General features: G+C 47.5%; 19 protein-coding genes, 1 non-coding gene and 1 pseudogene across 33 annotated transcripts; 13 read left to right on the top strand and 8 right to left on the bottom strand.

Moving 5' to 3' along the window:
• The first annotated feature begins 6,327 nt into the window (after positions 1-6,327).
• LOC117854787 (probable prolyl 4-hydroxylase 7) lies at positions 6,328-10,847 on the top strand. 4 transcript variants are annotated; one of them, XM_034737039.2, is made up of 7 exons: positions 7,774-7,995; positions 8,671-8,787; positions 9,024-9,081; positions 9,173-9,277; positions 9,798-9,855; positions 9,946-10,106; positions 10,253-10,847. In XM_034737039.2, the coding sequence occupies exons 1-7, from the start codon at positions 7,910-7,912 to the stop codon at positions 10,610-10,612; spliced, it is 945 nt and encodes a 314-aa protein (XP_034592930.1). In that variant the 5' UTR covers positions 7,774-7,909; the 3' UTR covers positions 10,613-10,847. The 4 variants fall into 4 exon arrangements, with proteins under 4 accessions (XP_072150331.1, XP_034592930.1, XP_072150332.1 ...); XM_072294231.1 differs by having other exon boundaries at positions 7,779-7,995; positions 9,041-9,081; XM_072294232.1 differs by lacking the exon at positions 9,024-9,081 and having other exon boundaries at positions 7,780-7,995.
• Positions 10,848-13,143: 2,296 nt separating this feature from the next.
• On the top strand, positions 13,144-17,720 carry LOC117857822 (NADH-cytochrome b5 reductase-like protein). Its single transcript, XM_034740694.2, has 13 exons — positions 13,144-13,388; positions 13,515-13,557; positions 14,304-14,379; positions 14,649-14,708; positions 15,143-15,193; positions 15,432-15,486; positions 15,706-15,776; positions 15,868-15,919; positions 16,101-16,178; positions 16,479-16,568; positions 16,652-16,765; positions 16,941-17,009; positions 17,320-17,720. The coding sequence occupies exons 1-13, from the start codon at positions 13,269-13,271 to the stop codon at positions 17,374-17,376; spliced, it is 936 nt and encodes a 311-aa protein (XP_034596585.1). The 5' UTR covers positions 13,144-13,268; the 3' UTR covers positions 17,377-17,720.
• A 1,274-nt stretch (positions 17,721-18,994) lies between these two features.
• On the top strand, positions 18,995-19,354 carry LOC117857824 (MAPK kinase substrate protein At1g80180). Its single transcript, XM_034740696.2, has one exon. It carries the CDS (start codon positions 18,995-18,997, stop codon positions 19,352-19,354), a length of 360 nt encoding a protein of 119 aa, XP_034596587.2.
• Positions 19,355-23,607: 4,253 nt separating this feature from the next.
• On the top strand, positions 23,608-24,948 carry LOC117857823 (transcription factor HY5). Its single transcript, XM_034740695.2, has 3 exons — positions 23,608-23,859; positions 24,022-24,389; positions 24,514-24,948. Exons 1-3 carry the CDS (start codon positions 23,742-23,744, stop codon positions 24,616-24,618), a joined length of 591 nt encoding a protein of 196 aa, XP_034596586.1. The 5' UTR covers positions 23,608-23,741; the 3' UTR covers positions 24,619-24,948.
• A 630-nt stretch (positions 24,949-25,578) lies between these two features.
• LOC117857820 (ABC transporter C family member 3) lies at positions 25,579-31,708 on the bottom strand. Its single transcript, XM_034740693.2, has 10 exons — positions 29,152-31,708; positions 28,975-29,061; positions 28,263-28,892; positions 28,005-28,169; positions 27,625-27,919; positions 27,307-27,521; positions 26,803-27,108; positions 26,638-26,701; positions 26,260-26,499; positions 25,579-26,154 (listed from the first exon to the last, which is right to left on the bottom strand). The coding sequence occupies exons 1-10, from the start codon at positions 31,552-31,554 to the stop codon at positions 26,051-26,053; spliced, it is 4,509 nt and encodes a 1,502-aa protein (XP_034596584.1). The 5' UTR covers positions 31,555-31,708; the 3' UTR covers positions 25,579-26,050.
• Positions 31,709-45,768: 14,060 nt separating this feature from the next.
• Positions 45,769-52,665, top strand: LOC117857051 (probable cellulose synthase A catalytic subunit 1 [UDP-forming]). The gene is made up of 14 exons (XM_034739521.2): positions 45,769-45,948; positions 46,500-46,695; positions 46,852-47,042; positions 47,637-47,721; positions 47,810-47,999; positions 48,469-48,735; positions 48,840-49,185; positions 49,272-49,409; positions 49,507-49,632; positions 49,717-49,929; positions 50,004-50,262; positions 50,385-50,581; positions 50,729-51,079; positions 51,671-52,665. Exons 1-14 carry the CDS (start codon positions 45,868-45,870, stop codon positions 52,256-52,258), a joined length of 3,228 nt encoding a protein of 1,075 aa, XP_034595412.1. The 5' UTR covers positions 45,769-45,867; the 3' UTR covers positions 52,259-52,665.
• Positions 52,666-59,598: 6,933 nt separating this feature from the next.
• LOC117857160 (protein FAR1-RELATED SEQUENCE 5) lies at positions 59,599-65,900 on the top strand. Of its 3 annotated transcripts, none has more exons than XM_034739669.2 (9): positions 59,599-60,099; positions 60,206-60,385; positions 61,154-61,430; positions 61,543-62,108; positions 62,937-63,213; positions 63,318-64,062; positions 64,169-64,620; positions 64,777-65,064; positions 65,141-65,900. In XM_034739669.2, exons 1-9 carry the CDS (start codon positions 59,882-59,884, stop codon positions 65,420-65,422), a joined length of 3,285 nt encoding a protein of 1,094 aa, XP_034595560.1. In that variant the 5' UTR covers positions 59,599-59,881; the 3' UTR covers positions 65,423-65,900. The 3 variants fall into 3 exon arrangements, with proteins under 3 accessions (XP_034595560.1, XP_034595559.1, XP_034595561.1); XM_034739668.2 differs by having other exon boundaries at positions 61,543-62,123; XM_034739670.2 differs by having other exon boundaries at positions 59,603-60,099; positions 61,543-62,063.
• A 1,562-nt stretch (positions 65,901-67,462) lies between these two features.
• Positions 67,463-69,761, bottom strand: LOC117855359 (glyoxylase I 4). The gene is made up of 3 exons (XM_034737693.2): positions 69,239-69,761; positions 69,019-69,127; positions 67,463-68,227 (listed from the first exon to the last, which is right to left on the bottom strand). The coding sequence occupies exons 1-3, from the start codon at positions 69,412-69,414 to the stop codon at positions 67,829-67,831; spliced, it is 684 nt and encodes a 227-aa protein (XP_034593584.1). The 5' UTR covers positions 69,415-69,761; the 3' UTR covers positions 67,463-67,828.
• Positions 69,762-75,991: 6,230 nt separating this feature from the next.
• Positions 75,992-78,032, top strand: LOC117857993 (uncharacterized protein At2g34160). The gene is made up of 5 exons (XM_034740940.2): positions 75,992-76,312; positions 76,410-76,458; positions 77,265-77,327; positions 77,452-77,516; positions 77,625-78,032. Exons 1-5 carry the CDS (start codon positions 76,133-76,135, stop codon positions 77,724-77,726), a joined length of 459 nt encoding a protein of 152 aa, XP_034596831.1. The 5' UTR covers positions 75,992-76,132; the 3' UTR covers positions 77,727-78,032.
• Positions 78,033-78,500: 468 nt separating this feature from the next.
• On the top strand, positions 78,501-79,951 carry LOC117857992 (DCC family protein At1g52590, chloroplastic). The gene is made up of 5 exons (XM_034740939.2): positions 78,501-78,796; positions 78,902-78,959; positions 79,084-79,191; positions 79,341-79,433; positions 79,554-79,951. Exons 1-5 carry the CDS (start codon positions 78,553-78,555, stop codon positions 79,642-79,644), a joined length of 594 nt encoding a protein of 197 aa, XP_034596830.1. The 5' UTR covers positions 78,501-78,552; the 3' UTR covers positions 79,645-79,951.
• On the bottom strand, positions 79,830-81,829 carry LOC117856208 (polygalacturonase). The gene is made up of 9 exons (XM_072293911.1): positions 81,689-81,829; positions 81,452-81,583; positions 81,224-81,373; positions 81,108-81,128; positions 80,805-81,063; positions 80,613-80,694; positions 80,410-80,515; positions 80,163-80,276; positions 79,830-80,066 (listed from the first exon to the last, which is right to left on the bottom strand). Exons 1-9 carry the CDS (start codon positions 81,827-81,829, stop codon positions 79,830-79,832), a joined length of 1,242 nt encoding a protein of 413 aa, XP_072150012.1.
• A 1,044-nt stretch (positions 81,830-82,873) lies between these two features.
• LOC117855073 (embryo-specific protein ATS3A) lies at positions 82,874-83,923 on the bottom strand. Its single transcript, XM_034737347.2, has one exon. The coding sequence runs from the start codon at positions 83,760-83,762 to the stop codon at positions 83,142-83,144; it is 621 nt and encodes a 206-aa protein (XP_034593238.1). The 5' UTR covers positions 83,763-83,923; the 3' UTR covers positions 82,874-83,141.
• A 507-nt stretch (positions 83,924-84,430) lies between these two features.
• On the bottom strand, positions 84,431-84,502 carry TRNAP-AGG (transfer RNA proline (anticodon AGG)). Its single transcript has one exon. It is a non-coding gene; the product is annotated as a tRNA-Pro (tRNA).
• Positions 84,503-84,763: 261 nt separating this feature from the next.
• Positions 84,764-86,755, bottom strand: LOC117855623 (peroxidase 25). The gene is made up of 4 exons (XM_034738011.2): positions 86,458-86,755; positions 86,077-86,256; positions 85,809-85,971; positions 84,764-85,719 (listed from the first exon to the last, which is right to left on the bottom strand). The coding sequence occupies exons 1-4, from the start codon at positions 86,674-86,676 to the stop codon at positions 85,298-85,300; spliced, it is 984 nt and encodes a 327-aa protein (XP_034593902.1). The 5' UTR covers positions 86,677-86,755; the 3' UTR covers positions 84,764-85,297.
• Positions 86,756-91,598: 4,843 nt separating this feature from the next.
• On the top strand, positions 91,599-95,727 carry LOC117856068 (phospholipase D alpha 1). The gene is made up of 4 exons (XM_034738489.2): positions 91,599-91,954; positions 92,266-92,408; positions 92,671-94,564; positions 94,986-95,727. The coding sequence occupies exons 2-4, from the start codon at positions 92,301-92,303 to the stop codon at positions 95,417-95,419; spliced, it is 2,436 nt and encodes an 811-aa protein (XP_034594380.1). The 5' UTR covers positions 91,599-91,954; positions 92,266-92,300; the 3' UTR covers positions 95,420-95,727.
• A 3,942-nt stretch (positions 95,728-99,669) lies between these two features.
• LOC117857425 (uncharacterized) lies at positions 99,670-102,956 on the top strand. The gene is made up of 5 exons (XM_034740081.2): positions 99,670-99,930; positions 100,590-100,816; positions 101,485-101,575; positions 102,262-102,328; positions 102,403-102,956. Exons 1-5 carry the CDS (start codon positions 99,803-99,805, stop codon positions 102,454-102,456), a joined length of 567 nt encoding a protein of 188 aa, XP_034595972.1. The 5' UTR covers positions 99,670-99,802; the 3' UTR covers positions 102,457-102,956.
• Positions 102,957-103,714: 758 nt separating this feature from the next.
• Positions 103,715-108,539, top strand: LOC117857422 (DEAD-box ATP-dependent RNA helicase 14). Of its 2 annotated transcripts, none has more exons than XM_034740077.2 (13): positions 103,715-103,874; positions 104,008-104,281; positions 104,424-104,501; positions 104,975-105,100; positions 105,186-105,254; positions 105,628-105,897; positions 106,066-106,416; positions 106,498-106,775; positions 106,954-107,298; positions 107,369-107,425; positions 107,515-107,556; positions 107,642-107,686; positions 108,022-108,539. In XM_034740077.2, the coding sequence occupies exons 2-13, from the start codon at positions 104,042-104,044 to the stop codon at positions 108,122-108,124; spliced, it is 2,004 nt and encodes a 667-aa protein (XP_034595968.1). In that variant the 5' UTR covers positions 103,715-103,874; positions 104,008-104,041; the 3' UTR covers positions 108,125-108,539. The 2 variants fall into 2 exon arrangements, with proteins under 2 accessions (XP_034595968.1, XP_034595967.1); XM_034740076.2 differs by having other exon boundaries at positions 107,512-107,556.
• A 204-nt stretch (positions 108,540-108,743) lies between these two features.
• Positions 108,744-111,447, bottom strand: LOC117857424 (phosphoenolpyruvate/phosphate translocator 3, chloroplastic). Its single transcript, XM_034740080.2, has 9 exons — positions 110,670-111,447; positions 110,437-110,565; positions 110,178-110,330; positions 109,965-110,050; positions 109,746-109,830; positions 109,552-109,671; positions 109,385-109,453; positions 109,152-109,281; positions 108,744-109,037 (listed from the first exon to the last, which is right to left on the bottom strand). The coding sequence occupies exons 1-9, from the start codon at positions 111,072-111,074 to the stop codon at positions 108,964-108,966; spliced, it is 1,251 nt and encodes a 416-aa protein (XP_034595971.1). The 5' UTR covers positions 111,075-111,447; the 3' UTR covers positions 108,744-108,963.
• Positions 111,448-112,223: 776 nt separating this feature from the next.
• On the top strand, positions 112,224-116,400 carry LOC117857423 (dol-P-Man:Man(5)GlcNAc(2)-PP-Dol alpha-1,3-mannosyltransferase). Of its 2 annotated transcripts, XM_034740078.2 has the most exons (13): positions 112,229-112,480; positions 112,568-112,602; positions 112,708-112,845; positions 112,971-113,039; positions 113,395-113,552; positions 113,679-113,745; positions 113,832-113,885; positions 114,717-114,805; positions 114,932-115,048; positions 115,271-115,377; positions 115,468-115,546; positions 115,655-115,711; positions 115,941-116,400. In XM_034740078.2, exons 1-13 carry the CDS (start codon positions 112,327-112,329, stop codon positions 116,089-116,091), a joined length of 1,275 nt encoding a protein of 424 aa, XP_034595969.1. In that variant the 5' UTR covers positions 112,229-112,326; the 3' UTR covers positions 116,092-116,400. The 2 variants fall into 2 exon arrangements, with proteins under 2 accessions (XP_034595970.1, XP_034595969.1); XM_034740079.2 differs by lacking the exon at positions 115,271-115,377 and having other exon boundaries at positions 112,224-112,480.
• Positions 116,401-120,423: 4,023 nt separating this feature from the next.
• On the bottom strand, positions 120,424-124,258 carry LOC117856207 (cell division control protein 6 homolog; annotated as a pseudogene).
• Positions 124,259-126,255: 1,997 nt separating this feature from the next.
• Positions 126,256-130,812, top strand: LOC117857719 (uncharacterized). Of its 7 annotated transcripts, none has more exons than XM_034740544.1 (10): positions 126,475-126,681; positions 126,802-127,017; positions 127,417-127,793; positions 127,949-127,982; positions 128,227-128,451; positions 128,594-128,683; positions 129,417-129,482; positions 129,561-129,652; positions 129,730-129,777; positions 130,456-130,812. In XM_034740544.1, exons 3-10 carry the CDS (start codon positions 127,450-127,452, stop codon positions 130,565-130,567), a joined length of 1,011 nt encoding a protein of 336 aa, XP_034596435.1. In that variant the 5' UTR covers positions 126,475-126,681; positions 126,802-127,017; positions 127,417-127,449; the 3' UTR covers positions 130,568-130,812. The 7 variants fall into 7 exon arrangements, with proteins under 7 accessions (XP_034596438.1, XP_034596433.1, XP_034596432.1 ...); XM_034740546.1 differs by having other exon boundaries at positions 126,799-127,017; XM_034740545.1 differs by having other exon boundaries at positions 126,792-127,017.
• The last annotated feature ends 3,209 nt before the right edge of the window (positions 130,813-134,021 follow it).

Genomic DNA, 134,021 nt, shown 5'->3' with positions numbered 1-134,021 from the left:
GCGAAAATCCTGATGGGGGAAATTCACGAACACGTGTGCGGAGCTCATCAATCGGCGCATAAGATGAAGTGGATGATTAGGAATAATGGGTATTATTAGCCGACAATCCTTGAGGACTGTTTCAAGTACTATAAAGGATGTCAAGATTGTCAGAAATACGGGAACGTGCAGCGTGCACCCGCATCGACCATGAATCCAATCATCAAGCCATGGCCGTTCAGAGGTTGGGGAATACACCTCATCGGACAAATTTATCCTCCATCAAGTAAGGGGCACAAGTTCATTCTAGTAGCCACAGACTATTTCACCAAATGGGTGGAAGCGATTCTATTAAAGGTCGTAACATCGGCTGCTATGGTCGATTTCGTAAGGGATCACATTGTTTATCGCTTCGGCATCCCTCAGACTATCACCACCGATCAAGGAACGATGTTCACATCGGGAGAATTCAAGGAATTCACGGCCGATATGGGGATCAAGCTGCTAAACTCCTCCCCGTATTATGCTCAGGCTAACGGCCAAGCCGAATCTTCCAATAAGGGGATAATTAAGCTGATCAAAAGAAAAATCGAGGAACAACCGAAAAAATAGCACTTATGTTTAACCGAAGCCCTATGGGCGTAGAGGATGGCTTGCCACGGGGCTACCAAGGTATCTCCTTATCAACTGGTGTACGGCCATGAGGCGGTACTACCATGGGAGTTGAGAACGGGCTCAAGACGTACATCGCTTCAGGATCAGCTGACGACCAATGACTACTCCTCGCTCATCAAAAGGGAACTCGACAATTTGGCGGGTCAACGTTTGAGGGCCTTGATCAGTATTGAGGAAAACAAAAAGAAAGTGGCTAGGTGGTATGACAAGAAGGTCAAAGTCAAACAGTTCTCCCAAGGGGATTTGGTATGGAAGTTGGTGCTGCCGATTGGATTAAAGATCCTAAATTCGGTAAATGGTCTCCCACTTGGGAGGGGCCGTATAGAATCGGCCGATGTGCCCTGGGAAATGCATACATTCTGGAGACAATTAGGGGGAAGAATTTACTAGGGCCTTAAACGGGAGGTACTTAAAAAGATATTATCCCAGTATATGGGTCGATGCATAAGGATCGTTATGGGGCATGACGAGACAGAGTGGTTATTTCTTGGATAATCACATAGCCGATGCAGAGAGAGGAATCGCCTAGAGGAAAAAAAAATAATCATTCAAATCGGCCAATTTATCATTCGGTACGGATGATGAGTTACACGGCCGACGCGGTACAAGTCGCCCTTAGAACAAAAAATATTTAACTACGCTTCTTCCCAAGCTCCTTCTCAATCTGATCTAATTCCATCAGAAGACGGGCACCCCATTCTTCCACATCCTTCATTGCAGCCTCCGCCTCAACCTAGCGAGGAAGAGGATGGCTCCAATCTAGCATTAGGCGAGATGTTCCCGCCGCGGCATTTTCAAGGACAACCGGAGGAGGGAGTGGGTGGATTCTATCGACTCGTGGCCGCCTGTAACAGTTGTCATCGATGAAATCTCAGATCCATTGAACGTCGGCAGGAACGTGGTCTCTGAGTTCTTCACGATATGCCTTGATCAAGTCCCTGTCTTCCTGCGACAATGGCTCATTGGAGTGCATGAGTTCGATCGCCTGTTCGAGTTCAGGACTTAGGCGCTTTGGCTGAAAGGATTAACGTATAACCGCCTAAAAGTTAGGTCGGTTTAAAGGGATCAAACTGGAAGGGAAAAGCAAAGACGGATCTCGTACCTAATTGACGAAAGAAGAAGAGAAAGAAGAAGACGAGGAAGACATTTCCACGAGTGTTCCGATGAAAGAGCAATCGGAAGGGAAAAAGGAATCGAGGGGAGCAAGTACCCTTGAAGGCAACACCAGGGGCAGTATTTATAAGAAAAGAAAGGGCGAGGGTTTGGTAAGACGCGTCCCGTCAGAATAAGAAGGTAATAAATAAAAGGGTGCCACAAAGGACGGGTCAAGATTGAGTTCGGGCGCCAAATAGTCAAAAGGTATTAATGTTCTTACAAAACGACCACTTTTACAGGTCATCCCAGAAGGGCATTAATGGCCGTGATCGCTCATCGCCTGATCTGATCGGCCAAGTCTAAGACCCGCTGGTCATCTTCCGCCGATCCTAGGACTTCTGGCATGTGATGATGAAGTCTGAGGGCCTCGTGGGCCAGATGCTGCCTCTCCTGCTTCAAATCGGTGATAACGGAGGGGAGTTCCTGAAGGTTCTGCTCTTCGATGGCTATCACTTTGGTTACCTGCTCCATTTCCTTGGCGAGTTCTGCCCTTCGGCGCTTGAGGCGATCTATGGTGCCGACGATTCCGGGGCGGGAGTTCTCGAGGAAGTGGATCCGATGGTGTACCTCTTGGGCCTGGTGTTTATACGAATCCTCCTCCTCACGAGTCTTGGCCAGCTTGGCACGATCGGCCATGTGGCGTAGGGCCCTAAACACCGGGATCTGCATCGATTCAACATATGCGGCGGGTGCCAAGGCTTCTTGTGCTTCTTCTGGGACTTGGCCGTTGATGTCACCAAAGAGCTGCCGAATCAGCGAGGCGTCCTCCACCAATCGGCCGATGTCTTCTTGGAGAAGGGCCCGTATACTTTCAAGCTTGGCGCGGACATCATCGGGGATAGGAGCTCAAAGTGACTTGACAAGAAGCGACTTCCTCGTCATCAGAGAGTGCAACCACAAATGAGAAAAGGCTGTTATTGGGAGTATCCTGTTCCTGCAAAAGGATAAATAAAAGAAACTCAGCCGATGGTGGCAGCAAATCGGCCAGTTCGGGTAATAAGACTTCTTACTTCCTTGAAGCGGATCTCCTCTATCTGCGCCTGCGGAATCATTACCCTCTACTCGGGGACTGGTGCGATTGGCTCATCGGAAGAGGAGGATTCGACGATGATCGGCATCCTGCTCGGGTCGGCCTCTTGAGGGACTTCTCTGACAGGCGGCTGTTCGGAGAGCATAGTTAGCGTGCCGATGACCTGCGTCAAGATTGGTAAGGTCATCGTTTAAATGTTAAAGAATTGAGTTGAGAGACCCTATACCTCAGCGGGAGGAAGTACTGTGCTTCAGTTTCTGCTTGGGGCATCGCCGATTGCTGTGGATCCACCGGGGCAGTTTGTGCGGCCTGATATAAGGAAAAGTCAGTATTGAAGTAACGACCAGGAGGAATTAGATGGTGAGTTTACCAGAATGGCTTCCACCAACAATGACGCGGTAGCCGCTCCAGCTTCTGTAGCAGCTTGGAGGTCAACTTCTTCAATGACCGGAAGAGTCGCCTCGGCCAAAGATTCCACCGATGCAGCCGCGGGTGGATCGGCCAATTCTGTGCGGGTGTGCACCCGGCGGCTTGTTTTCTTGATAATCTTCTTCTGCGTTTGCTTCAACCAGCCAGCGATGTCATCAACGGAGGGAGCGTGATAGCCGATAAGGGGGAATTCCGTGTACGGATAACGGTTCTCTATCGGCCGGCCACTCTGACTGCATTTTGGGGGAACGTGGCTCTCAGACTGAAAGAAATGATAAGAGTCAGTGGCATATAAAAAAAGAGGGAGTTGAAAATCGGCTAAAGGGGGAGCGATACCTCTGCGTTCGGGTCGATGTTGTCAGGGTCCAGGATGTTGCAATATATCGCCGCAGAAGCGCAGAATAGATGTTGTTTCCATTCTGCCCACCATAGCTTGAACTGCTGGACGGCGAAAGGGGCCACTACCCAATCGGTCAAGTCTATGGTGCTGGAGTCTGGGATCCGGTCATACAGCCGACTGTAGTTGAGACCTTTGGTGAGCTCGTCTCGGAATTTAGCTCGGCCGGTGAAGTATGCATAAATCGGCAGTTGACCCAAGCCGAATTGTCGTGCTGCGACAGAAGGGTTGTAAAACTCATAAGTGGTGGCGTCCTTCCCCGAAAAGAAATTCGCCGGCAGGATCCCTGGCTTGATCAACTCATTTGTGAGGTCCTCATCAAATGTGTTGGTGGTCGAGTCGAAGCAAGAGGGGAGCTCAAAGAGTGGTTCCTCCCTTTGATAAGGGAACCAGCTGGTTGCGTCTTCACTGAAGCCATTGTAGAAGCATCTGAAATACTCGGCTACCTTGGTGGCAGAATATGGGCAACATGAGAAGGCCGATGCTGCTTCGCCGAAGGAAGTGCACCGGCGCCGTACAGTGGGGTTCTCTGCCGATTCGATGTTGGGAAACGTCATGTACTCCACTCGCTACTGAGAGATCTTGCTCATGTACAGATTGAGCCATAAATTGATGAACCACCAGGGTCCACCTGGATTTCCAATTGACTCTCCCTTGGATAACTTGACGCCAATCTGGTGAAGCATATGATCGGCCCACAGGAGCGCGGCGATCAACTCCGATACGAGTTATGCTTGGAAATATTCGTTTTCATTTAAAATTAGAGATAGAGTCCTAGTCGGTTAAGAGATTGGTTGTAACAGGCTATAAATAGCCATCTTTAGAGGTCTGTAATCATCATCAAATCAATACAACAATCTACTATTTCCTCGCACTTTACTTTCGAGTAGGCGACTTCGCCAGTACTTTTCCTCTTTCCACAAGTTCGTACGGGTTGGCGGGGCTGCATCAACTTGATCTCCGGCCGATTCTATAAGTTCTGTTTATCGAGTAATGTCTAAGCTTTAACTTCAGGCGCATCGCTGTCGTTTCGTTTAGATTTATTCATCAGTTATCGATATATACTATAATTCTAGGTTTTACCTACTGTTCTAGTTTTATCACCAGTTATCCAGCTTGGAATTGGAGATTTCGGTTTACTTGTATTTTATTGCTCGTCTGCTATTTCTGCATAGCCGATTAGATCTGTTCCAAGTGTTGCTATTGTAGCGTTGTCTAGTTTACTTTAGTAATTTTCTTTACCGACGTTGCTTAGTAATCGGTTGCATTATAGCCGATTTCCTCCAACTAGTAATGTGGGATTAAAGATTTGCACCACTCCAACCACTTGCTCATGTCCACATGATCTTTTGAGATTTATTTGGAATTTCTAAAATTGCAATGGGCCAAGCCCATTATTTCATCACACCATCCTTACAAGTGAAATGCATGATAAAAACACAATAACAACACATAACCACAACCAAACCACCGACCCACATGATAAAAGTGACCACATGAAGTTAAGCATCTTTGCATTACTGCTGGCCCTAGTATATCCTAAGGACATCAACTATAAGCTGGGTGGTTTTGGCCATAGTGAAAGCAAAATGTAGTCCATGTGTGTGCGCGTTCTTTCTCTCTGATCATTCTATGTGTTTTGTTTGTTTTTGTGTGTGTGTGAAACATAAGTATCCGTGAAACACAAGTTTGTAGCTTTGAGAGAGAGGATAATAAAACTTGTGAATTATGTGATTCAACTCCAGAGGATGTTACAACCTTAGCTTGACAATTGGTCAACTGGGGATACCTTCCATCAAAAAATGGTTAATGATGAAGATGCTATAACGGACTAATTGAGTTTAGGGCGCCTGGGTTCATCTTTAACCGATACGTCAACTAATCGATTTCTTGTTTCACAACCCCCTAACAAAGACAGGCAAGTCACACAGAAACAAAAGAAGTAAAAAGCTGATGTAGCCCATGTGTGCTTGCATGCTTCTTTTGCTCTGGTAATCTTGCGTGTGTTGTGTGCGAAACACAAGTCCATCTGTCCATGCCTTTGAGATAGGAGAATCAACAGTGAGGAGTTGAGTATTCGGCTTCTAACCGAGGACACTGGAACCATTATTGTCACCTGATATAGCAATGCCATCATCTTGATCCTTTGTTGAAGAAATCTACGGTGAAAACTCAAACTCCAAATTGGTAGGTCGATCTTGTCATCCTGTTTCCATTTTCCTAAGCACACGCGCTCCACCAACAGTTTCAATTTATGGGTTTGGGGCCCTGACACGACAGTTTCTTTTGCATTGTTTCATTTTTTTTTTATTTAAGGAAGCAATAACGGAGGACAATCTCTTCTTTCCTTCCTTCTGGCGATGCCACCAAACTCCAGCCCAGATGATGCAGCCCATCCTGCTAGACCGATCGGCCCACATGCAGCCCATTCTGCACGAACCAACCCTAGTCCCCGGCTAGGCCGCAGCCCATCGGCCCACCGAGGCCCACGACGCGGCCACAGGGCGGCACGCCAGGATGCCACCTTCCCCACGCCGCCACGGGCAGGCGAGTAGCACGGAGTTCGACGAGGGGGTCGTTTCCGTTTCCGGCATGCCTCGCACCGCGTCTGATCGAGCCCCCCGACCCAAATGCCGATCCAGCCGGGCGGTCGCGTCCAATCTGCTGGAGCCAGCCGGCGGATTGTCCCCTTCTGACCCGATCCCGACTGCCACGGGCAGCGCCGCGCCGGCCCCCAATTTCCTCACTGCCTGCCTCGGCTCGGCACGCCATAAATCTACGGCCTTTGTCCGCCCGGCGGCTGCCCGGATCACGCTACCAGCGCTAGGGATAGGGTTTGGTGAGGCCATGGAGAGGGATGAGGGCAAGGCCGCCGCCGCCGCCGCTGGTGCTGGGGCTCGGGCTAGCCGCTGGGAGGTGTCGCCGGACGGGGTGATCGTGCTTCCCGCGGGATCGGCGGCGCCGAGGCCGCCGCCACCGCACGCCCGCCAGCAGCGGGAGCGGGAGACGGAGCGTGAGCGGGAGCGGGAGCGGGAGCGGGAGCGGGAGCGGGAGCAGCAGAACAACCCGGGGGCGGGGGTTTTCGGGGAGCAGCCGCACCCGGAGCTACCGGAGAAGGTGTTCTACAAGACGAAGCTTTGCGAGAAGTTCGAGGCGGGCAAGTGCGCGTACGAGGACGGGTGCACCTTCGCGCACGGCGAGGCCGAGCTGCGCCCGCCGATGCCCGTGCCGCCCGCGCTCGTCCTCCACAGGCGGAAGACGCCGCCGCCGCCGCCACCGCCACCAGCCGCTGAGGCCCCCTTCGGCGGGTACTACGGCGGCAAGGTCTGCTTCGAGTTCAGGGACAGGGGGACCTGCCACTACGGGGACCGGTGCACCTACGCCCACGCCACCGCGGCGGAAGTGGCAGGTACGTGTGCTCTAGAACTCGCCCTGTACGTGTGCATGGAGGCCGATCGTGCCCGGATCTCGCGGATCGCTCCCTGATCTACCTCGCTCCTGTGTTTCTGGTGCAGAAATGCGCTACCCCGGGGGCCCAAGGTCGGTGGAGCACGCGCTGAGGAACGCGCCGCCGTTTGCGAGGGCGTCGTTCTCGCCGGGCGGCACGGCCCGTAGCAGCAGCACCACCAGCAGCTATGCACCGGCTGCCGCCGCGAGGGCGTTCCCATCTGCTCTTCCTCCTCCCGCGCCGGTCGGGGAGGACGGTCGCAAGCTCAGCCGACTGGAGATTCTGAGCCGCAAGAAGACGCGCGGCATCTACGGAGACTGGCCGGAGCAGGACTGAGTGCTCACCATGCGTCACCTACCCGCCATGTCCACCGTAACAGTGACAGCAACAAAGTGAATACAGAACTGGGCAATCTGCCATGTCGAATTGAACAATGCTGCCATTGATGTTGTGCTTGTATTTCGTTTGCTGTTGAATCCGTGCATGTAATCCGCTTGATCGAACCTGCATTTCTGCCATCATTTCTATTTTATAAGACTCGAACTATTTTATCAATGCTGTTGCTTTCAGTCCTTGCTGTCCGCCGTCCTCTGTTCCGTTGGGCCAAATGGTTCCATGGTTTCAATGCGGCCCATTGGGCTCTGACATCATTTCTTTCTGCGTGGTTTCTCGGCTTAACGGAGAGGAGAGTTGCAGATCTGTCAACTTGCAGGGGATTGGAATTGGATCCCAAGGAGCAGACGGTTGCAGAGTTGCAGCCTGCAGGGGAAGGGAAGAGAACTGGAGAAGGAGATCCATGGGGCCTGGGATTGGGGCCTTGCTGGTGCTTGTTGCAGCATGTCTAGCATCTGCTGCGCCCTGCACTTCGGCTTCTTCCCGCAAGTAAGTTTCTCTTGAATCTTGTTCTGACGGATTTGGATCTCCAGAGCTGTTGTTTCAGAAAGCAGTTGTGGTGGGCTAAATTGATTTATTTTCTAGAATAGTATCTGCATTGGGTTCCCCTGGCATTTATATAAGATGTAACAGTTGCTGATGTGGCTAATCTTGCGAATTATCCATGCATACCAATTAGCTGTCTCGACCTTGTTGCGGTGGTGGACAGCATCGGTCTTTCAAGTCTAATCATAATATTGCCTCCGAGATGTGTTGATGTTCATCAATTTTTAGCTAACTAGGGGATGGAATGAGGTGTGATCGGGTCATCTTCATCAATTTGGTCTATGAAATAATCAATGGAACATAAAAGGCAGTCCGAAATAAACTACAGAAAGCCCAGTAATGCAATTAACAATGCAAGAGAAGTGAAGAGAAGAGGGGGAAGGAATTGTGAGAGAAAGCTTATATGCTCTAGCTGTGAGAGAAGAGGATAACTTGGAAGTCACAAAAACTGGGGTAGAAAAAACTAATGTAGAATTGAAACAACAGAGGAGAAACAGTTCAAGGATACGATAGATAGGAACCTTAGCTAATAACGAAACATGAAAACATAGTTCTAAATTTTTATTTTTTTCCTTCATAGAAGATTGTTTGGTGTAATCCATCTATTTCTACTTACAGGTTCGATTTGAATACCGTGCAATCATATTTAGTGAACTCCTCAGGTGGCTCCTTTTTTGCAAGCTCGCAGTTTGCTTTTGACCCTTCAAAGTCGAAACGGCTCTCATGGCATCCAAGGTTTATTTCATCACTTCTTTTAGTTCGATGAACGAAAAACTTATTAAGTTTTCATATTCAATACATTGCATCTTATCCTAATTGCAAGGTTCATGAGAGATCTTGATCTTGGGATACTTACAATTTTGTGCCTAGAATTTTGTCTGCGTTGAAAATCATGTTTCAGAATTTTATTTTTCAATTCTTCTTTTAATCTTTTTTACTGGACAAGTACCTAGTTTCTTACCATAATTTAGGGTCTTCTTGTATAAAGGTTTTCTTTCTGACATGGAGTGCGACCACTTGATATCTATGGTAATATATTACATTGCACTTATCACTGATAAATTATATAGTTTCACTATCTTTTGAAGCTTATATTTTCACTCTCTTACCACTGTTGCAGGCACATGGTAAGAAGGAATCATCTTCAGTTGTTGCCACTGGTGCTACAAGTAGTTCCCAAAACAACACTGATGAAAGCATCAAAATGTACATGGCTGATAGCAAAGTGAGCATACATCTTCGTTTCATAATATTCTGATGAGTGGTTCTTTTGGAATAATGCATATAAGTCAACAGTTTAGTATCATTTTGTCTGTGGTCGAATTATCATCTGTGAGCTGTGAGAATTAGGAATTGAGGATAGCTCAGCTGGTGTGAGGTGTGGTGTGCACCCCTACCATCCAGGTTGCAGTTATCTTCGTCTTGAATTCGGGTGCCTATCTTTTTCTTATTTACAATACCACGTAGTTCCTCCTAGGTTGGTCAAGTTTTTCTGGGGGGGCGAACTGTGAGAATTTTCAAATCTGCAGTTAAATGAAGTTGAAACTCTGCTCCGTTCTGTATGGCAAACAATGAAGAAAATGTGCATTTCTTCATCATTATTTAGGATCTCCAATAGATAGGTGTATTGAAATAATTGAAAGTTTGAATTTACTGCCTTTTTTCTGAACTGATACTAGCACTGGACTGTTCAATTTTTAAGTATTCAATTTACTCTAACCTCATATCATCTTCACCTTATGAAGGACACAATTGTTTCAAAGATTGAAGATAGGATATCAATATGGAGCTTTCTTCCAAAAGGTATTCCCGGTTCACATGATTTACTCATTTGTAATTCTGTGTAACCTTGCTTGCTGTGTACTGGGTGTTGAAATTTTTAGTGCCCTTCAGATTTTGGAGAGAGTATGCAGATTCTGAAGTATGAGGTGAACAAAAGTGGCTATAACAACTATGGATCTCAATCAAGCAGTGGCAATGATAGACTTGTGACAGTTTTGATATATCTTTCTGATGTCAAGCGAGGCGGGGAAACTGTCTTCCCCAGATCTGAGGTAATATTGCTTTCTCATAGGACCTACTTGTGACCATCCCTTTCGAGAAAATTTATACGCTTTTAGACTCTACATGATTTGTTCTTTCTTTAAATATTTCAGCGGATGCATAAATGAAAATATCTTATAGCAAACTATGTTTATAGGTGCAGGGCACCCAAGTTGAGCAAGGGGCAGCATCTGAGTGTGTTGGTTATGCGGTACAACCTGTCAAGGGAAATGCTATTCTGCTGTTCAATTTGAAGCCTGATGGAGTAATAGACAAGGATAGCCAATACGAAGTGTGTTCTGTCCTTGAAGGTGAGGAATGGCTGGCCGTAAAACATATCCATTTGAGAAAGACTGATACTCCAAAATCTTTATTTGCGTCCGAGGATGAGTGCACAGATGAAGATGCTAGATGTGTCGGTTGGGCTGCTGGTGGGGAATGTGACAGGAATCCGTTATTTATGATAGGAAGTCCAGACTACTATGGCACTTGTCGGAAGAGCTGCCGTGTGTGCTGAGTTTTTTAACATTTTCCTTAGAAATATGAATGTTGTAGCAGAGAATGGCTCAAGAAAAGTGTAGATGGTGCCAGATTATTTTACTCTTGTCAGGAAATATAGTTTGGAGCTCCCTCTTTTTGTTTGGGACTTAATCTGGATGTCTAGTTGAGTTCTTGGATAGTTTTGGGTTTTGTTGGATTGAGATTCTTCCCAAAACATATATTAAAAATAATGTGTCGCTAAATTTGTTCTATCAGACATTGTTGAACCTAGTTCTTGATTCAGAGTTAAATGTAGCAACGTTCTCAGGTTCATCGATAATTTGGTCATTTTCTAGTATGAGCTAATAGGCAGATGCTTTATACTTTACACCATTTGAAGTTTCTCTAGGTGGCACAAAATTTGATTATGGCTTACGGAAAAGTTGTTTCTAGCTTATGAGGGTTGGCTTCTATTCAGCATGGTGTGTGCAGTTGTCAGTTGTCACTTTGTCAGATTTGTGAGCTGAAAAATCGTAAGCAAGCAACCCATCACGTACAACTCACCTTTCTAAGCGAACTCAAATATGCTTGCCAACCCATCTACATCAAGTAAATAGTAACACATCAAATCCTTCCAAATCTATTTTTTCCTATTTGATCTGGAGTCAAATTCTTAACTTCAACCTGCCATAACTAGGCAGTTCCTAGAGAAAAATTAAAAGGGAAATATTTTATTTACTAGCGAGAGCATACCACAAATCGAGAATCAAATCCTTCCGAATCTATTTTTTCCTATTTGATCTGGAGTCAAACTCTTAACTTCAACCTGCCATAACTAGGCAGTTCCTAGAGAAAAATTAAAAGGAAAATATTTTATAAAAAAGTATTTACTAGCGAGAGCATACCACAAATCGAGAATGAAATTCAACAGTGTTACACGTACCTTTGTGGATCTTTGATTATGTAGCCCATGGATACAGGCTTCACATGCCCGCCCCTGCGCCCACCACCCACCATGGCAGGAAATCTCACCTACACCCTAGATCTGTGAGCATCACATGCTTGCAGGCACGCCTATGTACCCACCAACTTCCCATCATACACAGACTACACCTATAGGGAGGAAGGCGGCATGGTCGGCAGCTAGCTCGACTGTAGGGAGTTGGAGACTGGTGATGTGGATGGTGAGGGAGTTGGGCGGCAGCTGGGCGGGAGGATGGGAAAGGAGTTGGGTTGCGGCGGGGTGGAGCAGATAGGGCAAAGTGAATGGAAAGGATTGAAGGAGTCGGGAGTCGGCGACTGGAGGGTATGGATGGGCCGGTTCGGCAGGGGCGTAAGGGCAGTAGGGGATCACCTTGCCCTCACCCTCACTGCAATCATGAGTAGGAGGACGAGATGAGGAGAGAGCGAGAGAGGGGGGTGGTGTGTGTGGCGGCTGGGTGGGGGATTGGGAGTAGGAGGTTCTGTAAATGGAGGAACCCTAGGGTTGATATATAAATATTGACGTAAGGCCCCACATGTCAGATTGTCTGGAGCAAGTCTAGCTAGTATGCAGGTAGATATGAGTATTTTAGACCCGGTCCAGCTTGGCCTGCGGCCCGACCTGAGCCTGTTGGATTTTGGTTTGCCCGTATCTTTTGTAGGATTAGGCTTCGGTGAAAATCAGGTTTGAAAAAAAATTGGACCGGCCTGAGCCCGCCAGACAATTTGTTTCATTTGTTTTTTATAAAAAAAATGGGAAGCCCATTTCTATTTTTAGTGCGGATCATTTGAGATAGGGAAATTGTTACATATAGTCAAAAGGTTGGTAGTGGAGAAGCTACGAGCAAAGTAGATCCACAACAATAAAAGTAGAAAGAGATGGTATAGATGTTTAAGATAGGAAGATTGGTTATCTATAGTTGGAAAGTTAACATCGGATAAACAAGTGGTGAGCAAGTTAGATCCATATCGATGAAGAGATAATGTGATGTGATGACACGGAGGAACAAGAGAGAGGTGACATCCATAATAATAAGAGTGAGGTTAGAGAGGAAGGTGGCGGTGACGATTGTGATGAGAAGGCTAGATCTAAGTAAGTGGGAAAGAGAGGATAAGCAATGGCTAAACAGTTGTGTTAGGAGTGAAACATAATCGTATTTGGGACAATATTATTAGCAGCAGCAGATCCAGCGGTGGGTCGGAGGAGGGGGAGGGGCTCGAGCCCCCTACCACCCCAAAAATAATAGAGCCCCTTAAGTCCCCCTCCATTTTTTAGAGAACGGAGGAAAAAGAAGAGGAAGGAAGAGGGAGGAAGAAGAAGAGCCTCCCTGAGACCATGACTAGTTCCGCTCCTGATTATTAGGTTTGTATCCACACACGTACTGATCGTTACACAAAATAAATCTATCGTATCTTCGTAAATTAGGCTATCGGTTTTTTTAATTATACTTAATCCAAAATCTTCTCCTAAACAGTGTTTTAAAATGCTTCTCGAACCGAAGTTGCTATCAGTGTGGACCTGACCTTGTGTTGCATCAGCGAGTACTTAGCGCCGGGGCATCACTCTCAGCCTCCCCTCTAATTCCGCCATCTGTAAAACCACCACCAAAGCAACTCACGCCAGTGTGTGTGGAAAAACCCCCGCTGGTCCGCTTCCGCTCCCATCAGATCGGATCACTCGACGAGCCCTCTCGCCTCCCTCGCCAATCGCCATGGCGGCGCTGCTGCTGCGTAGGCTCGCCGGGGCCCACCGCGGCCGGGCCCCACTGGCCGCCGGCGCCGCCGCCTGCGGTGGAGCCGCGCTGTTCTACGCCTCATCTCCCCCCGCCGTCGTACGAACCTGAGAACTACCCTTCGTCTCCATTTCGTTTCCCCTTTTCGTCTCTCCGCCCCTAGTCGCTGAATGAACGTGGATGATTTTTTTTTGTTTGGCTCACGGTGCCGGATGGTTGTTGCAGGCGCACATGGAGGAGAAGGGCGAGGAAGCTGCTGAGAAAGCTGGTGAGCTGTCCCCTTTCTCTCCTAATTTACGCCGATCTAGGTTTCGTGGATGTGTGGTTTGATCAAATTTTTCATGTATCTGCATATGAAATTAGTTCATTTTGGCGTGTGGTTGTGTGAGCTGAAAAAGATGTTTGCGCCTGGATTCCACATTGTTTCTAATATGGTGCATAACATTTTTTTTATGTATCTCCTGGGGTTAGAACTTACAAGCACTAGTTGAGCATGATGATTGTTGTTCTGGATGATGGCTAAATGTGCTGCTAGAGACATACCAGTGTCGAATTGTTAAGGGGTGACTCTGTACATTAGCGCATAGTCTTTGAGCTGACATATTGTTTAGTCACCATGTTGTAGTCTTTTATGTCCCACATGTTGTTGTAAGGAGAGCGGTTGCTTCATATAATCATATTATATATAACCACGAGAAAGTTGGTGCAGAATTTTTCTCGAACATGCAGGATAACTGCGTGTCATCGTATTAATAGGTAGAAACAAAGGATCCGATTACACGCCGAATCCACGGCTGGGGTTAGTCTTTTGTTACATTAGTTGGTGCAGAGTGAAAGAATCCTTCATTCTGGATGCCAGCTTAGGCCTGTAGTTTGACATTTTTATGTGAAGCAGTTCTATGGTTATGAAAATTTGATGATTCAGTATAGCCTGTATGAATTTTGATTTTCTCATGCTTACATGATCATTGTGCTAATTGCTTATTTTCTATGGAATTTCATCTTGCCTTTCAGCACTTAACCCTGATAAGTGGTTAGAGTTCAAGCTCCAAGAGAAGGCAAATGTTAGCCACAACTCACAGTTATTCAGGTAATCATTGCAGAACTTCTTGGATTGCACTATTGTAGAATATTTGCTACTTCCATATCTTGGTGTTTCACACTTCACAGGATAGATGGTCTTGTAGTAATCACGTTAATTTCTTTTAATCTTGTATAGTGTATTGCAATTTTATATTTCTGAGTGTTAATATTGCATTCATCATTTTCCCATGATCATGTTAGTGAATTTTCCTTTATTTATGTTTAATCAAGTTTGTTTTCCTTAACGCTAGGCTTATGCTTAATCTGATCTTTCAGATTTTCATTTGACCCAAATACTAAGCTGGGCCTTGATGTTGCCTCGTGTCTCATCACAAGGTATCTTCTCTGATTGCAAGGGTTTAATTACTTAGCTAGGAGAATCACTTTGGATAAAATTTGAATGAAATCGTGCTTATCTTGTTTTTTTCCTTTCAACTTCTATATATGTGCTGATGATATTTATTATCTTAGTTTGAGTCATTGTTCTCACTAATGATTGTTGTGGTGCAAAGAAAAATGTTACTTGTGTTACTCAAATAAGGTTAATGTTCCCTGCTGTCTGTTCATGTTCGCTGAATTTCTTTACTACAATCTAGAGAGTAGAGAGGGCTGGATTGCCTTGTGGAGACTATTTGTACACACTTTAGAAGCTGTCTGTTGAGACTTCCTCCCCTCTGTTTCCCTGACAGCATCATCTTTTTCTTTACCCTGATAACCATGAGCTAGTTTCTATCCTGTGTGTTGACTTCCTAGAAATGAAATCATTGCAGGGCTCCTATCGGTGAGGAAGTGGAGGGCAGAAGAAAATTTGTTATTCGCCCGTAAGTTCTGTGCTAACTGAATCAAATGCATGGTGGAGTCCAGCATACAACTAGCCTGTCTTAAGTGCCTCAACATGGACATCCTCTTGTAACTTTATTTCTTGTAAAGCATCAACACAAACTAGGAATAAGCACAAACACAAGCTGTTCACCAGTATAGGATATTTGTAGTTAAGTGCACAAAATAGTATTATTCTTCAATCAGACTTAAATGAGCATATTGTCCTGTTTTCTGCAGGTATACGCCTATCTCTGATCCAGATTCTAAAGGATATTTTGACCTATTGATCAAGGTATCCACAAAATCCAGTGTATAAATTCCAGAAACTTTTATTGTCCTGTAGATCACTGTAATACCAATTTAATTGGTCCTTTTTAAAGGGAATAATTTAAGTTGGTCTTGAAAATGGAATCAGAATAGTAGGATAGAGGCCTCTGGCATTTGATTTCTGTTCGTAGGCAATACCTTGCATATTATGCTTCTTTATTTTTGCTAATTTTACTATGTACAGGTTTATCCTGACGGGAAAATGAGCCAGTATTTTGCAAGTTTGAAGCCAGGAGATGTTGTTGAAGTCAAAGGGTAAAGAAACATGACATTTTTTTAAATTTCATTAGCTAACTCTATATGCTACTGCCTCTTATCGCTGAAGCACTTTTTATGCTTTCGTTAGGCCCATTGAAAAGCTCAGATATAGCCCGAACATGAAAAAACAGATTGGCATGGTAAGATAGCCTGAATTTGACCCAGTAGTCTACCTTTTGATTCATCCCCACAATGATAATGGCAGATGAATTATTTATGTTAGTTATTCATGTATTTTTCAGCACCGGATGCACCTTTTTTATTTTTTTCATGTATTTCATACGGTAGCTGCTAAATAGTGTGTATATATTTGCTTTCCAGATTGCTGGTGGTACTGGTATAACACCGATGCTGCAGGTTGTAAGGGCTATCCTAAAAAATCCTGATGACAACACTCAGGTAAGTTTTCATCACAAAAGCCTGAAGCTTTTTCAAAATTTGCTCATGCATTTAAGCAGTGCTTTGGCATCTTTCTGAGAAAGTTTTGTTTTAACTCTCAAAACAAAACATTTCCCCTCAACAATATTCACATAGCAGTATGTCTCAGTCTGTCAGATAGGCATTCTGCCAGAGGCCAGATCTGATTCGTCTTTATTTTCAAAAAATATTCTCAACAGCAATAGTTTTATTGTGGATTACGTTTTTCCCTTATGGATTCTAATTTTGTGTTCGTTTGGCTTCTTCATTTTTCTTATCTAGGTCTCTTTAATTTATGCCAACGTATCGCCAGATGATATCTTGCTCAAAAGGGAATTGGATAGACTTGCCAGTAGCTATCCTAACTTCAAGGTTTGCATTGCAGTGATTAGTTTCCATCAGAACCTGGATTAATTGTTTCCCCTGAGCATGACATTATCCTTGAATACTCTCAGGTGTTCTATACAGTTGATAAGCCATCAAACGACTGGAGGGGTGGTGTTGGTTTTATATCCAAGGACATGGTTTTGAAAGGTTTGCCAGGCCCAGGGGAGGATTCTCTAATTCTTGTGAGTGGTTCATCTGTATGTTTGTGTTTCTTCTGAATATTTATGTTTTAACAAAGTTACATTGTTTCATCTGTATGATCTCCTATGCCATCTTCATTTCTTGATGTTATTCATTTCATTGTTACTGTTGGATTATTAAGAAACGCCATCTGTTTCGTGGTTTTTGTTTGGCCAGGTTTGTGGTCCACCAGGAATGATGAACCACATCTCTGGAGACAAGGCAAAGGATAGATCACAGGGAGAGGTATTGTGTATTTGTTTAGTTTTTATATTATATTGTTATTACTTCTGATACTGATGGTGAGCTGCAAACCTTATAATTCATTGTTTCTTAATTGAAAAAAGATTGTGGAAGTAGGATAACTGTTAAGCATACTGATATCCCCTTTTCCTTCCAAGACCAGATAGATCCAGGGAGTGTTCCCTGAAACTATCAACACCTGGATCGTGAACTAGTTTGGCATTGCCTTTCGTTTACCCTTCTACTGTCCATTTCATTTTGTGAACATGGTATCATTTCGTTAACCCAGTTTCGATTTCTCCTTGTTGTGCAGCTCTCCGGCCTTCTGAAGGATCTAGGATACACCGCAGAGATGGTATACAAGTTCTGAGAGGACAGTAGATTCTGCTGACATACTTTTGCTGCGCCGGCAGTGAATAAAACACACCTGAACCTTTGGTTTCCTTCGCTGCGGCATTTGGTTCATGAACTGGATTACAGTTTTGACAATTTGACCTGCTTCCTCCGAATAATGTTCGTTCGTTCGAGGATTCTAGGTTTTCTGTTAGCTGGACGTTGAGCATTGAGCTGAAGATGGCAGGCTGGCAGCGCTGCGGAGTGCGGATGGCACATCGCTGCTTGCTCAGCCTGTGCGTGCTTGCGATGTTTACGTAAAGAAAAACCCGTACTTTGTTTGGCAGTTCAGATAAAGCTCTCGGATTCTGTTACTCGGCAGTCGGCAGTTGTTTCTCTTGCATTGCGATTCAAGAATTTTTGTTATTTAGCGCAGTTACATGAGAAGGCTTGCGATTTCCTTCCCATTGTGATCAAGATATTCCAGCTTGACTTCGCTTCGCTCTGCCAGTCGGCCGCAGGCCGCCAGGTTTGAGTTCGGCCTGGTCATGTGCACCGCGCACGCCGCGTCTGGATTCTGGAGAGATCGGACGTTGCCGGCGGAGAGGGACCAGACGCCGACGGGTGGTCGCCTGGCAGCCACTCGCGTGGCAGCCTGCCTCTTCGCCTCCCTCCGAGACGGCGCGGCCGCAAAGCGCGAGCATCCCAGCCCTCGCCTGGTTCCCCCACCAGCCGTGTGCGTACGTGCCGTGGCATCTATGAACTCATTGTTGGTGGCCGTCGTGAACGTAGATTCGTAGGAGTAATTCTCGGTTCAGACGGGATAGCAGAGGCTTTGGTCTGTTGCTGTTCGCCTCTGCCGCTGAACTGCTAGCCACACGGCTCTTTTGGGCTTTGGCCACGGGTCACGCCACAATTCCTGAAGAACAAGGGAATGAGTTATGCAAAAAGCACAGGCTGAGGTTTTACTCTGTTTTTGTCATGGACCGATCATAGAGGGGAGGGTGGTTGCTGCGTCAATGTGCAGAGCTGGTAACGTTAACGTGGATTGCTGCAGTGACGTGGACGCCCATGGCCAGTGAATTAAGAATCGTCAATGAGTGAATGTCATTGGCTGATTACTGCCTACTGTTCCCTCCATCCCTCCGTCCCAAATTGTAAGCCGTTTTAGTTTTTCTAGATCTTATATGTAGATGCATAGAAACATCTATGAACCAAGAAAAATCAAAACGATCTACAATTTAAAACGGAGGGAGTACATCAATATTCAGTAGTTGTCGTGGTTGATGCACTGGGCTGATCTTTCGTCCCCGCTTGAATAGATTAGAGCCTAAAGTCTGAAGTAGCGCAACCATAGATTAGTTGATAGTTGATGGTTTTGTCATAGTTTAAGACTAACTCTTTGCGTGATGTCAATTCAGAGTGCAGACAAACCTCCCTAACCTTCCTAATCCTTCGGCATATTTGGCCGTCACCATCGTCGCACCCCCCCCCCCCCCCCCCCCCCCCATCTCTGCAATTCGCCTAAATTTCACCCATTTCTGGATATGTTTCTTATTTAGCCACGGCCATACCATTCTCTCCCTCCTCCATTGCACACCATACAAACAAGCACATTCATTCACAGACCAAACCAACCACAGAGGTGAGTAAGCATGGCAGGGCTGCAGCGATCTTCGCAAACATTCAGGAGGTCCGGCTCATCAGGCTTGGTTTGGGATGAGAGGCTCATGTCTTCACAGGACGACGGCAACCAGGTGGAGCCAGAGGATGGAGCCATGGAGTTCAAGGAGCTCAGGCACTCCCGCAGCGTTGGCTCAGCTGGGCTGCAGCGCAGGCGCGACGATGGCGAGGAGCGCAGGCGGCGCAGCGACGACGGCAACCAGGGGTTCCATACCCGGCGTGTAGCCCCAGCTCTGGACCCGCCTTCGCCCAAGGTTCCTGGCTGCATCTTCTGTGGGATCTTCAGGAAGGCTGGAGCTTCACAGCCATCCAAGCCCAGAAGAAGGTACTAAGGTGTTGTACACCTGTACATCTTTCAAGTATGTCATGTGTGGATGCTAGACATGTGAGAATTGAGATGTATAGTTTTAGTTTGGGCAAGTTTGTGAGTTTCTTCTTCCTAATTTGCTGCCTCTTCCACACCACATGCTAGAGCATGTACATCTCTCTGTAGCATACGCCTGCATATGTGTAAACGCCCATGTACATGATCATGATGCTCTTGCTTGACCTTGTTCTACGCCTTGTATATGAAGATGAACTTGGTGCTCTTGTTTGATCCCAAGATCGTTCTGAATGGTACACATCATTGGCTCCAACCAAGACCAAAGAGCATTGTTGGTTACTCAACACGTGTAAAAGAGAAGCCTGGTATGCTGCAGCATCGTATCTTTTTTTTTTCTGTTAGAACAAATCCATTTCATGATCTTGATCGATTTTTTAGGACATCTTAAATCTTTTCCAGCTCAGTCAAAGAATTTGCACCTTTTGGACTGGTGTTCTAGTTCCCTTTGTTAGTTGAGACGTAATGCTTCTATGCTAAAAAATGTCATATAAGATCATTATTAGAAATCCGAATACTAATAGGTAGATTAGGACATCCACTGATTGAATGTCAAGGATGCAGGTGCTTGATGTGCTGCTTGGTAGTTTGGCTGTTTCAATTATTGTTTAAACAATGATTGGAGGGATTTCTATGCAAAAGCAAACTAAAGGCTATTGCCCCCATGTCATGTTTGATCTCTCATCTTCTTGCCTTCTGCTGTTCAAATGCTCTCAAGTGGCTAAAGTACATGGTATTGCATTATTTGTACATCGAACATGTATGCTGATTACAGTGACGTTTTTCTTTTGTACGTCTCACTATTGTTCATCATTTTCTCTTATTGTTGTAACTAGTTTTTTATGCAGACTTGACATGAACTACTAGAAGAGTATGGGCACAGGACTGAAGTGTATGAATGGAGAATTCCCACTATCAAAGCTATCAATTAGTGGTTTCCAGGTGGACAGGTTGGTCTGATGCACTTTGCCTCTGGTTGTCGGAGAGACGGACCGTATCCTAGTATATGATTTTTTGTGTGGCGTTTGTTTTCTGATGATGATAACCAAATATGTTTGCTTATAGGGCTCTTTTTTGGGAAACCTTGGAATAGCTAATCAGTCAAGTACATTAATCACCTACGGCAGAGGAAAACTAAATGGTTGGTGTTTTCCATAATCCATAGTAAGCACAATCAGATGGTAATTGTAAACATATTATGTGAGTCAAATAGAAATAGTAAGCACAATTAGATGGTAATTGCATGTTGACCAAATATAAATAAGATTATCAAGTCGCGTACAATTAGTACTTCCTCCGTTTCAAATTATAGGTCGTTTTGGCTTTTCTAGATGCATAGATATTACTATGCATCTAGACATAAGATATGTCTAAGTATATAACAAAGTCTATAAATTTAATAAAGCTAAAATGACCTATAATTTGAGGCGGAGGAGTAGTCCATTGTCTTTTGTAAGGTCCCTGTCACTATATCCTCTTTCGGATCATGTAACAACGGAGCTCCGTAACCAGCTTGTTGACCTTCCTGCATATTCTCGAGTTTTCTGGTACTTAATGTGGTCACTATCAGTGAGCCCATTGCTTGAAAGGCCAAGTAGGATATCCACAAATCCATTTTTTTTTCTTGTATATACGTTTTAAGTTTTTATTTTCTTGCGCTTTAAGTTTCTTTGCCGCAGTGTGTCCCATTTTACCTATGTGTTTTCATTTTTCTATCAATTTTTTCATTGTGCACTATTGTTGCAATATTGCCACTTTTCTTTCAGTTAGAAACTGAAGAAAGGCTTGTGGTATATGCTTTTCCATTATCTAAAAAATGTGACTCACCACGGACATTTTGTTTAACCCTTCAACAGTTATCATGTTTGAGTTCCTGCCAAGCAGATTTGCTTTCAGTGCTGGATCTTCTACTGCCCTTGCCCTGTTTCTGAAAAGGGCTGCTAGTTTCCGTTTAGAATTGCATCGAAATTTTGTTTGCCTGATTGTTTACAACACGACATTGACTTGAAGTAGTATGAAGTGAAGAACCTCACAAATTTAGGGTCCAGAAGAAAAAAAATCACCCTTGAAAAATTTTGAATACCCACACCATAAATCCTGGGCCCGCCCCTGCTGACTTCAATGGACTGTCAGCTATACAACTTTGTCTTTACATACAGAGTTAGTACCTGAATGAAGCTGCAGGGTTTTGGAATCTCTATACTCCTGCTTGTTAGCTTGTATGTTAATGAAGCAGTACAAATATGTGCTAAAATGGTTGGCGTCTTTTTGGATGGAATGCTGAAATGGCATTGAGGATTCGGGCATAAATGGATTCATGGCTACAATGGCACTGTACTTGGACCATTATTCATTTGGCAGACAATTAAAAGGGAAAAGTAAGCAGGGTCCGCACTTCAGGAATAAGTTGCTTTCACATGATTAAGACAAGGATCTTCCAACGAACTGGGTGAAGGCTGCCATTAGTAGCAAGCAACTCAGGAGCATAACCTAATTGTTATTTGGATGTAAATGAACATGTGTTAAGTAATGCAGGGGCACTCTTTACTCTGATTCAGACGATCAGTGTGGCTGATGCTGTGGGGTTCCACATGTTTCTTAATTCCTTCCAGGAAGGAACCATCGATGCTGGTAATGGTGCACGTGGTCGCAATGGTGTCAGTAGATTATTCCATTTCTTATTCTTTTTGAGAGGAAAAATACGGAGTATTATTTAGCATAATCCATCACCATGCTCAAGATTGGTGTCTCGAGGAATCATCAATGGTGTAAAATGCCCCCCCCCGGGACCCACACACTCTCACACACACAAAAGCTATACCATAGTTCATTGAATTTTCGTATCACAATTTTCATTGGTTGCTTTATTTTTCTTTCACAAAAAATGATTCTATTTCCATTGCTTACCACAATTTTATATGGCAAAAGATGTCACAATCATGGTAAGATTTAGGGAGTAGATACCGATGGATGGTAAGGGAAGAAAAAAATTTAGTGATCATAAAGTGTGACATCCAAGCGAACACTTTTTTTCAAATATTGTGTAAGTGAACACTCGAGGTCAAATGTGATTGCCTGCGGTAACACAAAATGTGGGTATCAATCAAATAGACCATTAGTTTTGTCTGAAACTTTACTATAGTAGTTGGTAAGCTATTTAACTTAGCATGATTTCCACTCATAATATTTGTGGTCTTTATTCGAAGATTTTTCAAATGCGGTCTTTTCTAGAAGAATTTTCAAGATGGCAAGAAGCCACAAAAATGATGATAAAAGAATAGAGTTGATCGAGTATATCATGCAAAATTTGGATAGCATAATCTCAATCTAACATCTCGTATTATTCAACACCTCGACTTAACCCTAACTATTCAATCTCGACTCCACATCTTGATACAGGATTGCTCTCACTTCCATGCTTGACCACCACTACACACCTAGCCACCCAATGATCATCACCTTCCCTAACTGCTCACAACGGCGTAAGAAAACCGCTCCACTACCAGCGTGATCAATCACGTGGACAAACCTCCTTGGCCCCGACTCCCAACCCAACATCCTTGTGAGCGTAATTTTCCCTATTATTAATCATCACATGTAAATCTTTGCCCCATTTGCGTTTGGAGGGCTTATTTCAGCTTTGACTTTACTTGTTTTGCGCAAAACGAGATACTGTAGGGTGAAGTTGTTTTGTAAGTCGAGATTAAGGGGGCGTTTGGGGAGACTTCTCCCAAATCAGCTTCACCAAAGAAGTTAAAGCTGGTGAAACTAAAAATACTATATTTTATTCTATAGTTGTTATATGTGCAGTTTTTGGCTAACACGATTATAATTAGTTAGGTGCCACCCAACAAGACAGAGCATAAAGAGAAAAAGGCGTGCGTGATTGCTGGAGGTGACAAGTGGGCTTGATCGGAGGGATGGGCACGCAGCTACGCGTTCAAGAAGTCGCCGTCAGATGCGGTGGAGGCGTGTATGGTCCCGCGACGCGCCACGCTTCCCCCGCCACGGCCGTAGGATGGCGGTGCCGTACACGGCGGGGATGGCGTCCCATCCAAAAACCCCCAACCCCACCGACCTCCATTTCTCTCCCCGCCCCCCTCTTCCCCCCTCGTCCCGCACACAGACTCTCTCCTTCTCTCTCTCTCCTCCCCCGTCCTTTCTCTCTCGTCTGATCTGCATCTGCTTTTTCTTCCCCCCTTGTCTCTGTCCCTTCTGGCGTGCGCAAAGATTTGATTTTTCTCGAGGAGGCGGAGTCTGGAGAGGAGCGGCGGTGGAAGGCAGCCAGGCAAGAGATCTTGATCTGTTCTTGGAGGGGAGAGAGGAGGAGGAGGAAGATGGCGGCACAGGAGCAGGAGCAGGAGAAGCAGCAGGCGAAGACGAGCACCACGAGCTCGCTCCCATCCAGCTCCGAGCGCTCCTCCAGCTCCGCCCCCAACAATCTCAGGGAAGGAGGTAGGTGTCGCGCCCATGCATCCACCTTCGTAGATTACCTGCTCTCTCTCTCTCTCTCTCTCTCTCTCTCTCTCTCTCTCTCTCTCTCTCTCTCTCTCTCTCTCTCTCCTTTTTTTTCTGCTGAAAAATTGGGCAGCTTGAGTTGATGCGTGCATGTCGCAGGAGTGGAGAGCGACGAGGAGATACGGCGGGTGCCGGAGATGGGCGGCGCGTCGGCGTCGGCCTCGTCGGGGGCGGGCGCGGACGAGCGCCCCAAGGAGGACGGCAAGCAGGGGCAGCTGGTGGTGGCCGCGGGGGCGCAGGGGCAGCCGCTGGCGGCGGGGAAGAAGCGCGGGCGCACCGCGGGGGACAAGGAGCAGAACCGGTTGAAGCGCCTGCTGCGGAACCGCGTCTCGGCGCAGCAGGCGCGGGAGCGGAAGAAGGCGTACCTGACGGAGCTGGAGGCGAAGGCCAAGGACCTCGAGCTCCGCAATGCCGAGCTCGAGCAGCGGGTCTCCACGCTCCAGAACGAGAACAACACGCTCCGCCAGGTGCCGCCCCGCCCCGCTCCCCATTCCTCTGCTTCCCTTCCCCATGGCGATTCGATTCAAAACATTCCTTTTAAAAAAAAAAGAAATTCGTGTTGTCCTGACTCCTGATGCTGCTGCCTCGCAGATTCTGAAGAACACGACGGCGCACGCGAGCAAGAGGAGCAGCGGCGGCGGTGCCGGCGGCAAGGGCGGGGACGGCGGCAAGAAGCACCACTTCACCAAGAGCTGATGACCCCGGTTCGTGCTAGGAGCTGTGAGAAACTGCTCGCCTGATCTGACCACTGTTATGCTAGGACATTTGCTGGCTTTGCTGCTGTTGCTGAATGCTGATGACGTTTCTTTTCCCTTTTCATCCTCTCTTTTCTCGTCTGCTTCACTGATGTGTACTCCTATTTTTACCTGCCCGTCCCATCTGCCCGTTGTAGAACTACCCGTAGCAGTTTCCGTTTCTTGGTAGGGTGTCAGAACGCCGTGTAATTCTTCTTCTTGTACTGTCGTGTAATCCAGCCCTGCAGTTTGGCAGAATGGCAGTTCAATCCAAGACTTTTACCGTGCCGGAGTTGATGGTGTCACTTTTTTGGAGAGAGGGAAAAACAAAAGGAGATCACCGAAAGAGCGTCACCGTGCACAGAAAAAACGTGATGACAATAACACACGCCAAGTAGCAAAAGCTGAGGATTGGATACGGGAGTATGGAACCAAGTGTGGCCTTTCAGGATTTGGTGCTAGAATCTTCTGAACAAGTGGAATCCAGGATGCTCTTCTTCACAAGCTGGTGCCAACGGTAACGCAATTGGGCGTGAGTTTGGTTTGGCTAGTCCTCCCTTCTCTTTGGTTGTTGATTAAGCTTCGGCTGATCACCTTATGAGTTGTGATGGCCTCAACATAAAGTTGTGATCTCAATACGGCCACGGCAACGTGTGAATGTGAGAAGCGTCTTTGAGCAAGCTTTTCGCGCATGAATGCACATGGCATACGGTGGTTGGATGGTTTTGACGAATAGGCTGAACGCGACACCAGCTCTTCTGAATTCAATTCAGAAAAGATTGGAACTTGTTGAAAGCAACACGGTGGGGATGGTACATTCTCCGTATTCCGGCACGCTTGCTCTCAACACAGGCTTCCAGAAAGAACGCTGTATGGCCTGCATGAGAACAGCATCTTCCCTGTTGAACGCTGGTGTGTTCCCTTCTCTACTGCAAACGCCTCACTATTTTATTCAGCCATCAAAGATATATTACAATAGTCCCCGAAACATTCCCGGCCAGTGTAAGCCCGTGGTCAGAGCACATGAGATACCCTGGACTCGGTTGTTTCTCTAATGATCAGAGAACTATGCTAGACTACTGCTCAGACAAGAACACTACTTGCATGCTCTTCAACCAAAAAAGAACAAGGAAAAAAGAAAAACACCCTTGCTTGCATTGCATCAACTGACCTCACCCTTTCTGAACCCTCAACGTCACAACAATTAGGTTGGCGCTAGCTCCGCATTAGCGGTTTAGCACTAACGCGATCGGCATTAGTTTTTCGGCATCATCGACGAGTCAGCCTACCTCACCGGCGACCAAAAGCAATCTGCCGGCATGGTCGACGAGTCAGCCTCCTGCCACCCTCGACGGCGCGGAGGAAAGCGGCACGGAGCCTTTTCGCTTTGCTGGCTACGTGTGCGTCGACCTCATCGTGTATTCCGCGACGAGCTTTGAGAACAGCGACGACTTGTCCTCCAGCAGCCTGCCCGGCGTGCCGCGCTCCACGGCCACACCTGCGAACACGGCAGCCGCGCGCGGCGGCGTTCAGGTTCACACGCCTCGGAACAGAAAAGCAATGGGGCGTTGAGGAAAAATTTAGAGGTTTGTGGTGTGCTAACCGTTGTCGAGGAGCAGGACCATGTCGCTGTCGAGGACCGACGTGATCCGGTGCGCGATGGTGATGACCGTCGCCTCCGAGAACTGCTGCCGGAGCGTCTTCTGGATCAAGTTGTCCGTTGCGGTGTCCACTGATGCGGTGGCTTCGTCCAGGACGAGGATTTTGCTCCGCTTCAGGATTACCCTACCAAGGCACACAAGCTGACGCTGACCCACACTCCAGTTCTCGCCGTTCTCTACCACTGCAATCCAAGTTCGGGAGTTCAGAGTTTTAGAATATTTGAGCAGGAACATGTGCACCTTCTGCATTTTGGAAAACTACTAGTACTAGGAAAAAAATGTGAATGGTGAAAGGAACAGGTAGTATCAGTCTATCAGACCTGGGGAGTCTAGCTTCAGCTCCTTCTTCCTAACCTCATCCCCTAGCTGACAGCAATCCAAGGCCTGGAATCAAGAATTGGCAGATGTTAAAACTTAGCTAAAAAGTGTTATGTGAAGAGTGTAACAAACTGACAAGGGATGGAGCATGTGAAAGGTGTAATTACCTCCCAAATTTGATTGTCGGTGTACTCCCCAAGAGGGTCAAGGTTACTTCTCACAGTACCCTCAAACATGGTTGGTTCTTGTGGAATGATGCTCAGTCTAGATCTCAGATCGTGCAGACCAATGGTGCAAATGTCGATGCCATCAATTAGTATCTGGCCGATAGTTGGGTCCACGATACGGAAAAGGGCCTGTATGAGGGTTGATTTGCCGCTTCCTGTCCTTCCAACAATACCAGTCTTCAGGCCTCCAGGGAAGGCGACTGTCAGCCCCTTCAGAACAAATGGCAGCTGTGGGGCGTATTTCACCTGAATCAAACTGGGAATTAAAGTTGCATTCCACTTAATATAATTCCTTTGCATATCTATTTTCATTTGGCTTGTGCAAATATTGATGATATCATTACTATTTTCTTTTCCAGACTTGGTTTTTGTCAGTTTATTAACAATGAAAAGAATATGCAGCTTCTTCATAACACCATTATAATGCAGAAAAAGAGGATTTACATGTAAATCATGGAGCTCAATTTCTCCTCGAGATGGCCAGTTATGAGCCAACTTATCTTCTGACATGGAAAGAGGGGGCTCTGCAGGAATGCTCAGATATTGCAGAATTCTCTCTACTGATATAATCTTGTTCTCCAAATTGCACATGCTCCAGACAACCCATGCTTGGAGCATGTTCAAGTTAAGCCCATATGTGACTGCAAGACCAGCAATCCCTGAAAGTAGGTTGTGATTTTAGTAACAAGCTCACTTCAACTAAGACCATTTTTATCAACCATTGAGTGCAACAACAAAAAATGTTCAGAATTAATGTGATACCTGGATCAATGGTACCAGGTGGCAGATTGATCAAAAATATCAAAGAGAAGGCAAATGTAAGAGATGACAGCACATCCAGGCGAAAGCAAAGCCACTCCATCGCTCCAGCATTGTAGAACTTTGGTCGGGAGTAGGCATCCATTAGGTGGCTATTTGCTGATACAAACTGATTTTCCTTGCCAAAACTTCTGATGGTAGTAGATCCTGTAATCGATTCCGCAAAATGTTGTATGATAGGAGCTTTGCAAACACCTACTAGCCTTTGCAGCTCCCTGGCTGTATCAATGTAGTATCGCTGCAAAAAAAAGGCACGCCTAATTAGATACATATAACAGTGCAGCTCCACAAAGAGGAGGATAAATAAAGATGGGCAAAAGTACCTGATACCAGAAACACGCTGCAACTACAGGAATGAAAACAACAAAGACCTGCCATGCAACCTGAGACATCACAGCAATAATTCCAACAAGTTGTATGCTAGCAAATGCAACAGAGCCCATCTGGGAAGCGATGCTCGTGTCCACTTCGCTTTGATCAGTTGAAGCCTGAAAAGTTTTGAATACATGCCCATGAGTTAGCATGGTCCCAAAAAAAGAAAGGTTGAACTTAAGAAATTCGTCCATATGCAGATGACTTACTCTATTCAAGATGCGCCCACTCGGAGTGGAATCAAAGAACGACATAGGAGCTCTAAATATGGACATGTGCATCTTGTTGAATAACAGAGTTGCCGTCTTGTATGAAGCTGTTACAAGAAACAGCGCTCTTAAGAAGACACAGAACGAGCTTCCAACGGCCAGTGCAATATAGACATATATCAGTGTTGACATGCTCACTGGAGGCTCAGCGTCCTTTGAAACGGGAGCAGCCCAAGCCATCCAGTAATTGCTCCCAATTTGAAGTACTTGGAAAAGTATCTGCGCAAGCAACACTAATGGCACAAGAGCTCCCTTATAAGCTAAGGTAAGGTACTTCCAGTATACCCAAAATCCAACTTTGCCTTTCTCCCTTTCTTCTTCCTGCACCAGCTGTCCACTCTGATTGTTCCCTTCATCCTGTTTATCTTTCTTCTCAGCTGATGATAGTGATCTGGTCAGCTTTGCTGTGCCTCTGGAAGGGGAGCTCTCATTGCTTCTACCCGCGACATCAATCAAGTCCAATGCTGTGAGAGCATCCTTGTGAGCGCCAACCAGCTCCATGAACTCTTCCCCTGAACCAAGTATATCATTGTATTTGCCTGCTTGTGCTATTCTCCCATCTTTCATGACCTACAGCACAATCCTAGTAAGGAGACAATTTTTGTTGCAATTGTAATCAATATACATAAAAAGTTACCAATAAAATTCTCACCAGAATGAGATCAGCTGCTGGTAGAAATTCAATCTGATGTGTTACATAAACTACTGTTTTTGAAGCCAAAGCCCCAAGCAAGCATTCCTGCAATATAAGCAGGTAAGAAACTTAGTAGTGTGTTCTGAAACTTCTACCGAACATAAAGATGAAGCTTAAGTACAATGAATCACGTACCTTGAAAAGGTGGGATCCTGTATGCGCATCAACGGCACTGAATGGATCATCAAACAAATAGATGTCTGCTTCCTGATACAAAGCACGGGCTATTTGAATCCTTTGCTTCTGCCCGCCACTAAGGTTGATCCCTCGCTCTCCGATAACAGTCTGGTCACCGAATGGCAAAATTTCCAAGTCTTTCTTCAGTGAGCACGACTCAAGGACCCTTTCATACTTCTCATTGTCCATCTCCTTGCCAAACAGTATGTTGTCCTGAATTTTGCCGCTCTGTATCCATGCTGACTGGCTGACATATGCCGTCGCCCCGCAAATCTTAACCTCTCCTGATAACTTTGGAATCTCACCAAGAATGCAAGACAGCAAGCTCGATTTGCCGGAGCCAACTGTCCCACAAACCGCGACGCGCATGCCTCGCCGAGCTTGAAAGTTCAGGTCCTTCAGTGTTGGCAATTCTTGAGAGGCCTCCCAGGAGAAGCACCCATTGCTGACCTCAATTGCAACATCTGAGCTACCACTTGGTAGCCTCTTCACAGCATCAGTTGGTAACTCCTCCAAACATAGGAATGATGCTATCCTGTCAAGAGATACCTTGGTCTGAATGACCATTGAAATCGTGTCTGGAAGGTTGTATATTGGTTCCTGCAGCACGCGGAATGTGGCGAGTGCAGATAGCACTTTCCCAGACTCCAATGGGATTCCCATGAGCATGCAAGCCCCAAAAGTCACCACAGCAACAAAGGTCGGGGCCCCCCAGAACACGAAGGTGACCAAAGTCGTTGTGTAGAGGTATTTCTTCAGCCAATTTGTCTCTGTCTTCCTCAGCTCAATGATCTTGGACAAGAACTTCATCTCCCACCCTTGCAGCTTCAGAATCCGCATGTTGCGCAGGATCTCGGACGTTGCCTTCATCCTGACATCCTTGCAGTCCATCAGCTTCTGCTGGAACTTCTCCTGCATTTGCCCCGGAGGCACATTGGCGAGCATGACGACCACGGTGGCGCCGAGCGCGGCGAGCGAAGCGAGCCCGAGGGTGGAGTACAGGATGAACAGCGCCATGCCGACTTGCAAGGGCACCAGCCAGAGGTCGTGCATGTACCATGAGAAGATGCCGACGCGGTCGGCGTCGACGCTGATGATGTTGATCATCTCGCCGCTGGTGCGGCTCTGCCTCGACTGGCTTGACAGCGCGAGCCCCTTCTGGTACACGACGGCGACAAGCACGGACCGCGCGCGTATCCCGGCCTGTTGCAGCCGGAAGAACCAGTGGCGCTGCGACACGCACTCGAACACCTTGGCGACGATGAAGGCGAGGACAAGGAGCTGCCCCTTACTCGCGTACCTCTCGTCGCCGTTGAGGTACTGCACCAGGGAGTCGATGAGGTACGGGCCGACGTAGGTGGCGACGTTGTAGACCAGCGCGTAGAACGCGGTCACCGCGACGTGCCACCACACGGTGCGCACTACGGCCTTGGTGAGCTTGAACGCCGTGACGGCCTTCCGGCCGGAGCCGGAGACGCCGCCCGCGACCGCCTCGAGGTTGGCCTCGAACGTCGGGAGCAGGCCGGCGACGCTGTCGCCGGGGTCGAGGCCCGGGACGTCGTCAAGGCCGAGGGTCTTCTTGTGGCCGACGGCGAGCAGGGGCCCCATCCACGAGAAAGTGAGCACGCTGAGGAAGCCCGCCCCGGTGAACTTGGACGCCTCGGCGGCGCTGCGGCTGTTCTCGTCGGCCGTCTCATGCGCGCCGTTCAGCAGAGGCTCCTCGGCAGCAGAGCCGCCTCCCTCCCTCCCGCCTAAGAGCCCGGCGCAGAGCAGAACCACGGCCGCTACCACCGAGACGGCGTCGAGCGCCCACGAGTGCGTGGGCACGGGGCGCCCGTCGAGGCTCGTCGCGACGTGGGCGGCGGCGGCGAGCACGGAGAGCAGCAGGAAGAGCGCCCACCAGAGCCTGAGCGGCGCCGGGAACCGCTCCCCGCGCCGCGGCCCGAGGTCGAACTGGAGGTACGCGGCCAACAGCAGCCACGCCACGGCGCGCGCCGCGGCGTCGCCCAGGCCGGCCGCCGCGTCGCGCGACCACCCGGCGCCCAGGTAGAGGTAGCACGAGTAGGCCGCGAGCAGGACCTGGAACGCCGCCAGAGCCCACGTAGCGCAGGCCGCGACGCCGTAGCACCGGAACCGGCCCCCGCCGCGGGAGGCGCCTCCGCGCGCGCGCCCGTCCTTGGCGGCGCCGCAGAGGCGGGAAAGCAGCCGCCCCGCGACGGCGAGCGCGAGGATGGCATGGGCCGCGGCGCCCACGCCGTGGATGAGGAGCGGCCGCAGGAAGGAGACGACGGCGAGGAGGAGGGGCCCGGGCCCCTCGCCCGACACCGCCGCGTAAGGCGGCGCGGCCGTGGACGTGGGCATCTGTGGTGGGGGGCGGCGAGCGGCTCAGCTGAGTGAAGACAGCGGGGATAGGCGAGGGAGTTATATAGGCGACACGTCGCCGCGCGCACCAGCGACGGCGCGGCGGCGGTCAAAGGCGGCTGCCGCGCCCACGCCGGGCTCTCTCGGCTCCTTGGAGTGCAAGACACCGTCCCCCCAGGCCCCCCACCCCCACCCGCGGGGAAGGATCGAACGGCGCGCGTGCGTGCCCGGGCCGCGACGGCGGAGGGGGATCAGTTTCCTGGGCGCGGACCCGACCAATTTACCGCGGCGAGGAGATAAAAAAAAAAAGAGTGCGGGGGAGAAAGGGATTACGGGATCTCTCGGTTCCTAAAAATCTGTCGTAATGACGCAGGGCGATGCGTTTTGTTTAGACGAAGATTACAGGGGGAGGTGGTTAATCTCGAGGGCTTTCTCGGATTGGAAATTTGGGCCTGGTTTGGTTGCTCTAGCTTATTTTTAGCACCCGTCACATCGAATGTTTAGATACTAATTAGGAGTATTAAACGTAGATTATTTACAAAATCCATTACATAAGTGGAGGCTAAACGGCGAGACGAATCTATTAAGTCTAATTAATTCATCATTAGCAGATGTTTATAGTAGCAGCACATTATCAAATTATGGACTAATTAGATTTAATAGATTCGTCTCGCCGTTTAGCCTCCACTTATGTAATGAATTTTGTAAATAGTCTACGTTTAATACTCCCTTATTAGTATCCAAACAACATGGAACCAAACACCGCCTTGGAATCTGTTGTCGCTGCTCGTCTCGTCCGTCCCCCGTCGGCCGGAGCCGGAGAGATCTTTTGCGCGCTTCTCAAAAAGAAAAAAAAAAGCGAGCGCGTTGGTCGAGAGGGCAGTTGAGATGGGCGAATCACGGGGTCGACTGCACGCTAGCAGCCGCATTGCCGTATCTCTCTGTTCGAGCAAAAACACGAGTTTTAAATTGCGATGGCGAAGAACACGAGTTTTAAATTGCGATGGCGAAGATAAAGATCAAACCCCTTGTTAAACCACACATACACAGAGATCAAGACCAGAACGGGATAATGCACACGTTTGAATGATAAACCAGTTGCTGGGGAAATCAACCGAATTCGCATAGCTCGTTTGGTTACATCTTCTACGGTGGAACCTGCGTACAGCGCAACCCATTTGAATCATCGATTTGGTACCGAGTGCCCGTATTCTTCTCATAAGGATGGTGTGTATATATTCACGGGAGTGAGTGTGACTATGTATATGAGATTATGAGTGTTTAGGTCTGTCAAAATCTTAAAGGTAAGTTATTAGCAAAGTTGTATAAGTGGGTAGGCATGTGCAACCGCTTACAAATCATTTTTTAGGAATTTCCACTAAACCTAATTAAAAAATGAACTAAATGTGTGTTTTACAGACGAATCCACCTACATCCCTAGTGATATTAAAAAATGCTCGCTGAACTTCCATAGGTATATGATAAGTTGATGATGATAGAGTCACCAAAGTAGTTGTGGAGGGGTCCTTACAAAACACCTTCCTTAAGAAGTCGTTTATAGATTATTTTGAATGATTTTTCGCAAAACTTGCCTAAAATTAGACTAAACGTGGGTCCGTGGACAAATCCACCTGCATTCCTACCTATATTCAGATATTCAAAATGGTCAATTAACTTCTATGGATCCATGATGAACTGACGATGGTAGGATCACCAAGGTCACGACGAATCCACCTGCATTCCTAGCAATATTCAAAATGGTGGCATAACTTGTATGGACCCTGATGATGAGAAGGGCATAAGGCCACCAAAGTCAGTGTTCCCTGTCTAGTTTTGAGTAGTGATGAGTCCCAACTCCATTAGGAAACATCCATTCCTCAGGTCATTTATTGGATTATTCTTTGCCAAGCCTATCTAAAATTGGACTATACGTGGGTTCGTGGACAAATCCTCCTGCATCCCTCCATGTACTGAAACTGGTCGCCTATGTTAACTTATATGGATCCATGATGAGCTAATGACGGTTGGGCCACCGAAGTCACCGTTTTCCCCTGGCTATCTAGTTTTGAGTAGTGGAGGGTCCCAACCCCAAAAGGCAATATCCCTCCAGCCCTCCCTCAAATGGGTGATCACTTTACCCTTTTCTGCCGATCGGCTTTTGGGATCCAGTATAGGTGCCATGCATTTTTTTGGGGGGTCCTGGCATCTCCTCCCGGATCGGCTAGCTGCCGAAAGCCGGAGCTGCGAGGACTTGTCAAGTCACGAAAATCCGGCACCACTAGCTGCTCATCTCATCAGCCGCAGCCAGTGACGACGAACCATAGATAGATGCCCACATTTGTAGTGGTGCCACGCTGCCACCGATACTGATCGGCGAGGTCCCGGGCCACTTTGCCATTGAGAATTTGAATCTGGATGTGTTTAACTAACGCTGATAGCCTGATACTAATGCATTACCTGTTGGCCGGTGGTCTATGGCCATCTGAAAATCTATACAAGTACTCCCTCCATTCCAAATTGTAGATCGTTTTAGTTTTTCTAAATTCATAGATATTATTACTATATCTAGATGTATAATAATATCTATGAATCTAAACAAGATCAAAACAACCTATAATTTGGAACGGAGGGAGTAGCTTTTCAGAAAAAAGAAAGTCGCTTCGCTTCCTAGTTCCTGCAGGATTATTGGTGTGTTTGCGTCGAAATGGAATCAGGTTCCTCCTGATATGGCGGTGCAAAATGAAAATGGCTAGCAACATTATTCTACGCAGGCCGTTTAATTAGATAACTGGCAACTGCATCGCAGGAAAGTTCACCTTTTGGCTATCGGTTAATGCCTTTTGCTCTATGTTATTATTATTATTATGCCCTATGCGCATCTTTCATATCCTAGGTAGTTAGGATAAAGTAATACTACACACCATTTCCGTCCATAAATATAAGTGTTTTAAAGTTTGTCTAATTCAAATTATCACAATTTTAACTGAATTTAGTATTAATGTAATTGATTTAATAGTATTAACATTGTAGATGATGATGATGATGATGATGATAAATTTGATTAAATTTACGATGGTTTAGTTAGAACAAACTCAGAAATTCATGATGGAGGAGGGAGTATATCATGTCGTGCTATTCAAAGTAACTATGCACCAAGATTACGTACCTGAGGCGAAAGCCAGCAACAGTAGTATCATCGATCGTCAGTTAAGGCGCACGGTCTTTGCTTTGCACATTAATCTTTGCTTTGCACGGTCTCGCTTGCTACGTCCCATGCCCGTCCACTGTCAATTAGGAGCACGTCAACAATCCTAACCAGCAGCTACTCACTCTAGTTGTACTTGTCTAGAAAAATTAAGAGTGTGTTTGGTTGGTTGTATCATTTGATTCATGTATGGAATGATTCAAAATAATAATGATCCTTTTGTTTGGTTGGGTGAATTGGACCAACTCATCCACGATGAGGCCATCCCACTTAATACATTATTCTACTAATTAGAGTGAACTATATGGTACAATGGTACAAGTAAATTGGTTGAACCATCCTATCCAGAATCATCCATACATGCATCATGTGGTGCATGCAACCAAACACACCCTAATTGTAGTTGTACTGCACGGACGTCCACCAAGACGAATGCAAGCGCATGGGTGTGGTGACGGTTTGCTTACCACACCCATGCGCTTGCTACGTCCCATGCCCGTCCACTATCAGTTAGGAGCACGTCAACAATCCTAACCAGCAGCTACTCACTCTAGTTGTACTTGTCTAGAAAAATTAATTGTAGTTGTACTGCACAAGCGTCCACCAAGACGAATGCAAGCGCATAGGTGTGGTGACGGTTTGCTCGTACACCTACATTCGAATCATCTGCTGTTTTGAGCACCAGCGTTGAATAATGTCATCTACTCGAGCAGCTACAGCGTGTAATTTTAGGTGGTGCTAGCAGGAGAGAGGATGGGATGGAGGGGCTGCTATACGCTGGAGTAGAATTTTCGTGCTCCGCTAGCTTCAGGTGCCAAGTTGAGCATTCGCTGCCAAGCAATAGAAAATTACTCTACCTCATTTTCCGCGTCCATCTTCTCTACACAGCTCCTATGTGGATGAAAGCAAAAATATAATTTATAGTTGGTTGGTTCTCCAGGAGTGCTCGAAAAATTCTTCCACAAAATAAGATATTAAGGACTATGCTAAAAAAAATTTCCTCCAAAAACATATCAGACCACAGCATAACGTTAAAAACTGCTCCCCAATATTTTAAAACAGACCACATCATCATTCTAAATTTTATATGTTTTATATGTACAGCCCATTTTTCCCTACTCGCGCGTTTGTATGCTATTTACAGTGATACGGAATCGAAACTAAAACTTTTCCAACTAAATTGAAGTAGACTACCTTTTGCTACGGGAGCTAAAATGATTGAGCTAGCTGTTGTTCTATCCCAAGCTGTTAGAGTCAAGCTGCACGATCGAAGATCTCAATGCTTCTGCTTATGTGGTCGAGTTGAGAACATCCTCGTGTTGGTCGATGATCGACAGATAGACAAGCAAGAGCGCCTCCCGCAGCAGCAGGCCTCGAGGGAGCCGACGACGAAGGGGTTTCCGGCGAAGGCCTCGAGGAAGAGCGCCTCCCGCAGCAGCGCCGTGGGGCCGCTGGCAGCAGGCCCGCTGGTGAGGAACTTCATGGCCACGGCACCATCGGTGGCGCGGTGGCGCCCCTTGACGACGACGCCAAAGGCCCCCTGGCCGAGGCAGCAGGTCTCCTCATAGTTGTCCGTGGTGCCCATGGCGACGCGCGTCCTCTTGCGGGTTGGCTCATCTCCATCCTCTTCTTCTTCGTTTAGCAAACTCCACCTCCACGAATCAATGGAGGGTGGCCTTGAATCGGAGCGAGCAACACGAATCGATGGAGGGTGGCCTCGAATCGAAGTGGAGGGTGGCCTTCGTCGGCCCGCGCAGTGAGCTTTTTCTCCTCTCATTTTCCTATCATGGCTCCGGTCACCTACATCCGGCGAGGCTCGAGCTCGCTTGGTCTGGTGTGGAGAGAGGGTTAGGCGGCGCTACGGGCGGCCCTTCCTTGCCTTGGCAGGTGGCGCCCTTCCTCGCCTCGGCGGGTAGCCGCGGCTCGACGCGCAGCACTACGGGCCCTTCGTCCGGCGGTGCGGCGACGCGGGGCGTGCGGTGCCGGCGTGGAGGGGCAGCCGGGCTGGGGACACGCCGGCGGCAGACGGAGGTGGCCCGGCAGGAAAAAAACAAGTGCGCGGGTCGGACGAGCGGATTGGGGAGAAGTGCGCGACGCGAATATATGCGGGGTGGCGGGGTGTTTTCTCGCGTTGTGAAAAGATTGGGGAAGGTTTGGTGGGATTGTTGGAGTGCTTTTTTTCAATTTTCCCCTTAAAGAAGGAGGGGTGAAATAGAGGTAATCTTGGAGTTGCTCTAAGGGTGTTTGGCAGCACTCCACCTCACAAAAACCACCTTCACTCCACCGGCTCCACACTTTCCTAGCTCTACTCCACCAACTCCAGGAAATCATGGATATGTGTTTGGCCGATTGCAGTACTCCAGCTCCAAAAATATAGGGACTTGTTATGAATAGTCTATTTTATCCCTTGTGAATGGTCCAGGTATTATTGTCTTATCTTTTCTCCTCACCTCTTCCTCTCTCCTCTCTTTTCCCTTTCGCACCATGGGCAGCCCTGACGCGGCCACGTAGGCCACAGCAAGGGCATCGTCGAAGAGTTGCTCACCGTCATCCTCGAAATCACAATGCTGCTCGTACAAGTATCCGAAAGCACGCTAACATCTTAAGTTCCAATTTCCTCTTGTCAACGCACCGATGTCCAACTCTTTCCTCGATGTATTCATCTCAGTAAGCAAGAAATTCACCAACCCCTTCAATCAAATCTACCGAAGCATGTCCCCCATGCCACTCCTTTCCCCTAAATCCGTCCAGCACAAGTACGTAGCTCTCCCTCAGCTTCAATCGTCGAGCAACTAGCTGCTGCTCTAATTTCACCAACAAGTCGTTGTTGCATCTCACCCAATCGCACATACAATAGCAGCTCGCCGCCCGCCATTGGGCCAAGCTAAGAGCTAATGACTAGCCAACATCAAGTCGAATACGTTGACGTGTGCCCGGAGCAGCTCGAGTCCAATGCCATGTGCCCGGGGCATCGACTGTGACGGACGAACTTCGTAGTACCTAGTACGCCGCGAGCTTCAAGTGACGGTAATAGAAGGCGGCACGGGGCGGCACGTCACGACGGTGCTCCGGAAGACGGACGAGCAAGGGAGCAGGCTGGCTGCGCTCTGCTCAATCTCTTGAAGCTCCTGACGGTGCTGGTTTGCTCCAGCAACGACCTTGGGCGGTGAATCGGGACAACAAGGCTGGTGACGGCGCATGGCTGCGGTGGTTGATTGGACGGTGGCGGTGATTCGGAAGCAACCCATCGGCGTCGCCTGGTAGATGATGCTCGGCTTGGCATCCCAAAGGTGCGGCAGCGGTCGGCTTCGTCTGGTGGAGTGTCCAGGCCGCCGGTAGCAGTGCAACCTAGACCCGCGGGCGGCCATGGCGCACGAGGGGCGCCACTGCCCGGTGCTGCTGCACGCGCCGAGGCTCGAGCTCGCCACCGCTGGGTGGAGCTCGCTGCGCGGAGGCTCAATTCCAGCGCCATCCATCCATTTTCGCCGAAGATTGGGCCGGCGGCGCCCAATCCAGGTGGTGGCGGTGGTCTGACGATGGGAAGAGAAGGGGCGACAGGATGGGGGGGCGGACGGGAGTTTTTATTTTTTTGAATCGAAACAGTACGGGTGTAATGGGTGCCAATGGTGGGTAAATACCCACCAACTACATGAGGATGTCTGAAAAGGGGGTTTTTGGAGCACCCCTTGAGGTACTCCACCAAAAAAGTGGATCTGACCCCTACTCCACCTTTTTTCTAGAGCCGGAGTTGGTGGAGCTAGATGCGTTTAGCTACGATTTTTTTAAGTTTGTGAAGTGGAGCAAATTTTCCTAGAGTGGAGTGCTGCCAAACACTCCCTAAGGACCTGTTTGGCATGACTCCACTCCACAACTCCACCAAAAAATCTAGCCAAACACTCCAGCTCCAAAAACTTCATGGAGCAGCCAACTTCATGGAGCTGTAGTGCAAATGGGGGTGGAGTTTTGGAGCACCTCTTTTGCTGCTCCAAAATCCCCTCTTTTGAACCTCATCGTGGAGTTGGTAGGTAATTATCCACCAATGCCACCGATTACACGGAAAAAACGGTTCGTTCATTTTTTTTTCTCCGAGACTCCCCGCGCCCCCATCTCTCCCAAGTACCATTTCCACGCGCTCGTCTCCGCCGCGCTAGCACCGCCCATCGCTCCCGCCGCCGGCCACCGTGGCCCCTCCCTCCCGCGCGCTCCTCCTCCACCGCGCTAGCGCCGTCCGTTGCTCCGGCCGCCAGCCGCCGTGGCCCCTCCCTCCCGCGTGCTCCTCCTCCGCTGCACTAGTGCCGCCCGTCGCTCCCGCCGCCGGCCGCCGTGCAGGTCTTCGAACTAGTGACGAGGACATCCCGTCGGAGGAGCCCTCACTGCCGACGTGGAAGATGCCGTGGTAGTTCATCTCGTGGCCGTCGGAGCTCAGGACCAGGATGGTGTTCAGCGGCTCACCCTCCACGCCGTCAGGGCAGTTGGCAAACCTGCCGACGCCCGTAGTCATGAAACGCGCACGAAAATGCTACTCAAACTTTTCACAATGCATACACAGACTGCAGCATTCTGCGTTGCTCCATTTTTAGTTAGTTTGATTGTACATGACTACATGCTGAGGGTGACAATGCACGGTCTCTGCTAAAGCTATATTGCTAAAGTTAAGTTTTACAGGTCAAATTTCAGATTACAGGCTCACAAGCAGCCTCGCTTGAGCGCTGGCTCTGGCCTAGGTGCTGGCCTAGGTCCCTCCCTCACGCCGCCGGTAAAAACTATCCAGTGGAAAAAGAAGATGGGATAGAGAGGATGATAAGTAGGGTCTGAATTGAGGGGCAACAATGGCAATCCACACCGAAATCGGTCTTTTTTGGAGCTGAAAGCACCCATCTAGCCAAACACCCTATTTTAGCTTTGGAGTTCTGAAGTGGAGCTGGCTCCACCTAGAGTTCTGAAGTAGAGCAGCTCCACCCGAAGTTGGAGTCATGCCAAACAGGACCTAAGTGTCCTTTTGGATTGGTTCATTTCGAGACGGCCGGTGCTTGAGGGCAGAACCAAAGCAACTGAAATACACATAAGAATTTTGAATACTATATCTACTCCTATTAGCGAGGAGTAAACAAATATGAACGAGCGTGACAATTGACACCTCCGTACACATAAACCCACATAAACATGTGTCCGCACGAGGTGATTAAATTAATTCCAGAGCGTGGGCGACTCTTTTTTACGAAACATAATACTCTACGACGCTAACTAAATCTTTGTTCGTTCCTTAGCAACCCCGCGGATCGCATTGAGATCGATTGACATCGACCCTTCGAGGTGTTTACACGCTACTGAATATGAGATGACGAGCTCTCTGGTTTACACGAAGCCGATTGACAAGCCAACCACCCAATGACGAAATCTTATGGTCGCTCGTCGTTTGGCAGGCTGGCTAGTTGGTGTGCACGATCGAAGGGGATACGGGATACTGATCGAGTGGCAGGGGATCTAGGACCCGACTGCCGAGTGGCTCACGGAGATGAAGCCTATATATACACAGGGGCGGATCTAGGACCCGGGCTCGGTGGGCTGCAATCCGGGTCCAGTCCATATACTCCCTTTCCCTTATATGTATACAGTGTTTCCTAATCAGCCCAGGGAATACGATCTCAGCTATAGAAAATAAAGGCACAGGAGGCCAGGTTCCTGGACATCAAAGATGTTGAACGGCTTTGGCTTCTTCCTTGCATACAGTCCAACGTGTTCAGCCCGGGGTATGGGCCAGTTATGGATCCGTCCCTGTATGTATGTATATACGTACGTACGTACGTATGTATATGTATATATATACACGTATATACGTATTGCACGTACCTCCTCGATAGATGATGGGCTGGCACGCTGTACACATCGATCGTGTCGTCAGATAAGTCTTCAGTTAGGCTCACCAAAATGACATATTATATCTTGGACGATCACAATTCCTTCATATATATATAATGTAGACATGCATCCATACAGACCATAGAAAATAGGAGAGGGGTAAAGGCTAAAAGTGAACAGATCTGCTTCTACTCAAAACATAGGAGTATTTTCGTGCTAGCTACTCAAAACATTTTTTGTCCCTGCCGTGCCGTACCACCCACCATGCTGTGCCAGTACGTTCAGCACGTTCGTGCTGTGCCAGTGTGGCCCAAACAGTTCCAAGTCATGTCGTGGTCTGAAACATGTCAAAAAGACCAAAAGGTCGCGCGGCAAGGGGCCTGAAATGGAACAAAGGCCGTCGGCCGGGTCCCATATGCACTGCTCCAATTCCACGGCCCGATAGAGAATAGTGTTGGCCAGCTATTGGCAGGTCGGTCTTTATACAGTATTTGAGGATGATGTACTTGGCCGCCAAGGCATAGGGCTGCTGATGTTTAACCCTTGTCCCATCGAATATTCGAATCCTAATTAGGAGAATTAAATATAAATTAATTATAAAACTAATTGTAGAAGTCCTGAGCTAATTCGCGAGACGAATCTATTAAGCCTAGTTATTCATCATTAGCAAATGATTACCGTAGCAACACATTATCAAATCATGGACTAATTAGGTTTAATATATTTGTCTCGCGAATTAACCCCATCTGTGCAATTAGTTTTGTAATTAGCCTATATCGAAATATCATAATAGGAGCTAAAGTTTAACTCCTGGAAGCCAAATAGGCTCTAACACAGAAGCTTGCGAACTTCGCTTGGCACTTCTTCGGTGGCGTATTTCGTTTAAGTTATGACGAGTAAATTTTATTTACCATATAATAACTTAGCATTTAAGTTTAAATTAATCAACAACTAGTAAAATATTTAATATAATATAATATAATTTGATAGGTGGGTAATTTAATATAATATAATTTGATAGGTGGGTGCAGATTGTTACACCAAATGCTCAATTTGCCCACTATTGATCAGATTCGTTCGGACGAATGCGTCCGCGTGCATGCTGCATGCATGGATAAAAAAGGCCGGATGAAGGTGCGCGTCGCTACCCGCCGTTTTCTTTCCAATAGTGGGTGTCTGGGTGACGCATGTACATGTTCTCTCCCTTTCAACCTTTTTCGCTACGCTAATAGAGTCTTGATATCGTAAACTTCCTTTTCCTTTGCCCACGGTGAGATTAGCCACCGCCCCGCCTGCCGCGGCGATGTGCCTGTGCAGAGAGAGCCTGCTTCGGCTAACGGCGGCCGTGTGGCTCCTCCATGCGGTGCGGTCGCTGGCCGTGTCGCGTCGGGCCACTCGGCCCCGGCGGCATGCGACACCGACCGTGAGGTTTTATCCCGTCCTCCCACGCTTGCGCTCGAGGAGTCGTCCCCCGGCGGGGCCCGGGCGCGGGACGGCGCGGCCCGGGCAGGCCTTTCAACCCCAGGCAGGAGGTGTCGTCCGACTTGTTGTCTGGGCTACTCGTGCTGTTGCTCCGCTTTGACGATATGGGCCGAATGACGGGTGTTCCACGTCCGTCGATCGTCGTCGGTGGACGCTGACGATGCATGAGCCAAACCGGTCACACCCCGTCAGTCTTTCTTTGACCAGTGACTGACAAGGATCTTGATGTGGTACTACCAATAATGATCGCCGCGCTGCTTGGCCGCCAAGGCACCGGCCGACGCGCCCGCACTCGCCGGTAACGAGCTGGGAGGCACGTTCGCGGCAGGCAGGGCATGTTTGGATGCAACCCCGAATGATTTGCCTCGGATTATATACTGCCTGCAAGTTGCCTGCGAACGTGTCTCATTTTGCCTGACCAGGCAGGTGGTAGAGCGAACTGTTTGGTTGGAACCTGGAGTAAGCATTGAGTAATGACACTAAGGGGATGTTTGGATAACCCGTGCTAAAGTTTAGCACCTGTCACATCGGATGTTTGGATACTAATTAGAAGTATTAAACAAAGAAGTATTAAACATAGACTAATTACAAAACTAATTACACAGATGGAGTATAATTCGCGAGATGAATCTATTAAGCCTAATTAGTCCATGATTTGACAATGTGGTGCTACAGTAACCATTTGCTAATGATGGATTAATTAGGCTTAATAGATTCGTCTCGTGAATTAGCACAGGGGTTCTGCAATTAGTTTTGTAATTAGCTCATGTTTAGTCCTTCTAATTAGCATCCAAACATCCGATGTGACACTGCTAAAGTTTAGCACCTAGTATCCAAACACCCTAATAAAAGCTCAGGCAGCAACTAGCAACGCCCAGGCACTCGTTTTTGGTGGCCTGGTGGAGGGAGCAGCTGCCTGGTGCATAAGAATCGAGAAATAAGCTCAGGCAGTAGGTAGAAAGGCCTGGTGGAGGAAGCAACTGCCTGCTATAGGCAGCTATCCAGGACTCAAACCAAACATATCATAGGCAGAGCACAGGTAACGATCTACCCAGGCAAAATAGGCTGCGGGCTGCAACCAAACATTCCCGCAGGGCGAGGTCGATTTGGGTTGCGAAATGGCGATCGTCGAGTTTCGTGGAACCTGCCTCGCGTGCTGCTTTTTGGCGCTACATGTGTATCTGGCACGTATGCTTCCTTTAAACTATTATTGCTCCCACTGAGCTCCACGCTGACGTACCCGATCGGCGTCCATTCCGTGCGGCCCGGCTAGACAGCAACGTGGGGCGAAGAGAATTGGGGGCCAAGGAACCGCTGCAAGTGGAAAATAAAGGCACGCACTGTGCGTGTTTGAAGTCCAACAGAGAGCTAGCGAGTCTTTCCACTGTTGCTGCACATGCTCGTTTTCTCTCAGCCTAGTAAAGCAGCACGTCTTTATTCTAAAGGAGGTGTTTGGATGCTAAACTTTAGTAGTGTCACATCGGATGATCGGATGCTAATTAGGAGGACTAAACATGAGCTGATTATAAAACTAATTGCAGAATCCCTGGGCTAATTCGCGAGATGAATCTATTAAGCCTAATTAATCCATCATTAGCAAATGGTTACTGTAGCACCACATTTTCAAATCATGAACTAATTAGGCTTAATAGATTTGTCTGGCGAATTAGACTCCATCTGTGCAATTAGTTTTGTAATTATTCTATATTTAATACTTCTAATTAGTATCTAAACATTTGATGCGACGTGTGCTAAACTTTAGCGGGTGGTATCCAAACACCCCTAAGTTTGCCGGACAGCCAATCTGATGTATCAACTTTTGTTTTACGCTCCCTCGATTATTAAATCGGTAAATCTAGTCCTCAAATTCTTTTAATTGGGCTCATCTGTCCTGTGTGCCGTTCCACGCATGTTGGCAAGTTTAGTTAGCAATTGGTGTCGTGAAGTGAGTCTAGAGACACGGATATTACGCCTCCGATTTCTTCCTTCGCATCCGATGTATTGTAAACGCAGAAAGCGAAATGTTTTGTAGTTGCAGCGAGTCGATCGAGCGTGAATGCGTGATAGATGGAGATGTTAAGTGGTCCGAGTATAAGACGTACCTTAGCAAGCATTGTGGCAAGCACCAAACACTAGTAGCAATGCAGAAAGCCAAATGTTTTGTGGCAAGCAGCAATGCAGCATCTACGGCCAATCCGAACGACTCCGTGGGACGCTCTGCGAATCCGAACGGAACCGTGCAACTCCGTGGGACGGTTGGTGCCGGCGGTCGGGGCGGGCGCAGCGGCCGAAATAAAGGGTATGTTTGGATGTAGGCTGCTAAAGTTTAGCACTTGTCACATCGGATCTTTGGATGCTAATTAGAAATATTAAATATAGTTTAATTATAAAATTAATTGCACAGATGGAGTCTAATTCGCGAGACGAATCTATTAAACCTAATTAGTCCATATTTTGACAATATGGTGCTATAGTAACCATTTGCTAACGATGGATTAATTAGGCTTAATAGATTCGTCTCACGAATTAGCACAGGGTTATGCAATTAGTTTTATAATTAGCTTATATTTAGTCCTTATAATTATCATCCGAACATCCGATGTGACACTGCTAAACTTTAGCACTCTATCCGAACACCCCGAACTCTCGCACTCTCGCTCTGCTCCCCCAGACCCCCACTCGCTCAGCTTCTTGTTCGTCGAGGAGACTAATATGGGCTCGTCGATTGGTCTCCTTTTTCTTCCGGGCCAATCTGTAAAGTCTTTGGGCTACACAATCCAGGTGTCCCCGTTGTTTGGACCAGTCGTGCTGCTGTTCCGCTTTCATGATCTGGGCCAAAATGCGCATGCCCGCCGGAGGAGAAAAAAAGGAGCTGAGCGCTGACGGCTGTTCCAGATCAGCGTACACTGCGGAGTGATGATTCTTGCAGCGCCTGATGAGAAAAAGGCTCACAAGTGATGCCTCTGGTTTTGTAACAAGTATACAGACTAAAATGTACTTCGACACCACAATGAGTCAGAACTCAGAAGAACTGTCCTAATACGGATGCTAATCCTTTTATATTGGTAAAGGATCAAGGTGTCGGTCGAGAATAAGGGAATTATAGTAACTTTTTCAATTTCAAGGTCAGCCAATTTTGATCGGTAGGGTATGGTAAATTTGCTTCTATTCAAAGAGGTGAATGCAGGATACGATCTTTGACCTCTTGTCTACTTAAAAAAAATTATACAAATATTTATTTTTCCCGGACTTGTCTTCGTATATCTTTCCACGTTTACACTTAAATTTTTTTAATAAGACCAACGGTAAAAGTTGCTATCAAATGTCAACTGCGACAAACATTCAAAAAGGAGGAAGTACTTTTTGTTAAAAACAAGTAACGGTGCCCGCCCTTGTCTGCGCCTCCACCGGCTACAGGCCGTTGCACACAGCACACGTCGACGCAAAACAGTCTGTGGGACGGTGACGGCGGCCACGCGGCGACGTTGAGTGCCCGCCTGCCCGTAACCCAATCCAACAGCTCACACCCACCCCACCTCCCATCCGACGGCGCAGAACGCCTCACAGCTCGCCGCGCTAGCTCCCGCGACGCGTGTGGGGGACGGCACGACGGCGACCACAGCACGAGTAGCAGCCCGTCGGGTACACTCTCACCACCAGCTAACGCGCACTCGCACCGCCACCGGGATGCGTGCTGCGTAAGGAGCGAGCAGGAGAGGGGGGAGGCGGGCTGCGGCGGCGGCGGCGCGGTGAGGCTTGGCGCGGCGATGGCGGCGAACAGGGGGATGGTGGCTGGCTCCCGCGACGGGGTCGTCACGATCCGGCACGACGGCGACGGCGGCGCCACGGTGCGTTCCTTCCGCTGCGCTTCTCTGCTCTGCTCTGCGCCGGGCGGATTGAGTCGGCTCCGCGTCGGATTGGCTGGCCGTGCGGTCGTTGTGCGGGATGCCTAGGTATTATTGCGTTCCCGTGGGGGATTTCGTTGAGGCGTGCTGGTCGAGTGAGGAGTCGATTGGTTGCAGTCTTCGTCTCGCCGCCAGCGCGCGGTGGCGCCGTGGAGAAATGAGGAAGGGATTGAGCTCAAATGGATTGTCAGATGGTGGTGAAATTTGAGGTTTAGCGCGTTGCGGACTCGCTTTTTTTTTTATTGGGGGTTTATCATCTGAACCTCGTAGGACAGTTCGAATCCTGATATTAAGCTATTTTAAGCTGCTGACGCGTCGAGCCTTTGGTCTTCACTAATGTATCCTACTTCTCCTAACTCTATCCTTCTATCTAGTTCCGGCTACGAATGGGGCGATTTGTAGTGTCTTGTGGGGATATAGGATTTTTCTAATAATACTTTTGATTGGGTTTGTTTGTTGTCACAGTCTCACTTATGTTAACGTTGGTGGTGCAGGCTAAGCAATTGAAAAATGCGAACGAACAAATATGTCAAATCTGTGGTGACACCGTGGGGCTCTCAGCTACGGGCGATGTCTTTGTCGCCTGCAACGAATGCGCCTTTCCGGTTTGTCGGCCATGCTATGAATATGAGCGCAAGGAGGGGAATCAGTGCTGTCCTCAGTGCAAGACTAGATACAAGCGGCACAAAGGTCTGTTCATTGTGGAACTTACTGATCCGCTCCACAAGTTCAAACTGCTGGATGCATTTTGTTACTTGATCTTGCAAACATCTGTTTATATAGAAAAATGAACTGTATCCATTGTTATCCTGGGGTCTTATAATATTTGTTTGTCTTCAAATTTAGGGAGCCCTCGAGTTCCGGGAGATGACGAGGAGGATGAAGTTGATGATTTGGATAACGAATTCAACTATACGCAAGGCAATGGCAAAGGTCCTCAATGGCAGCTGCAGGGACAAGGCGAAGATGTTGATATCTCTTCGTCTTCTCGACATGAACCGCATCATAGGATTCCGTGTCTGACAAGTGGGCAGCAGGTATAACATATATATGGCCACTATACAATGCCAGTCATATCCTTGCAGAGCTTTTGGTCCTGTATCATTATCAATTAATTTCTACTGCAAAAGATTCTTCTTCTGCTTATTAGCCTTGTAGCTTGAAGCTTGAATGGAGCTAGTCCAGTGTTGTTGGTTACAACCTGATTTTAGATGATTAAGTGTTGTAAAAATGCATTCTAGGCTGTGCATGAGGCCCTATAGAAGCAATTGGCAGCCGGTTGTCCTTACCTGGTACTGGATAACAATAGTTAGGCTGGGCAAATACTGGATGCCAGTTTTGAGGCCTACATCCCCTTTTTTTTATAAGGGTCCCTTGACCCAGTCTTATTTGGAGGTTTTTGTAGGAGGCGGGGTTCGAGCCCTGCCTGGCTGACTCCTCCCTTGGAGCCTTGACCACCTGCACTACAGGCATTTCCCTTTGACTAAGTAACCTACATGTCATTTGAAAATGACAAAACTATATGCTCCAACTTATAGTGCATTTTTTTGACATAATTCCAATAAGTTAGTCATTTTGTTGAACTTGGATGCTGCTTTGTTGTGCACTGAAACTTTGACACATATCTTCAGATTTCTGGAGATATCCCTGATGCTTCTCCCGATCGCCATTCTATTCGCAGCCCAACTCCAAGCTATGTTGATCCAAGCATTCCAGGTATGCTAACGTGCTATATATTCTTGTATTGGAAACATGTTCCTATGCATAGTTAACGAAATGCATTTATTCATTGTCATGATAACAGTACCTGTGAGGATTGTGGACCCCTCGAAGGACTTGAATTCTTACGGTGTTGGAAGTGTTGACTGGAAAGAAAGAGTCGAGAGCTGGAGAGTTAAACAGGAGAAAAATATGATACAGGTGACTCATAAGTATGCAGCGGAAGGAAAAGGGGATATTGAAGGAACTGGATCAAATGGTGAAGATCTGCAAATGTATGATCCTTACAACTTCACATACATCTGCTCTACATTGCACCTGGCATCTATACTCTTATTTTACAATTTGAGTTGTGCATCTGAGCAGTGACTACAGCAAGCCAGATGAGTTTTTGGCCACAATATCACAAAATCTTCTCTTTCTGTAATAAATCATCCATTAGTTTTAATTTAGAGGCCAGTATGTTCTTAGTTTTTCTGTGTATTAATAATTACGTATGCCTATTTAGCTTCACTGTCAGAACTGACTAGAATTTCATGGTGTTCTTGCCACTATTTTTTGTTTTGAAAGTGTACTGCAAATCTGTGCTTCCTTTCTGTACTTATGCATGCTTAGCTTAGCTTTCTAGCTGATTTGAATGTAAGATAGTCTTGCCACTATTGTTTTGTAATAATGTGATTGCTCACTGTTGGTCCTGTTTCAGCTAATGTTGCCAAGTTACTCACATTAATTTCTCTTCTGCAGGGCTGATGATGCGCGGCTACCTCTAAGTCGCATAGTGCCTATATCTCCTAATGAGCTTAACCTTTACCGAACAGTGATCGTTCTCCGCCTTATCATCCTTTGCTTCTTCTTCCAGTATCGTATAACTCATCCAGTATGGGATGCTTATGGATTATGGCTTGTATCTGTTATCTGTGAAGTTTGGTTTGCCTTGTCTTGGCTTCTAGATCAGTTCCCAAAGTGGTATCCTATCAACCGTGAAACTTACCTGGATAGACTTGCATTGAGGCAAGTTGCACTTGATGTTTTTCTACAGGATGTTGGTAATGCATCACTTATTATCTTTAGGTGCCCTTATGTTTCACACTGAGATTTCTGATTCAACTTTGCAGATATGATAGAGAGGGTGAGCCATCGCAGTTGGCTCCAATTGATGTCTTTGTCAGTACTGTGGACCCACTTAAGGAACCTCCTCTAATTACTGCCAACACTGTCCTGTCCATTCTTGCCGTGGATTACCCTGTTGACAAAGTATCATGCTATGTTTCTGATGATGGTTCAGCTATGTTAACTTTTGAAGCACTATCAGAAACTGCAGAGTTCGCTAGGAAATGGGTTCCCTTTTGCAAGAAACACAACATTGAACCTAGGGCTCCAGAGTTTTATTTTGCTCAAAAGATAGACTACCTAAAGGACAAGATACAACCTTCTTTTGTCAAAGAAAGGCGGGCTATGAAGGTAAGATAAGGTTGCAAATAGTCAGATTACTTATTCTAAAGAACTTGTGTTGGGAGATTTTGACACCTTGAGTTGTTCTCCGACAGAGGGAGTATGAAGAGTTCAAAGTACGGATCAATGCCCTTGTAGCGAAAGCACAAAAAATACCTGAAGAGGGCTGGACCATGGCTGATGGCACTCCTTGGCCTGGGAATAACCCAAGAGATCATCCAGGAATGATCCAGGTATACTTTTAAATAACTTCTGAAATGGACGTTCTGTGAGGTTTAGTTTGTTAGATCTTATCCTTATGTATTACTCTTCTTCTTCTTTTTATCTTAGGTATTCTTGGGGCACAGTGGTGGCCTTGACACTGATGGAAATGAGTTGCCACGGCTCGTTTATGTTTCTCGTGAAAAGAGGCCAGGCTTTCAGCATCACAAGAAGGCTGGTGCCATGAATGCTTTGGTATATGTTCGCATGATTTTCAGCTCACGAATGTCAATTTGGTTTGTCCATCTCTTTATGATCTAACTCTTTACTAATGAACAGATTCGTGTATCAGCTGTGCTGACAAATGGTGCTTATCTTCTTAATGTGGATTGTGATCACTACTTCAATAGCAGCAAAGCTCTTAGAGAAGCTATGTGCTTCATGATGGATCCAGCACTAGGAAGGAAAACTTGCTACGTCCAGTTTCCGCAAAGATTTGATGGTATAGACTTGCATGATCGATATGCGAACCGAAACATTGTCTTCTTTGATGTAAGTATTGGTAGTTGCTTTATTAACCCAATTTGCAAGTACTTCATGTTTCTTACATGGTTTCCACTCTGCAGATTAATATGAAGGGTTTAGATGGCATTCAAGGACCAGTTTATGTGGGAACAGGATGCTGTTTCAATAGGCAGGCCTTGTACGGCTATGATCCTGTATTGACAGAAGCTGATCTGGAGCCTAACATTATCATTAAAAGTTGCTGTGGTGGCAGAAAGAAGAAGGACAAGAGCTATATTGATTCCAAAAACCGTGCTATGAAGAGAACAGAATCTTCAGCTCCTATCTTCAACATGGAAGATATAGAAGAGGGATTTGAAGGTCTGCTGCTGTTGTTATACGTTTAATCTTGCTTATTGAAATGCAATTCTAGTCGATACTAAAGTTCTTGTCATGCTAAAGTATGTTAGCTTGTACTAATGTGTACTGTGAACTCCCTCCAGGTTATGAGGATGAAAGATCACTGCTTATGTCCCAGAAGAGCTTGGAGAAACGCTTTGGCCAGTCCCCAATTTTTATTGCATCCACCTTTATGACTCAAGGTGGCATACCACCTTCAACAAACCCAGCTTCCCTGCTAAAGGAGGCTATCCACGTCATTAGTTGTGGATATGAGGACAAGACAGAATGGGGGAAAGAGGTCAGTGAGGAAGACAGAGTTCCTTTATTGCCCTTCAGATAGTACTTTGTTTTTTCCAGTTATTTGTTACATACAATAGAGTTCACATGCCAACAAATTTACTACAACCATGATTTAAAAAAAAACTTTGACCTTGTATTCTTCCAGATCGGATGGATATATGGCTCTGTTACCGAGGATATTTTAACTGGGTTCAAGATGCATGCAAGAGGTTGGATATCCATCTACTGCATGCCACTCCGACCTTGCTTCAAGGGTTCTGCTCCAATTAACCTTTCTGATCGTCTCAACCAAGTTTTACGTTGGGCTCTTGGTTCAGTTGAAATTCTTCTCAGCAGACACTGTCCTATCTGGTATGGTTACAATGGAAGGCTAAAGCTTCTGGAGAGGCTGGCATATATCAACACCATTGTTTACCCAATCACATCCATCCCACTCATAGCCTACTGCGTCCTTCCTGCTATCTGTCTACTCACCAACAAATTCATTATTCCTGAGGTAAGTTGGCCAGAATCCTTTAAGTCCCCCTGTTCCAATGCCTTGCAGCTATCTACTTTGTGCTGTTGAAATTATTGGTTCCAGTCAAACATTGTCTTGTAGGCAAAGTATCATGATACTGAAACTAAGTAGCACATCACAAAACTAATCTTCTCGGTTATGTTTGCTTGTGGGTGTTTCTTTTTGACCTTTCAAGATTAGCTTGTTATGTTATTGAGGGATGCATACTGTTTTCCTTTTTTACTTTTAGTTACGGTTTTCCTTCATGGTTGAGGACTTGTTGGGAAGAGTTTGGAGCCCATCATGTGTTCATGGGCTAAAGCTTTTGTTTTCTTGCATCGCATGCATAATTATCTCTCACATTGTTGTATGATGATAGTTGTTGAGACTACCATTTCCAAATGCAATCAATAATCGATACATATCAGCGCACAGTAACATAACGAGGCAATTTGTATTGCAATTTTCTGGTCCAGGCCTCCATGTAGTATTCACCATATCGGTAATTAAACAGGGAAATTTCTTGCATCAAGTTTGTTCTCTGACAAGCCTTTCCTAATAGATTACATACATTTCTCCTGTACTTTGCAGATTAGCAATTATGCTGGGATGTTCTTCATTCTGCTTTTTGCCTCCATCTTTGCCACCGGTATTCTGGAGCTTCGATGGAGTGGTGTCGGTATTGAGGACTGGTGGAGAAATGAGCAGTTTTGGGTCATTGGTGGCACCTCTGCACATCTCTTTGCCGTATTCCAAGGTCTACTAAAAGTGTTGGCAGGGATTGACACAAACTTCACAGTTACGTCAAAGGCGACCGACGAAGAGGGTGATTTTTCTGAGCTATATGTGTTCAAGTGGACAAGCCTTCTAATCCCCCCAACCACCGTGCTCGTGATCAACCTGGTGGGCATAGTAGCAGGAGTATCATACGCTATCAACAGTGGCTACCAATCCTGGGGTCCGCTTTTCGGGAAGCTTTTCTTCTCAATATGGGTGATCCTCCATCTCTACCCTTTCCTGAAGGGTCTCATGGGGAAACAGAACCGCACACCAACCATCGTCATCGTCTGGTCCATCCTGCTCGCCTCCATCTTCTCCCTTCTATGGGTGAAGATCGATCCTTTCATATCGCCTACCCAGAAAGCTCTTTCTCGGGGGCAATGCGGGGTAAACTGCTGATCTGATCTGAACTGCCCGCTGGGGACTGTAAACATGGCACAGCCCCAATCAAAGGTCTGCCCCACTTCGTGTAAATACCTGAGGAGGCTAGGCAAGATTTTGTGGTAGATGGAGATGAAGATGCGTCGTCCAAGTTATCCCTAGCTTCTTCGGTGACTCTACTGCAGTGGGCATCATAAAAACTGTAAACTTATGTCGTGTTACTTGTTTGTTGCTTAGTAGTGGTACCAACATTTGCCTGGCGAGAACTCCGTTACTACGTTCTCCCTGTGGGCTCCTGTGATGCTATTTAGGTACTTTTACTGCTAAACTAATATTGTCCAGTCGAGAACTCTGTAACTGCGTAGAGTGTATCTCTGTACTGTGTACTCTGTAATCTCTGTAGTATATGCATCCTGTTTGCTGAAGTCGTGCAAGATTCCTACATGTTGTTTGTTGCTGGGCTGCTGGCTGCTGTGTCCTGGTTGAAAGTAAGGAATGACAATTGACATGTCTCGGTTGAGATTTGTGAAGAAGTCATGTGTGACGGCACTGGTTTAGAGATGAGCACATCTGTTCACGGGCTCCGATGATCTGATTGCTGCTCCGGTGAAGGAGTCTAGTAGGGTGACGTGAACCCGTTCGGGATGTTACTCGTACGCTCGGCCTTGTTCTGAAACGCTGACCACGCTAATAGCAGATGACCAAAGAAGCATTTCAGTTCAGCTTCAGCAGTGCAGCGTTGACACAGCATTTTTTAAAGTTAAAAAAAAGGCGCAGCATTTTCCCCTCGCCCTTCACATGCAGTAGTACTACAATACAGAGGTCTGAAGTATGGGAACAGTTGCTTGATACTCTCGCGAACAAAGGAAAAATTCTACATAACCCCCTCACCGTAGACCTATAAAACCAGATATTCTATCCCCTCACCTATTGCAAGCAGACTACATAATCTCCCAACCTATAAAACCAGATATTCTATCCCCTCACGTTCGCAAAACCGTTCAAATAACTGTAACGGCCCTGGTCAAATCCGCCGAGTTAATCTCAATCCGAGTACCTGATCCCCCTATCTCGGCTCCCCCGAGCTTAAGTGCTCAACCTCCAGTTCCGACCCCGACCCCTGAGAACTCGACCCACCCCGCCGGTTCCTTCTAAGTCTCAGCAACAGTGTCCCTTCCAATCTTGGTCAGAGGAGAAACCGAGACTGACGGGTGGAGCCGCAATCTTTTCCCCCCGGATCTCTCGAGGCAGACGCACTCGAGTGGCCTGCACCACTTCAGAGCTCCCCCGCCGCGTGGCTCAACTTCCCCGACGCCCGCCGCTCCGCCCAGTCGCCGGCCGCGACCGGATGGATTCCCGCGCCCTCCTCCCCAATCGCAGCGGAAGCCCCTCTGCAACCCTTTCTGCAGCGCCCCGTCTCGCTCGCGCCCTCGCCGGCCGCGCCTTGGTGCTCCGACGCCGCTGTGGCAGAGCTTGCCGCCTACTGCGTCCAAACTGCCTCGCTGCTCGCGCCCATCATCACCTCACCGGATCTCCTGCTGCAAGGCCCGATGCCTTCCGGCTTTTCCAGCGCCTCTCCACAGTCGCGCCGCTCCGGACTCACTACGCGACGATTCCTCCATCGCCAACCCCGACTTCGGCCGTGACGGTTCTTTTCCGCCTTGCCAGAACTGTGCCCGGCAAACCGCTACTTCGCGCTCGTCCGCGCAGCCGCAGCTCGCCTGTCTTATCACCTGTGCAACCTCGCTTGTAGCGCCGTTCTCCCTGTCACACCAATCAGATCTGCTGCTCGACGACGCCCGCCTCCGCCAAACCTCGACCACCGGCAAAACCGCGCCTGCGTCGCCCTGTCTCCAGTGCCCAATGGCCGAAGGCGTCATCTCCGAAGTCCTGTTCCGCCGCCCATCGCCGCTCAATCGCCGCCATGGCAGCGCACTCCATCTTTTTCTTCCCGGTCTTCGTGCTGCTCCAACCCTCTCTCTTCCGCGCAGCTATAAAAGGGAATGCCCGAGTCCTACAGGAGATTCCCTTCGCCGTCGTTGCCTTGCCGCCTTTTCCTCTGTTTCGTGCTTCAGCGCTGCCACCTAAGTTCTTGAGGAACTCCCATCACCGCTCAACACCCGCACCTCCCAATCTACCCAGCCGCCTACTACTCCGCGCAGTGCTAGAGCTTCCTTGTTGCTCACAAGAAGCTCCTCCGCCGCCGGAGCACCGCCGGACATCGCCGTTGCCCAGTCTTAGTGCTTCAGTCCTTCCGCCCAAGTCTGCTCCTTCCCGATCCCAAAACTTCACCTATAAACCGAAGGTAAGCTACCGACCCCTTTTTCCGTCTCGTCCGACCCTGTCTGTTTCGCCCGACCCCTTTTTTCCGTCTCGCCCGACCCTGTCTGTTTCGCCCGACCCCTTTTTCCGTCTCGCCCGACCCCTTCTCCGTCTCGCCTGACCCTGTCTGTTTCGCCGACCCTTTTCCACCTTGCCCGAGGACTCGGCTGTATCCTTTTCCTTGACCCGAGGGTATATGTGTAAAAAAATCGGGGACTTCTCCGCGCTAAGTCTGAGGACCTTGAACACAGTTATCTCCTAAAGTTTAGGGGTCAGATCATAAAGTTTACCCCATCCGACCCTTTGATCTTGCTCTCCACCAACCAAAGTAATCTCTCCCCACCTTTTCTGTAGCCTTGCTACCAGTGTTCGAGCTTTAACTGGAAGTGTTGTTGAATTAATCGTCTAAAACACTAACTCCTGCATTGCATTCGTGTAGAGTTGCATCTCGCTGACGGCGTCTACGAGCTGTACCCGGCGCCCGAAGACGGAGCTGTAGCCGAGCTACCGCTCCCAGAAGCCGAAGCCGCCCCAGCAGAAGACCAATTCCCTTCCTCCTCGCTTGAAGGCAAGCCCCGAAGCATGAACCCCAAATTCCTAAACTTGTACATGCCTTCTTCATCATGTTTGTGCATTTACGTATAGGAGTTGTTTGCAACCATAGATGCATGACGTAGTTCCTTTGATCTGAACACTAGTTTGTTGGACCGAGTAGATGCTATGCTTAAATAGGAATCGGTAAAAGTCGAGTGATTTCCTGTCACTCGCGAGTTATAGGAGTTGGTTGTTTCTCCTTCTATTACAACTATAAGGACGATGGACAGGGCAGGGTTTTGGTTAACTCATTTGGTGGTCGGCTGATCGCCCCATCTGTCTATGGAATCTGTTAAGGCCCGACAGTGGTGGTGTTCGTGATCAAGTGTTTGAAAGTACTAACCTCATACTCAGTATGGGATGGGGAAGCCTAGTACCTGATTGAACCTAGACGTGAGCGGTCGCCCCATTGTCCTTGGAACGGAGTTCCCCTGCGGCCGCACGTGGTGGCAAGTGTGGTCACAGAACGGCAGAGGCCGGGTCTGTGGAACCTTGCACCAAAGGAAATGGGCCCGACATGGGTTAGGGAATTGATGGGGAAGGCCGACACAGGAAGCGACCCTCGGTGGTGCGCGGATGTCGTGAGGTTAGGTTCACCATGCATGGTTAAAGAACTCGAATCGATTCGTCTGCCTCTCACAGTTTGAGACTGCTTGATCGCTATGCTACACTGAGTAAAGATGAAACATGATGATGATATGAACTCGATGCTTGTTCTATACTGTGTTGTTGAAAACTATGGTTGTTTAGCCTAAGTCGCCAATGTAGACTGGTTAATGAACTTAGAATCTGAGCTAAAATATTGAAAGTAAGGACCCACTGTAGTCACTTTTGGCAAACAAACCCCTCAGCCAAAGAGCCTTGCATGTCTAGAAGTGGTGGAGTAGTTTTTCCCACCGGTCGGTTAAGTCTTGTTGACTTGTTTGTGGCTTCTCTTTTCAGGTAAAGTCGCAGCTTCCGAGTTTGCTGTTGGCTCTTGGCCGCCCCAACTCCCTCCGGGTTGGACGGTCGAGTGGGATCCCTCCTCGGACGGCATGGAATAGGATCACTGATGTCCTGGCTGGCCTCACCAGGGACGTTCGACCCCGACGAGTAGCTTCCGCTTGTTTTTATCTTCTGTTGTTTTCTTCAGAACTGGTTAAACTCTGATTTTCAACCAAGTGTGTAGCAATTTGTAAATCTTCTATTGGACCTGTTGTATTCTCTGGAAACCACTCACCTTCGTGTGAGTTTTGCTAACTCGGTCCTGTTAAGTGGTTAAATCGAACGAAATCCGACGGCACTTCGAGTTAACTTGATTAAGGCATGAGTGTCGCGTGTCAGGCAACTTAACCGTGCTTGATCAAGCTAATCCGAGGTGGTTCCGCCACAATAACCCCCCTCAAGTGGTATTGCATAGTTGCATAGCGGTTTTGCCATGTGAGTGTGCTGAGATGGATTGGGCTGCTAATGTGGATTGCCTAACAAATGGGTTCCGCTTGTAAGTCTGCCCGGGTGGTGACGGTGTTGATTGCTAAGTGGGTTGGTTCATGGATGGCGATGGCTTCTACGCGGCTGGCTCGCATAGCAACTGGTGCACGATGGTCAGCGAGCGTTGCACAGGAAGGGGAGGGAGCGACCTGGAGCTTCCATTTGCAGGCTCTTATCAGTGCCCATTGAGCCGCGGCAGAGGTGCGGAGTCATCAAAGTGCGGGGAGGAGGATGGAGGGGCTGCTCGGCGCGGGGCATGGAGCGGGATAGGACGAGGCACAACGCATGCTGCTCCACGAGACTGCTTGGCTCGGGCCATGAGCAGGCGAGGGCAGGTAGATGGAAGCGCATTGCTAGGGGTCACGAAGCAAACAACGGTAGGGCAACAAGTCAATAACTAGCTTATGCCGTTGGTGAAGAAACAAAGGTCAGGTGTTAAACACCTGATAATACATTAGGGCAGTCCCAATGGATGATTTCCAGAAGCAGTTTCCAAGAGAAGAGAGTAATTAATGTTCAATAGAAACTATTTCTCCCAACTCATAGTTTCTACAACAGTGTCCATACAAGGATAAATTAAATGCAACATAAAAAGGGAGTAGATCATCTGTGGCTATCAGCCATGGCGCGAGAGAGGAATTGGGGCGGCGGCGGCGTACGGGATCCGGCGAGAAACTACTGGAGTCTCCCCAATGGCGTTTCGGTGGTTTCGTGGTGTCTCGAAGCTTGCATAGACTTATTCCTTGAGAAGGAAATAGTTTCTCTCTTTTGTGCTCTCACTCCTCATTAATTGCTTTGCTACGTAAGCAAAAAGCCTCAAGGTAATTAATAGACATAGAAACCACCATAAATACTCCATCAGACTGCCCTTAAAGCAGCGGTATTACAGAAAGGTCCTCAAAGAGGACCGGAATACAAACCAGCCCCAAATGGCTGGATGGACACAAACGCACACACGCGTCGTTGAGACTGACCCCAAGAGGGCCACGCGTCCAGGCTGCAGGTCTTCGCCGCCGCCATCGAGGAGCACACCGGCGAGGGCCACCAGAGGCGCCGGCGTCACAAAGGACCCTTGAAGGCGCTTGGGACCGGTGCGGAGAAGCCTCACAGAGGCTTAGGTTGGATGTAGAGGGCGGAGTTGAAGAGCGTCACCGGTGACCCAAAGGTGAAGATGAAAACGGCACCGACGGAGTAGAAGACGACCTCTGCAGAGTTGATGGTGGTGAGCGGCTCAACCAGGGAGGAAAACCTGCAAGGGGCAAGCAAAAGAGGAGCACACCGCTGCAACGGAACGGACGGAGGCGAGGGTGGAGGGGGCGGAGACGGACACCTCCCCCGCAGATCCAGCGAAGCCCAAACAACGAGGACTCTCAGATCCGCAAGACGGAAAACCAAATCCAAGGGTAGACTCGCCGGAACTGCAGCAGGGATGGAGGGGAGCGGGAGCAAATCCAAGCGGAAGAGGACGGAGGAGGAGGGAGAGGGATCTGCTCTGGTGGGAAGGAGAGAGAGATTTATTTTATTCGGCCTCACCTTGATACTGCAGCAGCTAACAGTGGCGGCGACAACAAGAACGCCGGCGAAGACGGCGCCCGCAACAACAGCAGCAAGGACAGTTTTCGGTACGACGGCCGGCACCCATCCGGGCAACACGAAGGAAAACTACTGCGGCCCTGTTTGGGAGGAGGGTGCTAAAATTTAGTCCCCTCTCAAAAAAATTGCTAAACTTTAGCCTTTGGGGGTGTTTGGGAGGGGTGCTAAAGTTTAGCACCTGCTATGCCAAATGACCCTTTTACCCCTGCATAGCGTGCACTGTTACAAGCGTACCTCCCAAAGGCCAAAACACAGTTACACGAGCACTTGAGCAGTACCGCCACACAATGGGCTATGTATTAATGCCGGAGCTGATTAGCCTGATACACGAGATGAGACTGAAATAATATGATAACATCAGATTCCCTTGTTTCACTAAAATTTTCTATGATGCTTCCAGAGAGTGCATCTGCATACGATGTGCACAACCGGGCGAAAACAGTTACTGTAGATGATAGCATCCGATTCGCTTGTACACGGAAATTCTAAAGATCAATCAGCGTAGCCACTGGTTTAAGTACATGATAATAACAGTTACACCGCACTGTGCTCACAGCCTCACACCAACGGCGCTCCTACCACCGGTGTTTAGCCTTCATCAACTTGCCACCAGGCACCAGTCGTCCTCCAGCGTCATCTCCGCCGCGCCGCCGCCGCCCCTGGCCCCGGAGCCTCCACTGCCGGCGCATGCGCACCGCGGCCGTTCCGGATCCGGCCGGAGGAGGTGGGGGCCGGCCGGAGGCGGCAGCGGCGAGGCGGAGGCGGTGGGCGAGCGGAGGTCGCGGGGGCCGGTCGGAGGCGGCGGCGGCGAGGCGGAGGTGGTGGGCGAGGTGGAGGCGGTGGGGGCGGGCGGGGCCGGCGGTGGCGGCGGCGAGGCGGAGGCGGCGGGCGAGGCGGAGGCGGCGGTTCGGGCGAAGAAGCGGGGAGAGAGAGAGATTGAGGGGAGGAGATAGAGGGGAGGGGGGCAGGGAGGGAAAGTGGTCCGGGGGACCACTTTTTAGTCCATTTAGTCCATTTTAGCTACCCAGGTGACTAAGGGATTAGTGGGGCTAAAATTTAGTCCACCAGCTTTAGCTCACCTGTTTGAGAGCACAAGTGACTAAAATAGACTAAAGTGGGGGTGCTAAAGTAGTGCTAAACTTTAGCACCCCTCTCCTAAACACCCCTGCTAATATACACAGGAAAATATCAGGTTCAATTTGTAACATGGCAAGCCACGCGCGAGGCTACCAGAGCAAGTGAGCCCGCTCTGCTCCGACCCATGCTCGTCGTAGCCGCTTCGTCCCGGCCCTCGCCAGCCGCGACGCCGGAGGTGCAGACCATGGTGACACTAGGAGTCCAGCGCCGGGTGCGCGCTGCCTGCGAGGGTCGCATATGCAGACGACCATCGCGTCGCCCGCGGTCTGCGGACGCTCGAGCAGCGGCGGCACAGCATACGTCTCGGCAGGAGATGCTGGCGTGGCCACGGATGCAGTGGAGACGCAGAGATTATGGGAGACGCGACGGACGTTAGGAAGTGGATGAGGCAAGGTTCCTTTCCTGCACCTGCAGCCGGTCCACATCAACATCTTAGTCCACCTCAGCGCGCCTGCGTGGAAAACCCACTATGCGATACCACCTCAGGAGCCGAACTAGAAGCATAGAGCGCCGCCTCCATCTTCGATGTGGAGCGGCGGAGCCGTACGAACGGTGCCTGGTTGCCGGGGGGAGGAGGCGGCCACGCAGGGACGCGCCCATGTGACTCGATGCCCTCCGTCGCTTCGTTCCGGCGTCCGTCCACAAGCGCCGGCAGTGCACGCTACGACTGTGTCAGCAGCGCCCGTTCCCCCATCGAGGACGGCGGCGGCGACCATGACGCCTGGGGCGACGTCGGTGCCGCCGTAAGTACCAAGGCGCCGTTCGGCACCTGCCGGAGTTCAGCGGATCCGCCCGCCGACATCGACGCCGAAATGCCTAACCCTAACAGTGGATTGCCCGTGTTCTTAGGTACCGGCCAATCCACCGCGGCGAATCATCGGCGACCGCGCCGCCGTCGGCGGTGGTGGCAAGCGGCGAATCGGAGCCCATCGTTGGGGGAGAAGCGTGCAACGGATCGAGCAAAGGCAGCGCCGTGGATGGGAAAACGGCAAGTAGTTGCTCTGGCCCAAGGAAGAGGGGGGTGAAGAGGTGATGTGGATACTTCCCTGGCTGTACTGCTTGCACGATTGAGCGGTGTTTGTCTTAGGAGCCTTGCACGATTAATTGGTGATTGATTTGTTCCGATTCATGAGTAAACAGATAGGATGTGTGAATGTTTGGATTTGAACGTAGGAAGAACCATGGGGAATAGGATAGGCAGGTGGTCAATTAAGATGATGCGACTGTTGAAATATATTGTAAAGGTTTGATGTTGAAATTTGAAAGTTAATGAAGGTGGTTAAATCTGCATAGTTAGAGCGAGTAATTGGTTGAGGTTTGAAAAACGTGTGACATTTTGTTATTGGCCAGGGACATCTGCCTAGTTTTGACCGAAGTTTTAGAAACCCACAGAAAAATTTTGGTTTCCATTTTTCTGTGTTAAGTAAGCATGTGAATTTTCCTTGGATAGCTTAAACCGATTGGAAAATGAACATGCTTGCTTGTGTAGAATACATTTGTTTCTTCAAAACATTAGCAGGGCTGATTGTTATGGCTGGGCGTGTTTGGACTTTGGAGGCAACACAGCTGCATTCAAACAATAAAATGGACATCGCAAGTCGTTATTTGCTTACATAGCTAAAAGATTGCAGTTCATCATGATGACTTTGGATGTATCTTCGTTTAATTGTTATTCTCATTGTCATCTCATAAATTCAAGTATATGACTTTGTCCTGAACAGGGATTTTTTTCTAGCTGTTACTGTGATGGATGAATTAGTTTCTATTTTAACTATGGCTTACGGTTTATTAAAGCAGAAGTTGGAAGGATGGTGTTGGAGCGGATTCAAGGGCATTCGTCCCTGGACGCATTAGCCCCTTGGAGGAAGCACTACGGTGTTATGGCGACAGAGGGGCTGGTCCAATTATTGCTCCACGTGCAGGGCTTGAATTTGATTCATGTGAGGAGGCATTTGATTATTACAATCTGTACTCATGGGAGATGGGATTTGGGATTCGTTATTCATCCAGTCAAAGTTACAAGAAGCGTGGTGAAATTTATCGCAACATGGTGTCATTTGTGTGTGTATGTGGGGTAAGTTCCTTAACTTTTGCATCCTTGAAAATAATATAATCATCTGTGGTCACATGTGCTAATTGAAAATTGAGGTGAAATAGTTGATGCGAACTATTTCTCTCATTTGCAGGGAACACCAGATGCAGGATCAAAAAAATCAATCAAACAGGGGTGCCCGGCGTTTGTGCGGTTGCTGCGAACGGATGATGATGGATGGTATATCAAAGAATTTGTTGCAGACCACAATCACAAAATGTCAGAGACATGTGCTGAAATAAGTTGCTGGAAATCACACCGGCAGATTGATCCCCACACAAAAGAACTAGTAAAGAATTTAAGGGCGAACAATGTCAGTTTGACGGAGGTGTCCTGCATCCTTTCCAGTTTTTTTGGCAACAATAACGCATCCGCAGTTACAAAAAGAGCATTGCGTAGCCTGACTGTTCAGAATAACAGTGAGAAAGTAGAAGGTGATGTCCATCAAACCATTGAAAACGATGTCCAGATTAACAGAGAGGCAGAAGACGATGTCCAAAAGACCATTGAAGTATTCAACCGGTTGCATGAAGAGGATGAAGGATTTGCAAATGTAGTTGATTTAGATGAGGGTGGAAAGATCAAGACAATGATGTGGACCAACGGAAAGAGCAGGCATGATTACCTTTGTTTTGGGGATGCTATCACATTTGACACCACGTACAGGACAAATAAGTATAACATACCCGTTGGATTATTTGTTGGGGTTAACAACCACTTCCAATCTGTTATATTTGCTGGTGTGTTAATGCTAGATGAGAGCATCAAGAGTTTTGAGTGGGTTTTCACACTGTTGAGTGGTGTATGGCTTAACCGCTTAGGAGCTTTGCACGATTAATTGGTGATGGTCCGATTCGTAGACAGGATGCGTTAATGTTTGTGGATTTAAATGTAGGAAGATGACAAACCATGGGGAATAGGATAGGCAGGGTAGATGGTCATTTAAGATGATGCAACTGTTGTTGAAATATATTGTGGCGGGTTCATGTTGAAACTTGAGAGTTAATGGAGTTGGTTAAATCTGCATAGTTAGAGCGAGTAAAGTTTGGGGAGGTTTGAAAAACCTGTGACATTTTGTTATTGCCCGGGGACATCTGCCTAGTTTTGACTGGAGTCTTAGAAACCCGCAGAAAGATTTTGGTTATCATTTTTTCTATGTTAAGCATGTGAATTTTCCTTCGATAACTTAAACTGATTGGAAATGAACATGCTTGCTTGTTTAGAATATGTTTATTTCTTCAAAACATTAGCAGGGCTGATTGTTATGGCTGGATGTGTTTAGACTTTGGAGGCAATGCAGTTGCATTCAAACAATAAAACAGGCTTTGTGTGTATCCCTGTTTAGTTGTTATTGTCCCTCTGCTCATTTCATCTCATATATTCAAGTATTATGGACTTTTTCCTGAACACGGACTTTTTTCCCTAGCTGTTACTGTGATGGATGAATTACTTTCCATTTTAACTATGTTTTATGGTTTGTTAAAACAGGCGTTGGAAGAATGGTGTTGGACCAGACTCAAGGAAATTTGTTCCTGGACGCATTAGCCCCTTGGAGGAAGCACTTCGGCGTTATGGCGACAGAGGGGCTGGTCCAATTATTGCTCCACGTGCAGGGCTTGAATTTGATTCATGTGAGGAGGCGTTTGATTATTACAATCTGTACTCATGGGAGATGGGATTTGGGATTCGTTATTCAACCAGTCAGAGTTACAAGAAGCGTGGTGAAATTTATCGCAACAGGGTGTCGTTTGTGTGTGCATGCGGGGTATGTTCCTTAACTTTTGCATCCTTGAAAATAATATAATTATCTGTTCACATGTGCTAATTAAATGTGAAATAGTTGATGTGAACTATTGCTCTCATTTGCAGGGCACACCAGACGCAGGATCAAAAAAATCAATCAAACAGGGGTGCCCCGCGTTTATGCGGTTGCTGCGAACGGATGATGATGGGTGGTATATCAAAGAATTTGTTGCAGATCATAACCACAAAATGTCAAAGACATGTGGGGAACAAAGTTGCTGGAAATCACACCGGCAAATTGATCCCCACACAAAGGAAGTAGTGAAGAATTTAAGGGCGAACAATGTCAGTTTGACGGAGGTGTCCTGCATCCTTTCCAGTTTTTTTGGCAACAATAACGCATCTGCAGTTACAAAAAGAGCGCTGCGTAGCCTGACTGTTCAGATTAACAGAGAGAAAGTAGAAGGCAATGTCCATAAAACCATTGAAGACAACGTCCAGATTAACAGAGAGGTGGAAGACGATGTCCAAAAGACCATTGAAGTATTCAACCGGTTGCATGAAGAGGATGAAGGATTTGCAAATGTAGTTGATTTAGATGAGGGTGGAAAGATCAAGGCAATGATGTGGACCAATGGAAAGAGCAGGCATGATTACCTTTGTTTTGGGGATGCTATCACATTCGACACCACGTACAGGACAAATAAGTATAACATGCCCTTTGGATTATTTGTTGGGGCCAACAAGCACTTCCAATCTGTAATATTTGCTGGTGTGTTAATGCTAGATGAGAGCATCAAGAGTTTTGAGTGGGGTTTCACACAATTTGTGGCTCTAATGGGAGGCAAGGTACCAAAGACGATACTTACAGGTATGCGAGCATGTTTTCACTGAAAATGATCTTATGTTTCAGCAGGTGATTTGTTTTAGATCTTGTTATTGTAAAACTATACTGATGCCTGGGCTATTAATCGCAGACCAGTGCAGTGCGATGGAAGTTGCATTGGCCAATAAGTTCCCTGAGATAACACACAGATGGTGCAAGTGGCATGTGTTTCGGACTATAAAGGCTGAGTTAGGCCAAAAGTATACGAAGGAGTTCAAGGAAGAGTTGAACAAGATGTGCAACCATATGCTAACCTCTGAAGAGTTTGAAGCTGGATGGGGTGCTCTCGTGACAAAGCATGGACTGAAGAATAACGTGTATATGTCAAATATATATAATAACCGGCACATGTGGGCAAAGGCCTACTTCAGCGGGAAGTTTTGTGCCAAGCAAACTAGCACTCAGCGGTGTGAAAGTGCAAACCACGTGCTTAAGGGGTCTTTGTCGCCAGGAGCTACCATGCATATCTTCGTGGAACAATACCACAAGTTATTATCAGAGTTGATTGAGAAGGAAGATGGCAAGGAGCATGAGGACAAGCTGGTAATTTTGCTGGGCATAGTTTGTACTCATATTTTTTCTATGAACAGTTATGCATTGCAAGCTTGCAACTGTCCGTGGTGTTCAGAAATTGCACTAGTGAACTTATCCACCATCGTGCATACATGGCAGTCTAGTTCATTTGTTTTTTTTTTGTAGCCATTGACAGAAACTTCTACTGGGTGGCCAATTGAGTCGCATGCTGCTGAGTTTTACACGAAGACAATGCTTGGCAAGTTCGTGGACCACATGAAGCAGGGTGCTAAATATGATGTGGTGGAGATTGTGCCAAGACGAAAGTACAGACTTGATCATGTAGATCCTTTGAGTTGTGATAAGTGGTACCGTTCGTCTTACATGGTAGATGTAAGGGAAGATGGTGGCTACTACCAATGCGAGTGTGGGATGTGGGATCATATGGGAATCCTGTGTTGTCATTCTATCCGGGTAAGATGGTCACTGTGCTGTTTACTTATGAGTATTCTTGCTACCATAGTGATCTAATGTATGCTAGTACCTGCAGCTAATGATGCAACTAATGGTACGAAAAATACCAGAACAACACTTGCTGAGGAGGTGGTCAAGGAATGGCAATAAAGTTGAATCTGACATTGTGAGGCAAGCAGACCTGGCAAGTTATTTGCATACATCAAGAAGTTTCAGAAATGCTTCACTAACCAACAAGGCAAGAGAGTTAGTGGAGTTGGGGGACCTGAACATTGAATGCTATGATCTGTGTTACAAGGGCATTTGTGAATTAATAGAACAAGTGAAGAGTAAGAGGCCAAATACAGACGTGGCTTAGCCATGAAGCTTTAAGTTGCAACATGCTCAGGCACTGCAGGCAGCTACCAGCATGCCAGTTGTGGGAGGCAACGAATATGAGTGATGGAGGTCAGTTGCATCCAAGAGCAAAGACGCCAGATGTAACGTGACACAGTGTTGGGCCAGCAAATGCAAGAGATGGTCCAGGATATGAGCACCGTAGGCCTCTATCATATTGAACAAAGCGGTTTAAAACATGCGGTGGGACAGGACACAATGCGGATCAGTTCCCAGACAGGGATCCTGCACTGGACAAACCAAAAGAACCGAGCAGATGCACTCGTTGCGGAATGACCGGACATACCAGAGTGGCCTGTGGAAGATCTGCTGGGGCGGCCGAACCTGCTCATGGCGAGCTCTGAAATCCATTTAATGGCATTGAACAGGGCTCCGACTACATCACATTTTGGATGCTATTTTGTGTGGCAATTTAGTGGACCCATCTTTAACGACTGAAACCTGGTCGCGCTCCCGGCCAGGCAAGCCGTCCGCATCATCCAAAAGAACACCGGCCGTCGGATCGCGCGCGGACGGCCCGGATCGTCTAACAGAGGCCCGGCGATCTTGCAATAAACCCCTAGACTTCAACGAAATCGAACCTGCCGTCCGAAGACCTAGGAAATTTTTCATGAAACCCCCCGGACTTCGTCGAAATGCGATCCGCCGTCCACCGGCCTCTCTCAGCAACCTTTCGAAAAAACCTCTACCTTTCATGAAATTAGAACGCCGTCCTGCCAGTTTGTAAAATACAGATAAAAATGTCGAAAAATGTGGATTAACTTTTGTTGGCTTCGTTAGGACATGAGGTATCCAATAAAAATATTAAATCTTGATAATATCCATCTAAAGCAGCTTAATACTAGTATTTTTGTGCTCTTATAAATGTCTCACGTCCACAAATAATGGTTACACTTTGATATGAATTTGTTTCCTTGTCATATTACTTCTGCATTAATAAATAGTTACTATTGGATATAAATCTTGGTGAAATCATGGATAATACTTTGCCAATATCTTAATCATGTTTGATCCTGTTTACTACTATAGTGACTGCACAACTTCATTTACGAATTTTTAATTATTCGTGGCTCCGTCGTAAAAAATTACAAAACTTGACCTTTGATGCAGACAAAATTTTCAAATCCGAAGCGCTTTTGCTTATATCTAAGGCAACACCATTAAATAATACAATAAAAGGATTCACAACCTATTTAAAAAAGAAACAAACAAAACACAACATTTCAATACCAAATACTTTTCAAGTCTCGCTGTCTGATATTGCATAAATATTATATGCTCTATTAAACTAGTTATGACGTGATTTATGCTGGCAGCCTATATATGGAATTCTAATTACATAGATTTGTACATATGTAGGTAGCAATGGGTAAACACCTTTCTGATTTTGTGTTACTAGCACGATTAGTGTGATACGTGCTCCTGCTCCCTGTAGCAGTGAACTGGAATTCTAGCAATCTGCTGGGTTGAATGCAAGTGCAATGCAAAATTCTCCCTTGTATTTATGTGTTGTATTTTTTGGACGGCTGCAAGGCCGAGGTATGGAATATAGATCATCCTTTTACTTCTTGGACGATCTGTTTGCTGCCAAGTTCGTCCTCAGATCGTCCAAGAAGAATACGAGAGCTCAGTAGAGCTGACCTTTTTAATTAATTAATTAATTAATCAATCAATCAATTAATTTGGCATGTCATGCGCGCTAAGCCGCTAAGTGCTGTAAACGTATCACGTGAACGTGATTCACCGCAACGTATGACGCTTTCAGAAACGCCTTCTACTGTTCGATTCGGTCGTCCCCTTGCTTCTCCCGCCCCTGAAACACAGCTCTCACTCGTGTTACCTGACAGCGACCAGAGCACCTGACTACTATACTACTCCTACCTGGGTAGTGAGCACGTGCTGTCGTGTAGCGTAGAGCAAGTAGAGGTGTAGACGTGTAGTGAGACTGCAGTGCATCCATGTGACAACAGATTGAATGCAAGAAGTGGCACAGTTGAGTATGTAGTTGCATATGGATGGATCATGGATATATAACATATATAATAAATAGATTACAACATATGTGCAGTGTTACAAGGTCCATGCAGCAGCTAGCTAGCCGCAGCAGATCGACCGGTGGATCGACCTCCGAAAAAGATAATACTTAGCTGCAGCTCTGCGACAGTTCATCAGAGCACACTCGACATCGAACAAAAAACTAAAAATCAACTTGAAACGGATCGGGATCGGGCAAGACGCCCGGTACATACAACTTCTTCATGGTCGACGGATTGAAGGAAGCAAGGCAACAAAAAAATTCTTCGCTGGATCTCTCTCCAAAATGCATGCCGGCGTGTTCTGGTCATCTCGGCGACGGCGAGTTAACCGATCAGACCTGCATGCACTCGTGCTCCGGGCAGGACCTCATCGCCTCGACCTCGCCAACGCAACAGGCGCCGCCGCTGGCCTTCGCCGGCACGAACTGAGGCGCCGCCGCCGTTGGGGAAGGAAGCGGTGGTTGCTGCTGCTGCGGCGGCGGCGGCTTGAAGTACGATGGCCTCTTGCAGGCCGCGGCCGGTGGCGGCGGCAGGCCGAGGATGGCGTTGCCCTCGACGGGGACGAGGGGCACGACGGGGAGCTTGTCGCAGGTGCAGACCTCGACCATGAAGCCGTCGGGGTCGTGGAAGAAGAGCTGGTCCACGTAGATGCCGCCCTCCTCCACGCGCCGCTGCACGTACCGGACGCCCAGCTCCTTGAGCCGCCGCTGCACCGCCTCCATGCTCTCACACTGCACCCATATGTCCACATCAATTTCCAATCAGAATTTGATTTAATTTGCTCATGCATTTTTAAAAAAAAAAATCAAGTTGATGCATGAGTACGTTCCAGCTCTGCTTTTACTTGCGCTGTATAATCATCAGACACAACGCACATCAATCCCTATCAGAACAGCTGAGCGTGAAGCTAGGTTTATTTGTCAACTTGCGCAAGCTATGGGACAAAGCGCAATCAAGTATACTATGAAAAGAATTAACATATACTCCAATGATGTCCCGGTCCTATATAATCGCCTGTCACTGGAAGCTAATCAAGTGCATGGGATCGATCATTAGGATTCAGCTGGATATTCATGCAAGTTGAGCTTATGGTGGTGACTGCTTGCTTAAAATTTGAGAAGGAAATGATATGCACGTGCTCAGATCCTATCAACCACTTACTTGCCCCAGAGAGCATAAGCAATTCTAGTACAACCCCAGTAGATATCAATTATTCTGCTAGTCCTAATGTTATGTTAATCCCTGATCATGGACCCCTGTCAGGCGCCATTTCTTATGCTAAAAATGTAGATCAGATCCTGCTGGGTGTAGTAGACACCGAGGCGTATCTCTGTTCATTCATTTTCTCTTCTCCAAGTTGTCAGTGCCTATGAAACGTTTGTAGTACCCTGCAGCTAGCTAGATCAGTAGATCGATCCAGAGAAGTTAAATGCATCTATATACTAGCAGTACTGCAGCAGCTTGCTAGTGATCTGGATCTCAGGTATGATGCTTAGTGTGGTGGCATGGTGCACATGCGTACCTGGAAGGAGATGTGGTTGTCCTTTGGGTTGATCTCCGTCTTCTTCGGTGGCATGCTCTCCGGGTCCTCCGCCTGCAGGAGATGGATGCCGATGCCATAGTTGAACAGCCTGCAACATACGTTGACCAACGTTAGCGAGTGCTGAAGCAGAGGTCGCAATGCCAAATCAATGGCTAATTAATTATAGTTTGATGGCCGCGCCGGAGGCGGCGGGACGCACCATGCGCCGTCGAAGTCGAAGGATCCCGGGCGGCGGATGGGGATGAAGCCGAGGACGTCGCGGTAGAAGCGCTGGGAGCTGTCGAGCGACCGGCACACGACCGAGATGTGGTTCAGCGCCGCCAGCGGGAGGCCGCCGCCCTGGACCGCCGGCTCGACGCACTTCGTGTTCACCATCTTCCAATAAGCTAATGCTCGTTCGATCCCTCCGCAAAATCACACGAAAGAACTCGCGCGCGCTTTCTTCCCCCGCGCCGGCGTGTTTATATATATGTATCACCGAACAGTACTCCGCGCTGCGGCCGAGCAATGCACGTCCTGGGGGCGGAAGGCTGTCAGCTGCCTTGCTCGACGGAGACAGAGAGAGAGAGAGAGAGAGAGATCGCCGGCGAGGAGATGGAGGTAGGGAAGGGAAGGGAATGGAGTGGACGACGTGGGAGATCGAGCAGAATGGTGTGCTAGGGAGGAGTGTAGGATGCAGGCAGCTTGCTAGCTCTGGGTGTTTGGCTCTGGGGTTGCCGGGCGCGGCTTATATAGAGCTCGCGTCGGCCGGGGGCCACCGACGGCGACAGCTCAATCGAGGCAGGCGAGCATGGACACTGCCCCCCAGTGTCGATGGGTTAGTACTGCACCCTGCCGCTACCTTGGAGCCACACAGTCCATGTCACACCTGCCACCCCATCACGCCCGGCGCCGGACGACGATGACGACGCGGCGGCCTCGCCCGCCCGTCCCCTTCGCACCTGCTTCCCGCGGCGCACGTTTCTCTCGAGGCACGAGCACGACGAGGTAGAGCCGGAGAGGACGCGTTAAGGTCTCAGCTGATCGATCCAGGAGAATGCCGCAAGTTAACGTCGTTCATACGTACGCCTAGCACCTTTTGGGCGCTGCGATGAGCATGTGTCAGGTTCCAGAACTATGGTTACTTGAGATGGTAGATTAATCAGGTACGACGTTTAATAATCTCAAGGTAGCTCTGCTCCAGTTAAAACCGAAATTAAGGACGCATGGAACACACACAATCACATGCATGCGCACTGGGTTCGCTGGTACTGCAAGTACTCTCTCTCTCTGTCTAGTTTAATCTAATCTCCCGGCCGGCATATGCGCATCTGGAGCCTGATCTAGCGCTAGCTATTCTTCAGATCAAAAGGAGGTAGATCCAACAATGGTGATCATTACGATCGCTGCAATGTTAGCTACCTAGCCAGCCAGCCATTCGTATGTTTTGAGTAGAAAACAAATTAGGCTAAAAGAAGATAAGAAGAAGTCACGGGACAGAAAGAGTTAGCGAAAGTACACAGGGGGATTTAGAGATGTGTGTGGTGCTAACTTCATTTTGGCTTCTTTAAAAAAAAATCCTTCATTGTTTTGAAAAGAGGTTGCGTTTGTTTGGTGAGGGAATCCATATATATCTTTTTCAGTTAAACCGGGAACACTTGACGCACAACCAAACTGATCTGATGGTCCGTGCCTACCAATTAAAGTGGCAAGGTTTAAACGCACTTGACACTCCATGCATCGTCCTCGACCCAGCTTCACTCAACAAACTAAGGGCCCGTTTGTTTCCACCCTCCTAAAGTTTTAGCTCTTTAGGCAGTTTTTAGGCACCTCCTAAAAGTATGTTTAGTTCCACGTTCTAAAAGTGACTAAAGGCAATTAATGAAGTGGTAAAATACCCAAGATGCCCTTCCCCCATGCCCCAGCATGCCCCTTCTGTTGGCGCCAATATTCGGTGTACTCCAGCCCCGCACCGCCCCTCCGCCGGCACTTGGCCCGCCCGTCACCAGCCCCGCACCGCCCCTCTGCCGGCGCTTGGCTCGTCCGTTGCCGGCCTCGCACTGCCCCTCTGCCGGCCCCGCACCGCCCCTCCGCCGGCGCTTGGCTCGCCTGTCGCCGGCGCCGCACTGCCCCTCCGCCGGCACTTGGTCCGCCCGCCGGCGCCGCCCCCTCCCCTCGAATCCCGACCGCCGCGCCCCTCCCCTCCTCTTCTTCCCCGGCACCGCCGCCCCCCTCTCGGTCCTCCCTCGCACGGATCCAACGGCGGCGGGGATCCGGCGGGGGAGCGCCCGGCCGGCTCGTGCGGCGGCGCAAGGGAGCGGGGGCAGCGGGGGTGGGGGTGCCGTGCGGCGGCGGCGGGCGGCGGGAAGGACGCCGCCGGCGGGTGCCGGGCGGGTAGGACACCGGCGGCGGGCGAAATGGCGGCGGCCTAGGCGGGAGGGAGGGTGAGAGAGAGGGGGGGGCAATAAATGAGGATAGTGGGGGTCCAGGATGGGCTTTAGGAGGTTTTAGGAGGGGTGGAGCTCCTAAAGAAATTGAAGCCTCCTAAAAGTTTTTAGTTACTTTTAGTCATAGTGTTTGGCTCTTTAGTCACTTTTTAGGAACTAAAATTTTAGGAGGGTGGAAACAAACAGGACCTAATTAAAATGCAGGGCCTAATTAAAATGCATGTAGGCGCACATGGACTGTGTGAACCTCAACACGACAAAGTGCCAAAACCATGTTGCTGTCGTCCCCGGTCCCGATCGGCTCCAAGGATCGGTGGAGCTCGCGCGGTGCCACGCCGGAGCAGATAAGAGCGTCGCCGTCCCAGATCCCAGGCCTGGCCTGTCACCTCCGCGTCGTCATGCCAATCCCGTCGGCGCACGGTGGAGCCGTGGCCGTCCACAGAATCGGAGATATGCTGCTGCGTGTTTGGTGTGTGTGTGTGTACCAGCTCAATCGAGAGATGCGTGTCATCAGCGGATCTCTCGCGTTTGACGCGATATAACGAAACGTGCAAGACCTTTGACAGATGCGCCACGACGTACCGGTCATGCATGACCACACGAATATGCATACTCCATGCCATGAGATGGTGATATTTGCGCGCGCACTTGCAAGTGAGATACTCCCTCCATTCTAAATTATAGGTTGTTTTGACTTTTGTAGGTTTATAGGTATTATTATGCATCAATTTAGAACGGAGGAGTATTTTGGATGACAGTAATATCTAAGCGATATTTTTTTTTATCTCTATAAGGGTATGACATCGCTTCTTTACAGTAGAACCTATCCATACTGGTTGAGAGTCTCCGACATATTAGGGTCGGTACTCACATTTATGACTAATCCACTTTTAGGGGTAGGGTAGGTGATATGCTTTGTATTTGTAATGTGTTTTGCAATTGAAATAGCTTTCCTACTTCAATTCCCGCCCATAGTCATCTCCACCAAAGTTTATCCTAAAGAATCAATAGAAAATCGATTTTCGACTTTCAGCAGCAGAACCACATCCTTGAAAAAACCACTCCCTATATAAAATCTTAAATAGAAGCAGGAGGAGGTTATCAAACATACCATAATTAATAAGATACCACTGATATATATATATGATATATATATATAGCTACTCCACGTACAGCTACTAATTTCCTACGACCGTACCATGATCCTCCGATCCAACCATGCGGCCAAAAATGAAACTCTTGCATGAAAGACCGGATTTGACACAAGATGAATGGCGTTGGGTCAAATGAAACCCGCGATCAGAAAGTCACCAACGGAGCCATACAATCTATCTAGTAGTGTGCCATGGCACGGTACTCCGCTTCGGCAGTGGAAGGTGCATGATCTATAAACCTAAAAAAATCAAAACGATCTATCCTCCAATCCAACAATACATGATGAAACACGGTTCCATTAATCATAAAAGCACTACCCACTGCACCATGCACATGCTACTCATATACAACCACATGCATGCCGATGCAGAGGTCTCAAACTATCAAATCTCGCCACGAGGCTGCTGGTAGCGGTGAGTGAGATCGATCGAGATATGATGGATCGGAGTACACACACATCTACACTGCTGGAGTGATAGCAATGCATCACACGGACATCGTCGTTTGACTAAGGAAGGTACGGCGTACGTCGTCTTGCGGGCGAGGACAACTGGGCAAGATCGAGGTAGCTAGCAAGGGGCGTGAACGACGACAAACGTCGCGGTCGCATGCACGTTGGACTTCATCACGTGTATCCGCGTCGACGTCGGGAAATGGAATAATGAGCCAACCAACGAGAGGCCAAGGCCTCCTCATTTTTATTTGCAACGTGCGAGGGACTGATGGTGATGGGTAAGGCATAATGTCCTGTAGTGGGATGCTGATGATGACTCCAACTCTCCAACATGACCTATATATGTTAAAACCGTATAGTATATCTGTATTTATATGTGCATCGATCAACTTGAATCTCCGGGGCACCACTGCGTTTCATTTGGTATATTTTTCAAAGTTGGTGCCTGTGCATCTCAAGTATGACCAATAACATATGTTAGTTCTTATGTTTGACTTGCCAAAATTACGGTAATTTCTCTTCTTTTGACAGACGTACTTGACGTGCATGAAATAGCTCGCGGATCGGGTTGGTGGCTGCCTGCCTGCCCTGACCATCATGTGAACGGATTAGTAGTTAACGACTACTAGTAATTTAACCAATTGCATTTCCGGCTGCTGGTGTAGCTGGACGCGCATCAGTAGAGCATGTGAGGTTCGTATTGATAATAATAATTATAGCTCGCGGCCTGCCTGCCTGCCTACCTCGAGTACTACACGCATGTAACCGTGTAGATATAATTATATATATATATATATATATATATATAATTATTTATAAAATACGTTATAGAAACTCCACACCAAAACCACTATGTGTTGTATATCGCACCAAATGTGTAGTGAAACCACCGTGCTTCCACAATTGCACAGCTACAGACCATGCGCCCATACTGCACGGTTGCTGTCTGCATGCCAACTCCTCCCATGATTACTCCCAACATTTATATATATTTATTATCTTTATATAACGCCCGGAACCGTCAAACCTTCATCATCATTCGGAGTCCAAGCAGCTCGATCTTGTTAATTTGTTGCTAGGGCCTGCTGCTAGCAGAGCAGCTGGTGGGGGATAAACTAAGACTGCTGCCCATCTCATCCACTTATTAGTGATGCGCTCATCTGATGATCTGTTAGCCATGATAGAAACTTGTTGCAAGTTGGGAACAAGGGTACTCATTAATTGGCTTATTGCAAGTTGGGAGCAAGGGTCAGATGCATGGGGATGCAAGTCTCAAGAGGTCGGTGAATCAGTGTTTGTTCGTGATCGAATCACGCCAGCCAGCTCGCTGCTCATGCATGTTCGCGAATCAGTGTGGCACCTATTTTATATTTCTACATGCATGCACCTACAAAATAAGAACAAAGTTGTTTTTTTAGAGAAAAAAAAAGAAATAAGAAGAAGGTTGTTGGATGGTGGCTATTATTCTGGTCATCAGACGACAGCTGCCCTGCAGCATGCATATGCCACGCCATGACACCACCCTGGTCACTGTGGTCACCCCCTTCCCTACCGAGCAACCGGCCACCGGGCCACGCGCGCCGCCGGATCGGATGATGACCGCACTAACGGGTTACACCGGTTTTGACTGGTTTTTCAAACCAACCCCGACGGTCGACGGTTGGTCTGGGCCGATCTGGTTTCATGTGGTTTGTCGAGGAGTAGCTTAGTGGGTTAGTTCTACGAATGGTTTAGAACTAGCAAGCTTCTTTTTTTTTCTTTTAGGATTTACCAGCAAGCTTCTTCAGTTTACGCTTGCACGGAACGCTGCTTCTTGTATTCCCTACAACAAACTATGTGACTCTATTCCGGGGCAGCTGCTGACGCGTGAGAAGCTTGGGCAAGCTGCGAAGCTCCAGCGCGGCTAACTCGTACGAGTGGCAAAGCTCCAGAGCAGCGCAGCGCGCGGGCAGCTGTGGCCAGCTCTGCAGGCTATGTAGCTCCGGTGCGGCCGCTGGCACGGAAGAAGCAACACGGGCAAATGCGGTGGCCGCAACAAAGGAGTGCCACGGCTCAGCTCGTAGCAGCGTGCGACCGGCGGCAGCGACGGCACGGGGTAGTGGCCCCAGCTGCAGGAGGACCCGGCGAGCGCATGACCTGGCTAGCAAGGTGAGCAGAGCGCACGCCCTGGGGGTGCGCCCGGTGGTGCTCATCCCCGGGTCGACGGCCTGGTCGAGCTGCGCAGCTCCAGCGGACGATCATGAGGCAGGTCGGCAGGCGAAGGCCGGATCCCACGGAGGCTCCGCGCGTGGCGGCCTGGTGGCAGGGTGCGAGTGGGACGGCTGATGTGATGATGTGTTTGCGAGTTCATGACCATCTTATCCTCTTTACTGCTGCCGTCGGAGGTGCAGGATAAGATGCAGGTACTGAGATAGGTTTACCTGGTTTCACAATTTCTAACCGTGTGAACTCAAGCTGCTTCTGCACATACGGGTTGGAACCAGAAACCAGACGAAACCCATGCAAACATCTGGTCCGGTACGGGTTCAACGGTTTCAAACCAACCCGTGAACAAGCATTGACCGATACCGCGGCGCCGCCGCCAAGTGACACCAACCACTAGCAGAGTCGAGACCACTTGTCGCTTTCCCCTCGTGCACGCACACCGTGGTGGATCATCGGAGAGCCGCGGCCCTCGCCGGCCGTGTGCCGGCGGCCCGCCGGCGAGTGGAATCTTCTCTTCTGCCAGCAATGCCGCGCGCGTGGGCCGCTTCCTCCTGCAGTAGGCTCCCGGCTACGGAATCCACTTGGGCCGAAACGAGGAAACTACGGGCCAAAACGTAATGGTGCTTGGCCCGCCAGAAAAGGACGCGCGGGGGGCGGGCGTTGGGCCGGACCACGCCGCTTGGGCTCTCGTCTTTTACACGTTCCTGCCTCCCCAACCAAACAACCGCCGCAACGCCGAGAAGACACGAGACGAGAGAGAGGGAGGCGGCGCTCCACCACAGGAAGGAAACCAATCCATCCATCGATCCGGTTGCGGCGGCGGCGGCGCGGTGCGGTGTGGTAGCTAGCGAATATGGTGGTGGAGGAGATCACCGAGGGCGTGAAGAACCTCAGCGTCGCCGGGGATGCGGCGGCGTCAGGCGCCGGCAACGGCGGGGAGGGGCAGAAGAGGGGCGGCAGCGGCGGGAGCAGCAACCGCATCCAGGTGTCCAACACCAAGAAGCCCCTCTTCTTCTACGTCAACCTCGCCAAGGTACGGCTGCTCCCTTTGCCCTAGACGCCTCCTTCCGTGGTCTTCCTGCCCTCCGGTTCATGACTCCTGACTGGTATGGTTGGTTGGTTGGTTGCAGAGGTATATGCAGCAGCACGGCGATGTTGAGCTCTCCGCGCTCGGAATGGGTGAGCCTCTATATCAATCCTTCGCCCTTCTGTCTGATTTTCGATTTAGTGATGGAGTAATTTAGGCATCTCCGCTCACGTCGTTATGTAAAGATTTTAGGTTTAGATGTGCTCGGAATGGGTTCCTCGTCCACTTGAATTTAGTCTATTAAGTATGCTGACATATTATGATGTGCAAGATGCAAGAATCCGCCGTCCTTGTGTCTGAATGTTGGATCTGTGTTGGTTATTGCTAAACCCTAATGTCTCTTGTATGTGACATTTGGTGTTTCTTGTCGGCACTTATCTCATGTTAATAGATAGAACACGCTGGAGCACAGCTTCAAATAAGTGCTGCAACTATACACTCAGGTGATATTTGCTCTAGTTATTAAATGGCTCTCATCTTCTGGTGTAATCACAGACAGAGGCACAATATTTTCATATCCGATAGCCATGTCCGCTTGGGTTTTGGCCAAGAACTATGTTGGGGGATTTTGGAATTTGATTCTGAGGATTTTATTTCAATCCAACTATATTCTAAGTAGCCACTAGAGATGCAGAAAACAACCATAATCATCGGTCACAAAACCCTAGTGGTGTTTCTATGAAATACATGCTTGCACTTACATAGAGGACCTAACCACGCGCACTTCAATCATCTCTGCTTGCTCCATAGACTGACTGTTCATGTTGTACTTGGTGTATTTTGATATTTTTTTCTTGATATATAAATAAACCTTAGTCCATTGCCATTTGTTACCTGATTATCTGCACTAGAGTACTGTTTCAGGCAAAGCTAACCAAGTTGATTGTTCTGTTTCCAGCCATAGCGACAGTTGTGACCGTGGCGGAGATTCTGAAGAATAATGGGTTTGCTATTGAAAAGAGTAAGAACTTCTCTCTCATTTTTTTCCCTGTTGATTAGATATTCAACCAACCTGCTTGTGCGTACATTCACATGATTCATTGTTCTGCACTCTGAATTTTCCCTTCGTGTTTTGTTCTCCATAGAGATTAGAACATCTACTGTGGAAATAAACGACGAATCTAGAGGCCGCCCATTCCAAAAGGCCAAGGTAAGTGTGAACTATTTGGTTTTGCCGATTTGTTCATTCCACATCTTTAAATGCATGTGATTTTCCCTGTTATGCGAATTGAACTGACATTGGCATTAATTCCCTCAGATTGAGATAGTGTTGGGGAAGAGCGACAAATTCGATGAGCTGATGGCCGCTGCCGCGGAAGAGAGGGGAGAAGTGAAAGATGGTGAAGAGCAGCAGGCTTAATAAAAAGATCCAGCGACAAGCATCTGTTGTTGTGCTCTGTTAGTGTTGTTTAATACCGCGTGCATGATAGATGGCACGCGTTCTTGTTTGACTGCATTCTCATGGCAGTGCCTGTGAGCTCATCGACTGATGTATGATGATGATCTCCTCAGATTTTGGACAGCCAGTTTATTTGTTTCTCTGGCTTTGTTTGTGTTAGTTGAATGTTCTTGACAAAGCCTGGTGGTGCTTTGTTAACAAGCCTGCTGCCTGTCTGTCTGGTGCAGATGCAAATTTTCATCTTAATTTGAAGCCTTAAGCCTCGCATATTACCTTTCCTTGACCAAATTTATGCAAAGACTGTAAATATGACAAGATCTTTGCTCTCTGGCGATGCAAATAAAACCAGCTTAAAATGCAAGAATGTCAATAAATTAGTTCAATCTTGCACATTCTAAGGCTACTTCCAGTGAAAGTCATCATTAAATGCGATGCCACGGCATTAGAGTTATTAAGAAAGTTACAGTAGATGAAACTGAAAGGTGTTGCATTGTGGAGGGTTATTTCATGCATCTACTTATTAAAGTTCTCAAGATAATACGGCACTTTTGGAAACAACAATTAGCCTAGGAAGGATTTTGTGTACTCTTTTATCTGATTATCCCTTTTATTTACTCCTACTGAACAATTTATGAGCTGCTTGGACGCGCCACGTCGAAGCATGTGCACCAAGCTCTTGGGGTGGAGTCCACCACACGTCTCTCTCCACTCTCCAGTCTCCGTAGTCCGGAGTCTGGCAAATCTTTCGCAACCCCAGCGCTTCGCAGTCGCAGCCGAGCCGAGGACGATGGCAACCGCCGCTCAGTGCTCCTCCTGGTACTACGCGTCGCCCACCCTGCCGCTCCACCGACGGCACGGCCTCCTGCCGCGGCGGCAGCCGCCGCAAGCCGCCGCACGAGGAGGGCGGTGGCCGAGGTTGCAGGTGGCGGCGGCGGCGGCCGCCGGGGCTCGGGCGGAGGACTCCATGAAGGCGGCCACGGACGCCGAGTTCTTCCAGCCCTCCGACACCAGGCCCATCATGCTCTTCGACGGTGCTCGCCGAAGACCCCTGCTCCCTTCCTGTCCATGATTCCACTCACTCTCTTCTACGAAAATCTTCAATCTGCGAGTCTCATGCTCTGCGTCACTGTGTGCAGGCGTGTGCAACCTCTGCAACGGGGGCGTCCGGTTCGTGCGGGAGCACGACCACAACAGGTAAATCCGCCCTGCTTAATTCTCACGCCTGGCGTGCCACTGATCACTCGATCAGCATTTGGGCAATTTGAGTTGCTGATGCGTTCAGCACTTCAGCTGATGGATTTGCAATTTCAACCGACAGGAGCATCAGGTACGTGCCCCTGCAGAGCGAGTCGGGGAGGAAGCTCTTGCAGAGGTCAGGAAGATCCCCCGACGACATCTCCAGCGTTGTTCTCGTCGAGAAGGATAGGTGGCCAACCATAAGCTTTCTTCAAGAATTGTTGATTAGTCGTTTCAAAATTTAAAAAAAACGGAAAAGAAAAGAATTGTTGATTAGTATGCTGCTTGGTTGTTTATGTATGAAGTGGTAATCTTATCTTATTACTATGGTTTTTGCAGGTCCTACATCAAGTCTGAAGCAGTGCTGAGGATAATGGAGTACCTCAACCTGCCCTTCCCTCAGCTCGCAATCTTCCTCAAGTTTGTCCCTCTGTAAGTTTCCCCTCTCCCTGCTCAGCTTAATTTGTGTACACCTCGTTTTTGTTTAACAAAATTAATCGATTTTACAGCACAGATGAAAATCACTCATACTGATTCTGTTGCGATAATTAGGTTACTGAGGGACTTCGCGTACGACAATGTTGCAAACAACAGATACATTGTGTTTGGCCGATCCGAAACGGAAGCATGTGAGATATTGTGAATTGCTGCACCAAGACCTTGATACCTAGTTTATATGATTAGATATCTATAATCTGCATAAATGATGTAGCATGAACCATCGATAGGATCATAACGTAGTTTAGTACTACCTGTGTACAAAGCACTCATCTAAGCAAAAATTTAGCTCAGTGCTCCTTTGTAAGTGATAGCACTGAAGAGTATTAGCTACAAAGTGTTTGAAAACTGTATTCTTGGTAACACTATGCCCTCAGTGGTTCCATGGGCGTTCAAAATAGTGGCATTTGCTGGGGCAGTATGATTCACCCAAGAGAGGTTAATGTTACTGAGATAGATGTCTTTGCAATGAACACTTTGGCTGCACAGTAATCTGATCGCTTCATGCTCGGAGGATGTCCCTTGGATGTCGATAAATTTTGCGTCGCTTATTGCCACACCACCGTGCTACAAACAGAGTTAAGTGCAGTTACATTTCAGTCTTTGTTTTAGCGAACGAATCTACTGAACAATAAGCATAATAATATGTTTAGCATGCCTGACCTTTCTAGGACAATTTCCCTGTGGACAGTAGAACTGGTCAATGACAATAGGATACTGAACTTCAGTCATGTTGAGGCTCTCAAAAAGGAATCCTTTTGCATAGCCCTTCCCACCCTGCATTCATAACTTCATACATTAGATGGTATGCAGCTGGTGTGGCCTATGGTTTACATAGAGCATATATATACAAGGTGTATGCAATGCAATCTCATCACAAATGAAATGCATTTAACTCAATCTTCATTACCTGCCAGGATTTGATCCTCACACCAGTCATAGTCCCAACAAAGCTGCAATTAGATACCGTAATTTGTTCCACCATCGCTGTCTCAGATCTTCCCAGACTCCCCACACTACATAAGATTAGAAATTGAGCACAGTGCAGATTACTAGAGAAGCTGGTCAAAAAATATAAGGCAGATGCCTGTACAAGTGGACATGTGTTCTTACCTGATGCCATGACCAGGCCCACACCTGCTGGTAGTGACAGTAACATTTTTGGTGAATGATAGGACTGATACACAGTCATCTCCTGCATTTGCCCAATGTCAGCATTCATTTGTGTGACTCATTGTCGATTTAGTTACATACTCGTATACTATATTGCAATGTTCTAATTACACACAGGGAAAGTGTTTTTACCTGTTTGGATAGAGCAGTTGGAGATGTAGGTGTTGTTAGAAAATGCAACAGTTATGCCGTCTGTGTTGGGGCTATCAGCTGGGGCAGTTATGGAGACGTTGTCCACACTCACCTGGCTGCACTGGAACAAGGTCATGTGCTTGTCTGCACTGTTCTTCAGATGTATCCTCCTCACCTTTAGATTGTTACACCGTGCGAAACCCAGCAACTGATTTACATCAACACACCATGAGTTGCACACAGTTACATGTCTGCCTGACTAGTTTGGAACTAAATTGAAGGGAATGTTGCGTGTCTACTTACAATAGGGCGGTTGTCGCATCTCTGTCAAAGTGAGAAACATGTCAGGTTGTTTTCAAGAATCAGATGAAGAAATGCAAGTATGCAACTGGTATACGATGGAGCCTGAAGCAGCCTACCTTTCGGTTATAGCAATCCCACCAGATGGCGCCTTGGCCGTCGATCTCACCATTACCATCCATCGTCAAGTCGTCGACGCCGAGGAAGGTCAGGAGGTTGGCAGATTTTCTTGTCCAAATGTGGTTTGGTGCCACAACGTTGCCATCCAGCTGCAGATTACGAGCTCAGCTGGTGTGTTTCAATTCCTGTGCTAATCATTCTGAATGGCCAAACAATGTGTTAATTACCTGTACTGTGACCGGTGACTTGCAGGGACCCTGAAACGAAACCTGGTTCAGCAAGAACGTCCTTCCTGCCGGGACGACCATGATCGCCGTGCGCTGGTCGCCGCAAACCGCTTGCCACGCCGCCAAGAACGCCTTTTCGACAGTGAGGAGGACGGAGGGGAATCAGAAATGCAAGAAGCGACACGATTGCAGCAGAAGCAAGCGATTCAATTCAATCAATGGTGTTCGTGCTGTTACCTGTGCATCATCTCTCTTGCCATCCCCATGCGCATGGAAGTTGAGGACGTTGTAGATCTGATTCTGGCCTAGTGCTGATGATCGAAGGACCAGCAGCACAAGCAGCAGGATGATGATATGCCTTACTGCAGATGTCTCCATTTGTTTTTTTTTTCACACAAAATGGACGAGCTTTATGGGGTGAAAGATACTGTTTTTATAGGGAGAAACACAGGTGACTAGGTGAGGATCACGGTTTGATATCAACCGGTGATTAGATACTAAATCTCCATCTTGACGTGATTTAAATAAGCAGTGATTTATTATATATGGAAATGAGAATGTTCCGCTGGTTTGTCTCCTCCCTCCGATATGGCGTTCCTATATCGGAGCACATTTGGTCACACATCTGCCGTGATCACGCATTTCCAGAAGCAAAATGGCAACCCCTTTAAAGGCAGGGAAGCATGAGAATGGAATAGGATTTTTTTTAGACATGAAATAGGATTTTGTTGAGTCCGTTTGTTTCTGCTTATAAGCGGCTTATCGGTGGAAATAAACGAGAATCCCGCCAAATGCTTTACTTATTTCCACTGATTCTTGGCTATGTGGTAAGTTGTTTCAGAGATTTGAACTACGAGAAGCGAAAAACAAGAGGCGAGAAAATCTTTATAAAAAATAAATTATAATTCAAACATGATTAGAAGAAGCGTATCCAAACACGACTGTTGGATCGCTCGGCTACAACCAGCAAGTGGCCCAGCAGCTCAAGACGTGGGCCGTTTCCTTTTTCCTATTCTCAGCTGCACAGCAGCCCATCAGCACGCACGTGCCCGTGGTAAAAAAGAATTTATGTTGTACGCCGTCCAAAATTTGACTGGCTTAAGTTGTATCTGTCGCGATTAGACATTTCCGATAACAAAATGGCTGCCATTTTGGAACGGATTGGAGACATTCATACGAAAACAAGGGTCACTTGGAGAGAGCTGAGAGCATGGAATACAGGAACAACACTAATACATCAATTAATATATCTAAGTTGTTTTGATTTTTCTAAATTCATAAATATTATTATACATTTAGACATACCCTATATCGACCTACAATTTGGAACGATGGAACAAACGGAATATCGATTTGCTTCGAAACTTAGATTCTGCAAGATATTCAATTTAATCCTTCGTAGGCTTTCGTACCCTTCTATCATAGAGGAAATCTCTTTCTTGGATCGGTTTTATTGCTAGAAAGTACAAAGTCCGATCAGGATTACCATGGCCACAGTTCTAGCATACGTAGCAGAAACCCAACCGTACAACAAAAATAGAAAAAATAGTAGCGACCCAAATGATTTCTCCGAAACGCCGCCCGTTCCCCACCAATCATCACACCAAGACAGAACAGGAGCGCCACGGGAGGTTCTCTGCCCCTGCATCATCATCCACCGCGTGCAGGCAAAACCGCTCACCGGCCGTCGTCACAGTCGCAGCGCCTGCGCCGCGGCAACGACAGGCTCGGAGGAGGCGCCGCCACCGGCGCCGCGGCGGAGGCAGCGGTTGGTGCCGTACCAGACGCCGTTGGAGAGCGGGTCGCCGTAGTAGAAGGTGGAGGGCGTGCTGGAGGTGGGCTCGTACACCCTGACCCACTCGGGCGTCCACCCGACGCCGCCGGTGCGGCGGAGGTAGAGGTAGCAGACGCCGTAGCCGCAGGGCCCGGTCACCCTGAACGTGTCCTTGGCGCACCGCTCGAACCCGCGCGCCGGCGTCACCCGCGCCGCGTACACCTCGTTCCGGTACGTGTCGCCGAACGCCAGGCTCACCGCGTCCGGGGACCTCCGCGGGGACGAGCAGCTCGTCTTGATCTGCACCGTGTACGTGCACGCGCGCCCCGCGACGCCGCCTATGTCGCCGCTGCCGGCGACCTCTCCGCTACCCGCTTCCAGCGGTGTCGTTGTCGTGGTCGTGGCGGTGGGGCGCGGGAGAGGCCGGGTCGTCGTCGGCGACAGCTGCGACGCGGCGGGGAGGGCGAGCTGCAGGCAGGAGAGCACGGCGAGCGCGAGCAGGGCGGGGCTCTGCGACCGCCGGCAGCGGGAGGCCATGGCTGCTGGATCGGATTGGCGAGGCCGGACTGGACAAGTGGTGCCGCGGTGGTTGGTTTGCTCTTGGTCGGGCGTGTTATGTTTAGGCAGCAGCTCTCAAGGTGAGCTGCGTGGACCGTGGAGACGCCATGTCACCTGATCTGAAACTGTTCTTTTTTTTTCTTTTCGTTTGGAAAACATCTCATCGCATCTGCCAATTTTATTTTTTTTTGGGAAGCGGCCGGCATTACTGCCCAGCATGCATTGATAGAGAAGTGTTCATCTACCAAAATTGAAAACTTATTGCTGGCCCACACGTCTGTGTCAGCGCTACGAACTGCATTATTATGCCCGGACATGTCACGTGCGAAGTGGCTCTCGGTGATCCACAAGTCTCAAGCGTCGTTTTCTTCATCATGCATCAGCGCCAGTACGCCAGTACCGTTACAGAACGATGGATTCCACCGTTTCGTGGAAGAAATGGAATGAGAAAAACTAGGCAATGGGCATTGATGGTTATGGATTATACGGGGAAAACACAAAGGAATAAAAAAATATTAGCAGGAAAAAAACGGGGACAGATGGTTATGAATCCACTTTGATGGATTCAAAAAGAAAAGGAAGGATTAGAGGATTAAAAAGGCGTACACAAAAGGAAATAGAAAAGATAGGAAAAATTATCAAAAATTGGGGCATTCCGAGAATTGAACTCGGGACCTCTCGCACCCTAAGCGAGAATCATACCACTAGACCAAATGCCCTTTGCTGTTAAATGCTCTCTTAAGAGTTTTAATAACGATTATAGTACGATGCTCACAAGTCACAAACCGGCGAAGCACACCATTTTTGGCTGTTTGCTGTCATTATGCATTCGATTGTATTCGATAAAGCATTCCATCTTACAGACGCATCTTCCATTGTCAAGCTACAGCGCGAACTTACATGCACTGATTCACATACATTCAGAATGAGTCCGCTCCACAGACTGCTCTAGCGCATGCTCGGCGATTAGGCACAGGATGTTGGACGAATTATGCAGGGTGCCTTCAGATACAGAAAAAGGAAAGAAAGTGACAGGCAAGAACAAACAAACAAACAAACACCACAGGCCGGAGCCAATTTGTTTGTCCCCGGTGAAGCACGACGTGCCAAACAGTTCCGATTCGCACACGGACACTGCAAGCGGGTGTTTGGATATGAGGTGCTAAACTTTAGGAGTGTCACATCGGATGTTCGGATGCTAATTAGAAGGACTAAACATGAGCTAATAATAAAACTAATTGCAGAACCCCTATACTAATTCGCGAGACGAATCTATTGAGCCTAATTAATCCATGATTAGCACATGTTTACTGTAGCAGCACATTGTCAAATCATAGACTAATTAGGCTTAATAGATTCGTCTCGCGAATTAGACTCCATCTGTGCAATTAGTTTTGTAAATAGTCTATGTCTAATACTCCTAATTAGTATCAAACATCCGATGTGACGGGTCCTATAAACTTTAGGAGGTGTTTCCCAAACACCCCCTAATAGCGGAGCGCTTCATCATAAAGTTAGTTGATCCTGGAGCACCTCCTCCTGATCTCGCCCTGCCCGCCGGTCTTCACGGCGACGCTGCTCATCCGCACCATGGCCTTAGGGAACTCGTAGGCGAAGCGGAGCCCGAGCAGGCCCCGGACGTTGCCGGCGTACTTCTGCACGGCGCCCTGCGTGGCGGCGTCGCTCCACAGCCGCTGGTCCGACTCCAGCACGGCGTTGCCGTCCCGGACGTTCTTGAAGAAGGCCACGTCGAACGCGCCGGGGCTGTCCCTGTCCAGCGCCACCCGCCGCCCCGGGTCGCCGTTGGGCGGGCACAGCGCCCGGAGCTGCGCCAGGAACGCCGGGCTGATGGTCGGGTCCGCGTTGCCCGTCGCCGTGAAGTTGAACAGACGGTAGCTGAAGAACTGGCAGTCCGTCTGCCCGATGGTGTGGGCACCTGCTCAACAGCTCAAGTTTACACAAGCTAGCATCGTTCGTTGGACTGAATTGCAATACGTGTTCAGACATGAACAGATGAAGATTTACCGACTAATGTTACGAGGTCATGGTCTGACAGGCCTTGATCCGCGAACTTCTGCCTCTGAACAGATACAGGATCGGCAGGAGATGGCAAGGCCTTAGCACCAGAAGCTAATGAAATTCTGCCGTCTCTTCTCCCCAGTGGCACTGACCAGCTTGGCCCACCGGTCTTACATGGCAGAAGAACAATTCACTCATCATAATCTCAGTAAAACGGTAAAATTTTTTGACCTTAATAAAACAGAAGAATTGTCAAGGTATAACATGTTCTCACCAGATCAACGGCATCACGTGCGGCAAGAGCCAGTATATCAGCACAAGACACTACGCCAGGGCACACAGCTTCCAGCTGGGATTTAGCGTCATCTATCACCTCAAACCCCCTCAGACCAAAATTTTGTGGGGCACTCCGTTCAGAAGATGCTCCGGAAATCAAGACTGATCCATCACAACCCTGCCAAGTAAGCATCACAATTGTCAGACTGAAATTATTCAGTCTAAAATTTTGACTATTTCAGATTCGAGATAACTAGTTATGCAGCTTGTCAAGTATGCACTAGTAGGGGGAAAAAGGTAACAAAAACATGGAATTCAGAGTAATATCCTTAAGAGCTAATAATCTTGTTCCTCAGAAAAAATAGGGAATATAACTAACTTGAACGAAGCAGTCATGAAAGTGTAGCCTGAGCAAGCCTGGGGCGATGGTGGCATCCTTGTCGTAGTACTGTTCGACAGTAGACCTCACAATATCCTCGGCATCAGGACAGTAAGAGTCGTAGAATCCGATCTGGAGCCCTTGACTGTGAACAAAGGAACCTCTCAGCAGCAGAGAAGTGAATAAAAAGAGAAGAGCTGCCATTTCTGACGCTACCATGGTCGGAAACTGAGTGTCTTAACAGTTGAGTTATTTTCGAGATCGAATTCCAACTTTGGCAGTCCTGCAATCCGATATAGCTCGTTATATAGTGTCGCTGAGCTTGTGCAACTCTCTATCCTCCAATCCCTAGAGCCATTATTCCGTGAACGTAGTGGAGTAGCTAGTGGATCATGCACTACTGAAAGATGTGGTTTACAGGTAGTAATGCAGAACGACCTGCATATTTTATGGATCCCTCTTATTGCCGTATCGTGCAAGAACTAGCTGCATTGTCAGCCTGTCAGGACTCAGGAGCGCAAGTTCATATGCTGAACCATGTGTGTTTTTAACTTTTTCAATTTGAATTCTGTTGTGTACTGTGTAGGATAGCAGTAGAATTCCATTTTGGATTTTAAACACGTACGGTATATGATACAAGGTGGTTTGCTCCATGGTAGCCTGGTGTAAGAGGCTGATGCTGCAAAGGGTGTTCTAGTATCACTCATTCAGGACATGGGAACAGTCACAGAAAACTTAGAAAAGACCTCCTAGTACAAACCGTGAAGAACATGCGGAACTATAGCTGGTGGGAAGGTTTCTCACCAGTGGGCTTAGCATGAGTGGGCTTCCACCACCACTGTCGCTTTGATTTTCAGCAGACAAAAAAAAAATCCACAACGATGTTTTAGCACGTGGTTCTTACAATTGCGGATAAACTAAAAATAAAACATCCAAATTATTCACCAAAAGTATGACAAAAGTACAAATAACCTCTAAAGTATTTTTTTATTTAATTTAATCGCACAAGTATGTTAATTGGACCAAATTACCCCTTAAGAAGATTTGTCCTTCTTTTCCTCCAAGCACAAGTTAAATAATGCATAGTAATAGTAGACATCATAATATATATTAGAAGAATATGTTATAAATTTTTTGCCATCAGTAGGCTGGACATCCGATAATAAATTAGTCGGTGGGATTTGTAATTGTAAAAAAAAAACTATGACATTACAATGGTTGGCTTTATGGATGTGGACCTATGGATACACCCCTAACCCGGAGAAAAAAAAAACTCACTCCAACGTAACCCTACTCAAGTCTTGAATCCTTAGGGGGTGTTTGGGAGGGGGTTAAACTTTAGCCCCCTATTTTAGCTAGATTTTAGCCCTTCCTCCTAAACAGGAGGGCTCAACACAGGGGGCTAAACTTTAACCCCCCATAATCCATTAACCCCTCCAAGGGTGCTAAAATGAGCTAAAAGTGGTCCCCATAGACCAATTCCCCCCCGCCCCCTCCCCTCTCTCTCCTTCGCGACGCCTTCGCCAGGCCCCACCGCATCCGCCGCGCTGCCGCCGCATCCGCCCGCCACCCGCGGGACCGCGCCGCCTCCGCCAACGCCTCGACAAGGGTCGCCGACTTGGCCGCCGCTGCCGAGACCGCGGGACGGGTGATGCGGGACACCACGGCCTTTGACCTTGAGTTGTTGTTGTTGCTGCCGCCGACCCGCAAGTCGAGCGGCTCCTGCGCGCTCGGCCCCCGTGGTGGCGGTAGGGAGCGGCGGGTGCGGGAGCGAGACGGGCACCTCCGGCCAGCCTCGCCCGACCCCACCTCCGCCCGACCCCACGGCCTCCGCCGGCCCCGCGACCTCCGCTCCGGCATCCAGCCGCGCTTCGAGGAAGAGCAGATGTTGCGCCTGTCTGGTGGAAGAGGAAGGGAGGGGTAAAGGAGAGGAGGTAAACGATGTTAAAAGAGTCTTTTGGTAACCAAAGTGCTAAAGTTTAGTTCTCCACCCAAATACCTCACAATACTAAAGTTTAGCACTCCATTTGAGAGGGCTAACCTCCTCCCAAACAGGACCTTAGAGTAGGGAGCCCCCCACTTTCACCCTCCAGCCCCTACTACATGGCTTTGGCTGCGCCACCAGTGCCCTTTCCATTTTGATTTGAAATCCCTAAACTTTCTTCCAGGCTAATCTAGAACTTTGGTCTAAAACAATTTATACATGTCTATCAGAATCACTTCTCTGAACATGAAAGAACATACTTTTATTCCATTGCGGAAACTAAACCTCCATTAATGACAACGTACTAATTCTCTTGGAGGTTCATAGCTATTGGACTGCTGGATTAGAATCAGTAAGATGCATGTTGCGGATTGACCTCAAGCTTGATGGACCTCCTGATATGATTCATATTCCTGATTTAGTGAGTTCTTAATACTGGTGTCTTAGCCGAGGCCATGGCCGAACGCCCGGACCTCGAGACAGCAGCAGACGAGGGAGATGGGACGGAACGGCGGCCGCGGCGGAGATATGAGCCTGGAGGCGCAGCCTGGAGGCGCGTCCGTGTCGACACCTCGAGACGAGCCGCGTGCGTCCTCGTCCCGCCTGGAGCCAAGCCGAGCGAGCGGCCCTATCAGCTGCTGGCCACGAGCGTCGTCGCATGCTGTTGGATCCCGAACCTGTACACGCGTCAGATGTTTTACAGCCCTCCTGCACTGAATTTTTTTCCGTCTCCCACGGGTGCCTAGGCGCCTCCCTACTTTTCCGTTGGGCAGTTTTTCTCCCGCGCATGCTCTGCCACGCCGGATTCACCACCGTCCCATGCTCCTCCACCGACGCCGGGGCCACTGTCAAGGTCGGCCGCGGGGCCCTTGCTCCTCCGCCGCCGCAAGGGCCGCCGTCGGGGTCGGCCGCGGGCCCCTGCTCCTCAGCGCCGCTGCCTGGGCCACCGTCGAGGACAGCCACGGCGCCCCCTCCCCTCCGCGCCGCCGCGCGGTTCAACGTCAGCACGGCGCCCATGCTTCTCCCGCCGCCATGCGGGCTGGCCGGGCCGCTCGATCCGCCGGATCCAGCGCGGGGAGGAGGGCAGCGGCGCCGCCTATGGCCGAAGCACGGGCCGACCGTGCCAATCCCGCTCCTCCCCGCACGAATCGGCAGCGCCTGCTCGCCGGAGCCATCCTCGCGCACGAGGAGGCCGGCCTCCCGGTGACGCTCTGCTTCCGAGCTCCCATGGCAGCGTTGGCTCGAGGGAGCGAGCTGGGTTGGCGAAGTGGGGGCAAAGGGGCGAGGGTGTGGTGACGCTGGAGCTGGGGGATCCCGCCGCCGGGTGGAGGTGGGCTTGAGTGCCGCCGTCCGAGACAGAGAAAGAGAAGAGAGCTGCGGAGGGAGAGATGAGTGCGGGCCGGTGGTGGAGGAAGATAAGAAAATATTAAGTCACTGACATGTCATATGGGACATACTCTAGAATCAGAATAAAAACTACGTCGTCAAATGAGATGCAATGCACGAGTGAGGAGATGAAGTGATCGGGATGAGGAGGGGAGCGCCATGTGTATTCAGGAAACAAACAGATTTGTGCAACGCACATGAGAGTGATGGAGCTAGTAGGGGACAAGGGAGAGGGTGCAATGCCCCCCTCCCCCTAATGGTCTGTGCATACTCTTTTTGTGCATGTTTGTGCTTAGTGATATGATTATATAAATGTGCTGTGGGAATCGCACTAAACCTATTTCCTGTTTGATCATCCAGATAGCACAACTCATTCATTAGCGTCCAAGAAAGATGGTCGGGTTGTCCTTGTACATCATGCATTTGTGTACGTGTCAGGCTTTCTGAGTTTTTTTTTTTTGCAAATGTGATTTTAATTAATTTGGAATTGACAGTATAGTCTTTAATCAAAGTACTCGCATATGAACCGTAACGAAAGGATTGACATGAGAAGGTAGTAGCACAACTGTCTTGTTTGATGGTTGGCACGAGGAAAAAGTTATGGGATATGTTATAATGTAGTAAACACAGTAAGATCAACTCTTATATACGGATTTGATGATGTTTAAAGGACGGAGATAGTAGGATGAACAGGGGGCAATGGCCCCCTCATCCGTCATGCACACTCTTACACGTGGAGATTTCATGCCAAGAAGGATTAGCGGCAAGAAGCTCGTAGGCAAAACCGATGGCTGAAATGAGCGGGAAGAGTGTAAATGGACGGACAGTAATCTAAAGGCTTTCGATAGATAAAAAAAAATATCATGATGGAGCAATATGGTCCCTGGCTCTCTATCAAAGTATCAATCCCTGCGGCTCCATCACTAGACCTAGCAATCAAGCATTGAACTCGCACAGTAATAGAATACGGTTCCAACCTAGCTAAGCCATGTGGCACGGGACATGCTCGCGCGATCCATCAATAATATGGACACGCTAATGAAGTACTACTAGCAGTATGGACCGTGGCGATAGGGACAGCAGGTGAGGTGGCCTGGGCAGCCGGGAACGTCGCCCGACCTGACTTGGATGCAAGATAGATGCCGTGGCACTCGAGAGAGCTCAGCCGGGGTCAGTGTCGTGACTCGTGAGGCGCTTCGCCGATCGAGCAGCTTGCAGCGCGCGGCGAGGCCGGCACGTGGTGGACGCCCGAGCCCGAGAGGCGATCGTCTCGACTGTCTCCGTCACGGCGTCGGCACGCCCGCAGCCGAGGAATCCACCGTCCATGGCCACCGTTTCCTCGTTCTCGAAGCCGGGACCGAGGCGGATCAATTCCCTACAGCCACCGAGGAAGTCAAGCGCAGCAGGTGGCGTGCTTGGCCGGCGTCGGGGTCGCCAAAAAAGGGAGGGCGGAGGCTGCGAGCTCCGAGGCTATCTCAACTTGGCCTCGCGGAGCGTACGAGTTCGAAAACAAAAGATTTCCAGAAGAATTACAAGTAAGAAAACTCGGCTTGTTTATGGAAAGAAAAAGTAAAAAAAACCGGGGATTTAGGAGCACGCAAGGTGGACTTGATTAGTCCCACAGGTTGCGCTCGTCGCACGTCGGCCGCGATGGGTGATTGCCGACCTCTGATTGGTCAATGGAGTACCCATCACAGCCAGTTCTCCCGTTCTATTTTACTCGGGATCTGTGGCGCAGCGGAGACGACGCGTGCAGTGCCGCCGGTTGGATCTGGACGCGTCGCCCCTGCCCCTGCGGGTCTAGCAGCCGTGCACAGATTTTCAGCGCCGGAGAATAACGCGAGACTGTCCTGCCCCTCATCCCATCATCCCCATCTGGCCGCCTCCGCGTCCGCCGCGTCTCGCTGCCGCGGTGCCGCGCACCACTCCTCCCTCCCTCGATCCACCGCCATTTTTATAATCTCGCTTGATCGGATCGGATCGGCTTCCCGGCCGGCCCTTTCCTTTCCCCGCCTCGCTTTCCTTTTTTCTTTCCATCCACTACCCCGCGTCTCCCTCCCGATCCTCAACAGCCTCTCGCCATCGCCATCGTCACGACGGCCACGCTGCCCGCCCGGAACGGAACCGGTAAGCCCTCCCTTAACCCTCTCGCTATCCTCTGCTTAGTAAGCAGAGCTCTGCAGCTTCGCTCAGATCCGGCAGCCCCCGTTCCCCCATTTTTCGGCGCGGTTCCTCCGTGTACTGTTCCTGCTCTGGTCTCGGCCGGGCAAGGCGGGAGCAGCCGTTGCCCGGTGCCGTCTTTTATCTCCGTTTCCTGCGCTCGCCGCCGGGGCGGGGCTGGATTGATCTGTGCGCTAGCTGCTGCCGGCTTTTTGTCCCTAGTGGTCTAGTCCTCTCGCTTACGCTCCTGTGTGGGAGTGTGCGTTGTTGCTGCGCAGGCGACTGGTGTTAGGCGGACCGCTTGGAGGGAGCCATGGCTCAGATCTTGCTCCACGGCACGCTCCACGCCACCATCTTCGAGGCCCAGGAGCTCTCCAACCCGCACCGCGCATCCGGCGGCGCCCCCAAGTTCATCCGCAAGGTACTCCTCTCCCCTTCTCCCTTGCGGTCTCGAGCAGCCTCTTCTTCCATGCCCAACTTGGCCTTCAGTAACGCGAGATGAGTGATGTGATTAGCGGTAAACGAATAATTGATAATGATTTGTCTTTATATACCGTCGATCACTCCATGATTAGCTGCCAGATTACTGTATTAATTTTGCCCAAGCTCATATCCACGCATGCCTCTTGTACGTCATCTGATAAATATATCTCTTGCTCTAACACGCCATGCTCAATTGTCAGCTTGTGGAGGGGATCGAGGACACGGTGGGTGTCGGCAAAGGCACCACCAAGATATATGCCACCATTGATCTGGAGAAGACCCGGGTCGGGCGTACCCGGATGATCAGCAACGAGCCCGCCAACCCTCGCTGGTACGAGTCGTTCCACATCTACTGCGCCCACCTCGCTGCCGATGTCATCTTCACCGTCAAGATCGACAACCCCATTGGGGCCACGCTGATTGGGAGGGCTCACCTGCCTGTCCAGGACCTCCTCGATGGTAAGGAGATTGACAAGTGGCTTGAAATCTGTGATGAAGGCGGTGAGCCTATTGGTGACAGCAAGATCCATGTGAAGCTTCAGTACTTTGATGTTTCCAAGGACCGCAATTGGGCAAGAGGTGTGAGGAGCACAAAGTATCCTGGTGTTCCTTACACTTTTTTCTCGCAGAGGCAGGGATGTAAGGTTACTCTGTACCAAGATGCTCATGTCCCAGACAACTTTATTCCCAAGATCCCGCTTGCTGATGGCAACTATGAGCCACACAGATGCTGGGAGGATATCTTTGATGCCATAAGCAATGCCCAGCATTTGATTTACATCACTGGCTGGTCTGTGTACACTGAGATCACCTTGGTTAGGGACACCAACAGGCCGAAACCTGGAGGTGATGTTACTCTTGGGGAGTTGCTCAAGAGGAAGGCCAGTGAAGGTGTCCGGGTCCTCATGCTAGTGTGGGATGATAGGACTTCAGTTGGCTTGCTGAAGAAAGATGGCCTGATGGCTACCCATGATGAGGAGACTGCAAATTACTTCCATGGCTCGGACGTCAACTGTGTTCTGTGCCCTCGCAACCCTGATGATTCTGGCAGCTTTGTTCAGGATCTCCAGATAGCAGCTATGTTCACGCACCATCAGAAGATAGTAGTTGTTGACCATGAGATGCCAAACCAGGGCTCCCAGCAAAGGAGGATTGTCAGCTTCGTTGGTGGTCTTGACCTTTGCGATGGAAGATATGATACCCAGTATCACTCCTTGTTTAGGACACTTGACACAGTCCATCATGATGACTTCCACCAGCCAAACTTTGGGGGTTCATCGGTCAATAAAGGTGGTCCAAGGGAGCCGTGGCATGATATTCATTCACGGCTGGAAGGGCCAATTGCTTGGGATGTTCTTTACAACTTTGAGCAGAGGTGGACGAAGCAGGGTGGTAAGAACCTCCTTGTACGTCTCAGGGATCTTTCTGACATTATTATTCCCCCTTCTCCTGTGATGTTCCCGGAGGACAGAGAAACATGGAATGTCCAGCTCTTCAGATCCATTGATGGTGGTGCTGCTTTTGGCTTCCCTGAGACTCCAGAGGAAGCTGCTAGAGCTGGGCTTGTGAGTGGAAAGGATCAAATCATTGACAAGAGTATCCAGGATGCATACATACATGCCATCCGGAGGGCTAAGAACTTCATCTACATTGAAAACCAGTACTTCCTTGGAAGTTCATATTGCTGGAAGCCTGAAGGCATCAAGCCGGAAGAGATTGGTGCTCTCCACTTGATTCCGAAGGAGCTTTCCTTGAAGATTGTCAGCAAGATTGAAGCTGGGGAACGATTTACTGTTTATGTTGTGGTGCCAATGTGGCCTGAGGGTGTTCCAGAGAGTGCTTCCGTTCAGGCAATTCTTGACTGGCAAAGGAGAACAATGGAGATGATGTACACTGACATCACACAAGCTCTCCGGGCCAAGGAAATAGAAGCAAACCCCAAGGATTACCTCACTTTCTTCTGCCTAGGTAACCGTGAGGTGAAGCAGGAGGGGGAGTACGAACCTGGGGAACAGCCAGAGCCTGATACTGATTACAGCCGGGCTCAGGAGGCTAGGAGGTTCATGATCTATGTTCACACCAAAATGATGATAGGTACCGAGTCGATTCTACTTTATCCCTGCATTACACTAGATGTCAGTATCTAGATTTTTAATACACTATACAACTTTTGTTTATCAAGATTCAAGAGCATGTTTTATGTTGTTATGAATCATACATTTCTGTCGTACATATGTTTGGAGCAGTATGTTTTCCTTTTGTTAAAGTAGAACTATAATGGAGATAAACTAAAGCCAACAAATATCTCAAGAATGAAATGTCCTATGCACCAATTGTTCTATTTTCTTCAAAGATTTCACACTTTTTTCTTGATTGTTCGAAGAAATTCAAGGTATATAGTCAGCTACTCTTCATAGCAAAGTAGTGAACAATTGAATTCCTGCTTATATGTTCTTGCTTGGCTTGAAATGTGTCCAGTTATTGAACCGTAACAATCTCTCTTCTTTGGTTCCAGTTGACGACGAGTACATCATCATCGGTTCTGCCAACATCAACCAGAGGTCCATGGATGGCGCCAGGGACTCTGAGATTGCCATGGGCGCGTACCAGCCGTACCACCTGGCGACCAGGCAGCCTGCACGTGGCCAGATCCACGGCTTCCGGATGGCGCTGTGGTACGAGCACCTGGGCATGTTGGATGACGTGTTCCAACACCCGGAGAGCATGGAGTGCGTGCAGAAGGTGAACAAGATTGCCGAGAAGTACTGGGACCTGTACTCGAGTGACGACCTGGAGCAGGACCTCCCAGGGCACCTCCTCAGCTACCCCATGGGCGTTGACTCTGAGGGCAATGTCACCGAGCTGCCGGGGATGGAGTTCTTCCCCGACACCCGTGCCCGCATCCTCGGCACCAAGTCGGATTACCTCCCACCCATCCTCACCACATAGAGGGCAGACTGCAGGCACCGTCATGGCTTCTCCTGTCTGGCCTCAGCTTGGTGTCTTTGTGTTTGTTTCAGACACTGAAGGTTCAGATAGTAGTGTTGTTGTAGCTACGAATGATAATAAGTGCATTGTGCATGATTGGGACGATAGGAGGAAGAGCTGCTTATTACTAATACTGCGTACAGATTGTGCTGTGTCCCTGTCTGGTGTAGCTTTGTGTGGCTTGCTGCGTTGCAGTGCCGTTTGTAAGATGAGATTCCAGCAGTTCTACACGATTGCTTGTTCAGCTGTTTGGGCTGCTCAACGTTGAATTGGTGATGTGATGCTACCACCATCTGGATAATCTTGCTCATTTATAGTGATCTACGCTCTTGTTGATACAGTGCACATCTATCATTCTGCTCTGCATCGACGACCCATACAGTTGAATATCTTTCGTTAACATCCCTTCACTCCTTGTGTCATCTGAAGCAGAAGAGCTGCTCATCTTCTAGTTTTAATCTCCAGGCTGACAGAGCAAAGATAATGTGTGGTGATTATGTACTGTGAAGCAGAAGAGCTATTGTTTAGTGCTGGACTTGGCCATTTTCTAGTTGCTAACGTGAGGAGTCATCATGTAATCTAAGTATGGTCTACTCCAATATTCTGTACCAGATAATGGTTGCAGAGGTATCGCCAATTCTTGAGGTGCTGTTGAAGTCTTGTTACTTGTTTTGTTACTTGTATTGACAGATTCGTATGCTTGACCGGTTGAGCCGTGAGGTAGTCACGCATGAGCAGAATCTCGTGCTGTTTGCACGTTAAAATTTGGTTGTGGCAGCTTCGGATCAGGCACGTGTTTGGCAAATAAAGTTGACACTTGTTCGGTTCTTCCTAGTGCTGAGCCGGATCAAGCACTAGAAAATACTAGCGCGATCAATACGTGGATAGCTTTTAGTAACTTACAATCCTTTTACATTTCATGACATTATAGGAAGGTCATCATATCAATGATTATGCCACTGTAATTGCAGTATTGAAGTCATTTAGCATAGCCCATATATAGTATGACCCAAATCAGCAAACCAATGCAGGTCTGGTCAGGCTCTACCACTATATAAGTATATATGTGTGTACGAATGAGCAAGCAATTCCTCCTCACGGCTCACATCCAACCCGATTCTCTCCTTATCGTTCACATAGTCCAATTCCAAGCATCCAGCAGTATGAGGGGAAATATCATGATGATCATGTTCTTGTTTGCTATGCTTATTGGACCCTTAGCATTCCCTGTACACTGTGAGTATATCTGATCGTTGTTGTTATTGTTGCTGTCATAAGGATTGTTAATTAAGATAAAAAAAATATTGTAGGTCGTCATCAACTGATGGATGCCAATAGTTCTATCGATATTACTGCCAACTCCTCATCATATGAGAGAAAGATTACCTTGAATTTTTGCATCAGTTCCTGGTGCAGATTCTTCAATAAGGAAGGGACCTCTTGCTACTGTTGTCCGGACGATTCTCGAAAAGAGAACTGCCACCTGACGATAGAAGAGTGCCGGGCCAATTGTGCCTCTTGCAACTCAAAATGCCTACCGTAGCCACGTGATGCAAAGTCAATGCTCTCAAATACTTACCGTAATCACCTCTTTAATTGTAATGCAAAGTCATCTTTTTAGAAGCAACCTTAAACAATTTTCCTATTTTTCTTAATTTCGCTTCGCTGTGCGAGGGGTGCATATGCTCCCACCAATTGATGTACTTCAACATTTTACATGTTGCCGTTTATAAAGCACACTCTCCAAATGCTTATCAAAGGCTAAACTTGTAAAACTTTTTCTTGAACATAAGATGGATCTGACATCTTTGTGACTTAACTTCGCCTTGACATAAGCTCGTCACATCCATTTTTAAAGGTTCAAATGGGCAAACGCAAACCGTTTGCTCTTAGTTTCGAGGCTTAGATTAACAAATGTCCACATCTGATTTCGAAATCAAAACCAACAACCATGTTAACTGTTATATGCCCCTCAAGGCGTGACTAACCAACGTCGATATTTGTCTGATCTGCGCCAAAGCTCTATATTTTCAGATCTTTTGCACTTCCTACTCAAACTTAGTTGTCCATGTTTCATCCATACACCTACTAATCATAAGCTAAGAAACATGTTCCTCCAAGACAAAATTCTCACCACATTGGTTCATTGCATGAGCAAAAAAATATGTATTCTCTGTGTATTGTAAGTATATGCAGGGGCAGATGCAGAGCTGGGAAGGAGGAGGGGCACTCTTCCCCTTCTTCTCCCACCTTTATCTCTTCTTCCTTGCTTTCTTCTTCTTCTTTCTTATTTTTCCTCCTCCTCCGTCTCTTGCACCAATGGAGTCTCATTTGCTATTTATACGTAGGCATGTCAATTTTAACAAGTTGTCATTGCACGAGACATCGAATCCTCGTGAGGGTAAAATTGCGGCCTTCGATGCGTTGCAGTGACGTTTTTAACTTGAGATCATAGCACTTACTGACTTGGTAGGGTTTGGTTGGCTCAAATATAATGTAATCTGATTACTGAAGGTAACGAATCCCATTACATATGTTTGGTTGCGGTGGTTTGTAATCAATTGACACTGTAATTGAATCCCTTACCTAAATAATATCTATACAAGCTTGTTACCTCTCCTCCCCCACCGTAATCAGATATAGCACCCACACAGTAATCTGATTACGTTACCAGAGTGCAACCAAATAAAGAGGGCAATCACCTATTCCACCTCTAAATACAATGTAATCTGATTCCCTTTGCGTTTACATTACCTTAGCACGAACCAAACACTATCTTAATTCCTTGGTCCGCTATTTATGCTGCCCAATATTGAATTGTTGCTTATACGTTTATACATTAATGCGATGCTACCATCCCTTCAATAATCTTGCTCATTTGTCATGAACTCGTGATTTTTATGCATTCTTGTTGGTACAAGTCTACCATTCTGGTCACCGTCGATCAGGTTTTCAGATATGCAGGTAGGGGTGGTAATAGATCATGGCTCTCATGGTCCTTAACAATCCAACTCAGTTCTATCTATTTTTAACTCCTTTATTCAGCTTGATTTTTAAATTTACTAGTTAAATTAGAGATCATTTACCATCCCTGCGTGTCTGACTTAACTACACGAGGACAATGGTTACGAGAAACTCGTGTTGTTGGCACGTGTGCTGCTGTGTGCAAGCAAACCGGCCAACTTTTTTGTTTTTTAATCTTTTTTTGAAAGATTCTCACAAATATATCCCTGGCGAAATTAATTTCAAAAATGGATCCTTAGCTTGGCGCCATCCACGCTGGCGCCAAGCTTACACGTCTCGGCACCAGGATGGCTGGCGTCAAGGTCCATGCGCAGCTGCTGGCGTGGATGGCGACGTGGCGGGGGCTTGGCGCCATGGATCTTGGCGCCGTAGTGCTCGGCGTCGAACAATTTATCCCATCCTCGTGGCGTTTCGAACGAAACAAGTATAATTATTCCGAGGAGTGTGCAACAAACTACGCTCTAGTTTAACTGGTTAGGACGTGGGCTTCTTATCCCAAAGACCTGAGTTCGAACTCCGGAAAAAAAAGCTCGCAGGTGGAAACGGACTTCCCGTCCCGGCCGGAAGCTGCTAGAAAAAAAATATAGAAAAAAAGATTCAACACAAGGATTCAAACTTAGGTCTTTAGGATAAGAAGCCCACGTCCTAACCAGTTGAACTAGAGCGTAGTTTGTTGCACACTCCTCAGAATAATTATACTTATTTCGTTCGAAACGACAGGAGGATGGGATAAATTGCTCGACGCCGAGGACTACGGCGCCAAGATCCATGGCGCCAAGCCCCTGCCACGTCGCCATCCACGCCAGCAGCTGCGCATGGACCTTGGTGCCGGCCATCCTGACGTCGAGACGTGTAAGCTTGGCGCCAGCGTGGATGGCGCCAAGCTAAGAGTTCATTTTTGGAATTGGTTTAGTCAAGGGCGTATTCGTGAGAATCTTTCGAAAAAGAGCTAAAAATAAAAAAAAAGTCGCGCAAACCGGCCCAGTTGATCTCAAGAGGAGGCCCATGTGTCATGCGCGAAATGGTGAGACGACGCTACGAGTCTATGACTGGGCGCCAGAGAGGCCGGCCGCTGTCGACGTCCAAGAGCCAGCTGAACACGTCACGGCGCGCTCTCCTCTTATCCAAAATCACGTGCGATCGTGACGCGACCCGCCCGCCCTCGCCCTCGCGCCCCCAATCCCGATCCGGTCGGTGCCTACCCCCGCTGCACCGAGGCGGGGCGCGTCGGCGCGTCGCGAACCAACCACGGAACCAGACCGACCGAACCAATCAATCCGGCGAGTGGAGTGGGTGCGGTGCCGGTGCGGTGCGGGCGGCATGGCGACCACGCGCGGCGGCGGATCGGCGGCGAGGGTGGGCGACGGGGACGTCGACCTGGGCGAGGGCTGGGACTGGCGCTCCGTCCCGCGGCTCCTCTCCTCCGCCTGCCTCTTCCTCTGCTCCGGGTGGGTCCCCGCTCCGCCCACGTTCCTCTTCGCCCGTCTTTGCTTTTTCATCTGGTTCCTCCCGAGTGCGATCCGCGCCGCCTAGGACCGAGCCGTAGGAGGAGTTCCGCCGCCGCGAGTGGAATCGGCTGCTTCTGGCCGGTGCGCGGCGATGGATTGTGGCAGATTGACGTGGTTGGTAGAGAGTGATGCAGAAGGGGATCGAATTGATAGCGACGTGCTTTACATGGAATCGTTCTGTCGCGAGACGACAGGGCGTTTCAGGGTGCGTCCCGTCCGCGTTATGGTTCGTCTAGGCTGGTGACGGATCCCCCAGGGCCTCTGTATGCGAGTTCTTCATATCCTGGAGACTAGGTGATGGGAGAAAGGGAGGGGATGTTGTCGCTGATTAGCGACTACTTGATTAGCACTTGGCATGCCTTCTCCCTGCAATTTTACCATCAAATGTCTACTTGTTAGCTAGTAGGTGTCTCGGTGGGAATAGATTTTGCAGTATTCTTGTGGTCTCGGTGTTTCACCCACTAGTGGAAGTGGAAGGTTACCTTGCCTGCCTCTGGACTGTGTCATGCTTGTAATGTGTTTTCGTAACTTTAGCACTTTTGGGTTTTTTTTCTTATCGCCAATTGTGTGCATGTTCAAACTCCTTCCAAACAGAGCAGAGGCTGTTTTGGATGCTGTGATAAGGCTGTAAAGCAACTGGGTGAGCTGTCCAGGAACTTAATTACCCATGACCAAATTCCCATACCAGAGCCATTTTGGAGTACAACCACCATCGAAGTTGAACCATCAGATCTCAGGGCAAATTCTTCAATCAGCATATCCAATTGGGGCTTTGATCAGCATGGAACTGGAAGCAGCCATAACCTTCCTGAACTTGGTAATTATGGTAAGTCTTTCTGAGTCATGTTGTCAGTTTTGCTAAACTAGGTTTTTCTCACTGGATCCACATATTGTCCAGCCACACTTACTAAATCTTAACCTTTATTTTGGCATAGCTTCTTTTAGCTGAGAAAAAGATTGTTGGTCATAGCTTGATGAAGTCTTTTTAGAAGTACCATGACTTGGCATAATCTCAATATTCATGTGAAACTATGTCATGGTTTCACGTACCGTTGGTAACTGTTGTCTGTAACAACATCGATGCATTTGGTAAACCATACTACCATGTCTTAGTTTGTGTGGCTCTAAGCAAAAAATTCTTTGGAGGCTTTGAATCAAGTTTTGTACTGTCATCTTTTATAACATCCGGTACATTCTGCTACTAGATTGGCCTGTTAAAAATCTGAGCAGGCAGTGGTCTGGTGGTGGGGAGGCTGCTTGACCTCTCCACCCAACCGACTTTGATACCTAGGACAAGCTAAGGTGCCTGTCTTCTTTAGTGAATGATAAATCTTTTGATCATTTTTTAAAAAAGGATGAAAACATTTGAGCAGGCAAAGTATTGATCAATTGTCGTTCTGATTTTCTTGCTGGATAACAAGTGAAATTGGAGCACCTTTTGATAAGTGCCTCAGTATGGTTACCTGAAATTCAAAATATTAAATATTATTGCAGGACGCATCCTTTGGGAACAGACTCGGCAGGAGTGGACTGAAATTAGAAGTCTACGGCCGAAGGTGAAGCAAGTCCGGGAACCAGTGTTGAGGTATGAGAGAATAAGATGACCTATAAGTACACAGAAGCAACCCATAAAACTTTGCCATAACACCTTTTCTGTCAGAAGTATAATATAAAATTCTTGTTTCAACTTTCAGGAACCATTTAGTTTATTTTTTACTCACAATTTATTTCTTCGGAAGTTTGAGATTGTTCCGCTTTATTCGTTTTTATCTTGGTGTTTTCACTCGTACAGTTGTACTGGCTACTTCTGTTGGTATTGCTCTGCTAGTATAGTTTATTGCTCTCTTTCATGTTGAACACTATATATCGCTCTTTTGTATACAAAACCCTGTGTATTTCTTTGTGTACTCCCTCCATTTCACATTACTTGCACAACATCCTCTGAGACGCCATTGCAATATTCCCACTTTCATAAGCAATGAATGGAGTACCTACGAATCAAATTTGATGGCAGGATGCTGAGAATCAGCGAAGATGTAAATTTGAACCTGAAATAGGATACCCAGTCTTGTTTGTGTACAGTTTGTTTTGCTGAAATATGTACCACGTTCTAATTTTATCTCCCATGATATGCTGAAACCAAGTATCATGTTTTGTTTTGGATGGTGTGTTTCTTGTGTGCCATCTCATGAAGCTTCAAGGAATGCTATCTTGGTGTATTATGAAGGCTTATGCGATTATGCTCACCAAAATACTATATTTATTATGCAGTTGGAATGCAGCATATGAGAGTCTGCTTGGATCAAATAAGCCGTTTTCTCAACCCATTCCTCTTCACGTAAGATCTAATACATTTCAGTTGACCATTTTAATGCATGGCATGTTGCTTAGACCTGGACCATGAAATTGCAGGAGATGGTCGATTTCCTTGTGGACATCTGGGAGCAAGAGGGGCTGTATGACTAGCACGAATTCTTTCGTAGGGATAACATGTAGTTGTTCCTCAAGAAAGGATAAAGAATGACATAGGTTTAGGCTTGAGATGAGATAATGATGGTTTGGCCTGTCATACATGTTTTTGTTCATGGAGGCCTGTTGTACTTGCTGATCACACAGTTGTGGTGGTAATTGGTAAGTTTGTAATGTTAGAGAAGTCCTGATAGCCGCTTTGTCGAATTTGTCAAAGAAAGCGATGAAGAAAGGTGTGACATTGAGTTGTGGACAAAAGTGTGATTTGTATTGATTAAGAAAGCATTAACACCGATGTCTTTCGGTTGTAGATGGTTGGATTATTCTGAGGGGCAAGGAGTCATGTATTGTCAGTGTCCTTTTCGTGGTGATGCAGCTACCTCGACTGATGCGATTCTGAACTGTTGTATTTCGTTTGGTTCTGTAATGTGAAGTGGCTGTAACTTGTGAGGAACGAGCTCACTTGGTGATCATAAAAATGATAAGGTTTTATGCTAGCACAATCTTTTATCGGTGATCATGAAAATGATTGTGTTTTATGTTAGCAGTCTTTAATTCTTTATCTTATCAAGAGGATATATCTGGAAAACCGGGGAAAAATTATGATACGATACTGAATGAAGTGCATGCTGAACGTTATGTTATGATACTCGTTGTGAAGCTGGAGTGAAAGCGGCACATGAGTATCATCACAGATACGGTACATTACATATGGTATAACCAAAATGCAAGTACCATTACCTTGTTTGAAAGACGGGTGTGCAATTTAGATGAGATGCCTCTGTTCAGGCCGGATGGCCCATCACCATGCATGCCACTTGCTGCCAGTGTCAATATTTGACAAGAGTTATGATTCCTTTTAAGTTTGTTTGATTACTCAAACGAAACATTGCAGCATCCATTCCTTCAAATCAAAATCAACTATCGGGACCGAATGCCAAGCTGACCGACGAACAGTACAGTATCTGGCAACGTGCACATCACCAGAAGCCGATGACTTGTCACGTGTGACCCCGAAACGTCACCATGACATGTTCCCCGTAGCCAAGAAAGGAAAGCACGGACTGCACAGTGAACAATCGACTTCCTGGGCCGAATCCAGCAAAAGATCACCTGCGTTGGGCCCCCAGCCGGAGCGGACGGGCGCGGCCTTCGGCGCCCCCGGCGGGTCCCACCACCAGCTGTCGTCCCCCACTTCACAACCTCACACACAACACTGGCGACTTGTCCCCGGCCTCCTCGGCGCCTCCGCTTCCCCCTTTCCTTTTTTTTCCTCCCTTTTTAATCGGCGACGCCTACTCAATCCCGGCCGCACCGGAGAGAGAGAAGGGTTCGGTGACGAAAACCCCAATCGCCTCCACCCCCTCCGCTCCTCCTCCGGCCGCCGCCTCCCGCATTCCGCCGCGCCTCGATCGGTAGGGCTTCGCCCGCTTCCTTCCCTCCTCCTCGCCGCGATCCCGCTCGCTCCTCGCGCGCGCATTGCATCTCGTTGTGCCCTCGTCCCGTCCCGGCTGATCTGAACATATTCGTGGGTGCGCTGTGTGGCAGGGGGTTGGTGAGAGGGTGTTGGGGACGCGCGGGGATGGCGTCGTCGGCGTCCGCGCCGGCGTCCAAGGGCCCGCGATACGCGCCGCCAGATCCGACCCTGCCCAAGCCGTGGAGGGCGCTCATCGACGGCAACACTGGGTACCTCTACTTCTGGAACCCGGACACCAAGGTCACCCAGTACGAGCGCCCCGTCGCGGCCGTGCCCGCCTCCCCGTCGCAGCCGCCTGGCTACTCCAGGCCCGAGGAGAGGGCGAGGAGCTCCGGACCTTCCGAGGTAACAATACCCCAATTCCTCCTCGTTCTTCCTGCTTTCTAGGAATGTGGCTTCGTACGAGGGTTGAGGTCCGCTAGATGCTCTGTTGTTTAGAGGATAAACATTTCTGAGATTGTCATAATAGCCAGTCTTTGTGTTTCAGTCACGCTCGGAAGCTGCGGTGAGCCGCTCGCAGTATGTGCCCCCTTCCGATAACAGGACAAGGAATGATCACGCAGAGGTTCCTGATATCCTCGCTCTCTTTATTTCACTATCAATCGTGTGTTGCATGTCCTACTTTGCGCTGCATTTGCTCTGTTGTGTGCAATTCGTGGTTTTGGGCAAGGATGCCAGTATAAAAATAAAGCGGGAAGCTAGGTGTTTCCCTGTCTGCTGGTTGATTTTGTAGAAGGAAGTAGATAATCAGTTAATGAAGTTCATAATGATGACCTTTCATGATTAACCACTATTTATCAAGAGGTCCCCTGTTTTTCAGGAGCCCACTGAAGCTGCATACAAAATGTGCCTAGTTATCTGTACATGCGAACAAATTTTTGTATTTACACTGGATTGCTGCTTCACAATTGCAAGAAGATACAGCAATACTGTAATAGTAATGGTGCAGCAAAGAGCATAAAATTTAGTCTTAAAAGAGCATGATCATAAGTGATGTACATTCCTTGCCCCATTCATAACATGCTATCTTGTTTCCAGCCACGCTCTGCAGCTGGAGCGAATGTTTCACAGAGTGCTCAGTTCACCAATCAAGTTTCTCAGGCTGCCAATGGAAGCCAAATGTCGACAGAAGCATATCGTGCTAAGCATGAGATTACTATCGTTGTATGTCCTCAACTAATCATATACCCTCAATCACTCTTGTTTGTAATTTACAAGTTACTTAGTGTTTCTCTTCCTTTATTATCAGGGCAACGAGGCACCAGCGCCCTTCATGACATTTCAATCCACTGGCTTCCCTTCGGAGATTCTAAGGGAGGTAGGTGCATAAAACGCACACCAGTATTTATGTGCTTTGTCGCATCCATTTCTAATGGAACTAGGTGGTCATCATGCATTCATTGTACCTATGCTTTGATTAAGCTGAATTTTCTTTGCACCAGGCTCTTCAAGTCAACAATCCAAGTCGGGGTTCGACCTGTTTGTTGTCTTGTTCAGCCTCCTGTGGTTTGGAACACCTCCTTTATTTTGTTTCCAGTCCTCCAGTGCATGATATTTGGCTTGGCTTCTGTATAGCTAAAAATTACACATCATGAGAAGCCTTCTCTCTTTGCTATATACTAGATTTAGACTTGTATCCTTACACAGTTATTCACATATTAGTTATATCTAAGGGGATCTATTTTTTACAGGTCATGCAAGCAGGATTCTCTGCGCCAACTCCTATCCAAGCTCAGTCATGGCCAATTGCTCTAAAGGGTCGTGATATTGTAGCTGTGGCGAAGACAGGTTCTGGAAAAACACTGGGCTATCTCATTCCAGGGTTTATTCTTCTGAAGCGCCTACAGCATAATTCAAGGGAAGGTCCAACAGTATTAGTTTTGTCTCCAACCAGGGAATTGGCAACACAAATTCAAGATGAAGCAATCAAGTTTGGCAAATCTTCAAGAATATCTTCTACGGTATGTTGCTTTATCTTTTCTTAAATCTGATACCCTCACTGTGGTTCTGTCAACCTAGATCTAGAACCTAGATCGTATTTTCAAATGACTTACTATCTGAGCAGATGAAAGTTCCATTTAGTATGTTCTATCATGGGATGTTCTTTAATCCTATTTTTTTATTTGAAGTGCTTATATGGAGGTGCTCCAAAAGGTCCTCAGCTAAGAGAGTTGGATCGTGGTGCTGACGTTGTTGTTGCAACTCCTGGGAGATTGAACGACATTTTGGAAATGAATAGAGTGAGCCTGCGTCAAGTATCATATCTTGTCCTTGATGAAGCTGACCGTATGCTTGATATGGGATTTGAGCCACAAATAAGAAAAATTGTGAAACAAATGCCATCTAGACGGCAAACTCTTATGTACACTGCCACATGGCCAAAAGAGGTGAGAAAAATAGCGTCAGATTTACTGGTTAACCCAATTCAAGTTAACATTGGGAACACTGATCAGCTCGTTGCAAATAAGTCAATTACTCAGGTAAGAAAATGTTTTTTTTCTTTTTTTATCAAACAAGACAGATTGTTTCTGTACTTTGAAGTGGTTTGTTGCACACTGCAGCATGTGGAGGTTATCTCACATTCGGAGAAATCAAGACGACTTGATCAGATCTTGCGTTCACAAGAGCCTGGGTCCAAAGTTATAATATTTTGCTCCACCAAGAGGATGTGTGATCAGCTGGCTCGGAACTTATCACGTCAGTATGGTGCTTCTGCTATTCATGGTGATAAATCACAGGCGGAGAGGGATTCTGTGTTGAGTGACTTCCGAAGTGGCAGGTGTCCTGTTCTTGTAGCCACGGATGTGGCCGCTCGAGGCTTAGACATAAAGGATATCAGGTTGGACCTTTATCATTGTTGCTTTCAAAATTTCAGAGTTTAATTTTCTAATCATTTGGACAATGATGGCATGGTTATGGCAATGATGATTGTAAATAGTGGATGAGCAACATTTTTATAACCCTTAAATTTTTTTAATGCAGCCCACTGACAATCCTTCCAAAATCTCTTGTCACAGAGTCGTGGTTAACTATGATTTCCCAACTGGTGTGGAGGACTATGTCCACAGAATTGGAAGGACAGGTAGGGCAGGTGCAACAGGATCTGCCTTCACATTCTTTGGTGACCAGGACTCAAAGTATGCTTCAGACCTTGTGAAAATTTTGGAGGGGGCAGACCAATCAGTGCCGCCACAATTAAAAGAAATGGCTTCTCGTGGAGGATATGGTGGAAGATCACGTCGGTGGGCATCTTCTGATGACTCCTATGGTGGTCAGGGATATGGGGGTAGAAGATCAACGGACAGCTTCAATAACAGTAGCTTTGGCAATCAGGCTGGTGGTGGTTCAAGCTTTCACTCGAGGTGTGTATCAGTTTCTGTTTGAATGCTGCCTTTTCGCCTAGTACAAACCTGACGAGTCATCAAATAGCAGCTTCCATAACAGCACGAGTGGCGGTCAATTTGGTGATACTCCTAGCTTTCATGGCAGGTATGGTAGCAATTTCTATTCTACATTGCCTTTGGCCATCTATATATACATTATAATGAACCATCACTTTACTGCTATGATAACAGCAGCCGCAACAATCAGACTGGTGACAATCCAAGCTTTCCTCCCAGGTGTGTACATCAATTTTCCTGTCCAGATGCTTGTGTGTAGCTTATGTATCCCTGCTAAATAATTATTTTTCCATCTTCCATACAGCTCCAGCAACAATCAATCTGGGGATGGTCTCAGCTTTCATGAAAGGTACTTTATTAGTCATGGCTGTACCACACTTGACATAGCCAGATGTTTACCACCTTTGGAATTACCTGGATATGTCATTTGAAATTCCAAAGTTTATAGACAATCTCTGAACTTATCATGTTGCTCTGTGAACCTGTTGTGCTAACAGTGTCTTGTTGAAGTACTAAGCTAATGCGACTTGTTTTGAATTAAAACTAATTTAATTGGTGAATATTTTGTCCAGTGCCTTTTTTCCAACAGCTATTAGCACTTTTCCGAAGTTTCTTATCATTTGGAATATGATTGCATCCATGGAGAGCGTATCTTGACCGTCTGGATCCTCCATTTGATTGCAGGTTCTATGGACCACGTGGAGGGGATCAAAGCAGAACAAGCAATGACGGATTCCGTGCTAGGAGCAGGAGTCCTAGCAAGGCTGTGGGAGTTTCCAACTGGTAATTGCATCTTCTAGGTGTGACCCAGTTTTTCCGATGGTGACGAAACCAAGTAGATGAAGATGGGTACCCTGACCAATTATATTGTTTCCTTTGCTACCTTGCTCAAATCAAAGGATGTCATGGAACATCGCTAACTTAGGATATGGGTGTTGGTCTAATCCCAAATGGTTTCCTGGTATGCTGATTTGATGCCTGGGAGAAGGCTGATACCTTACCATGTGCTGGTGGTCGTAGTTTGTAAAGCTTTTTAAGCTCAACTTCTTTGCTAGTATACCTCCTAATGCTAGAACCTGATCATGGGGAAACAAACCGCTCAGGGCTGAATTTTGGACAAAACGGACAGCCGGTATTTCTGTTTAATGTTATGTACAATCTATGTCGATGACTGTTGTAAATGCATGCGGCATGGTTTATTACATGTGCAAAGAATCATCTTTTGCCCATGCGCCTCTGCTCAGGTGAGTTTATCCAGCCTCAGTAGAGGCTGCGTGGACGAGGGATCTCAGCAAGTTGAGATTGTATATCATACTGCTTCTGCAGGATGAACCGCATCCTATGGTGGCGCTGAACCACACTGGCACACTGACGCAAACAGCTGTTGTTTGCTGTGGTTTTGGATCTTGTGGCCAGAACACCGTGTCTCGAGAATATATTCAGTCACGAATGTTGCAGCTCTGCAAATGAGCTGCCTGTGCCATGTGGTACAAGTGTACAACTGGGGTGGGAACTCCGCTTGTTCCATCTCCTCATCAATACATCTCGATCTAATCTGTATACCTCAAAATTGTGTATACAACAAGAATTTTTCACGAACTAATGTACCCTTTTCTATTTCATCCCTCATGCATTCTTCGGTTTCTTCGTTCTCGTCAGCTTCGAGTACAGGAAAACGCCTCCTAATGCAGCACCAGTTCCTGCAGCAAGAACAGCAAAAATGAGTGACTTGGTTAGAAGGATAATCAGAGCTTGAAGCGGCAGCATCAGTTATGGTTTCTGAAATGTTTTGGGGGGGCATTGGTCAAAGTTACCTAGTGCGTTGACAGGCGAAATGGGTGTGCTGAAGAAGATAACTGAAGAGACGATGACAACCACGCGCTTGACACAGTTGGCGACGGAGTGGGTCACCGGTGACACCCTCGACAAGATCAGGTACGAGAGCTGCCATTGCAAGGGAAGATCATGCATCAAACACAAGCTCTCTCTTCTGGAGCCAAAGAGAAGGTGAAGATCCATGCGGATGAAGTATGGGTTATCTCCTCACCTTCTGATAGCCATGGAAGCAAAAACCTGCGAGTGCTGCCCTGATGCAGAGTTCTTGGAGGTTCAGGCCCTGTATGATGTCAAAACAAGATTCTGCTAAGTTCATAGTTTGGAAGTGATGGCATAGCTGATTCAAGAATCTTTTGTCTGAATTTTGAAAACGCTTACAGAGCTCTGGAGGTACCCTGGGGTGAACTTGACGCCTTCTGCGAACAGCATCAGAGGACACGATAGCAGAAACGACAGCACAGTGATTACCGAGAAGAGGTTTATGTCATCCATAGCATCCTGCATCACAAGACATTTTTTTTACTGTAACAGTTCACCAATTGACGGTGGTAATTTGATGAAGGGAAATTCACCTTGTCACCGGCAAGGAGTTTCTTGCTGAGGACATTCCTTGATTGGTTGGTCAGATTGGACGCCATGGCGCTCCAAAACCCAGTCCTGAACCCCCCCAGACAAAATTACAGTGTCAACTGTCAAGATTCCTCCAATCATTGAGTTGCAACAGCAAAAAGGCAAAGGATCGTTGGTAGGATCTATAAAGGATTCTCCAATAGGTAGTGGACAGCACTGACCAGTTGAAAGAAACTTCGGTGAACGATGCCAAGGCGACCCCGCCAACGATCGGCACGAGCGAGCCCAGCACCGGCAGGGAAGGAACCTGCAGATGAAACAGCGAGCGAGCTGAGCAAAAATTGCTACTATTTTCTTCTGCTTCTGATGATTTCACGGTGGAAATCGTCTGAATCGGCCAGAATTTGTTTTGCAGGTGTGCGCAGGTGGCGAACCTCGCCGAGGAAGAGGGCGGAGAGGACGACGGTGAAGAAGGGCTCGGAGGCCTTGATTGTGTGGGTGAAGGAGACGGCGACCTTGCCCAGGCTCATGTTGGTGAACACCGTGCCCAGCATGTGCCCCAAGGCCAGCGGTGCGATCTTGCCCAACTGCAGCCGCAAAGGTTGCAGACATGTTAGGAATCAGCAGACGGGAAAAACAAAATCGCAGGTTGTTCGGTCGTCGATGTCGACTTGTCGAGGATGGCGGCCTCACCTGCGCAGCGGAGAGCCTGGGCGCCGGGTGGAGCCTGGTCGCCCACATGAGGAAGATGAGCAGGGAGCCGAAGGCGAGCTGGAAGGCGGTGATGGTGTATGGCAGCGGCAACGGCAGCGCGCCGAGAACCTGCAATGGCAAACGACGCTGATTACTGATCTTGAATTCTTGATCGATCGAGAAGATGAGAGGAGGGGATTTGATTCTTGATCGAGGCGAAGTGAATGGCCGACCTGCTTGTTGTAGATGTTGAAGTAGATGTTGAGCAGGTACCACGCGACGATCATGGCGCCCAGCTGCGCCGTGGCCGCAATGCCGCCGGCGCCCTCTCCCCTCGCCGCAGCGCTCGCGTCGTCCTCCGGCACCGATGCCGCCGCCGCGGCCGCCGCCTTGGCGACCTCCCCATTCCTGCCGCTATCGGGCAGCAGCGACAGAGGCCGGAGCCGGCAGCCGCCGCGAACGCGGAGGAGCGGCAACGGCGGCGCGGCGGCGGCGGCGAGGGCACCCCGGGGCCCGTAGGAGGAGGAGGAGGAGGAGGCGGCGAGGCTGCCGGCATGGCGCGAGGCGAGGGCGGAGGCGCGGCCGCGCGTGGCCCGGGACCACGAGGCTCCGGAGACAGAGGTCGCCGCGCCCTGCATCTTGCGCGCGCGGCGTTCTCGCGATTGGTCGCCGCCGCCCGCGCTTAAAATAGTGGACCACCGCTACTCGCGTTACGGGGAAAAGGTGGCGCCGGGTGAACCTTCCCGGGATCCCGTACTCGTTCGTCCCCGACTCCTCTTGGCTTTGCGATGGGAGTAGTGTACTGTACGACAAGTACTGAGCCAACAGCCATGTGAGACGCAGGCGACCGCAATGGCAGGTTGGCAGAGCCGGTGCACAAATGGGACTTGGATGGCGGCCTTGCCGGCAACCTTCGTCTTCCTCCCACCTTCTTCGTGGCAATGTCGCCGGCATCTTGATCCTGTTGGATTTGAGCATCTAATCGCCATCGCCGTCACGTGTTTTTTTCCCCCCTTTATGCACGGAGATACAATCATAGTGCTCGAATAATACAATATCAAGCGTTGAAATTCCAAACCACTAATAATGCGCAAACGCCGTTTTTCATGCACGCATCCGTCTCCTTATGAATTTATGCAACGTACAAGTTCTTTATGCAAATTTTAGTGCTACGATGACTAGCAAATTGATACAAAAAAAAACAAGAAGAACGGGTGACGGCGTTGGCACGTTACAGTGGCGAGCTGGTAGTGGCATTCCGTATTTCTGCTCGTCAATTTCGCCGGAGAGCAGCAGCACTCCCTATCGTGTGATCGGAGCTTCAGATCAGGAGCAGTGGCTTGAGATGAATCCGGCCGCGAACCCTGTCGTTGCGGTGGTGAATCTTTGCTTTAGCGAACGGGTCCGGCGAAAAAGAGGAGGGAGCCCCACTCAGCCATGGGATAAGAATAAGAATACGGTGGTGGCTGCCAAAGCGATTGCAGGTGGAATGGAAAATGCCCGTCGGAATCGACCCAGACGCTGTCGTGGAGGGTGACGCGCGCTCGACGGCGACCGCCCGCCCAAGGAGACGACGATGACCAGAGATCCCCAAATGGGCCCCAACGCATCTGACCGCCGGCCGGCCTCCGTAGCCCAGATCCTTTGCGGCCCAAAGCGATTCATGGGCCACATGGATGCTCGCTCCTCGGCTCTACGGCCCAAATCGATTCATGGGTCCATGAGCTCAGATTGCCATCGTCGCGTGAAGGCCCAACTTGGCCCCCGCTTCGGCAGTTGAGCCCCGAGGACTCGAGTTGGGTGGGTGGGTCGTCGTCGGCCTGCGGAATTCGGGCTCGGCTCGTCTTCCTCCTGGATCTGCCGCCGGGTGGTACCTCGCCGGCGGCAAGCATGGCGCGGGCGGAGAAGAGTCGCGCCGCGAGCACGGCGTCGGTGGCGACAGAGAAGCCAGCCAGGTCGGCTGACCGGAGGCCGCTCTACTTCGCCGCCTTCCTGGTGCTCGCCGACGCCGCGCTCGTCGCCCTCATCATCGCCTTCGTCCCGTGTCTGTAACTTCAAACACAGAGCCTCCTTGCTCAGCTCTCTCTTTCTCTTAATTGTCGCTAAGCAGTTCTGTTGCTTCGACTTGCAGATACCAAGATCGACTGGGACGCCTACATGTCTCAGGTACTAGCGCAGATTGCCGATTTCCTTCTGTTTCGGGGTGAAGGATTTGGAATTTGGGACAAAAATGTGATCTTGGCTGCTGCTGATGTGTGTCGGGTGCGCTAGGTGGATACCTTTCTGGAAGGGGAGAGGGACTACACCAAGATCGAGGGAGACACGGGACCATTGGTCTACCCGGCCGGATTCCTCTACGTCTACTCTGCCATTAAGTTCCTTACCGGTGGCCAAGTCTTCCCTGCTCAGGTCACCGCTCAGCCAAATCTGTTTAACAACACGAACTCGTTTACTCTGCTGCGTGTTCGCCCCTCATTTTTGTCAATTGCTTGGCTGTGCTTAAGAGTGATGAATTCTTGGGTACTTGCCTGCAGATTTTGTTCGGCGTCTTGTACATTGTCAACCTGAGCCTCGTTCTTCTGCTTTACGTCAAGGCTGAAGTGGTATGGATGCAAAACTGATAACTCTTTTCTCCCCTCCAATCCTGCTTTAGTTCAGCTATTCTCATATAGAACAGTCTTCTCTTTAGTCCTTACTCCTTAGTTTTATTCAGAAAGGATAGTTTGACAACCAGTTGATATTCTGTCATAAGGACCCATCGAGAAATAATCCCCTGTTTAGTCCAGCTAAGATAATTTACCCTGTCAGCAGTTCTTGTCTGTAACAATCTTTCCTTAGTTCTGCATGGATAATTCAATAATTGGTTTGCTGTCATGAGGATCCCAAAGTTTCTTCTGGTGCTCTTTACCTAATGTTTTTATCTAATTCCGTCTCTTATCTCTCAATAATGGATGGCAGCTTCCATGGTGGGCTTTAGGTTTGCTTTGTTTGTCCAAGAGGGTTCACTCTATCTTTGTGCTCCGCCTTTTCAACGACTGCTTTGCCATGACATTGCTCCATGCTGCTATGGCTTTGATTATTTATCACAAGTGGTACCTTGGTCTAATAGTTTTCAGGTGATCTCAACATTATGGCAGTAAATAGCATTTATCCGCTTCTTATATGTTATAAACTGCAGAACTGAAATACTATTGCTAGAAAATAGCTCCTTACATGCAGTGGTTATCAATCTTTTTTTGCAGTGGAGCTGTCTCAGTTAAGATGAATGTTCTTCTTTTTGCTCCTTCTCTGCTTCTACTGATGGTGAAGGTACAAATGACCACTACACCATGCTTTGTTCCTTCCTTACATCTTTCTATGCTGCCAACTGTTACCCTTACTAAGTGTTTGTACAGGCCATGAGCATCAAAGGAGTCTTCTTTGCCTTGTTAGGAGCTGCTGTAGTACAGGTGGATTGTTCTTTATTTTCTTTTCTTTTCTTTTCTTTTTAACACATCCTACTCCACTGTTCCCAGTTTGTCATACGGTCTCCTTAGCAGAATTCAGTTTGGCTATGCTTGGCAGTTTCTTCTAGCTTGCTTGTACATTTTACTCCTGATTCATAAATATATAATGTCAAACTGAATTCTTCTAGGCCTTTTGCGATTTCTTTATCTTACATCAAATCGTAGTGATACTTTCCAATAGCGTGTCACAAAGGAATGAAATTCATAACTAACTGTAAATTTTATTAGGATAGATATTCTGTTAATTGCACTTTACTTATGTAGCATTTCTAGCATATAAGATTGCAGATATTATCATATTATTGATATTGACATGGAAAAAAAAGTTAGTGATTGTTGATCGTTGACTACTAGACTGTGGGGGTGTTTGGATCCCCGGGCTAAATTTTAGCCCCTGTCACATCGAATGTTTGGACACTAATTAGGAGTATTAAACATAGACTAATTACAAAACCAATTTCACAACCCCTAGGCTAAATCGCGAGACGAATCTATTAAGCCTAATTAGTCCATGATTTGACAATATAGTGCTACAGTAAACATTCGCTAATGATGGATTAATTAGGCTTAATAGATTCGTCTCGCGATTTAGCCTAGGGGTTCTGCAATTAGTTTTGTAATTAGCTTATGTTTAGTCCTCCTAATTAGCATCCGAATATCTGATGTGACACGGACTAAACTTTAGCTCCAGGATCCAAACACCCCCTGTATCTGGTTAGATGGGTCCGAGCTATCGCACTGTTGATGCTAATGATTTGCATTTCCTGTCTGTAGGTTTTGTTGGGTATGCCATTCTTGCTGTCGCATCCAGTTGAGTACATATCAAGAGCATTCAATCTTGGCCGTGTCTTCATCCATTTCTGGTGTGTATATTATATTTCGTGAATCTCGAACCATTTCAGCAGCACCATTGTGCCCTGTGTATCACACCCATATATGTAATGTGACTTCGTAGTTATGCAGAGGGTTAATCGTTTTTATTTTTTCAGGTCTGTGAACTTTAAATTCGTCCCAGAGAAGTTGTTTGTATCCAAAGAGCTTGCTATTGCGCTGTTGATTCTTCACCTCACTACCCTTCTGGTATTTGCACACTACAAGTGGTTAAAGTGAGTACTCACCACTCAGATTGGGTTTAATCAGTTAGCAAAGATCTACATCATCTCAATAGTCCAATCGGCCCTCAATTTTTTTCCTCTAGTATATCCTATTCTTTCTAGGAATATTTGCATGTTCCCAACTTATGTCTATATCAGTACATTCCGAGAAAAACACTAGGATGTTTAAAGTGGTTATGCTGCTGCATAACATTCTTTTACTTTTATTGACAGGCATGAAGGAGGCCTATTTGGTTTCTTGCATTCCAGATTTAAAAACACCAAATCAATTCAACAGCTTGTTTCTAGCCAGCCCAGACCATCCATTCTCAGCAAAGAACGTGCGTTAGACTGCAATTCTCAAACTAATCATAGCATTTGGATATACTTTTTCTTGCTTGACTAACTGGATAGCTACAACTTGAATCCAGATATTGTAACTGTTATGTTTGTCGGCAACTTCATTGGCATCGTGTGTGCCCGATCATTACACTACCAATTCTATTCCTGGTAAGTACAGGCTCCCATAAGGTCGTAAGTGTTAATGATCAGTTCTCAGTAAATTTGGCTGTTGTTTGTGAATGCTAGAATCCAAGTTGGCTCCTTTCTGCTGTGCAGGTACTTCTATTCATTGCCTTTTCTGTTGTGGAAAACACATTTTCCGACACCTTTGAGGTAAGGTCCCACGCCTCATGTAGATCTGTTTCTGCCTCGGTTTATAATAGTCTTGCAACTTTATGAACAAACCAAACATGATCATGTATTCATGTTGATAGAAATGTTTGCTTTGCTTTTGTGAATAATAAATGCATTCTTCTTTTGAAACTACGGTGTAAATAATGCATTCGTTCAAGTATTCATCCATTTGGTTTGCACTCTTATTACACTTCCCTCATTCTCTCAGGATCATTCTATTTCTCGGTGTGGAGCTCTGCTGGAACATTTACCCTTCTACTGCCTATTCATCACTGCTTTTGCTATTTTTGCACGTCTCCATTTTGTTGGGTATATGGTTTTCACGTACTGAGTACCCCTATATCAATAAGAGTACATGACGAAACATATCAAGAAGTTGTAAGTCAATGTGAGGCTTCCTTTTAAAATTGTTTAATCTTTTGAGGTAGCAGTAGGCCAGTAGTCAAATCCTTTTTTGTGCAAATACAAGCAACATCAAACGCTTCTGGAAATTGTGAGATGTATTTTGGTTTTCCAACACTCTTAGTTGGCCAAGATTTCTAGAGTAGTCTAGACATACCAAATATGTACCATGTCCATGTGTAACTTAACATAGATGAAAAATAGCTACTGTTAACTATTACAGAGTAACTATTATCACTGAATTGGCCCAGTATCTTGTTCTATCATCTTACCAGTCTCCTTTAGCCAACTGATATTGTACATTCTGTTCCATAATTTCTTCTAGAAATGTCTCACAAAGACATCATTGAACAACAAATGTGTGGATGACACACAACAAAGAACACATCAAATTTGTTCCATTAATCCAACAATCTTCGTAAGGGAGAAACTAAGACGTGAAGCCATCATGACAGTTTGAATATGAAAAAAAGAAGCAACTTAAGATAACTGAAGTTTCTCATCTCCTGGGCTGTTGTTGCTTATCAATTCAAGTTCCCAATTGACAATTAGTTTCTCTTGTCCTTGGAGCCACCTTGGCCATCAGAGCCCGGTGTTAAGTCAGGCACTGGCTGATTCGGCACCTTCCTCTGCCTCTTGTTCATGGACTCCATCATCTCTTCCATGGCATCCAAGTCCCAATACAAGGGCACCTTACCTTTGCTAATGTCATCACCATTTCCCAAGCCAAGAAGCAAGTTTGGCGTAGATGCAGCTCTGATGCCACGTACTGGGATCTGAGCTGAGGTGGCATGGAGAGGATCATGCAGGGAGCTTCCTGAGCTCAACGCCTTGTCCGAGGTGGCAAGGAATTCCAGCGTCCCCATCGACTGAACCAGGCTGAGCCGCTCGTCGGTTTCAAGCCCGCACTGCGGCCCCATATCATTGGTGTTGGAAAGCAGCGGAGCCGGTGGCTGGAAAAAGCTCCGGACGGGGTTGGTTGTGGCAGGGTGCTTGTGGAGAACTAGCGGTGATGCCGGGTTGCTCACGGCAGGGCGCTTGCCTAGAACTAACGATGAGGCCTCCCTGGTTCTTGAAGTGTGAAGGATGTTGCTGTTGCTGGTGTGCTGTGAGCTCGAGTAGGATGGTGATGACAGTTGTTCATTTCTTCCCGGTTGGCTGCAGTGGTACTGAGCCAGTTGTTGGTGTTGGGAGTGGCTCCAGTCGTTGTTGTTGCCATTATTTGTTAGAGAAACAACATGGTAAAACTGAAACAATCATAAGCAAACTGTTCATATAAAGATTTTGTATGAAACAATTAAAGAGATTTTAAGGTGTTTCTCAGGTATTTTACACTGGATAAACGTAGCTGGAAGTCTAGTGTTTTGAATTTGATCCACCTGACTTCCTCCACGCAACAGCCTCATGTGCTCTGCAGGGTTGGGGTTGGCTGCCCTAGGAGTCCCTATCCAATTAAAAAGTTTGAAACTAGAATATAAAGACTTTATTCATTAAATCAAAAAGAATAATGCACATACAAACACAACACACAGAGCAAACATGATAGTCTCCAATCATAAATTGATCAATGTGTATATGACACTTAGCCTCAATATGGAAAGTGAAATAATTGGTCAATGAAGTGAAATATTACCTTCCTTATAAGGTGAACCAGAAGTTGCTGAAGTCTTTGAGGTAGTGCCGCATAAAAGATCTGGTGAGTAAGTACGCCGTACTCCATCTTGAGGCGCAACTCCAGTACATGCGGTCTGACTTTGAAGCAGAGAACTTGAGTCACCAACGGATGTAGCGAGGAGGCCAAATTGATTCTAGTTTCCATTGCTTGCATTTGTGGGATTCATACTAGAACCGCCAACTGTTTGGCCAATGGAAGTTGAGTCACTCATGTTGGGACGCTTTCTGTTTTGTTTGTTCAATAGGTGTGGCGGTGTCCTCCTGATCATATCATCAATATTTCTTATCTGCAAAAATTAGAATTATAAACTTGTTTGAGGCAAAACCACGTATGTCATGTTTAGGAAAAAAATGCTCTGAAATCTCTCATAAAGACGTAAAGGCCAGATTAAGGTCTTCATTGAGTAGATCCTAGAGCTAGGATTTAAAGCCACATAATTTTTCTGCCCAACCACATTATATTTGTATCCTGTCCTAGCACACGCTTAAATAGTCTAGTGCTCAGGAGATAGCAAAAACGTTCACAAATCACGCAAATGAAATTCCTTTGGTGTAAAATAAAATTTATAAAGCAGGCAGCTGACAAATATGTACACTCTACAACTTCACTCCGATCATATGAACAATAAACAGGCACAAATTTACATAAGAATGTTCCACAAAAGAAGGGAAACATGACATATTCACCCATGAACTGGCGGAAGAATAGAGAGAGTAAGAGATTTGTCAAAGAATACCAGTAAGCCATGCTTGAGCGATTCCTCCCTCACCATCTTGTAGAAATACGCTCTTGGCTGAAAACTTATACGGTCTAACTTAGTGCCAGTAGGTGGTTTTAGGCGTATGAGATTGCAACCAACGCCCACACACTAGGTCACCCAGCCCTACCTTTAATTTAGCATTGTTTCCATTGTAAGAATTGGAACAACCATCGTTGATCGGAACAAGTACAGCACTTTTATGTGTGGACAACCATACAGCATTTAACTTCTCGTAGGTCAAGGAGGAACTTAACAGGTCCAACTATGTGTGTGTACCATGTGAACGCGGTGCATGCATTCATTTTATATATGAATTCAACTTCTACTTTCAATTTAAGCAATAAATGTATGGAAATGCCACAAATCTTTCATGTAAAAGCTGTGACGAGATTATGATCTGAACATGGACAATCTTTCATATAAAAGCTATGATGAGATTATTATCTGAAACAATAAGTGTTCAGATCCCAATGTGAATTGGATTGATTGAGGTGGGCATCTACCTTGCTCCAGCTAGCATTCAAAATCACCATTTTGGTTGTATATTTTTTTATTTTGAGCAATACGTGGCAGAGTTCTATAATTTATGGAATATTGTGGTAGGAGGCATGCTCGTCGAAAGTGAGGCATATGTCATGACATAGGGGTAGGGTTACGAGTGTGTATTTATGAGGATGAGTGTGTATCAGTGTCTAAACAAAAAACATCTCACCATTTTGAATTGACCGTGTATATATGTTGAAACATGAGAAAATAATGTTTGTTTTTTTCTTGAGGTTGCAAAGACAAATCGATACAAGCACAAAATGGTTGAATCATAATCCAATCAATCCATCCAATTCCAAGCAAGCGGTCCAAGTCGGAGAATAATTTGGCTCCATGTCACTCTCCTGCCCCGACAACAATTCAAAATGGTAGTTCGCATTCCCGTCAAAAACGGTAGTTCACTTTCAGAACTTCCACGCTACAGTTTTCGCTTAGGTGTTGTATCACTCAAACCCTAATCCCAGGAAGATTGATCGGTGGCGATAGCGTTCGAACGAGGGAGGAGAGGAGTATGGAAGAAGACCATGTCGGGCCCACTTGGCAGGGGATAGAGGGGAGGGAGGAGATGAGGGGAGGGAGGAAGAAGACCATGTCGGGTCCATAGCATCAACAGAAAAGTGTGCTTCTTTAATTTTTGAGCTGCTCATTTATGCAAGCTCAGTTAGCTCAAAAAATATGTAGCCCAGTTTGCTAGAGCAAGTAGGAGACAATGCAAAGAAGACTTAGGCTAGGAGGCGCCAGACTAATGGAAACTAGGTTGCGGATGAGATAGTCCAATCAATTCCTGTGGAACGAACGTAGAAGGTCAAAACATGTATTCCTCCGACCGAGGAGGACCAATCCATTTCAAAGCTTGTGCAGAGTAAACTGGAATCCATTTTTCGATATTACAAAAGGCAAAAGTGGAAAACAAAGCATCGCGAATAAGATCGAGTGCTCGACTTTTCACTCTTCAGCACATGAGACTAACAAAGACTGCGGTTTGATATGAAAACATTAAGTTTGGTATCGAATGACAACATTCCAATACTCTATAGTGCAATTGATTTAGCAAAGATACAGTGTGTTTAGTTGAATGCACTACATGATGCAATGGTCATGAACTATCTATCTAGAATCATTTCATACATGAACCAAATGACATATGCAATCAAACACACCCTACATGATTCCAGTTTCTCATTAGCCGTTACTGATTTTAACTTTCAGCAAGAAATGTGCCAACAAATGTTAGATATGCTAGTGTTTAGCTACATAATCAATCGGTTCTGGAAGAACCAAAAATGGAAAAATCAGAATACAGTCAACTATGATTGTGTATACCCAGCATATGTATACACTTCTCTCCGCACTCCATGAGGAAGCAGTATACTGCAGTTTGCTGGGTGCATGACTAAATTCAGACGATGCGGCCTGCTTTACGATCACTGGCATGCTTGATGAGCACATTAAGAACTGAGCTAGCGTAATGGGATTGTATCAGTCAGTCAGCTGAGTGTATGCGCATCCAGGGTTGTAATTGTTGGCACTTGATAATGTCTATACACAATCAATGTCTAACCACAATTTGCTGCATGGTGTAACTATGAGTCTAGCTAGCATCTTGGCTGCTCCATGCATTTTTGAAAGAAACGATTTTCCTGCATCATTGACTAAACTAGTAAATAAGCCAGAAGACAGAACGCTAACTATATTGCTAGATAATAGGATTAATAGCCTTTGTCCGCACCTTAAATGCAAAACCAATATCTGAAATGTCAATCTGAAGCGTCACTCTCCTAAGCTTATCTTCCTTGGATTGCCCTAGGTTCATGAATCCCTACAATGCAAACTCCATCAAACATTGGGTTTCCTTTCATTTCATTCCAGTGCACCTAACAATTTGAACATATTTGCATACCTGATCACTCAAAATCATGCACATGTTAGAAAATTCAAGCATTCCACTGCTGGGACTTGAGTTGATCCACAGATTTCGATGTATGATCTGTTGAGCTGAAAAAGGTGTGTATAGGTAGGTTAGAATTATACAATATGAGGTGATGTGCATTCTTTCAATATGGCAGGAAGTGTTACCTCTCCTGGAGTAGTAGCCTTTTTCTTGCAATGCTGGAAAGTATTTGCCAATGCACACAGTACCATCTGCCCAATATTTCATACATAACGGAGATTCAGAAATGTAGAAGACTAATTAACAGAATAGGGGGGCAGGAGCAAAAGGAGTAACAAAGCTCTGAAGGCTCCTAACAATTGTGACCTTACCTGTTGTTGTTGGGGAAGACAAAGGATGCTATCCACTACTGCTGACTTGAACACCTTTGATAAGGCTATATCCATATGGTCAAATTTCACCTGTAAATAAAAATATTAGGCTCCAATACTAAAGATGATTCAGGCACTAAACAAAATCATGTCAAAGAATTTGGAAATGGCCAAGTAAAAAGTAAAGTTCATTGTAGAACTACTATACTAATATAAGTAAATGTATACAGGTTATTTAGTAGAAGATTAAGAGACAATTAGCAACATTCAAGGCTAATGATGTCCAAATTCAAATTGCTTTCAGTCAAAAGTTACAATACCATATTTATGTTATCATATAGATGACATAGCTGGCCAATGACAATTTATGAGAGAAGCCATCACCTCAAATTTGATTGTTATACTTAGGAATCAATCTAGTTTTATGTTATGTCTGACTAGAAACCACCTATCATTTTCTTGATGAACTGTAAAATATCGTGAGAAGCAAGACATACGATTCCTAACTCTTGATCAGAGGAATCTTGTAGCCTTGCTTCAAGAACCTCCACAGCACTCCTGGAATTCAGAAAAACAAGAATGTTATACTCCAATAGCTTGCATTGCTGAGCTATAGTTTGCGGACAATATCATTGCTTCATCCGAAACAGAAGTGATTTACCTGCAAACACCTAGAGCCTTTCTCATGTCACCAGTGGCTGCTGCAACTTTCTGCTAAAATATAATTCACAAAACATTATAAAATGTACATAGACGAAATTACTGAGTACAATACTATTGTTTCTGTCAATGAAACTCATAATGCAAACATTGCAGGATGACTGCACTTACTCTAGCACAGAACTCCAGGGCCAGTGGTTCAAAAACATCGTACTCAAGAACCTGTACAGGTAGCATTAAAAAACATATGAACAACAACCAATTGAATTTAAGTAATTGGAGATAGATGCATAGAGATTTGAATTGGCAACATGAGAAGATATTTACCTTTAGCCTATGCTTAATTATGTCAGATATTTGATCCTTGGAATAAGAATGGAAAGTTACAGCAAGATGTTTGCCTATCAATTAATAAAGTAGTAAAAGCCAGAGGAATGTTAGTTTACTTCATATCAGAAATTGCAGCATTTGACACTGTCAGCAGTGCTTACAATTTAAGGATTCAAGCTTTGGAAGAAACCAATCTGCTAGGTCTATGGCATTCGCAATTCTTGAAAAATAGTATTATGAGTCTGCAAAACTGTATTGATTGGTCCATTGATAGGTGTAAGCAACCTTCAAAACTTCACCTATTAGTATGCATCTTGAATATGGGCAAGTCGTAAGCATGAAAAGATCATGTAGCACAGCCCGGTCTCTAGTTATTAAGTAGTCCATCTCATCCACAATGACCAACCTGGCCTAGTAGCATGCAATTCAGATGGCAGGATCAAAACAGAAAGAAAACCCCAACTGTCACAATGGATACTAGCAGTTGATACATCATTCTTCTTGGAGCTGATTCCTTGTTGGAAAACATGCTCTGAAGTTGCTGAAGTGGTGACAGTTTGCCGCTTCCCTTTTTACGGTTCTGAAATTGTCCTAGTATCTGCATTAAAAACTCACTTTGTAAATATAATTTTTGGTCGAGTTGGACAGGCATAAATAGATCAAGTCTATAACCGAGTAGCCGTTAATACCTTGCTAAAAATCTCGGATGTGTTTGCTAGGTTTGTACAATTGATTGCTAACGAGTCAGGTGTCTCCATTCCCACCTGCATTCACACATAATTAACACAACAAATCAACAAAAGAACGCTCGAAAACTGGAAATTACAGTTGAATGTGAGGTGTTTTCAAAGCCTACCTCATCTGCCCAACACACCAAGCTATCCTTGATCTTGTTAATAGATAAGGTCTTCCCCGTGCCGGGGCACCCGCAGACATACAGGCTCCCAGCCTTCTGCTGCTCGACGCACGCCTTGCAGAACTCAAACACGCGCCTCTGCTCATTGTCCGGGAAACCAATTCACACGACGGCACCGTTGCCACGTGAAGCGCCTCCTTGACAGCCCTCATCTGCGCGGTATCTGCGTGGCACGACCAATTCGCCATCAGGCCCCAACACGAAGCAACTAAGTGTACACATCGGTTTGGATAAAATGGAAATTGAGAGGCTTGCCTCGAGGATTCCACTTGGGATTCTCAGCCGCGACAAAGTCGCCGTAGAGCCGCTTCCTCGAGGACTTGGGCGACGCCGGTAGCAGCTTCAGCGTGGGGACCTGCAAGATCGAGCGGTTGGTGCGCATTGCAACGGGGGAACGGGTGAAAGGAAGCTAACGGCCGAGCAGAACTGCATCGGAGACCCAGCAGAGCATACGTCTCAGGCACCGGCGTGCGGGTATCGGTGAGGGGAAGTGTGCCGCGACGTCGCCGGTGACTCGCCGGCTCGGCCTGGCGTCAGCCGACGCTTGACGCCGCGCGGCGTGCTCGCCGCGGCAGGGGACGGGGTAGCGGCGGGGGACGGGGTAGCGGCGGGGGACGCGCCCGCCGTGGCGCTGCGGAGAGTCGGCATTGCTGCTTGGCGGGGCGAGGAACCGGCGGTTACTTGGGTGATGTGGGGGAATTGGCGGGGAGACGGAGGCGGGTGGGGAAGAAAAGGGTGCGGAGTGCGAAAGGGTTTTCCGGCTTCGCGCGGGAACGCGAGAGCACGGACGTGGGATGTGGGCTGGGCCGTATCGGGGCCTCTGGGATTGGGCTGCTGGCCGGCCGGCCGGCAGGGGGGAGGTGGCCGATGTGAGCTGGGCCGTATCGGGAAATCTCTTAGATACGTGTCGAGCCCACGTATCGAATATATTATTAGTTTTACTTTTTCTTTCGAAAAATACGCGACGGAAACTATCGCCACGCCAGCGTTCTGTATCCATGTCCGACACGTATCCGACACGCGGTACGTGTCCTCTCCGCCGTGTCCGTGATATGAATCTTGTGAGTATATTCTCTTATGATATTTTGAGGCACTTTATTTTAATCTAACATCTAAAGTTATCATATTTAATCAGAAGAAAAGGTAAGAAAACAGTAAAGGGGCGTTTTCCTAAACAGAACATGTAACACGGAGAAAACTACTTTGCGACTTGAATTTTTTTTATCGTCTTCTTTGGTGAACTCAACTTCTACTTTCAATTTAAGGAACGAATAATACCACAAATATGTTTTTGTAGAAAAAAAAGTAGGAGCTTTAAAAAAAAACAAGTATATATGTGCTATATACATGTATACTTGTTAATTAGAAAATACACAGCAATTCTTGTTTCCTAATGTAAAACGAGCCTCATGCATGCATCTTGGGTCAACTTGGATCATCCGTGCAGACTGTTGTGCTAAGGGTCAATTCGTTCCACCCAATGCAACTGCCATAAGCACAGCACAACAATTATTTTTCAACAGTATGGATGGCATTGCATCATGCTCAGGCTCTCATCTCTCCCTCTCTGATTTCTCCTCAAATTCATTTTTCTTTCTCAACTCTTTAACCCTAGCTACAATTTCCCAACTTCACGCATTCTAAGGGGTGTTTATTTCTTTAGTCCCTCCTAAAATTTCTATCACACCGAATATTTAGATACTAATTAGGAGTATTAAATATAGACTAATTACAAAACCAATTGCACAGATGGAGACTAATTTGCAAGACGAATCTATTAAGCCTAATTAGTTCATGATTTGACAATGTGATGCTACAGTAAATATGTGCTAATGGTAGATTAATTAGGCTTAATAGATTCGTCTCGTGAATTAGTCTCTATATGTGTAATTAGTTTTATAATTAGCTCATATTTAGTCCTCCTAATTAGCCTCCGAATATTCGATGTGACATGAATTTTAGGAGGTCCTAAAGATCCCAACACCCCCTAAGACAGAATTGTAGCAGATGAGTGATGAGAAACAGCTAGCGCTGGCGCACTGGCACACAGTGGTGTCCCCAGCAATATCATGACCACGAACCAAATATGGGTGCACCTCCGGGAAGCTATGAAAATGCATTAGTGAGGAGTGAAACTAAGGTTCCAAGCCCCGTCCCATGCTAATCCTCTTACCTTAGCCTAGTAATCAGTCGTGCACATCAATCTGTACATTGGAAGATGGATGTTCCTCGATTGCTAAATCTAACCATTTTTTACGACACACACGATGATTTGGTTGTGAAGGACATGTACCACAGGTGAAGTTGGGAAAAAGATTACCCAACCTCTGTAGCTTACGAGGACCTACTTTAAACGTAACTTCGAACATATTTGCATATGAGCGTGGTTTGAATGGTATAATTTTTTTAGCTGGGAATACCCAACTCTCGTATCGTGGCTCCGCCACTAAATAAATTGTAAGATGGATTTTTATGATTTGGTTGTGAAGAACATGTACCACAGATGAAGTTGGGAAAAAGATTACCAAACCCTTGTGGCTCACGAGAACCTACTTTAAGCGTAACTTCGAACATATTTGCATATGAGCGTGATTTGAATGGTATAATTTTTTTAGTTGGGAATACCCAACTCTCGTATCCTAGCTCCGTCACTAATCACACACGTGCATCCTGGCTCTGCCACTAATCGCACACGTGTCGGGACGTTCTGATGTAGTACTCCCTTCATCACTAAATAAATGCACTTCTAGAGTTTGGGTGAAGAAATCAATGTTATACTAAGGTGTAACATTGCACTTTGGAAGGAGATAAAAAAGTAGAAACTGGAGTGATCCAATTTCTAAATATACACTTATTTTAAGATAAATTTTGAACTCTATAAATGCACTCATTATGTACGGAGGGAGCATGCCCGTACAGGACGACCGTAGAACAGCAACGTCAGAAATGGTTATCTCGAGGTTGCGAAGGCAAATCGATACAAGCACGAATGATTGAGTCGTAATCCGTCCATCCATCCAACTTCCAAGCAAGCGGTCCAAGTCGGAGAAGAACCCGTTTGTTGGCTCCATCTCACTCGCCTTCGCATCTCTTGATCTCCAGATCACCTGCCCCGTGGGGCGCCTCCACCGCTCCAATCAAGCACGGCAAACATGTGGCTCCCCCTCGCCGCGGTTGGTTTCTCGGTTTGTTCACTTCTCCTCTCCCTTGCCCCGCCGTCTCGTCTCCTATCTCCTGTGGCCGTGTTGTGTTGGGTGTGAGGGGGTGAGAGCGTGGGCGCCAGACGCGAGGCTTCCCGAGGGATCCGGATAAGCAGCCGCCAGCCAGCACGAGTCCACCGCCGGCGCCTTGACTTCTTGCGAGGAACTGGCAGAGATCTGCCCATCCATCCATAAATCGTAATTCATGATCTACACATCCTATATTCTGCCCGACATTTCTGAATCCGCATCCTTGTTTACTGCGAAAATACTGATGCGCACATGTCCCCTCCGATCTCAATCTCGAGGCGGTAGCAGTAGTATAATCGGCGGAGGAAGACGCATCAGCGAAACTAGGTGGGAGGAACCGGAAGGGAGCTTGGACCTTGGAGAAGGCAAGCGGACCAGGGGAGTGGAGGTTCTTGGCTTCTTCGTCATCCGCTCCGTTCCTCTTCGTGTCCGGGAAGAAGCGCCTCCGCTGGCGTGTCTGAACTGATCCTCCCGTGCGCGATCCTCTCGAAGAATCCATCGCCGGTAAATCCAGCTTCTTTTCCCACTTCATCTGCTCAGACGATAGGTTTCTTGATGCCCTCCGCTTCGTTGTCCGTTTAGTTTCGTGTGTGTGCGTCGATGGAATAGCAAAAAGGTTATATCTTTACCTTTTGCGTGGGGTACCCATGTTGCTGGATAGATTACATTATGAAAACCTATGAATAGTGTATTGGTTTCTCTCGCTTTCGTTCTCTTGTTCTTTTGCCTTTTCTTTCTCTGTTTAGCAATTACGATTTTCGGTATTGATGTCTCTCTTTGCCAGCAAGGAAAGTAGAAAATTGCTCCGTTTTATTCTATATAGAACGGACACAAGCAAGTATGGTATACATGAGAAAGACAGGGGCTGTGAACTTATACAATGTGTTGTTGATATGGTGGCAGTGGTCGACCAATTCAGCATTCCAATCTTCAGCCATGGCCGTGGACACCACTGAACCAGAGTACTGGCTCAACTGGAAGTTTTTGCTGTGCGCGCTCTGGGTGTACTCCTGCATGGCTTTGGCTTGCTTCTTGATTTGGAAGTACGAGGGGCCCCGTTCACGGGACAGCAATGGTGATGACGGCGGAGACAGAGAGGAGGCGCCGCCCCGGGCCGGACCTGGAGTGGTGTATCTTGAAGATTGCTGGAAGCCGTGCCTTGAGGAGATCCACCCTGGCTGGCTGCTGGCATTTCGCGTTGTGGCCTTCTTCATTCTGGCTTCGCTTCTTTTGATCGACATAGTCACTGATGGATGGAGTATCTTCCTATACTACACGCAGTAAGCTAGTCTTCATCCTCATTGATAGTAATTCCTGAAAGTAGTTTCACTAGTCACAACTCAAAGAGTACTCATCATTCAAGCACAGCACATTTCTTACTGAATAAATATACTGAACATTTTTTTAACCTTTTGTTGTTCTTTACTTTTGACAGGTGGACGTTCTTGCTTGTCACCTTGTATTTTGGGGTATGTAGTTTGCGACTGAAGAAAAATATTTACTTTCGCTGTTGGCCACTCTATCATTTACGGTTAGCTGCCCCTGTGACAGACTTCACGTTGTATTGAACTCCTGTCGACATTGAAACAGAGACCAATTTGAGTTTTCTCTTGTAGGATTGATCTGAAGCAGATTGTAGTTTAGATGTGCTTTCTCAACCCTATTTTGCAAATACTTTCTAGTTGATTTCACTGACACCTTCTTCATCTTTAGCTTGGCTCGCTGCTTTCAATTTACGGATGCTATCAGTATGCTTACAAGATCAGTGGAGATGGATCTGATCTGATAGGATCTGGTGCAGATCATGGCACATATATCATTGCTCCAACAGGGGAAAGTGCATATGGCCATGCAATCAAAAGTTCTTGTTACAGTAGAATACATGGAGGACAAGAAATTGCAGGATTTTGGGGTTACCTCTTCCAAATTATGTTTCAGGTAACCCATCATAAACATGTCTTGTCGCTTTGACATAAACTAGGTATGGTTTAAATTGATCAAAATCACAGGGAAATAGGAAAGCTGATGACATCATGACTCTACTTGCTGCTCTACTTAAATCCTGTATTCTTGTTTCCAGACAAATGCAGGTGCTGTGATGATTACAGATCTGGTGTTCTGGCTTATTTTGTACCCTTTCCTTGCCCACAATCAATATGATATGAATTTTGTGAGTATTCCTCTTCTGATATTTTGAGAAACTTTATTTCAATCTAAGATCTAAAGTTACCGTATTTAATCAGAACAAAAGGTAGGAAAACTGTAAGGGCATGTTTTCCTAAACAGAACATGCAAGGGAGAGAAACTACTTCGTGACTTCAGAAAAAATAAATAAAACAATGTGTCTGTGCGTCTTGTTTGGTGATCCATATTATAACAATATGTCATTAATTCTTATAATATCCATTGCCATATTTTGTACAAAGTTACTTGCAAGATCACGATTCACAATTCAAGAGGATTTTGGCTAGTCCTATAATAGCATAGCACTCAAGGGTTTGTGTGATATGTTTTTTGTGGATAGGAACATTACTTGTCTCACAATGGTTCATATATGCTTGTTGGATCAGCTTCTTCGTATAGGATCACTTTTTTGAATCATTTTTCTATTATAATTTAATTAATGACTTAAATATCTCTTTGCGCGAAATGAGCATGCCTACATGGTTAATACAGATGCAGAAATGATAGTGTTCTCCACTGTCCAGTGATTCAGTATTGCTTTTCAGTAGTTACATCTTGCAGTCTGGTTCTTTAGAAGAATGACAAAAGCAATTACTTGATTACATTCTACACGTGCTATCGCCATGCTACACCCAATAAGAAACATTTCTTTGATGAGGTTTGTTATCTGCATTCTTGGCAATTCTACATACTGTTCTTATAGACATTGCGCATCACAGATTCTGATTGGGACACATTCAATTAATGTTGTCTTCCTAGTTGGTGATGCTGCTCTAAACAAATTGGTAAGCATTTCATGCCAGAATAGGGATCCATATCATGATTAACCAATCTCTCTATTGATCATTTAATCTACAATGCAGCATTTCCCATGGTTTAGGATAGCATATTTCCTGCTGTGGACAGGCCTTTTTGTCAATATTCAGTGGATCATCCATGCTAACGTGTCAATTTGGTAATACATGCTAACTTTTTTTTTCTTGCTAATGAGGTGAAAACTCTTGATGTGTAATGTGGTTTGTGTTTGTTTAGGTGGCCCTACCCATTTCTAGACCTGGCATTCCCTGGAGCACCTGTATGGTAAGCTCTACTTGATGAAAGAAGTACTTCTGTTTTGCTCTGTGATATCCTCTAATTTGCAGCTATAGCATCAGTAGTCCGTATCAGAAATGTAGAATCTAGACACTAAATGGAAGTAGAAGTTCAAGATTTACACAGCTATGAAATTTTATCGCTACATTCTTTTCATGGCATCTGATTCAGATCCGATGAGAAAAAAAAAGTACCTAAAGAAAAGACACTTGAAAAAGTTTCCATATACTACATTAAAAGAGGTATTATTTCAGCCACATCGTGCGTTTCAAGGCTAGCTTAGTGTTGTCTATGCACACCTAGAATAACCAATTTTTTAAGTCAGATAGTGCTAGGTTCAGAAATAGTGGTACGGCAGCAATTTTGCCTTTTACTTTTGGTTGGGTATAATGTTCAAGTTTTGGGGCTTCCGCTCAGGACATTTTACTTTTCAGAACATCTAGAGGTATGATACACGAACAGATAGAAGAACATACAAAGGAAAGAACAATTTGATGCCCAAATAGTTTAGGTTATTAGCTCACTTGGCAGTTGGCACTCAGCTCCAGCAAGGAATTTGTTATGATGCTCTTTCTATCACACACCAGTACTGTTTTTTAAGTTGTTAGATTTGTGCTGCAGACTGCGATTTCAATCAATAAAAGAAGAAACTGTAACTCCTGCCAGGTACCTGGTGGTGGCCCTGCTGCACTTCCCGTGCTATGCTCTATTCACCCTGGTCCTGAGGCTCAAGCATTCTGTGTTGGAAAGCTGGTTCCCTCAAACTTACGTCAAGTAATCAGAGAAGGCTGTAGTGGTAGTTGGTTGTCCCTACACTACCCCCTGCAAAATGAGCGGGTATTCTGCTTACTGTCTACACCCCTGAAATCACATTGTTCAGGAATAGATTACACCTGCCTGTCGAGGGTTACCCCTTGAAGCGGACATGTAAAATTGGCAGAGCATGCTCCAGAAATTTTGAGATCAACAGCCCGATGGAGATTTGTGTACAGTCCATCATATACATCATTATCTTTTTTTTTACTGTTGTCGTGTTCATTTTTAGATGTTAATACTAATTAGAAGTATTAAACATAGACTATTTACAAAACTCATTACACAGATGGAGGCTAAACGGCGAGATGAATCTATTAAACTTAATTAGTTCATGATTTGATAATGTGCTGCTACACTAAACATTTGCTAATGATGGATTAATTAGGCTTAATAGATTCGTCTCGTCGTTTAGCCTCTGTCTGTGTAATTAGTTTTATAATTAAAATATATTTAATTTTCTAATTAGTCTCTGAATATTCGATGTGACACAAATTAAACTTTAGTTCGTGGAACCAAACGTTCCCACCAGTCTTTCTCTTGTAGCCTGCTTGTAGTTGTAGGCATGAGCATATAATGGGCCTCTTTGATCTTGGGCCCATTGAGTGCTTGGGCTCACAGTGAACCTAGATGGGCCGTGGTCCAGTCCGATGTGGGCCCAGCGGAGACGTGCTGCTCGCCTCGCTCGCCTCGCAGCCTGTCTGTCTGTAGAAAAGGAACTATTAGAAAAGGCTGAGCACTTGTACTGCAGCGTGGCATGGCAGGCCGCAGAGTCACGTGCGCACAGCGAGGCAGTAGCCACTGGCCACAGGCAGACAGCCAGCTGCTCGCTCCCGTTGGCTCCGCCCGTCCGCCCCTCTCTCACCCCGACGGCGACGCCCGCCACGGTCTCCCAGGCCGGCGAACAGATGGCCCTCCTCAGTCCTCTCCTCACTCACTCACGCCGTCGTACGCTAGCGCTGGCGCCTTGCGCCTTGTCGTTGCTCCCGTCTTGAGGCGCAGCCGGCAGCTCTAATCTCTCTCTCTCTCTCTCTCTCTCTCTCCCCCTTGTGAGTTGATGGGGGTTTTGTTAATCTCAAAGCTGCGACGGCGTGTGCCCCGGCGACGGGCCGTTCGCTTTGTGCCGGCCGGAATCCCGAGGAGGATCACTGTTGTTCGGTACGGCCGGCGCTCACATTCCCGCCCGGCATCCGCGCCGCCGGCCGTAGAATAATCGCCGGGGGGTTTGGTCCCTTTGGATTTGTAGGCGAGCGCGCGGGGTGGTGTGAGGCGACAAAGATTCTTTTGCCCCCTCGCTCTCGCTGGTCGGAGTTTGGGTCGGTACATGACAGGCGTGCCGGCGCGGGGTGGATGCGACACTCTGCTCCACCGGACTCGGAGTCCTGCTCGATCGTGGCTTCATTTGTGCTGGGCTGCTGAGCCTGCAGCGAGTGCTCCATAAAACAGCAGGACCCACCACAAAGGCGATATTTTACATTTTTGTTACACCTGAATTTTACGATGATCTCTTTTTTCGTTTCGTTTCCCCAAGATTTTCTTTGCACGCCGCCGTCGCTGCGGGAGGAGGATGTCGGCGTCTTTGCCCCATCCCTCTCCTCGTGACGTCTTCGGCAGCTGGCAGCCAATCCATCGTCGAGGTGGCCCACCCCCGATCTTGCGTACTCCACCGGGCATCATCCGCAGCTCCCGTGGAATCATTGCAAAGATCCAAATCACACATATAGCATTGAAGCATACACTCCTAATTACAATCTAAAGCAACTACTCAACTTTCACGAGAATAGGTGATAGCACTTACTCCTGGTTAGAACCATGTGTAGAAAGCAGAAGACCGTAATAACTATAAAGACATCAAAGCAAGATAAGTTAGCATGAGTAGAAGGCTGAGTAAGTACAAACAGCAATAAGGAGGGGGTAAATAATCAAGAAATAAGAGTATATAAAAGAAACAAGAGTAAGGAAAATTAGAACAAGGTAAAATAAGCATAGTAATCCTTAAAGAAAGACCGCTGCTAACTAGATTCACGTCCTACAGTTAACATAGCTCTGGTACTAACTTCTCCTGATTGAAATCTTGTGGAGTGTGGGTTGGCACCATTTTAATTCAAATACTCTCTTCGTTTTGAAAAAATGCATTTCTAGTTAGGTATCGAGCAATCATTTATCCAGATACATAGCTAGAAATACATTCTTTTTGGGTGGAGGGAGTTGCTGCTGACTAATGCTAGGCATTACCGTGGTCGACCGGTACCCGTGATCTTGACCTTGACGCGTACGCCGTGTTGTAGACCTACACCATGGCCCCCCATGGCTTATGGGGGCATGACGACGGCATGTGTGTCTCAGGTGCGCCGCGGGCCAGTGCACATCTCGGATGCACAGAAGAGAAAACCATGGAAGCGACTGGAAAACAGCTGGTGACCAAACAAGAACAAGGACGGGCGGATGGAGAGCAAACTCACTCGATCATGCACGTACGCCCGGAGGAGCACGGCAGACGGACCAGCACGCCTTGGTGTCTGGTCCCCTCCCCTCCCCGTCCCTGCGTGTGCCGTGTCCTTGGAGAACGCTCGCTAGCGCAACAGCGCAGCACGGAGTGGAAAATCTCACATTCTCACGTCGACCTGCCGGAGCTGCGTTGGTGCACGCTGAAAATGGTACACCCCACAACAGTGCCGCTCTACCAACCAGCTGCAGTACAATGAGTCCGGCCCCATGCCCGGCTACATGCAGACGAGGAAAGGAAAACACCTCGCGCCGGGAAACCCGATGGCCGTCTGTCTATTCTGGTAGCCTAGCCGTCGCGGTTGCTTCGCCTCAAGCCCCTGAATTAATACCCAGGGTGGGGGCAGAAGCAGAACGGGACTAACGGAAGCTCCGGGGAGGGAACCACGGGGAATGATTAGCCATAACCACAATTAATGGCGTCCATCTCGTTCCAGCTCCACTGTCCCGGCTCACCCTATGCTTGTAGCAGCCGGCAACTAACGCTCACCAACCACGCCGCGGCGGCGACGACCACCGGACACCTCCAATCCTCCATGTCCATGTGCAATTCTAGCTAGCTCCGGCGGTACCACAACCGGCCCACTACCACTTTTATCCGTCCATCCGAAACCCGCGGGCCGTTGACATGGCAGAAAAGCGGGCTTGTCCTCGAGCTGCTTGGAGCGTAATGTACCCAGCCAGAGAGCCCAGAGGTGGCGGGCGCACCCTCCCTAGCTCCCTGCAGGAACCAGGAATCGCCTCGCCCACCTCGATCAGGCCTAGACTGCGGCGCGTATAACTCGACTGCGCGCCGTTCGCGCAACGCGGCACACGCCCGCCACCAGCGGTGGCAGCCGGCAGCAGCTGGCGGCCACTGGCGCCTTTCCCTGCGGCGGCGGTCCGGCCGGCCGCGGCCGCCCGGTGCCACCAGG

The sequence above is a fragment of the Setaria viridis genome, chromosome 5 (assembly GCF_005286985.2).
Source record: "Setaria viridis chromosome 5, Setaria_viridis_v4.0, whole genome shotgun sequence".
Lineage (NCBI taxonomy): Eukaryota > Viridiplantae > Streptophyta > Magnoliopsida > Poales > Poaceae > Setaria > Setaria viridis.
This window is presented reverse-complemented; position numbering and strand designations above follow the sequence as displayed.

Excerpts from the sequence above, each read along its gene's own strand:
- LOC117856208 (XM_072293911.1), bottom strand. The coding sequence starts at position 81,829 with ATGGAGACATCTGCAGTAAGGCATATCATCATCCTGCTGCTTGTGCTG. Across the intron at positions 80,516-80,612 it reads GGGCCTGGTCATGGCATCAG|TGTGGGGAGTCTGGGAAGAT; the intron begins GTAAGAACACAT and ends AATCTTATGTAG. Across the intron at positions 80,277-80,409 it reads TGAGGATCAAATCCTGGCAG|GGTGGGAAGGGCTATGCAAA; the intron begins GTAATGAAGATT and ends TTATGAATGCAG.
- LOC117855623 (XM_034738011.2), bottom strand. The coding sequence starts at position 86,676 with ATGGTAGCGTCAGAAATGGCAGCTCTTCTCTTTTTATTCACTTCTCTG. Across the intron at positions 86,257-86,457 it reads TTCATGACTGCTTCGTTCAA|GGTTGTGATGGATCAGTCTT; the intron begins GTTAGTTATATT and ends CTTACTTGGCAG. Across the intron at positions 85,720-85,808 it reads TGACCTCGTAACATTAGTCG|GTGCCCACACCATCGGGCAG; the intron begins GTAAATCTTCAT and ends GCTGTTGAGCAG.
- LOC117857425 (XM_034740081.2), top strand. The coding sequence starts at position 99,803 with ATGGCGACCACGCGCGGCGGCGGATCGGCGGCGAGGGTGGGCGACGGG. Across the intron at positions 99,931-100,589 it reads TGCCTCTTCCTCTGCTCCGG|AGGCTGTTTTGGATGCTGTG; the intron begins GTGGGTCCCCGC and ends CAAACAGAGCAG. Across the intron at positions 101,576-102,261 it reads GTCCGGGAACCAGTGTTGAG|TTGGAATGCAGCATATGAGA; the intron begins GTATGAGAGAAT and ends TTTATTATGCAG.
- LOC117856068 (XM_034738489.2), top strand. The coding sequence starts at position 92,301 with ATGGCTCAGATCTTGCTCCACGGCACGCTCCACGCCACCATCTTCGAG. Across the intron at positions 92,409-92,670 it reads CCCCCAAGTTCATCCGCAAG|CTTGTGGAGGGGATCGAGGA; the intron begins GTACTCCTCTCC and ends CTCAATTGTCAG. Across the intron at positions 94,565-94,985 it reads TCACACCAAAATGATGATAG|TTGACGACGAGTACATCATC; the intron begins GTACCGAGTCGA and ends CTTTGGTTCCAG.
- LOC117857824 (XM_034740696.2), top strand. The coding sequence starts at position 18,995 with ATGGCAGGGCTGCAGCGATCTTCGCAAACATTCAGGAGGTCCGGCTCA.
- LOC117857820 (XM_034740693.2), bottom strand. The coding sequence starts at position 31,554 with ATGCCCACGTCCACGGCCGCGCCGCCTTACGCGGCGGTGTCGGGCGAG. Across the intron at positions 28,170-28,262 it reads GTGGGCGCATCTTGAATAGA|GCTTCAACTGATCAAAGCGA; the intron begins GTAAGTCATCTG and ends AAAACTTTTCAG. Across the intron at positions 27,522-27,624 it reads ACCTGGTACCATTGATCCAG|GGATTGCTGGTCTTGCAGTC; the intron begins GTATCACATTAA and ends ACCTACTTTCAG.
- LOC117857423 (XM_034740078.2), top strand. The coding sequence starts at position 112,327 with ATGGCGCGGGCGGAGAAGAGTCGCGCCGCGAGCACGGCGTCGGTGGCG. Across the intron at positions 114,806-114,931 it reads CGTGTCTTCATCCATTTCTG|GTCTGTGAACTTTAAATTCG; the intron begins GTGTGTATATTA and ends TTATTTTTTCAG. Across the intron at positions 115,712-115,940 it reads CATTTTCCGACACCTTTGAG|GATCATTCTATTTCTCGGTG; the intron begins GTAAGGTCCCAC and ends TCATTCTCTCAG.
- LOC117857719 (XM_034740541.2), top strand. The coding sequence starts at position 126,436 with ATGTGGCTCCCCCTCGCCGCGGTTGGTTTCTCG. Across the intron at positions 126,469-127,416 it reads TCGCCGCGGTTGGTTTCTCG|TGGTCGACCAATTCAGCATT; the intron begins GTTTGTTCACTT and ends ATATGGTGGCAG. Across the intron at positions 127,983-128,226 it reads TTGTCACCTTGTATTTTGGG|CTTGGCTCGCTGCTTTCAAT; the intron begins GTATGTAGTTTG and ends CTTCATCTTTAG.
- LOC117854787 (XM_034737039.2), top strand. The coding sequence starts at position 7,910 with ATGGGGCCTGGGATTGGGGCCTTGCTGGTGCTTGTTGCAGCATGTCTA. Across the intron at positions 9,082-9,172 it reads GCGACCACTTGATATCTATG|GCACATGGTAAGAAGGAATC; the intron begins GTAATATATTAC and ends CCACTGTTGCAG. Across the intron at positions 9,278-9,797 it reads TGTACATGGCTGATAGCAAA|GACACAATTGTTTCAAAGAT; the intron begins GTGAGCATACAT and ends CACCTTATGAAG.
- LOC117857822 (XM_034740694.2), top strand. The coding sequence starts at position 13,269 with ATGGCGGCGCTGCTGCTGCGTAGGCTCGCCGGGGCCCACCGCGGCCGG. Across the intron at positions 15,487-15,705 it reads ATTTTGACCTATTGATCAAG|GTTTATCCTGACGGGAAAAT; the intron begins GTATCCACAAAA and ends TACTATGTACAG. Across the intron at positions 15,920-16,100 it reads TGAAAAAACAGATTGGCATG|ATTGCTGGTGGTACTGGTAT; the intron begins GTAAGATAGCCT and ends TTTGCTTTCCAG.
- LOC117857993 (XM_034740940.2), top strand. The coding sequence starts at position 76,133 with ATGGTGGTGGAGGAGATCACCGAGGGCGTGAAGAACCTCAGCGTCGCC. Across the intron at positions 77,328-77,451 it reads TGGGTTTGCTATTGAAAAGA|AGATTAGAACATCTACTGTG; the intron begins GTAAGAACTTCT and ends TGTTCTCCATAG. Across the intron at positions 77,517-77,624 it reads GCCCATTCCAAAAGGCCAAG|ATTGAGATAGTGTTGGGGAA; the intron begins GTAAGTGTGAAC and ends TAATTCCCTCAG.
- LOC117855359 (XM_034737693.2), bottom strand. The coding sequence starts at position 69,414 with ATGGTGAACACGAAGTGCGTCGAGCCGGCGGTCCAGGGCGGCGGCCTC. Across the intron at positions 69,128-69,238 it reads TTCGACTTCGACGGCGCATG|GCTGTTCAACTATGGCATCG; the intron begins GTGCGTCCCGCC and ends CGTATGTTGCAG. Across the intron at positions 68,228-69,018 it reads ACAACCACATCTCCTTCCAG|TGTGAGAGCATGGAGGCGGT; the intron begins GTACGCATGTGC and ends ATATGGGTGCAG.
- LOC117857160 (XM_034739668.2), top strand. The coding sequence starts at position 59,882 with ATGTGGAGCGGCGGAGCCGTACGAACGGTGCCTGGTTGCCGGGGGGAG. Across the intron at positions 60,100-60,205 it reads GGGGCGACGTCGGTGCCGCC|GTACCGGCCAATCCACCGCG; the intron begins GTAAGTACCAAG and ends CCGTGTTCTTAG. Across the intron at positions 65,065-65,140 it reads TGTGTTGTCATTCTATCCGG|CTAATGATGCAACTAATGGT; the intron begins GTAAGATGGTCA and ends TAGTACCTGCAG.
- LOC117857424 (XM_034740080.2), bottom strand. The coding sequence starts at position 111,074 with ATGCAGGGCGCGGCGACCTCTGTCTCCGGAGCCTCGTGGTCCCGGGCC. Across the intron at positions 110,566-110,669 it reads TCAACATCTACAACAAGCAG|GTTCTCGGCGCGCTGCCGTT; the intron begins GTCGGCCATTCA and ends TTGCCATTGCAG. Across the intron at positions 110,331-110,436 it reads CCAGGCTCTCCGCTGCGCAG|TTGGGCAAGATCGCACCGCT; the intron begins GTGAGGCCGCCA and ends TTGCGGCTGCAG.
- LOC117857992 (XM_034740939.2), top strand. The coding sequence starts at position 78,553 with ATGGCAACCGCCGCTCAGTGCTCCTCCTGGTACTACGCGTCGCCCACC. Across the intron at positions 78,960-79,083 it reads CGGGAGCACGACCACAACAG|GAGCATCAGGTACGTGCCCC; the intron begins GTAAATCCGCCC and ends TTCAACCGACAG. Across the intron at positions 79,434-79,553 it reads TTCCTCAAGTTTGTCCCTCT|GTTACTGAGGGACTTCGCGT; the intron begins GTAAGTTTCCCC and ends TGCGATAATTAG.
- LOC117855073 (XM_034737347.2), bottom strand. The coding sequence starts at position 83,762 with ATGGCCTCCCGCTGCCGGCGGTCGCAGAGCCCCGCCCTGCTCGCGCTC.
- LOC117857051 (XM_034739521.2), top strand. The coding sequence starts at position 45,868 with ATGGCGGCGAACAGGGGGATGGTGGCTGGCTCCCGCGACGGGGTCGTC. Across the intron at positions 49,410-49,506 it reads ATCATCCAGGAATGATCCAG|GTATTCTTGGGGCACAGTGG; the intron begins GTATACTTTTAA and ends TTTTTATCTTAG. Across the intron at positions 49,930-50,003 it reads GAAACATTGTCTTCTTTGAT|ATTAATATGAAGGGTTTAGA; the intron begins GTAAGTATTGGT and ends TCCACTCTGCAG.
- LOC117857422 (XM_034740076.2), top strand. The coding sequence starts at position 104,042 with ATGGCGTCGTCGGCGTCCGCGCCGGCGTCCAAGGGCCCGCGATACGCG. Across the intron at positions 105,101-105,185 it reads AGCATGAGATTACTATCGTT|GGCAACGAGGCACCAGCGCC; the intron begins GTATGTCCTCAA and ends CTTTATTATCAG. Across the intron at positions 106,417-106,497 it reads CAAATAAGTCAATTACTCAG|CATGTGGAGGTTATCTCACA; the intron begins GTAAGAAAATGT and ends TGCACACTGCAG.
- LOC117857823 (XM_034740695.2), top strand. The coding sequence starts at position 23,742 with ATGGCGGCACAGGAGCAGGAGCAGGAGAAGCAGCAGGCGAAGACGAGC. Across the intron at positions 23,860-24,021 it reads CAACAATCTCAGGGAAGGAG|GAGTGGAGAGCGACGAGGAG; the intron begins GTAGGTGTCGCG and ends TGCATGTCGCAG. Across the intron at positions 24,390-24,513 it reads AGAACAACACGCTCCGCCAG|ATTCTGAAGAACACGACGGC; the intron begins GTGCCGCCCCGC and ends GCTGCCTCGCAG.